Below are 144,179 nucleotides of genomic sequence, written 5' to 3' on the forward strand. Positions count from 1 at the left end.
ACACTCATATGGCCAAGCCGGCTATGCCACAATGAAATCTTTGGCAGCTCGGCAGCATTTACATCGGAATGCGGACAATGTCCCGCATGAAGTGAATACAAAGTATCAAGTTTAGGACCTCTGGCTATAGCCATTGCCCCTTTGCTGATTTTCCACTTCTGATTACCAAAGGTGGTATGATAACCATCGTCATCCAACAACCCTGTGGAAATCAAGTTCTTCTTCACCTCAGGAACATGCCTGACCCCTTTGAGCATTAACTGCTGGCCATTTTCAAGAACAAGCCTGACATCACCTATGCCAGTGATGGAACATGCATGGTTATCACCAAGAAAAACAACTCCCTTTTGCCCACCTGCATATCTGACAAACAAATCTCTGTAGGGTGTCACATGAAAGGAAGCACCTGAACCTATAATCCAGGAAAGCATATCTGATCCATCTCCAGCATGAAGTGTATGAGCCTTCAATGATGAAGTGAAGCATACCTCACGTCCACTCACTGTCACTAACATAAGTAACATGTAGCTCCTCTTTTTCTTTGCCCTTTGACTTGCCTTGAGCCTTGACTTCTTTGGCTCTTTCGTCGTTCTTTTACTGAAAACATTTTTTCTCTACATGTCCCTTCTTGCCACAATAATTGCAGACAAGATCTTTCTTCGAGCGGGACTTGCTCCTTTCTCTTTCTTTGTCTTTTCCACATGTTTTGGACTTGCTGCGTGCATTCAAAGCATTTGACTTCCCAACAGCATTGTTCTTTCTGTTCATCTCTTCCTGTAGAAGAGCGCTCTCCACATCAGCAAATAACAGAATGGCATTCGAGTTGCTAGTAGAAGTCCTGAATGTATCCCATGACTCAGGTAGAGAACATAGGATGAGTGTAGCTTTCAGCTCATCATCGAGCTTCTTGATCACCTGGCTGAATATGCTGTTGAACTCAATAATATGAGTGGACATAGGTGTCCCCTCCTTCATCTGAAGCCCAACAAGCTTCTTCAACCAGTAAGCTTTGCCCGTGGCACTTTTCTTGGCATATGTATCCTCAAGACGCTGCCACATTCTCCACGCAGTAGGTTCATCTCTGATGCCTACAACCAGTGAATCAACAACTGTAAGCATTATGGTTGACATGGCCTAGTTGTCCATCTTCTCCCACTGCTCATCAGTAATGTTGGAGGGCTTAACACCCTTCTCCTTTATAGGTTTGTACTGGTCCTTCTGCATCAACACATTGTAGCACTATGTCCTCCATATGTCGTAGTTTTTAGCTCCTTCGAGCTTCTTTATCTGAAACAAGGACGACACGTCACTGCTGGAACTCATGGTAAAGAAAGAAGAGTTTGTTCCTCAATGGAACTGCCTGACTCCCTGAATGTATGTGCAGTGAAGCACAAATAAAAGATCTCTCCCGCAAGCGGAAGCTTCAATGAAAAGAACTCTGTTTTTGTGGCATAAACCACTCTTCCCCTGTGCTGCAGAAACAGTACAGCAGCCTGTTTTTGTCGTCCAGAGCGTACAAAAATTAGTACAGCTGTAATAAAACAGCCTTCGAACAGTCCAGCAACTTTATGGATTATTTTGGAGGCAAATGACACTGTTATAACAGTGATTACAGAACTGATTTGACTGTCATAACAGTCCCAAAACTGTCATTTAATATTCAAACCTGCATTATGGCACGGTTGCCCAAAAAAAAACTGCTGTAAAGTGACCTGTATTGACTTGGAACAGTCCTTCTACTGCAATTATACAGTATAGGACTGGAAGCCAACAAAAGCCCCTTGTTTGAACAGGGATTTTGTCACAATTTTAGAAATGCCGGGTTCCAATGTAGAATGAGAAGAGCATTAGCTTCCCCCCAAACAATAATACACTAGAGCAGGTGCAAAGCCCCAAATTTTAGAGTGCTGCTGTGCTCTAGAATGGCATTTTTTACAACATTTTGTAGACTGCCTGCATTTACTGCATGTGTGGGTAACACCCCTGACTAATGCATCTGTCTCTGTCAATGAATAAGCATACACACTGCAAGTGACAATGCATACACCGCATCAAGATGGCATAGACTTCTGCTCAGGTAATAGGCATACACACTGCAAATCTGTCAATGCATACACTGTGTAACCCTTCATCACTGGCCAAGTGAATAACCTGTCTCAACTCTGTTTGCGGCATAAGCTAAGCCTCAGAGTTGAGTGATGCCCTGCCATTGTAGAACACCTGTACATGCCTTTGCAGTACAAGATGCGTATTGAAATGACAGAAAATCACAGGATACAGTGCATAAGAAAGCAAAGTACCTGGCAGTTACAAAATAGGGCTTGCACAGTAGTGCGTCCCTCTTTTCAAGAGTAGTGAAGATAACTTGCAATTTTCAGCTTGACAAAACTTGTGTAAAACAGGAAAAGTACAGCAAGTACAGTTGAGGTGCGTACCTTGCTACGTCGCAGAATTTTCTGCACAAGAAAGCGTGCCAAGTGCTGAAATAAACAGGAAATTGCTATTGTAGAAGCACAACAGTGTGCCCGCTCGAAAACACAGGAATAGGTGCCTATGGGCACTCAATGTTGAAGTTGTGGCACTATACTTGCACGATTTGCGTGCACGCTGCGCCTGTACCTGCGTAATGTGCCTATTGCACATTTTCCAAGGAAAAGTACAGCTGAAGCTGCTGTAGCTGCTCCAAAAGTATGTGGAAACGGGTACGGTTGTACTTTCGTGATGTTCTGCTGCTGCACGTTGGCTAGCTGAGAACAAGCGTGACCCGTGAGGATGGAGAGGATGGAGAAGGTCGGGAGAGGAGTAGTAGAGCAGTGGCTCTGATACCAGTTGACGTAGAAGAGGGAGAGAGTAGGAGTTTGGGAGTGAGAAGAGGAGACACACCCACAGTAGACACCAATAGGTGGGGATGAACAATGAGTGGTACCTCCCTAAGTACACACAGTAGTATATATATCTTTGGATAAGGCTAGGACCACTAGGCACTAAGTACAATGCATACTTAGTGTACTTAGCAGTACTAGACTAAAAACTGTTACATAGGGTGGCCAGTGCCTTTACCCCAACAGGTCTGTCAAGAGGATCGAAAGGTGACGTGGTCTCAGAGGTGGATGTGTGGAAAAGGCTACCTCAAAGGGTGCCATTCTATTGATCTGTCGGTTGATCAAGGCATCTCTGGAGATGTTGGCATTACGGTGCTGATGGTAATGGGCTGTTGGATGGCCGTGCAGGACCCAGAGGTCATAGGAGAGGTAGGACTAAGGTGGAAAATAGGAGGAGAACCCTCTGCAAGCTCAAATGAAAGAGCCCGTTGGCATGTTGTTGAAGGCTAGGATGCAGCCCATAAGCGAGTCAAATTGTTGTAGACATAGGTCGTTAGGCTGTTACTTGGGTTTGGCATTTGCAAGAGAGATGTTTGAGGAGTCTGTTGCTAGAGTATCAGGCTGGAGCAGCAAAGTTTATTGGCGGGAGGTGGAGTAGCAGAGACAATAGAGTGGGCATTGTGCCTTTTTGCTTTGGAGCCATGTGAGCTAGGACTGTCATTGGAGTATGCATATGTCGTTGGAGAAGGACTGTCATGGATACTGTGAGATCATTGCCCATAGAATAAAGCAGGTCTCATCTTGGAGAAGATAGAGTAGTCTGTGGGTCATAAAGACTTCTATAGAGGCATGGATACACAAAGTTATTTCTAAAGTTTGCTCCAAAGCTATCTCACACAAAGTCTTACAAAGATCTCTCCCTCTCTCTTAGAGAAGAAATCACTCATGAGCCTAATCTCTCAATGATCTCTCTCTCTCTCTCTCTCTCTCTCTCTCTCTCTCTCTCTCTCTCTCTTGTGGAGAATGAATACTCAATCACTCAAAGAACTCTCAAGAAAATGAATGGACGAGAATTTTTCTCCATCATTCAATGGAAACCTTTCATCACCGGAATGAAAGAAAAATCACTTGCTCTCATTCTCTTGATCTCTCTCACGAGCGGGATGGCGCCTCAGCGGAAGGCAAAACCATGCTCTGATACCATGACAAAATATGGGATCAAGGAGGATCAAAGCAAAACAAGAGAGACATAGGGAAGCAAACAATCAATCTATTGCAATGTGTACTTGAACAATACAAAGATAGGCTTCTTATATAGAGAGAGCCTTTAGAATAGTCAACACATGTGGGATCCTCTCATCCACATTTCTCTTTGTGGATATCCTTGATCCACATCTCCACATCATGTAGTCCACATCCTAGGGTGGCTACTTTAATTCTTTCCTATACCATACCTTAGCCTCTAATTATGTGCTCATGGCACCATATCTCAACAATATATGTATATATTTATGTGTATATATATATAAATATATATTGATGCCGCGGCAGTGAGAAAGGTACCCTACCCTCGCTTCCCTCTCCCCTCCCCTCCCCTTACCTCTCCTCCTTCCCTCTCTCTCTCTCTCCCTCCTCTCTCTCTCTCTCTCTCTCTCTCTCTCTCTCTCTCTCTCTCTCTCTCTCTCTCGCTCCGCTCTTCCCTTGCCTTCTTTCCTTTCCCAAGGCTTCCCTATATCTTTCCTCTCTTTCCCTCGCTCTTCCCTTTTCTTCTTTCCTTTCCCAAGGATTCCCCATCTCTTTTCCTCTCTTTTCCTCTCCATTCCATGTCTCTCCCCCTTCCCTTCCCTTTTCCTTCTTTCTCTCTCTTTTGCCCTCCATCAAGATGCATCATTTGAAGATGTGTGCTTCACTCAATGCAAACACCTCTTTAAAAACTTTTATAACTATTGCAAGGTGTTTATAAAGTTCTTTGAGATTATATTGATGTTGCTTTCTGCTTTGAAAGGTGTTTATTGACACCTTTATTAAGTCTTGGTGATTTTAGAGTTCCAAAACTCTAAAAGGTGTTTCTTAACACCGTTATTAAGTCTTGGAGATTTTAGAAGACTCAAATGGTAAATTAATCTCATGCATGGACGTTAACTATATAAATATAAATATAAAAGCCTTACGCGCATGCCCATGCCACGTGGATAGTGCAGTGCACTGGTCCCACCATATATATCAATGGCCTTTCATCGATGAACCAAGGACATGTACTTTCCATGTATGCATTTGCAACATCGTGTGTGTCATGACTCCATATCTACCAGATTTTAGACTTTTTAAACTCTCAAAAGGTGTTTGTTAATACCGTTATGATATCTTGAAGATTTTAGAGGACTCTTATGGTAAATTAATGTCATGCATGGTCCATACATACATACATACATACATACATGCATGCATGCATACATACATACACACATACGTACATGCATGCATGCATACACATAATTTTTTCATACATTTAAATTGCTTTTATTAATTTAAATGTAATTAAACTATTTTTTTAAATTAGATTATTAATTTAAATTGTTATTAAGTGCAACATTATAGAGAGATATTCTGAAATTTGTTATGTGGAGATGAAAGTGCCAAAAAGTAAACTTTTTATTCTCGAAAAACATTTTCATAAAGTAAACTTTTCATTTGAGAAGGAGTTTTAGGATTAGTCCAAATGTAGACATATGAGTCCAAAATTAATGAAACAAGTGTTATAGCACCTATGGAAATTTTTCTATATGAAATGATGATGACCCATTTTGGCTACCTAATTAAACTAATCAAGGAGGACATTTCCTAAACTAGCTCATCGCGAGTGACTGGTATTCAACCACATGATCATTCACAAAACATTGATAGCCTTATTATGCTCAAGCAAACAAAAAAGAAGAATCATCAAACAAGATTCTATAGAAGATAATGTGAAGCTTGTCAATGAGAACCAAACTGGTTGGGATGAAAGTTGCACTCTATTGTATGGGCCTTTTGCACAGCCTTCAAGGTATCCAATCTCATCTATGATGTCAAGGTGTCATTCTAATGGAGTACTTAGTTTCAAGCCTCCGGATTGTTGTGTTAAGATGACTAAGTTTAGACCAATACCTTTCCCATCAAATGAACCAACTAGAAAACCTAGGTGAACATTGGTATATTAGTTCCTACGTCACAGCATTGGTCCACTAAATGTGGGTGGATTGACACTACAAGATCTAAACCTCCAAGGAGAATTAGATGGTACATCTATTCTAATCCAAACATGAGCTATGCCTTAAGAAACTCAAACTTCAATGGGCAGGATCATATTGGATTATTAAGCGGTCCTATGATGGCACATTTTTATTAGGCACACTACAAGGTGAAAAGTTCAAGAAGATGGCTAATGGCTATAGGCTTAGAACCTATTTCAGTCACATGTTGCATTATCATCTCAAAATGAGCCCAAGGAAATGCTAACTGTCAATTGTGCATGTGTGGACATAATAGCACTAGTAAATGATGCCCAATCCAAGATGATGATATCCATGCCAAAAGTCACTTAAGTACAGTTAGTGGAGCAATCATGAGCTAGCATGAATGCAACAACATGGAACCCTCCACTGTTCCCTTTTTATATAATCAGTCATCACAGTGGCTTCTTTTAGTTTCTTTCCTTGCCACCATTAGCCAACATCAACAACCTTGCATGCTCTTGCTCTTGCCCCTACTATCAACTACCATCCTGCTATCAATGGCAAAGGTGAGAGTGGGATGGTAGTTGATAGTAGGGGCAAGAACAAGAATCACTCATGCAACTCTCTTGCTATAATCAATAAGATTGGCACTTTCTCACCATTGCTTGTGCATTGTGCTTCTTTGCCACCATCCTCCTATTTGTCTTCTTGCCCATTCTCATTGCAAAAGCTTTGTGCGTCTTCATCCTTTGCATAGCTATCAATTCCCTGCCATCTTCTTCGATCTTTCATTTCCTAGTAATGATGGTGATCCATGAGATGCTCATAGAGTTCCATGGCATGAGCTAATTACCCAAGGGTGGCTTGAAAAGACACGGATTAGGGAGGCCACTAAAATCTACTGGGTGCAAATACACATGCAACCTAAATCAAACACCATCATCATCCATCTCATGGTCAACAACAAACTTGAGGTCTAATTTTGCATGGTGCTCAGAATGATTGTGTATGCCGAGCTTGCGTGTTGAGCTCTACACAATGTTTAGAATAATTACGCTAGAAGCTTTTGGCAAATTTTATCTCATCATTATGCCAGTAGTATGCCAAGGAAAACCCTAAATGGGAGAACGATGCTAGCCTCAATTTGAAATCTCACCCAACAACACACACCAAAATGCCCCAAAAATGGCTACACCCAATTGTGTGCATTGACCCAATGGAAAACAAGAATCCTACTTCTAGCTTCCTATGCCTTTGTGAGATTATATATAGCTTCCTAACCTAGTACTCAAATTTCACCTTACAAAATCTTGTGTATGGCACTAAAGCAATAATGTTGGTAGAGTGTGAATTCCATTAGTTCAAGTCTAATAACATCGTACAAATCCTTTTCAATAGATAGAGTTTTAAATAAACATAATTATATATCTACCAAATTGGCCTAGGGTGTTGCCCTTTATGGATGGAGAAGGTGTAGGTGAAGAGGAAGGTAGCTCTTGGCTTGAAGGAGAAAAACATGACGACGAGTATGCCTTGCAAATATAAGAAGATTGGTTTGGTCCTACTTTGGGGTGCTCATATAAAATAGGACCTCAACGAGAAATTTCTACGCCGGTTCTAGACTAGGGGGTTGTGGCTCTATGTTGAAGATGGAGCTACTCTACAAAGCATACCATCTAAATCACTTAAAAGCATGCATTGAAGGGCTGCAATAACTTCACCTGAAGCCAAAGGGCTAAAATTTGTCATTTGAAAGATAACCCATATCATGTAATTCCTAAATATCAAGTACTACATGTGGGACTCTGCCTATATACCTCAGGATAAGAGGGAAGTCAGTTAATCCTATTACCTAAGTCTTCGAGGATAAATAGTATAAATGGGGGCATAATTTGTATGAACAAGGCAAAGAGTATTGATTGGCTAGGTAGGAGATATAATAGAATGTGAGGTAAGGACCAATTATAAGGGAAAGGTGCAACCATGAAGATGCACCAATCCACCCTAATCTTCCACCTAATAGAGGAATGTACAAAGGTATCTTAATGTGTATCATCCAAGTCAAGGACATGCATTTGAAGGAATTGGAAAAGCTTAAAATAATGGAAACCCTTTGATAATGTATTTCAATGAAATTATATCATGTTCTATCGTAACATTAGAAAGCTATGTTGATTGAGAAACTAAAAGGAAGAACAGGAAGCAAAAATTAATTCATTTAAAAGAAAATTAGAGAAATGGAGATCCCAATATGAGAGCATAAACATCACGCGCATTGTATAGTTTCCTTAGTTTTCTCACATGATGTGATATCTTGACAGGCAAAGTCACTAGGGTCCAAACATGATAAGAAAATTTATGGACTAGGGAGGAATAAACCCCCCAGAAAGTTTATGGACTAGGGAGGAATAAACCCCCTAGACATGTAACCTTCTTACTTCTCATGTATGAAGAAGATTTGGTGGATAAGGAAATAAAAATGACACCATAATGTTATCATCATGTTGTTCTTTATGAAGAGTATCTATGAAATCCTTATTCCTCACATTACAATGACAAACTACCCAAGCATTACATTATCCTTAGTTTCCAAGTTACTTAAAGGTTAATAATATCTATACGAACAGTCCGTTAAGTGACTTGCAAAGGAAATCTTTTTTATAAATAAACAAGGGCCAACTTTATTCATTATGAAAAGCTCTACATTTGTTTATTGGATGGGCTTTGTTAAAGACATCCACAATATAGTATGCTTGAATGATGACTAAGATACAAGCATTAAACTTTGAAGTTGATCGAGGGCTCAAGAGGGTTTTAATTGGCCCCAATGATACTCATTTGAGGTTGAGGGGCCAAATGCCCTAAGGAGTAGACAGTGGAACCTCATTCCCTCTTAAAAAGATTCTATTTACAATAATATTCATAGACTTGGTCAAATAGGTACCATGAATTTCTAAGGATAATGCACAACGCTTGGGCAGTTTGTCCTTGTGACTTGAATTGAGGAAAATCTCTAAGTTGAAAGGGGGAGAAAAGGGACAATAGAGAAGTGTACGAAGGATTGTTCTTAACTTTTTTTCTTTAAGCTATGAAAAGCCTTCGAAGTCAGTGTGCTCTTTTATTCACTAGAGCTACTCTATTCTAAAATTCATATCTATCAATCTAATGACAATTTTCATCTTGAATCACTTGCATCTGATTCCTAATTTTATGAAGAAAATTCTGGGAGGGTGCATGAGAGGTTTGGGTGGAGAGGTTCCTACTTGAGACGAAGGTGAGGGAGGGCAATTTAATTTGTTGTTTACATGCTTGATCAAGGTAAGTTGTTTGCATTGATTAATAGCATTGATGATTAGCATGGAGGGAGAGGGAAGGGAGAGAGAGAGAGAGAGAGAGAGAGAGAGAGAGGGGGGGGGGGGGGAGAAGGGAGCCTGAAGGGAGGCAACCGGGAGATGAAAGGAGCCTAGAGAGAGAGGAAGGGGGGTGAGAGGTGGCAGTCAGGTGAGAGAGGGAGACGAAGGGAGAAAGGACGTAGCATGAGAGAGGAGAAGTTTGCCTCACGAAGTCTGAGTTGATTCCCCCTCCCCCTCATATTTTCATTCAGGGTGACACTTGCGAAAGTTTTTCGATTTCACAATTATTTTGACGGACTTCCCTTAAGTTAATTCGCATCCCTATACCACTCAATCTCCTCAACTTTCACTAATTAAACCTCATTGTGGGGGCCTATTTGACTTTGAAAACACTTGATATGATAAATTTTATGTGGGGGTTTAGAATTATTTAGAAAAGGACGAGTGGCAGAATCGCGCCCTTCAATGACTCGTGAGAGGAAAGAGATTTAACCAATAATATTACAGCACGAAAGCGTTTGCAATTGAGCATCTTTTCGAGTGACCATACAGATGAATTCTTTCTGCAAATTTCTTGAAAAGAATATCGTGAAATCAGAGAATCGTAGTGAAGAAGAAAGGGCTTCTTATCGGCCACAAAGTGATTGATCACCGCAAAGCTGGATGGCTACAGTTAGTGCATGTAGGCAATGTGGATGCTTGGAGGCAGCATTCACTTAGGCAGGTCGCCCGTCTCATCAACGTGACTTCATTCCAACACTTCGTTGCTGTGCCATGAAACATAACATCGATGCTCATCCACCTCCCACACCCAGTAGGTGCATCTTCACCTGTTTACCTTTGCTCGCAAGCTTGCCTGGATTTACATCCTCCACCTTCTCCAGCTGCTACTCAGCTCCATCGCAGTAAGCTCATCTTCCCTCGACACATTTCGCCCACAATGCCCGCTTCACCAGTGCTCAACTTCCATCTTTGGTTTTGCATCGAGAATCAACCTGGCTGCCCTTTGCAAGCTGCTTCGGAAAGCTTTAGCCATGGAACGGTGCATCAGGGGTATATTGCGGTTTTTCCTGCCCCGCCTTTTACCTTTGTGGATCTCGAAACTTAAGGTGCTGCACCGCCAGCCGAAGCAACTCCCGCTTTACAGAAGACCAGTCGATCCTCAGTTATATCTGAGATCTTTGTCTACGTCTCCACTCTCACAGCAATCTGGCGCCATAGGCACCTGATGTTGATTCTTCTTGATAAGCGTTCAGTCGGGCAAGTGGCGTACTGATTACACTGACTGACTCAAATTTTGCGAAAGCGTTCTTAGAAGGCATTTTGTATGATAATGTGAAAGAAGATTAGTGGCAAAGACTACCGATTCTTTCTGCACTGCGAGCTTTCATGTGGAGTAACACGAATTGAAAGGCAACGCGCCAGCATTGTAATATATTTCGGCAAGCACGAGAGGAATGACAAGGAGAGTAGAGGGGGTTAAGGCAAACTGCTCTTACGATGACACTGTCGAGTCTTAAAACACTTTGATCAGGCGCTTCTCTTCGTTAATACAATGCGATTCCCGTTGTCTTAAGTAATCTTTGAATGGTCATTTGTTGCTGTTCCTTATTTCCATTGATTAAGAGGACAAAACTTGGACAAAAACCATCTTACTCCAAGACTCAAGTCTAATTAGCAACTTGCTACCATCGTTGTACTTTATGTTACTTATTATTATCGCTATTTAAGTTACAAGCCCGATTGATTTAGGGTAAAGGGGCCCGTCTTGTGCACCCCTATCTATTTCATAGTGTAAGGGGTTGAGCCTATGGATTTTTTAATGATTAATAAGTATGAAAGACGATACCTTTAGGCAAGAAGGCACATGTTACATTCCAGTTAGAATGTAGCATGACCGGATGTATATGTCAACAATAATCTTTAGGGAGACCTCACGTAAATTCCCCATGTGCCCATTTTATTCTCTATAAACCCCCTTTGTTTATCCTTTAGCCACAATTGCTCTAGGGATATCTAAACCTCTAGTATCCCACAAGGAGAACTAGTCTTTGACCATTTTAAACCACACTTTTGCTTCACACTCTACGTACTTCACAGTGCCAATTGTCGGGGGTGTCTAGGGTCAAGGGGTTGATCAAAAGCTTGTGTGTTCCTAGTATGGATATAGAAGATTTTCCTTAGAGTCATATCGGCTAGGTGGACCGAAAGCTCGTGATGATTTGTGTGTGTTTCTAGCTTAGAGTAGGGCTAACGAAGCATGCAGATACTTTATTCTCACAGATTGGTATTAGGGCCAATTGGCGTTTGTGGGTAGTTCGTGTCATGTCGGCTAACTTGCTATGAGAATATTATGCGATGAGTAGAAGCCTCTTTTACAAAGTATTTTTGGAGTTTTGTTTTGCATGCTCGTGATGGGATCGTGAAGTGACATGCAATCAGAATATTGACAAAATGAATTGTTTGGGTGACCAATTATATGTTTATAAATCCCTCATAAATCCATCTTTGGCTCGGATGACATGAGTTAGTTTTGATAGTCTGGGTTCGTTAGTGTGTTGTATGGGCAATAAGGGGGTTGTGCGACTTGTTCGTGATTTTGTGATCATTGCTAGCGTGTTATACAGGCGATAAGGGGCTATGCGACAATTGTAAGGGAGTAATCTGAGATTGTGAGAAGTGAAGGTGAAGATGCATGCATTCAAAAAGAGTGAGGAGAGTTGAAGATAAATGAAGTTATGTTAACGCAGTTCTACTTCTAAAATACTACTAGTATGTTTTGGGGGACATATAGACAAAGCTATAATGTTACACGAGAGGTTAGTAGTGGCATTCCTACATTGCAAATGTGGGTGTAGTTTTGGATAGGACATACAATGCCAATTAATCTCTTAATCACACCTAATAGAACCTTCTACCACCTAACCTGATCACAATAACCACCATGTGGTGACACACAAACTCACACAAACCTTGTACCCATTGGTACACCCCATTACATCAATTTGTCCTTCATGCCCCCGCAAGAAATCCTAGTTGTATCATCTTGAAGGTCCCTCATGCCACCAAGAGTGATAAAAATGCAAACAAGTAACAATTTTTATTGCATGGTCCACAATTGTCAAGCTGTAGTAAGTTTTTAGGAAATCATTTGAACTCCATTTGACCATCCGATGCTACCATCTTATCCACACATGTTTTTATTAATATTACTGTAGTGATGATCCAGTTCCTTTCATGAATTTAATGCACATTTAGAAGTGCATTGCTTGATCTCAACATACCATCCTCTGCTAGATCACCCTTCTCATGTCTCTTCAACCTCTCTAAGTTTCGTAAACACATGGATAATGATGCAATAATGAAGTTTGGGCCATGAGCCCATAATCCCAAAGTGAAGTGACCATGTTGCCGTTACCCATGCCCATGTGTAATAACTCCTATTAGTGAAATTGACCATTCAAGGGCATCTCTCCGTCACTTTCGATCACACCCTTAATCTTAGTATTGCTATCTTTTGTTAATCCATGTATTGCTGTCTTTTCTTGATCCCGCTTGTCATGTATGATACACACACAAAAATTTGGATTCTATTGTGATTCCAAATGCCATGCATAATAGATGTTTCTATAGCTTTGTGGCTATAGCATGTGACATCAACGTTTCCTCAAGAGTTTATCATGTTCTTGTACACATTTTGTTTCCCCCAGCTATTTTTTGATCTTCAAACAAGTGCTGCACTTGGAGAACTCACTCATCTTTGAAAGACTTACATGCGTGAACTTTATGGTCAATATTTTATTGAAATGCATTGCACACACATCCTTCCCATTAACCAGAAAAGTATATTTTCGTGTACCCACACTATCAACATGATTTGATGAGTCAAAAATGTCATACACATAATTAGTGCATGCTTCCAATTTCAAGCTCCAAAAGTAGTTGCAAATATCTTTTATTTATTCCCGACTAGTAAGTTGGCAACATTTTTTAGCACATCATTTAGCTATAGCCACTTGTAAAATATCATCCATACATAACCTCAATGTAGAACCCTTTTGAGAGACAACCCTAGTCTTTTGATTCACTATAAAATACGTTCTCCTTTTACTGTAGATTGAGTTCTTGAAGGATAAACTGATGTAATGGGGTGTACCAAGGGGAACAAGGATTGTGTTTGTGTGTCACCACGTGGTTGTCAATGTTAGGTGGTAGACGGTTCTATTAGGTGTGATTGTGAGATACTAGGAGAAATTTGTCGATCTAGATGCTCTACTAAGCTCACATATGATGTCATACATGGAGTGTAACCATTGCCTATATATTGGCCATCTCTCATATGAATAAACATGATTTTTCTTCATCTCGTGTCCACACCATGTTTCCATTGATGCTCCAACATGTGGTATCAGAGCCATGGAAGTCACCATAGCCCCAGAATCCTAGCTAGGTCATGCTACCACGTGGCATCATCCCTAACAAACTCACTTTCTTCCTCATCTTCTTCTTTCCCAATTCGTGCTGATCTTGTCAAGATCCATACACACACTCAGGGAGACATTTCTCCAAGCCCTCCTGGCCAGAGATAGCTCCATATAGGCGCCCAGAGTACTCTCCAACATTTTTCCCCTGCTTCCCACCATTGTGACTTCTCTACCTGCAACCTCTTCACAAAATTCTTTATCTATGGGGAACATGTCGACATTTGCTTCTAGCTTTGCTTTAGCAATAGTATGAGCAAGCTGCTCATGAATTCTAAGCTCATATGCTTCAGTATTCAAGGCACATTTGATGAGTTTTCAGCCAGATCTGTTGTTGTTCTCTTTGTCGACTTGCCATCTATTCTGCCTTTCTTTGCTATTAGATCTTGCCCACAAATCATGCCTTCATTTGCACTAAAAAGACATCTCAAAGCTGCTTGCTGCTGGTTGAATTTCATCCTCCAGATTTAGTCTATGCCTGCAAGCCTTTCCTTCATATCTTTGGACTTTGATAGTTGACCAATCAACATACAGTTGGGGCTTTTACTTTTAAAGATCAGTTTACTATATGTTGACTATGTTTGATCATTTTCATTAAGCCATGAGTCTTGGAAAGTTGAATGTTTGACTGATATTTTAGTTTGGCATATTTTGAAAGTGTATGTATGCAAAGAAATAGTCATCATCTGAGGGGATTGTTGTGTTAAGAAGTACTACTTGTAAGAGAGTAGACACTGCCCTTGCAATTACAAGTGGTAAGACCCTCTTCTCCATGAATATTTTCCTTGAGTTACAACATGAAAAAATGTACCAGAAGATTGGACATTCCAAGGAAATTATGAAGAATCACAAGAAGAAAGATTGCTTGATGATCTACTTTGATGAAATTCAAGAAGGAAAAGTGAAGAAGGGCTACACCAAGGACCTCTCCAATGACAATGTACCTCACACTATGGTAGCTTGGATGAGAAGGAGGAAAAGGACAAGATATTTCATCAACAGTTCCCCATATCAAAAATTTAGGTTCAACATCCTGGGGTACTCTGCCCTTGCTATATGCATAAAATGAATGAAATAAAGTGTTTTGTGTGTGTCAAATAATGGTACTTTGCTATGGATAGTCCATCCTTAAATGATTGTTAGTCTTATGTGAGTTATTTCCTTGTCAGACCTATGGGAATTTCCCATGCATTGTCATTGTCTAGTCTTCTAGTTGTAAACCAAGAGTCCTAGGAGTGAGTTATATGCCATTTTTAGAAAATTCTTTGATAATCTCAAGACAAGCATGACTTTCACTTTCCCACACCTGATGCATCATTTTCAAATGTGTCAATCTTCAAGGCCTGCACCATTCTTAATAATCCATGTCCTTGATTTCAAGTGTTACATCGATGGCTTCTTGTATGATAGGAAGGATGCATTGGTGGGACATTGAAAGCCACTACAATTTAGATTTTATATGGAATAAAACATGCCAAATATGCAATACAAGATGCATCCAAAGTGGATTGAGTGGCTACTGAGAGAAAGTGGCATTGAATTGTGGAAGAGGGACAATTCTAGGAAGCCCATGCTTCCAACAGGGTCCCAATGCTAGTACCCATGTTTGAATACATAAAGGATCACCAAGAGGTGGTAGGAGGCATCAAAATGATACCTAAGGGACTAGGAAAATTCGTCAACATTACAAGGTCTACATGTGGAGTTCATAAGGTACATAGAACTTGTGATTGAGTATTAGAAAAATATGGTGGGTGCTTTACAAACTCCAAATATGCAGGAAGAGGAATTGTTCAAAGATTTTTGGCCAAGGGCACATGGTGAAGGAACATCTATTGCAATGGATGACAAGGATGACTTTGAAGAGTTGGAAGAACTAGATGCTCACTATTGTGGGCCTTCATGAAGAAGGCCCAAAGATGCATTTAAGCCAATGGTGGATGTCAAGAATGGTGATTTTGTGCTTATTCGGCCACTAGACTGAATCTAGCCAATATGTCTTGGAGTTATTAAAAGTGACATAGATGTGAATAGGACATCATAGAATTACAAAAAGATACTTTTACAATATTGGGCACCAGTTTGTGTTCGACAAAATGCTACAGTTGAAAAAGTGTATTCAAGGTGTTGGGATAAATTTTGGATGTGCAACAAAAAGGTTCCTAAGTGATGGGAGAGTATAGATAGTATTGTATTTGCATGGATGCATACGAGTGCTAAACTCCCTCAAAAATAAAAATCCTATCAAAACGTGCGGTAAAGGCCCAAGAAAAACTACGGTTATCCTTTGGGGATTCATCATTTTGTGATGTAACAAGTATATGTAAGCCTTACAAATGGCTTTAATAAACACTACTATACTCATTTTTTATAAATGGTGTTTTATAAACACCACCAATGTGAGTACTTTCAATCTTACACCATGCGGATCCATGTTTCTAGTGCTATAAAAACTATAATCACACCATGCAAGTTCCATACTATCTCATGAAAATTTCCATGCAACTATAAAAACATACTATGTCATGGCTAGTTCCATATTAACAAAATTCTCAAATTTAATGGAATGTTTCTCATTTGAGAATTCCCAAAGTATCTAAAAATTTCCAAATTCCCTAATAAGGTGTTATTAGAGCTTCTCACTACCTAAAAGAGAGTCACCAAGAAGATTTTTATTGTGTTGGCATCATCCAATGTGCTCCACATCCTCCACATGAAGTGTCTCTACAGGCTCCTCTTGTACCACCACCTTGTTCCTAGTATGACTCCTCTTGATCAACACCAAGATAAAGACCAAAGGCCACTACTTCCACCTCACCCTCTAAGTTGGACTACTCAAAACTTTACCCTGTCTCTTCTTCTTTGTCCAGTTAAGTCAGAGCTTGAACTTTCTAATGTTGAAGACACCTCCTTGTTGACAACTTCCTTTTTATGGCTTTTGACATTGGGACACTTTTAAGACTGCTATAGGCAATTCAGCCCATGCAGGAGGCCTGACAAGCAGTGATGTTGAGAGTAGCCTTCTCACTGAGGAGGTAAATAGAAAGAATAATGCTGAAACTAAAAGTTCAAGTGCTCTCAATGTGAGAGGGAGGTCATATTCCAGGGGGAAATACCACGATAGAAATACAAGCAAGTCTAGAAGCAAATCTAGAGGAAAATCCCATGCCAAAAAGGATTTGGAATGCTTCTATTATGGGAAGAAAGGCCATTTCAAAAAGGATTGCTACAAATGGAAGAATGATAAAGGCAAAGGCAAAGCTAATGTGCAGCCTAAGAAGGAAGAGAAATCCATCGTCAATATAGAGGAAGTGAATGCCATAAGTAACAATAGTGATGAGGGTGACATTCTTTATGCCTCTATGTTTGAGCATGCTTTTCTTGTGACTAGTGATGATGCATTGTCACAGAATTGGATACTAGACTCAAGAGCATTTTTCCATGTCACTCCACATAGGGAGTGTTTTACCATTTAGGATGCAGGAAGGAAAGGAACCGTGAGACTTGGAAATGATTATCCATGTGACATTGTTGGAGTGGGAGATATCCACTTGTCTCTTCCTAATGGTTCTATATTTGTACTCAAGAATGTTAGGCATGTTCCAAATCTAAAAAAGAGCTTGATAAGTACTGGACAGCTTGATGATGATGGCTATCATGTGTCTTTTGGCAACAATACATGGAAAATTAGCAAAGGGTCACTTGTGATTGCTAGAGGTTCCAAGCATGGAATGTTGTACTCAATGCATGTGTCAGGCATAAGAGATAATGTAATCAATTTGACCAAGCAGCCATCCGTCTCTTTGTGGCATCGTCGGTTGGGACACATGAGCATGACAGGAATGAAGATACTTTCTGGTTTGCAGTATGTTCCCATGTTTAATTTTTTAGATTCTAGCATGTGTGAGCATTGCATGTATGGGAAGCAAACACGGTCTTCACATAAAAAATCTTTGGGCAAGAAGAGGCTTGAACCATTGGAGCTGGTTCACAATGATGTGTGTGGACCTATGCCTATTGTGTCATTGGGTGGTGCTTCTTACTTTGCTACTTTCATTGATGATGCTACACGGAAAGTGTGGGTCTTTCCTCTCTAGAAGAAGAGTGTGTCTTTGATGCATTTCAAAAGTTCTTAGCATTTGTTGAAAATCAGTCGGGCAAGAAGCTCAAATGCTTGCACACTAATAATGGAGGAGAGTATACCTCTCATGGATATAAGAATTTTTGTGAGCCACATGACATCAAGCGGGAGTTGACTACTCCTGAGAATCCTTCTCAAAATGGGGTTGCTGAGAAGATGAATAGAACTATTCAAGAAAGGAATATAAGCATGCTTTCTAATGCCAGTCTACCTCATGGCTTTTGGGCTGAGTCTATCAAGACAGTAGTACATCTTATCAATAGATCGCCTAGCAAGGCACTAGATGGGAAAGTGCCAGAAGAGGTTTGGTCAGGCAAGCCACCATCTTATGGGCATCTTCGTGTATTTGGTTGTGAAGCTTATGTTCATATCCCTAAGGAAAAACGCAACAAACTTGATCCAAAGCCAAGGAAGTGCATTTTTCTTGGATATGGTGATTCAGGCGAGATGGGATATCGATTGTGGGATCCAAAGGCCAGGAAGATAGTACGCAGCCATGATATTATCTTTAATGAGGACAAGATGCACAAGAAGCCAAAAAAGACTATTGAGATACACAGAGTGGTGTTTCAAGAGGATGGACAACCACCATATGAGAGGCATGCACAACCTGTTCCACATGATGCAGGGCATGGACAGCCCATAGATCGTGAGGTGGGAGAGCCACATCTAGGTGGACAACCTCAGGTTATGCAGGAAAATCAGTTGGGATAGGCAAATGCTCATAGTGAGCAAGTGTTGAGACATTCTACTAGAGTCTCATGACCTCCACAGAGATATGCTCAATCTCTAGATTATGTCATGTTGACAGATTGTGGTGAGCCTTCATGCTTTGAGGATGCTATGTCTAGGAATGACAAGCATAAGTGGGAGAAGGCTATGTAGTCAGAGATGGATTCTTTGATGAAGAATGCTACTTGGGATTTGGTTTATTTGCCCAAAGGAAAGCATGCATTGCCATGCAAATGGGTTTACAAGCTGAAGATGTCTCTAGCAAATGCATTGCCTAAGTATAAGGCAAGGTTAGTAGCCAAGGGTTTTAAGCAGGAGAAGTGTATTAACTTTGATGAGATCTTTTCCCCAGTGGTAAAGATGACTACCCTTCGTATAGTGCTTGCATTGGTTGCCAGAGAGGACATGGAGCTTGTCCAAATGAATGTAAAAACAGCTTTTCTACATGGAGATCTTCATGAGAACATCTATATGCAGTAGCCAGAGGGGTTCGTTGTGTAGGGCAAAGAACGGATGGTATGCAAGCTTCAAAAAAGTCTTTATGGGCTGTGACCCAGGCTCCTAGGGAGTGGTATCATAAGTTTGATGCATTTATGCAATTCCAAGGGTACACATGGAGTGAGATATATAATTGCCTCTACTCAAAGAAGGCATCAGATAGCAGCCTTCTTATTTTGATTTTATATGTTGATGACATGCTTATTGTTGGGAAATCTACTTTGGATGTGGATGCCTTGAAGAAAAGGTTGCATGAGACCTTTGACATGAAGGATTTAGGTGATGCCAGTCACATACTTGGCATGAGGATTGTTTGAGATAGGAACAAGAAACTCCTTCATTTGTCACAAAAAGAGTACATTAGCAAGGTACTTGAGCGTTTCAATATGGAGAGGGGGAAGTCCATAAGTACTTCGTTGCCTCTATATGTGAAACTCAACCAAGTGGACAACCCTAAGTCAAATGAGGAGCGGGCTGAAATGGCAAAGATACCTTATGCATCCACAGTAGGAAGCCTGATGTATGTCATGTTGCTACGCATCCAGATATTGCTTTTGTAGTGGGAGCTGTTAGCAAGTATATGGCAAATCCTGGAAAGAAGCATTGGGAGGCAGTGAAAGGTATCATGAGATACTTGAATGGTACAAAGAACATGTGCATTTTCTTTGGGAGGAAGGACATATCTATTGTTGGATATGTAGATGCTAATTTTGCAGGGAATGTAGACACCAGGTCTACTATAGGATATGTTTTCTCATTCAAACACACAAGATTGCGGCATCATTGCTAGCTTTGAGGGAGCCAATGGAGCCATGGATGATTATTGTGGCATAATCCAAGATATGAGGTACAGTTTCATGGGTCTCTCATTTGCAGCCATGTACGGCTTTGTTTACCACTAAGGCAGAGTGATGCATGCAAGGAAGCTATATAGCTTACTCATCTAGTGGGAGACTTGAGCATTGCAAGAGACGTTCCAGTTTTGCACTGTGATAGTCAAAGTGCCATCTAGTTGGCACGGAATCCTGTCTTCTATGTGAAGACAAAGCATATTGATGTGAAGTATCACTTCATCAGAGAGGTGATTAAGGACAAGCGCATCCAGCGTGTCAAGGTTCACACAAATGAGAACCCTACAGATCTTCTTACAAAGAGTCTTTCCTCAGAGCGGTTTGCACATTGCAGAGTATTGATGGGTGTTGGATGACATTAGGATGACCATCTTCTCCCTTAAAGGCGCATTGGCCTTTAAGTGGGAGGTTGTTGGGGTAAAGGCCAATGGCCTAGTATATACCCCTTTGTACCATACATACATAATAAGAGCTTACCTTGATCTGGGTGAGTTAGCACCCACAATTTCGGTGTTCTCCTTTATAAGACCTCCTCTCCATCATGGCTTCCTGACTCTTGGTGGAGGCTTTATAGTTATCCGAACATGGTTCCATGACCTCTTGTTTTCCTTGAATTTCTTGCCCTGCTCATCTCTGTGTTGATCCTCCTGCGAATCCTCCTCTTGCAGACGTCTTGAGTTTTGTCCTTCTTTGGGGTGGGGCTTCCTCGGCATCTTCTTTACCCTCTTTATGGGCATAGGTACCATTTCCATGATGGGTTCTATCACTGGGAAAGGGAAGATTGTGCTCTTCCTAGCAATCTATTGGCCCTCAAAAAGCCTCTCTATATCAAGGAGGTTATCGAATGCATTCTACTCATGCATGGGAGTCCACTCATGGGGAGGGGGAGGCTAAGGGGAAGGGAGGTTCTCAAATATATTTTTCTCGATCGGGGGAGTGCTCTCATGGGGAGGGGAAGGCCAAGGGGAAGGTTGAGGGGAAGGTTTAGGGGAGGGCTGAGGGGAAGGCTAAGGAAAAGGTTGAGGGAAAGGCTAAGGGGAAGGTTGAGGGGCAGGCAGAGGCAAACTATGAGGGGAAGGTAGAGAGGAAGGCTCATGCTCTTGGGGCTTGGGAGTGGGCTCACAGGAGGAGGAGAAGGCTCACATGGGAGTGGGCTCACGGGACTTGGGGGAGGGCTCACAAGAGACTGGAGAGGGCTCACAAGAGTCAGGGGATGGCTCACGAGAGTTGGGGGAGGGCTCACGAGAGTCGAGGGAGAGCTCATGAGAGTTGGGGGAGGGCTCACGAGACCCATATAGGTTTGTGTGCGTAGATGCCATGGAGCTAGTGGAGCTAGAGGAGGAAGGGTGGAGGCGGTGTCATGTGGGTCTAGCAATGTTCTTCACTCTTGCCATTGAATAATGAGAGTTAGGGTTTTTTTTAACGTTTTATATAGGCTCATCATTTTTTGACATTCCTTTTAATTATGTTTAATGTTTCATCGTGCCCCTCGCCCTTGCCCTAACCCCTCCAAAAACCCCCCCACCCTGGTCACCCTCCCCCTTCATTGCCCTCTCCCCTACTTGCCCCGCCCACACCTGTCGCCCTCCCCCATACCCCCCATCCCCCACTCCCGCCACCCTTGCTACCACTCCACCCCTCCCCTTGCCCCACCCCACGTCCCTCCCTTCTCTCCCCCCTCCTTCACCATGTCCCCACTTTCCCCAACGCTGTTACCTCACACAAACCTTGGACTCCAATGATGGTCAAAATAAGCAAGATATTAAAGAGAGTACACAAATTGTGGTCAAAATAAGCAATATATTTATTTCATATTTGTATACAATTATACCATAGCTTCTATTGCTAGTTGGACCCATTTGCTCCCTTCTCTCACTCTAGTTTGCAACCAATGGGAAACTCCTCGACTCCCTATGGATGCTTTCCAAGCACTATGCCTTCTATTCTTTGATACAATTTGAACTGCTTTTGCAGATCTGATGCCTTTGCCTTTTCAAACTTCAACGTCCTTCCTAGTAAAACATCTAAAAAACTAGTCGAACATCTCATGCAATGCATTACTACCGTGAGTGACACCACCACCATGCCTTGAGTTCTTGAAGTAGGCTGCCTTGGCTGTATAGTGTGACTTCTCTATGCCTTGTGTATTCCAAATGGACAAAGGACCCCAATTTTGTACAAACCATATTCCATTGCATAGAGAATATGCTGCAAACATGATGAGAATCATTTCAACAACAAAAACTATTTATAAAGCAAGTGCTGAATATTACGATGGTGCCAAGATTACCATGTAATGAGTAATATGCAACTCCCCCCATGCTTTCACCATTAATTGCATAAACTCTTTGATTTGAACCTAGCCAAGCAATTTTATCAATGCATCTACCTTTGTCCATACTTTAGCTCTCAAAGTTGGATGAGAAGCCTTATTGGTCATGCATTCACATGATGCTTTCCAGTATTCCCACCCAAACTGCTTTGAGACAATATATGTTTGTCTTTCTTGAGATTGTGGCTCAATAGGAATCTCCTTGCCTTCCCTCCACCCATGGACACTTTTGCAGGAAGATTTTGTGTTGCCCTAGACATTTTCTTATCCTCCTTAAGTTTGACATGTCCTCCATGGAATCCCATCTCTGACAGCAACTTCTCAGCTTTTGCAATGCACCGTGTGGATACTTCTTGTGGAATTAAATTCCAAACATAAACAAGATGCAAATGCAACAACTTATCACAAATATGCGTAGTTCTGCATGTAAAGTACATATGTGTACTCTCTCAAGTGGGTTGGGCCAGATGGGATCCCACTTTGGATCATTCTTGTCATCACGATTGGGAGCTTGTGTTTGGCTACAAGATAAAATGCCATTCTCCCATTGTAAGCTAGCCTTTTGTTTAAGTTGTGAACACATGCAATAAAGGCATATGTTCATTGCATTTGCCCCTATATCACAACCATGCAAGCACTTGAGGGTTTTCAAATCACTAGCAAGATTCCATCCAACTCCAATTGGGCATTTAAGCGTTCTACCTGACTGATTCTCAACCAAGGCCAGCCATTTCTGAAATACCTGGAACACATCACTCTTCTGAGCTATAGCATAAGCCCACACTTTCCTAGTTTCATCATCAATGAATGTCACATAATATTCAGCCCCACCTAATGACCATGTAGGCATGGGACCACATACATCTGAATGCACCAAATCAAGCTTTTCAAACTCTTTCTTTCCCCTTATTTTATGGGCTGATTTAGTCTGCTTCCCATAGAGATAGTGCTCACAAAATTCAAAATCAGAGAAACTCAAATGCGGTACATAACACAAACAGCATAAGAGTTTCATCCCATTTTGGCTCATATGGCCCAACCGGCAATGCCATAAAGAAGTGCTTGGCTGCTCGGTTATTGCAACAACATGATCAAATACCCCTGATACATGTAAGGGATACAAAGTCCCACATTTGGCGCCCCTAGCCAAAAGCATAGAGCCCTTCTGAATTTTCCAACTCTGAAAGCCAAAAGTGGTGTGAAAACCAGCATCATGCAGCTGACCCACTGAAATAAGACTCTTGGTCAACTTAGGCACATGTCTCACATGTTTCAAAATAAATGTAGACCCATTTGCAAAAGAAAACTTTATGTCACCTACTCCCACTATGTCACATGCATAGTCATTTCCAAGATGCACACAACCTATCTTTCCACTGTCATAAGTGGAGAACCATTCCCTATGGGGAGTAACATGGAATGAAGCACCAGAATCCAAAATCCAACCTTGGGAATATGCATCATCTGAAGTGGTAAGCAACTCTGCAGATAAACGAGACATGAAGAGAATGTCATTGTCACTATCATGTGTGACTGCATTGATCTCCTCGATCTTCACTTTTCCTTTGTCCTCCCTTGGACTCTCTTCCTTTTGATTTGCACCTCAATTTGCATTCTTTTTCTTATCCTTTTGCTCTCTTTTCAGCTTGTAGAAATCCTTTTTCATATGGCCCTTCTTGCCACAGTGGTAATACTCAATGTTCTGTGCCCTAGATTTGCTACGAGACTTCCCTCTTTCCTTTTGATTTGCACCTCAATTTGCATTCTTTTTCTTATCCTTTTGCTCTCTTTTCAGCTTGTAGAAATCCTTTTTCATATGGCCCTTCTTGCCACAGTGGTAATACTCAATGTTCTGTCTCCTGGATTTGCTACGAGACTTCCCTCTTTCCTGGGACTTCCCCCTGAACTGTGATCTGCCCCTTTGCACATTTAAGGCTGCATCCTGCTTGTTGCCGTCCATAAACTTCCGTCTAATCTCCTCGGCCAACAAGCTACCCACAACGTCATCAAATTTCAGTACTCCACCAGGTGCAGAGTTACTGACAGCTGTACGGAAGGTATCCCATGAGGATGGCAATGAACATAAGAGAAATATTGCCTTAGTCTCCGCATCAAAATTCATCTTCTGAGCCTAAAGCTGGCTGAAAATAATATTGAATTCATTCAAGTGAGAAGCAATGGAGACCCCTTCATGAAAGAGGGAGAGAGAGAAACAGAGAGCCACACAAGTTTTGGTGGGTGCAAAATCACCCTAATCTTCTTTTTTCATTCATTTATATATGTGTTTGAGTATTTTACATAACCGGGGTAAAGGCACAGTGACGTTTAACCCCCACAATAGAGTTGGTATCAAACCAAGGAGAACACTTCCTACATAAAACTACTAAGAAATTGAAAAAAGTTCACATGGGTTGATCGAAATATCCAATTTAAATTATTCAAGGAAGGAGATTGGGTACTTATGTTTAATACAAAATTGGGAAATTTTTTTGGAAAATTGAACTTGAGATATGATGGACCATTCAAATTTGTGAAGCATCTAGGCCAAGGCACATTCCGACTATGGCTGACATGCATGGTAATATATTAATGAAAGTAGTCAATGGCTTTTAATTGAAGCCATTTGTCAGATTGAAGAAAAAGTACGATCTAACTTCTAACCTTTTGGTCGGACATCGGACTTGTGGAGATCCAATGGTTGGGAACATTGGGCTTTTAAAATAAGAAATCATGCAAGGAAGTGATGATAGTGACTCTTCCCATGTGCAAGCATTCCAACCAATGCAGGAATCAGCATTTCACTTCACTCACAATAGTCATTCCAAATTTCTTGTCGTCCTTCACGTGTTTCAATTGTCTCTCAGCATGCAAACTACTCTCAATCTTGTAATTGAAGAGCACATAGCAAGACAAGGTGCTACTTCCCACAGTTCGTCCAATCTACAAGTAATGGCAACTTCCTTCAACTCATCAGCACGCAAAAGGAAAGGACCCCAAGCATCACGATGGTCATTGCATAGTCAGGTGAGTGCAAACATAGATGATAAAGCGGTGGAGTCACCTCAACCTACAAAGAAAATGTCAACAGATATTGCTAGTGGTGATTTTCAAGATTTTAAGCATGATTTGGATACAACTAGTCCCCAAAATGTTGCATGGCTACATAAGATGGGATTGCATGAATACTATCATCAGTGCCATGGTGGGAGTGGGCTATGAATATGGAGGCCCATAGTCAATTTGATCATCTGAGGAATATGAAAAGCTTGCTTACACTAGAATTATTGGTGACAATGGAATTGATATCCCCTGTTTTGAAATTTCCATTGATTCCTAATGCCCCAACTAAAGCTCCGATCAGATGTCCAGACAAAGTCATGGTGAAAGGGTTCAGGGCACAAGCTCATTCCGAGGGATATTTTTATGTCAAAAATGCTTTGAAGGGTCAATGCAAGGACCAGTGCAAGTTGTTTTTGGAGAGAGTGTTGTTACTGACCAAATATGATTATATTTCTAAGGATAATTATTCGTTAATTCATTTTCCTGAGTTGGGAAATCTTGTAAATTGGGCTCCTTTTATGCATGAGAGAATAATGGGAGAGATTAGTGGTAAGGACAAATGTAGAACTGCTACACATAGCAAGTTGTGATCGATTATGTATGCCTTGTTTATCCAAATTTTGAAGGGTTTAAAACCACATCAATGTTTACCATTTTTAGATGATGAAAGAGAACCAGGTAACCAGCATTTTAGGGAGGAAATTTCAAAATAGGAAATAGTGTAGTTGTTGAAGGAGGTTGGCTATGACCAAGCAAAGATTGATGTAGGAGTGAGAGGGCAGAAAGACCTCAAATCACCACTGGAAATTACTCAGCAACAAATTAAGCCAGAATCAGTAAAAAAGGCCCAAGTTGAAAATCAGATACAAGACCACATTGACGAGACCACGTAATAGAGCTGAATAGGAGGCCAAAAAATCAAAGGAGCAACAAGTTTGGGAAACTCTGCCTACATAGGACATTATAGAGAGCCCAAAGTTGGAAGGCCTCAAGGGAACACTCCTAGCCTCAAGGGAACACCCCCAGTATAGGAAGAGAACTCAAACTCACCAAAACAAAGATAGTCAATACCACCATCACCCATGGAGGAGGAGAATCCACAAAATAGAGAAGAAACTCCTGAAGATAATGATGAAGAGCAAATCACCTTTACCGATGTAGCTGAAGCTATTGCACTCCTGCAGAGATTTCAAGTACAATAGAGGGAATAGTACAGCGAAATGCAAAATGTCTATTTTGAATGGCAGTAACTAAAAGAACACAATGGAATTTAATGGAACAGAACCATTATTTAAAATAAGATCTACGATATAAAGTGAAGGAGTAGAAACTGTTAGTAGACTAGTTTGAAAAAGAAACAATGGAATTGCAGGAGCAAGATGCGGATCAACTAAAATCCAAATTGATTGACAAACAACAAACTACAGAAGCATTAAGAAAATGGTCAGTCCAGATTCAACAAGGACTATTTAGAGAAATGGGGGAGTTGACAGAGGAGCACATCAAATTATTTTCTGAGAATTTATTGTTGAAAGGAAAGATCACAACACTTGCTCGGGTGGATTTATTGTTGAAAGAAAAGATCACAACACTTGCTCAAGTGGAAGATCAATTAAAAAATATGCAAGATGAAGAAGAAATAGAAATTGTAGGAACACAACACTTGCTCAAGTGGAAGATCAATTAAAAAATATGCAGGATGAAGAAGAAATAGAAATTGCAGGAAGAGTCATGCCTCCCACTACATTATCTGAAATGCAGGATAAATTAACACAATATATGGTTGAGCTATGGGCACATGTGGGAAACAAATTGATTCATTTACAGACCCAACCAGTTTAGCAATGGGATGATCACATCCAAAATTTGTCTAAATTCTATTGAACAAGAAAGTGCAGGAATTGAAAAAGGAAGTTTATGCATTAAAGATTACGTTGGCAAAGACAGAGGAAAAGCCAATAGGCTCTTTACTTCAAGAGGAGTTAGAACATCTGATTAGCGAGGAACGTGAAACTTCCTCTACACATTTTTTATATTTGGTTAAGTCTTTTCCTACTTTTACAACCCAAAAACAGTGATTGTAGCAAAACAAGATACAGTAATAGAATCTTTCACAAAAAAAGTAGTAGCAAATACCATTCTGATGAAAAAAACAGTGAAAATCAGAGATATGAATGTGGAAATCCATGAGATGTATGATGATGATACAAAATTTAATCTTACATGCATTGATAATTCTCTTGAAATTTTAGTTTAGAAAATTACACCATTAGCAAATGAAGATTGGACTATGGATGATGGACACCCCGCTGACATAGATCCACTGACACCAGCTTTTCAACTAGTAGCCTTATACAAACTCTAATATCAAAGGTGATGAATGTGATCAAGGAAATGAAATCACTCAATAGGATGACTTGAAGGCAGCATAGTCTCCTCAAACAATTACTAGCTTCCTAATTATTTCTTAAGTCATTGTTAGTATTTCATTTTGTCAATTTTCCAATTTGTCAATAGTTTAACATTTGCCCTATGCCTTTAAGTATAAAGCTCTACAAGTCTATCCATTAACCATCACATTCAAGTGTACCATTGCCATATAACCCTGCATTTAAATCCCTCTACCATAAGCTAGAAAGCTTATTCTATATTTTAAAGGCGCTTTACAAATTTGAGACATAGTCCATAGCATATCCATAGAATAACAATGCCCATCCCAAAACCATTCCAATAGTCATTTCTAAAAATCAAAAGGACAAATGATTTTTTGTTAAACCACATGAATGTAGAACAAGGATATCATCTCCAATAAAATGCCTTTTGATGAAAACTAGATTCATTTATATTTAGCCAACCCTAGAGGTCAATGCTTCCTACATTGAAAGAATGAGAGGGGCTAGGTGATAGCAAAAGAGGGGGTGGGAGAGCATGAGGGAGGTCATGACATACAACGTGTGGAGAAACTTTGAGAGGGGGTGGGTATTGGCAAAAGAGAGGGAGGGAGAGAATGAGGGGATTGTGGCTACAGTCAAAAGAGAGAGGTTGAGGGGGGGGGATAAGATGGGCATTTGCAAAAGAGGGTGTGGAAGAGCATGAGGGGCATTTTGAGGTACACGAACAAAAGAGAGGTTGAGAGGGGTTGGCAGCAACAATAAAGGGTGTAGGGCATAAGCAAGGGCATGGGATACGACATTAGAAAGTATGAGAGGATAGGTGAGAAAAAGCTAAAAAGGGAGTGGGAGAGAATAAGGGCATGGGTTGTAAAGTGAGATAATATGAAAGGGAGTGGATGATAGCAAGAGATAATAGGGAGAGTCTCATAGGTCGTAGGGGGGAAAGAAATAACTAGATATGAAAGGGAGAGAAGGAAATATGAAAGGGAATGGATGATAGTAAGAGATAACGGGGAGAGTGTCATAGGTTGTAGGGAGGAGAGAAATAACGAGAGGGGTTGGAAAATAGCAACAAGAAGGGAGTAAGAGTAGGGAGGGGATTGAGCTAGGCAGAGGAGAAAGAGTAGCAAGAAGGGAGAAAGAGTAGGGGATGAAAGGGGGTTATAGGAATGATGAGGGGAGGGGTTAGGAAGAGAAGGCAGAGGGTTTGAAGAAAGAAGGGGGGTAAGATCTTTTGCATGCTTTTGCTACATTTGCATGCTCAAATAAAACATGCTAACAATACTTATTTTTGTGCTCTATTTCTTCATAATCATGTGGTTTTGAATGTGAATGCATGTAGCAAAAACCAACATGCATGCAAAAAAAAAAACACAAATGTGCATGCGTGTAGCCAAAAACAACATGCCATAGGATTATGACATAAAATTGCATGGACTAATGGCATGTTACTTTTTGCACCATGCATGGTAGAAGGTTAATGACCACATGGTCATGATGTACATGCTAAGAAATCTCAACAAAGGGAGCAGAATGGAAGAGAGAGAGAGAGAGAGAGAGAGAACAGAGAGCCACACACATTTTGGTGGGTGCAAAACACCCTAATCTTCTATGTCATCCATGCATATATGTGTTTGAGTATTGTACATAAATGAGGTTAAGGTACCTGATCTTGATGTGTTTGGTCTTTGCATGAAAGACCGATTCCATGCTAATTGAATAGCATTCATGGAATCATTATGCAATGTTGGTACACCTGTATGAATCCCCAAATCTCCCACTAGCCAATCAAGCCATATAGCCTCCTTGCAACCCTATATGGCTGCAACATACTTGGCCTCTATGGTAGATAAAGCAATGCACTTCTGTGCATGAGACATCCACAACACTGCACCACCTGCAAAGGGGAACACATAACCAGAAGAGGATCTCCTACTATCCACATGCCTTGCATAGTTTGAATCTGTGTACCCAAGTACACACATATGTCCTTTGCCAAAGTAGATGCACATCTCCTTGGTACCCTTCATGTACCTCATGATGCAATTAGCTGCCTCCCAATGCCTCTTTCTTGGATTAGCCATATACCAGCTAACAACTCCCACTACAAATGCAATGTCTAGTCTAGTAGCTATCATAGCATACATAAGACTCCCAACCGCTGATGCATAAGGAACCTTGGCCATCATGGCCCTCTCCTCATCTAATTTGGGACTATTTGCTTGACTCAATTTCACATATGGAGGCAATGGAGTACTTACTACCTTCCCCCCCTCCACATTGAAATTGAATGTCTAGTCTAGTAGCTATCATAGCCATAAGACTCCGAACCACTGATGCATAAGGAACCTTGGCCATCATACCCTCTCCTCATCTGATTTGGGACTATCTTCTTGACTCTGTTTCACATATGAAGGCAATGGAGTACTTACTACCTTCCCCTCCTCCATATTGAAACACCACAATACTTTTGTAACATACTCCTCCTGTGAAAGGCAAAGGAGTTTCCTACTCCGGTCACGCGTGATGCGCATACCAAGAATATGACATGTAGGTCCTAAATCCTTCATGTCAAAGGCATTAAGCAACTTGGGCTTCAATGCATCTAGCTCATAAGTGTTCTTGCTATCCAATACATACCATCCACATAAAGTGCCAGGAGTATCAAGTTATTATCCTTAGCCCTTTTAGTATAGAGGTAGTGATCAATCTCACTTCTTCTGAAACTATGGGACCAAATGAAAGCATCAAACTTCTAATACCATTCTCTAGGCACTTGCTTAAGGCCATAGAGACTCTTTTTCAGCTTGCAAACCAAATGATCTTTGCCCTTTTCTTCAAAGCCTTCTTGCAGTACCATGTAAATTTCCTCATGCAAATCCCCATGCAAGAAAACTGTCTTAACATCCATCTGTATAAGCTCCATATCCTCTACTTTCATAAGTCCAAGTACACATCTAAGTGTGGTCATCTTCACAACTGGAGAGAATTTCTCATCAAATTCCATGCAACTTAGTGCCTTCTCCATGCAAGAGGCTTATAGTTGTGTGTGATGTATGAGTCCTATTTCTTTACACACACACACACACACATGCTTTTCAAACTATGAATTACTCTTTTATGTACCCCTCTTGAAATCACTCATTCGCTCCTTACTCCACTTGTGACTTAAACTTCACTTGTGGTAAGTTCTTTTTAATTATCTAAGAGTCCATATGGTTGTCTATATTCCTAGGTAAAGCGATAACAAGCCGCGGAAAACAAGCATTACCTTTCTACCCGAACATAACAATGATGTTTTAACACCTAGTTTGTTTGGATGGTGGGAGGTAAGTGGACCCCGACCTCGGAACCTGGACTGCATGAGGATTCAATGTCTTTTTTCAATATTATGTTTGTCAAACTAAATATTATTAAGAATTGTTAATTTTGATCGAAATTTGTGCAAACTCTAGTTGTTCTACTTTTCAACTTTTCCGTCATGACCTCTCCGCCTTCTCCACCTTTCGAACTCTTTCTCCAGCTTCTGCACCTTAATGCCATCCTTCTCCACCTTCACGCCATCCTACCCCATCTCTCTCTTCACACCAGTCTGCAACGTGTCCCTCACTCTCTCATAGGACTCCATCCTCCTTCATGCCTCTCTCCACCTCTTTGGCAACATCTCCAGCACCTCATTGGCAACATCTCTAACCTCTCGAAGTCTACTCGAGGTCTCACTCCATCTAGTCCACACACTCTTCTCTTCATCCACTAGGTACTTTTTCTTTTCACAACATAGGCATTTTAGAGCACTTGGCACCAAAAAGGGCAGTGCCTTTTACCTTATGCATTTTGAAGCACTTGGCACCAAAATGGGCAACACATTAACGTGCTACCCTTTTTCAGGCCAAGTGCTCTAAAAATGCACTTCCATTAAGAATTCAAAGGTGCCTTTCACCATTGGCATTTTGAAGCACTTGGCACCAAAAAGGACAGTGCATTAACGCGTTGCCCTTTTGGTGCAAAGTGCTCCAAAAAATACCCTCCCCATGAAGAATTCCATGGTGGCTTTCCCCATGCATATTTTGAAGCACTTGGTACCAAAAAGAGTAGTGCGTTAACACGCTACCCTTTTTTGTGCCAAGTCTTCTAAAAATGTAAGGAGTTTGCAAACTTGCATTGTCCTTCCATTGGCTCTCCATTAGGGCCTCCCTAGCTTTTGTTTATGGAAGCTTTAGCCATACTTAAGCCACCATGTCTTTCTGTTCAGTGGGATGTTTGAATTTAATAGTTATATATATTCCACTGTTAGCCCTTTATCCCTCAACTTTGGTCCTTATTTTCCTTGTTGTTGTTATAATTTGTTTTACATTGAATTTATGCCTTTTTGTTTAAAATAATTCTGTTTGCCTTTGTGGTTCCTCTTTTCACTTATAGCTTCCTATTGATTAATTAAGTTACCCTTAATAATTTACTAAGTCCTCATGTCAATCTTTATTGATTGGAACAAGATTTAGGTATGGGAAAATGTTAATCTCTTCCGAAGTTTTTAGTCCATGAAATCAAGATCTGGAAGCTATGCCAGGATTCGAAATGATAACAAAGTTGGAAAGAAATGTACCTCTGAAAGGCCTTGATAATGTGTACTTGTGAAAGCCCTTGATTAGTTTTGTTGTATGATATTGTTATGCAAAACATACTTTCAGGGTCCTAGTCTATTTCAACTCTATTAGATCGTTTTTCAAGTTACAAGCTTATATTTTGTTCGAGGAGCAGCACAACAAATGACAACAAGTGCCCTTGCATTTTTCCTTTGACACATACCACTGGGAGAAAAGAGATGGAAATGGAGCAAAAAGAGAGAATGAAACAAGTGGGAGAGCAATTGAAGATGTGGAGCCCATGGTAGTAGCTCGTGCTAAGGAGGGACATTCTCACATATTTTTAATACTTTTGGATGGAACTTCAAGTGCAATGCATATCAAAAATATGTTTTGTGGGTGGTTTTGTGTGTGAGAGTACTTTCACAACCAAAAAAAAAAAAAAGTGTGTGTGTGTGTGTGTGTGTGTGAGAGAGAGAGAGAGAGAGAGAGAGAGAGATTCTAAGAACCGTGTATTTGATTTTAAATTCCTTTGATACGCATCTTGAACTCAGCACACAATGCATAGATGACAACCACCGTGAGTCACAACAAAATACATAACTACTAATACGAAAGGATAGATTCCACATTTAGGGAGCATACACAATTGATCATTTATGGTCTCAAAATAAATGGTAATAGATTGTTTTGGGTATAAGTCTTGGACAGCTCGATAGTATTGAACATGCCAACATGTGAAACAACTTAGCACGTGAACTTTAAAAAATGGGAACTTGGAGCAACAACTTACAAGGAGGCTCGGTCAACCTTGAATTTGCGATTCAAAACCTCTTTTATACAGTTGGATTCTGGAACATGGAGCACATGCTCAAGTCGTAGCGGTTCAGTACAACGAATAGATTTGCGAACACGGATCAACGATTCGATCATCACAAGCTGAAGGTGATTAAAGATTCAAAACTGTCCAGGAATAATATGGTGATAAATTGATGGGCGCTAGATTAAAGCCAAATCTGTACGTTGTGCTCATTAAATCCAAGGGTCAAGCAGTTCAGCACGTAACCTGTTGTTCATCAGAGCCGATGTCGACAACGTCAATTTCGAAAATGCATATTGACAGCAGTCACAGCACTCACCACGAGAATACACAAATCTATCGTGTAGGCTGTTAGCACTTGAGAATACACAAATCTATCATCAATGATCAAGTGCTGATTCTGCAGTACTTTTATTGTACACAGCTGCGCAGAATCACACTTTTAGCATCAATTGCTCAAGTTTAGCCCTTATCGGCTGTTGCGTTCTGCAGATGCTGTCCTGCCCTCAAACAAATCTCCCAACATCACCTCCAGCGATTCTGGAGAGTATCTGATCAGCCTCCTAGATCCCATCTCTTCCAGCATCGGCCCAAACGATTGCACGAAGCTCTGGTATGCTGGAACCAGGAACTGAATCACCGACAACCGCACAGAATCCCTCAGCTGCGGATCGAGAACAACCCATTTGCACTGCTTGTTGTATGCCTCCTCCAAGGCCATGTTGAACGCCCTCAACCTCGATTTCATTAGATCTCGCGAAGAACCGCTCGACATCTGCAATCCTTCCCTGCACAAATGTTGCGTGATCAGCTTCCCCCATGCCTTCTTCCTGTAGTTCCGCATGTTTTGATCCACCTTCACCTTCTTATCTTTCACCCACTCGTCGCCCAGGCACTCAGCGAGCCCCACACATTCCTTTAAACGGATCACAACATGCCTGTAATTGTTCATCAGATATATATGAGCTAAAACCGGGTCGTCGTATATCATTGCCCGGTCTTCCAAGTTGCTCTCCAATGCGTTCATGATACTCAAGGCTGCAGCCGCAAGGCTAGAGAGCTGCGTTCCAGCTTCATTCCAACCGCGTTGCCGTTTTAAGACTTCGTCCAGGACCTCGCCGTAATCTCTGACTATCATCCCCATGTAGTTGACAACGAAGCTCACATTCAGGTCTTTCCCCCCATCCTTCGGGACCTGGGTTTTACACGTCTCCACGTTCTTCACCAGCTCCCGGAAAGCCCGGCACACGTTTTGCACCACGGACCTCTCTAACTCTTCGAAGCTTCCCCAAATCCGCAAGCAATCTTGACCCTCGAAAACTCTTCTCGCATCTTCTTTGACTTCCTCAAAGCCCTTACACAGGTCGAGCAATCCGATCAAAAGAGCCTCAGGTCTATGCTGACTACGAGCGACGAGCTCCGCAAACTGGAAAAACAACGAAAACTTGGATTGCTCCACGATGTCTCCAAAGGATTTTACTCGCTCGGAAGGATCGAATCTTGCAAAGACGTCATCACAGAGCTCCCGTTCTTTCGCCATCAGAACATTCACAACAACCCTAAGATGCTGCAGCCACGAGTATATGAACTCGTGAATCTCTTCCCATTTCAGCTTGTTTACAGTCTCTTGGGTTGAATGCTGGAGGTATAGGGGAGCTAGGGACGCCATACCTTTCTTTACTGTCCTAGCCCTGGTTTCCTTGTACAATCGGAAACACCCCTGTACGCGGCCGTTTACCTTGAGCCTGTCCGTGATCACCAGCAGCTGCGCCACAACGTCGCGGCTCAAGGGGATTGTCGGGGACGGAGGCCGAGCATCGGACGCTTGAGTGGCGTAGCGGGAGAGATCCATCGGTAAACTGCAAGATTCAACCAGCCTTCCGAATTCGTCCTCTAGCTTCCACAGAGCCTTGTCGAGGAGTCCTCCATAAATCTTTTGCAGGTCTGACTCAGGATCCGACCTTCTTGACTCCGCGAGAGCGTCTGTGAGTTTATGCAGGCTATACTGGTCCAGTACACGACTGTGACTGAGGTACACGACCACCTCTTCCAGCCAGTCCAAGGAAGGCCCGTAAGCATCCTGAAGCATTTGCAGATACCGTTCAAGGCAACAAACAACGGCCAAATACTTTCTGAGATCAGCCTTCGGATCACCATTCAGATTCTTCTCCATAGCATGTATAGCCTTGAAGATTGCAAGCACGGACGAAGCTCGCTCCAAGGCACCATCGATGCGGCTAGTGAGGCTGTTGGTCAAGCTGGCGCGGGTCTGGAGGGGGGCCATGACGGACTGCAAGGCAGGCAAGCGGTGCACGAGGGCTTCGAGGCGGCGTTCAGAGACGGAGAGCTTGCCCTGGAGCTGAGAAATTTGGCCGAGGCTAGCGGTGAGGCGGGAGCGAGCAGCGAGGAGCTGAGGGAGGGAGGAGCGGTCGGATTTGGAGGGGAGGGATGCAAGGTCGCCATGGGCAACCATGGGGATGAGGATGAACGAGTAGAAGAAGAAGAAGAAGACGAAGGGGTGGGAGGGAAGAAGAAAGGCCTCAGAGAATGAAATGTACAACCTCAAGGAGACGTTGTTTCTATATTTAATTGCTTGACCCGGCATCATATCATATAATATATATTACAGATCATATGAAATATGATATTATATCCACTTTTTTTTTTTTTAACGAAATGAGACGAGTATCATAATCTTTGGCAAACTCCTCTTGCCCACGACTCTCTCTCTCTTTCTCTCAACTTTACATGTTCTTTATCTATGTCAACGAAGCCATTGGAGTGTCTCTCTTTGTACCTCTTTATGTATATAAAAACACTATTATTAAAATTTAAATCTAGTGCCGTTACTAAGAAAATACGTTTACAACATGTCTCTCTCTTGTGCCTGTGTGTAAGCACATGTTTCACTCTCCATGGTATACCTATACATATAAGAACACAATTATTAAAGTTTAAACTACTTGGAAAAATACATTTATACCAATGCATCTCTCTCTCTCTCTCTCTCTATATATATATATACACGAGTAGCATGACCCACCTACGACGGGTTAGAGACCCGCTCGATTGGGCCTCAAGGTGAGATCTTAAAAGGTATTTAAATTCAAGAAATAAAATTTCGAGTTTCCAAAGGTAAAGCATTCGAGCAAAACATGCCCCTCCCCCCCCCCCCCCCCCCCTCTCTCTCTCTCTCTCTCTCTCTCTCTCTCTCTCTCTCTCTCTCTCTCTCTCTCTTAGTGCACATATACTATTTCTGTCTTCATCACGCACCCATGTGTTCTCTCTCTCACTTAAGTTTCTTCCCAAAATGACACCTATAAATGCATATAACATGTACACATCCTTATTACATACTCTTTCTCGCTCATACACAAACACATTCTCTCTTATGACTATTCCCCTCATACACACACACACATTCTCTCTTGTGACTATTCCCCTCACACACACGCACATGCATGCACTCATGCACACATACGCACATAAATACTCAAACTTAGGAGACATATAGACAGTAACACTCAAATTTTGGCTCTCTCCCCTTGGATGCCACATGGTAGCTCTTCCCTAATAAAAGAATAGAAGTAAATATCAACATGTCTACATTTGTGTAGATGGCCTTGATTGTGCAACACACATGTATATTTTCTTTTTAGCTTTTCCTTTTAAACATGCATTAAATCCTTTTTCCAACTAAAAGCAATGCTTAGGCTTAACTAATATCAAATTCAACAATTCCTAAAAAGAATTCAAACATTGAGATCATGAAACCTAAATTGTTATTCCTTTAAATTTAAAGACAACTTGCAAGAGATTTTTTTAACTCATTGAGGGAATAATTCAAATCAAATGACCAACTATTAAGAAAGCCACAATGAGGCCAAAGACAATCACAAAGGGAAAGTCTAACAAAAGTTAATAGGTTAATACATAGAGAAATAGAGAGAGAAATAGAAATAGGGAGAGATAAGGGCTTGTTATGCCTATAGTTTGTTACTAACAAGAAAGCCACACATGACCTCTCTTCGACAATTAGGGTTCTTAGATGCGTAAACATTTTTATCACCTTTGCTTTTCTTACCCCCACTGAAGCTATGTGTAAAAATGTTTCTTATCACCTTTCCTTTTCTCACCCTTTTTCTCACCCATTGAAGATATTATGGCCTCATGAATACATAATCTCTCCTTTCCTGTGTGGTAAAAGAATTTCATCTTCATGAAAGATGATGCAATCTTGATATCTATCCATGATGACCTTAAAGCTCTCCACCACCTATGAGATGTCTTGTTTTTACATTAGTACAATGGTACTTCTGCTCCTCTCCACCGCTCTACTTTCTCTCCTCTCTTCCTAGCTATCTAACTACCCCCTCCTCTCTACATATCTCTAAATTCTCCTCATAGTTTCACATTCCCTCTACCCTCTCCCTATAATATCTCCATTTATGACCCTTACCCCCTCCTATCAGCACAACTTCTATCCTAGCCCCCCTCATCTTTTCTCCAACTCATCCTTCCCTCTCCTTGCATTTACTCCATTAGCCCCCTCACCTGCACTCTCCTCATGGCTTCTCCCTCACCTCCCCTCTCCTTGTGGTGGCTACTCCCTAAGCCCCTCACCTCCATGGCTTCTCCTCACCAACATCTCTTACTTGTAGATGCTCTTCCATCTAGTACAAAACTTATCCTCTCCAATCATTTTGGTTGATAGGTCTCTGATTGGATACTTCTTTGGCAATTCATGGTGCTTAACATCACCTTGAGACCTCTCAATTCTAGCACCACTTGGTTAAGGGGACCATTCATGGCTAAGATGAAGGCCACAAATCTAAGACTTGCAATCAACAAAGTCACAGATCTTGTAGAAGATGATAGCAGAGACATTAAGGTTGAAGGCCAAACCTTGCAGATACAATTGTGGAGAAGCCATTCATATAGGTAGTGTCTCTTCCATCCATTTGTGTCATAGACATCAACACATAAGACTAATGGCCATTTAAATAATGTCATTGGATAGGTTTTGTGGGTGTAGACCCACAGTTTATTGATCAACATGACATTACTATAAGGGCGAAGCCATAAGAGTCTATGGAAAATTTGCAAGACAAAGAACTAAAGATTATAACTTCTTCAATAGGAGTCATGACACATGTAAGGTTTACTAAAAAATAGAGGAAGTCTATAAAGATTCTTAATCCCATCTCCATTGGCTCTTCATGATGTACTTGGAAAAATTCATTGTCCCTTCTTCATTACATGGAATTGGGGCACAATGAACTTTATTTGTAATTTGTGTTTGCAAATCCTTTTTCAAGGCAAGTGGAAAAAACCAAAACAAAACAATGACTTTGTCAACATCTCTTTTCATAGGGTGTCGGTGTGGTTGAGTTGATGATTGTATGTTTCATCTAGTACAAACTTATTGTCTCCAATACTCTTGGTTGGCAATTCTTTGATTGGATACTTCTTTGGCAATTCATGGTGCTTTTCAACATCACCTTGAGACCTCTCAAGGCTAGAACTACTTGGTTAAGGGGACTGTTAACAGCTAAGATTAAGGCGACAAATCTAAGACTTGCAATCATTGAAGTCAAGGATCTAGTAGAAGATAATAGCAAAGGGGTCAAGGTTGAGGATCAAATCTTGTTGACACACTCTTGGAGAAGCCATTCATCTAGGTAGTGTCTCTTCCATCCATTCGTGTTGGAGACATCAACATAGAAGATTGATGGCCACTTAATGACATTGGAGAGGTCATGAGTTGATCAACAAGACATTGCCTAGTATACTCAGCTAGGGCAAAGCCATAAGAGTCTATGGAAAACTGAGAAAGATTTTAGTTTCTTCAATAGTAGTTATGACACATGTTATTGAAAAATAGAGGCCTTTAAAGATTCTCAATCCCATCTCCATTGTGGCTCTTCATCCTATACTTGTCAAAATCTACCATACTTCAAATCTCTCCCTTGTTGCCCATCCCAAATTTGTTATTGTGTTATCTATGATGTCCACTAGTGACACAAAATCCTTGGACACTGCATATGCTCATGCATGGAGAAAGTAAGGGCATGATTTTGAACAATAATTACATGAAACTGTAGTAATGCAAGTCAAATGAAGGGTTGAGTCCTTTTCCACAGCAAGGGAAGAGTCCTTTCACCACAACCAAAATCAAAGTGCAAATCTAGTTAAGTTGCTACATAATAGAATCATTCAAAAGCATTGTCTAAGAGAGACAATTAGTGCCTAAACATAGTCCCACTTCGGAGGGCTTATTGTATGTCTTGAGTGCCACTGGCACTATCATATATGCAAGGCACCTCAAAAGCTTCATGCAACTCAAGCTTCAATGGGAAACTGATCAAGCAACATGGAAAATTTACCTGACGCCATGCCCATCAACCACTACTTCAGAGGCCTACCAACAGATGCATGTGGCTATTCTTTGAGACGGGGGAGTTCTCCTTTAGCTTCCAATGTGATACATGCTCTAGCTTCTCTTATGGACAAACGACTCACCCTATTCTCATACAACCAATCTAGAGCCAAATAAAGCACTGATCTCTCAGGCCTTCAATGCAAGCTATAATAGCATTGGATCAATCGCCTCCTCTACATACCTTATTTTTCATGACAAAAGCTCCCTCTTCGACTGCGAGCCCACTCAAGTGCCCCAAGAAACTATCTTTGGTGCTTTGGCCTTGGAATATTCCCCTGATTTCTTCAAATTTCTCATATTAGACAACGGAGGCAATGATTACCTCAAATCATTTTGCCATTCTTTTTAGTTCGAGAGTTGTGGCAGTTTGTGTATCTAGGGGGCTTGTTTGAAGTTGACTTTGTTCCCACAAAGTGAGGTCCAATTTAGCAAAGCAAGGTAGGAAGAAATGATATGCAAAAAAGAGAAGCAGCTAGAGCAGTAAAAGCTTTCACCCAAGTGAAGCTGTGGCCTCATCATCATTATCATCCGTCTGCATGCTTCTCCACGTGACTGGAAACCTACCTCCTCACAAGACCCCTTTTTTGTACACGTCCATCTATCTTGTAGGGTGGGCAATTGCTCCTCCTTCACAAAATGCACAATCAAGAGTGAATTCCCAACACAATTTTTTACCACGCCCCCTACCCAACCTGCTCCCCACTTTTCTCTCCAAATTCTTGTTCCCCCTTACCCACAATAAATGCTAAACTTCACCTTCTAGCCTTCCTGCACTCGTGAATTATTCCGCCTTCTCTCATCTGTCGCTTCGTCTATAGCTTCTACTCCCCAACTCCCCTCCATGTTTGTGGAATTGCCTCTCCTATTTGAAATCTAGCCATCATCTCATACATTTTACCATTCTTTGTTCCATTCACATTGGATTGGACCATGGTCACTAAACTCCAATGCCGAATACTTTGTGATGATGGACGCCATTTTGATCCTGTTCCAAAAAGGTCAGTAGATCCGTCCATTCTCGCATACACAGAGGCCTTGGGAGCTACCATGCTGCCTCCTTGGCTATGTGATGCTCAACTCCTAGTAGCTGCAGCTTGGACGGAGGTGGTGAATCCATCGATGAGAAGGCAAGTGGCAGCACCCTCTTCCATCCTCAGCGCGCTCCTGGTGCTCCCCCTCCAAATGCTACTCAATTTCCTTTCCTCAACCCCTCTTCCCTCAGTAGTGGCTCTCTTGTGCCTTCACAGCTTAAAGAGAAGAACCACCACCATCCCACAGCCCAAACAGCTTCCTTTCCCTCTTCCAAATATTTCAGTTAAGCCAGACGTCCCCCTCCCCACCTTTGCTCTCAATCCAGGCTACTCCCATGTGGTGTTCATTAAAACCTCCGTGTTCAATCCAAGCTTCTCCTTCACTCTCCAATGTAGTGTTCGATCAAATTCCACAAGCTGCTACAACAGGGTCAAATTCCACAAGCTGCCTATTGGAGATCCTCTCAATGGCTCATTCGAGTTTGGCTACCATAGGGTTCTCTTCCCCAGGAATACCTTTGCTAATCGCAATCCATTACTAAGCACACCATGATGGCTTACATGCTTTTTAATCGAGGGTATAGGCCTGCGTTAAACCAAAAGCTTCAGATTGGCTTGACACCATGGATATTTTCGAAGGGTTCTTGAGCTAGTGTCAAATATGGATTTGCAGAAGTACTCTACATCGAGGTAGCCCAATGAAGGCCTTGAGAGCAAGCTCGTTTGAGCTTTCATCATTGTGTCCTTGTCTTTGCCATTGCTAGAATGAAGTTTCTTCCACGCAGGTATAAGTGCTCCCCATCGATTTCTCCATGTCCTCTACTTAGCTCTTGAAGAGATGCCACTGCAATAGAGAGCGTCAGAAACCGAAAGCCCATCCTTCCCAAAGGGCCATCAAATCTCTAAGGCAAAGAGTTTTAGCTTGAGAATCTGAAAATGCAAGTTGCCAACCTTTTGGGCACCATTTGTTATGCAAACGGAAGCTCTAGCCTGTTTGGCGACAGGGAGGTCTCACTGAAGAAGGTGATGTTCAATAGCTCCTCATCAACTTACAGCGAGCTTCCTGCTTTGCTACGCGCTTTTGGCATCCTAGACTCGGATCTATGCTCTAAGCCGACAGATATGCACGAACAAAATTTTGCCATGAATGCCGGTTCAGAACACACTATCCAAACGGATACACTCCGCTCCTTACGGACATAACCCAAATGACTACATGTTCCCTGTTGACTGTAGCTTACAACTCAATCAGGCCTCTAGAGGCCTCGCAACAACCTACAGTAAGAGAGAACTTGGAGGAGAGATTTGACAACCTGGAGAAACTTTAGAAACCTGGAGCGGCAATTCGAACTGGCTGATGGTAAAGGATTTTGGAGCATGGAAAGCACTCTAGAGCATGTTAGACATAACTCTGGGGAGAGCTAGAGTAGGAGATCTCAAGCAAACTGTGGAGCACAGTCAGATGGGTTTGGGGGAGCTGGAGCATCAGATGGGTCGTGGGATTGGGGACTCAGAGAGCTGGAGCGGGAAAACTCGTCAGGGAAAGCCTAGACATGAGAATTTGAAAAACTCGTCAGGGAAAGCCTAGACATGAGAATGTGGAGAGGGTGCTGAAGCAGCCGCATCAAAGCCTAGACGTGAGAATTAGAATTTGAAAAGGGAGTATGGAGAGGAGATCTGCCTCCTTCAAGCCTCCACTCCATCCATTGCTTCTACCACATCGCAAGACCCCTTGCTCGAAGCTTTGCCTACGTTCACTCCATCCTTCGGCCACATGGCACTCTCAGCACTCCAACCTCTCTCCAAGTAAGTGACACATGGCACTCTCAGATCCACACGACATGTGGCAACCTCTTGCCTCCCTCTCTCCTTAATATATAGTAAGATAAGATAAGATATAAGATAAGATAAGATAAGATAAGATAAGATAAGAAGAAGATAAGATAAGAAGATAGAATTTGAAAAGGGAGCATGGAGAGGAGATCTGCCTCCTTCAAGCCTCCACTCCATCCATTGCTTCTACCACATGGCAAGACCCCTTGCTCGAAGCTTTGCCTATGTTCACTCCATCCTTCGGCCACATGGCACTCTCAGCACTCCAACCTCTCTCCAACTAAGTGACACATGGCACTCTCAGATCCACACGACATGTGGCAACCTCTTGCCTCCCTCTCTCCTTAATATATAGTTAGAAGATAAGATAAGATAAGATATAGTAAGAAGTAAGATAAGATAAGATAAGATAAGATATAGATAAATATGTGTGTGTGTGTGTATGTATGTATAATAACACAACGACAGAAATTTCATTATTGAAACCGTCAAACAAAACGAAAGTGCATGCATATCCCAAAGTCCATAAAGCTCCAATCGTAAAATAAATATGCAGGTACGCATAGAGGTTCGCTAATGAAATAGACATCATGCAGGACCAATTGAAACCTGTGCTGCTCCATGAGAGTACTTACCATCACATGGTGTGGTCAATCAATGTCTGAAGAAAGTGTACATGTAGTCGCCATTTATACCTTGAGCAAAAGCTAGCATTGGCTCATGCGCTCTGTATCTTATAAAGGATACGATGATCCTAAGACGTCCATACGGACCACCAACTTTGCGACTCTTGAGTTTAAAGAAGCCAAGAAATTCATCCAGAATGTGGAGCCTCATGAACCATGTGCCAATTGGGAGGTATCTATAACCAAAAGAATAGTCTCTTTACACACTCATAGTCACAAAAAAAAACATTCATATATCTTTTAAGAAGAGAACAAAATGTTAGGGACCACCCACCCATAGAAGTTGACCATCTCAAGCATGTCAACCAATAGTTCTGAAGACGCATAGCACCCCCATCAAGGGGGATCTCTTATAGAAAAGAAAGTCAATAAACCTAATGATATTTGTTTAAGAATATATAGTATTCGAGAGTGGCTTCAAAGCAATCATGTTTGTAGTACTACTGCAATGGAGTCAGTGACGAATGTGAAGCTCCTAGCCATCATATCTAGCTACATCCAAGAGCATGTCCGTGGATTTAAAAAAAACTCTTCATCAATACATGAGCTATATTGAAAGTAATGTACAGGCGATAAGTTAACAATGAAGCATATGCTTTTACTTTTCAATAAACAATGGTACAATGTAGGAACGCAACAACCATATATATTTGCTGTCATTTTGCTGCACCTACAAGACTTCCTTATACACAATATTTGTAGTATAAGATACCCTTGAATCCTCGACACTGGCTTCATTAGCATTGTCTTGAACAAATACTTTAACAACATTTGATGATCGTACACGTGAGAAAGCCACATATAATTGTCCATGACTCAACACCAGTGTTGCCAAGTATAAGCCAAGAATGGTCATTGTTTAACCTTGGGCCTTATTAATTGTCATGCCAAATGCTAATCGAATTGGGAATTTCCTCCTCCTCATATCAAACGGTAGTTGCAAATTGCTTGGAATAAAGGTTATCCTCGGAATGAACACCCTGTCACTGATATGCATACCAGTGATGATCTCAGACTCCAACACCTTTGTGTGGAACTCTTTGCATATCAATCGAGTGCCGTTGCATAGTCCCTTTTGTGGATCCAGGTTGCGCATCAAAATGATTGGAGCATTTATCTTCAGAACCAATTGGTGAGGTGGATAACCAATGCCAAGGTCGAGGCTGTTGAGGTACTCTATTACATACAGAAATGAATCTGCATCTATACTATTCACTGAGTCTGCACTTAAATACTCATTTCTCTCCCTTGGCATTGCATTTAGTGCTGCATTATTGATTGCATCAACTTCAAGGTTCTGAGGTATAAGAATTGCACGCTCTCCAAAGTACGATGCAAAGTTCACAACTTGTGAAAGTCCAGTATATACCCACTCAATCAGGCCCTCCATGGAGTTGTTTTACAAAAGCATTTTCACCAGAATTACAACAACACTTTCTTTTGTGCCCTTTCTTATCTCATTTCCAATGTCCAAAATTCACTGCATGAACTCACATTCTGACGTACCGTTAGCGCATTGAAGCACCCACATGTTTTGTGCGAGCTTCAAGATCTTTGTGTATCTCCAAATTTTTGCCTAACATAAAGCAACATTTACGATGTCCTCTCGTCCAGCTTTTAGAACCACTAGAAAAATCTATTGGAAATCCCCTCCCAGTAGCACTACTTTGCCACCAAATAGTTGATCGCTCGACATGATGTCTTGTAAAGTCCTATCCAATGCTTTAAAGGCATGTCAATGAGTCATAGGAGCCTCGTCCCATATTATTAGCTTTGCCAGCCTCAAAACATTAGCAAGGGTACTGTTCACAATGATATTGCAAGTGCTAGTGGCAATGGTATCTTGAAGTGTGAGTGTGCCGTATGACCGTTGGAGAGAAACAATGCCGCAATACCGGAAGATGCGCATGCCAATGCAATGTGTCCCTCCCCACATAACCGAGAAAGCAAACAATTATAACGAAAGGTCTTTCCAGATCCTCTCAGACCACCTAGAAAGAACAGGTCACCCGTGTTTCTGATTGTAAGCGACCAACTGACTCTACTTGCTTCCATCGTATGGGCGATTTTTGCCTACTGCTGAACATCAAACATCCTCTCCTCTTGCAGTAACACATCATCAACAAAATCAGTTGCTCTATCCACAACAGGCAAACACCAAAATCTACCAATGTTCGCCCATGCTGCTGAAGAATATGATCTAAATGTGAAAGGGACTACCCTATCACCATTGTACGATGATGAATTGGATTCTCCACACTTGCTTCCAATGCATGAAAAAAAATCATCTAAGCACCGAACAGAAATTTTGCCATTTTCTTGGGGAGATCCAAGATTGTGAACTAAAGAGTAAAGCGGACTCTTGCTACTTTTGTGGATACTCCATTCACTATACCCAAGGGCTTTGCATGTGAATCATACTGCAAGATGTAAAAGCTGAGGAGATGCTAGCTCACAGAAAAGCAAAATTATCGCAAAGAGATGTCTCAACTGTACACTATTTTGAACAAACGCAGCTTCTTGCATGCATACGAACCACTTTCCATCACTTTCCAGTAAGCCTGTAGCAATGCATGCTACCTTGAAAGATGGATATAGTTTCCCACCAAATGTGCATAGGTCATCAAAAGACTTATAGCCCTTGCAATGGTATCTTGAATTGTGAGTGTGCTGTATGACCGTTGGAGAGAAACAATGCCGCAATACCGGAAGATGCGCATGCCAATGCAATGTGTCCCTCCCCACATAACCGAGAAAGCAAACAATTATAACGAAAGGTCTTTCCAGATCCTCTCAGACCACCTAGAAAGAACAAGTCACCCGTGTTTCTGATTGTAAGCGACCAATTGACTCTACTTGCTTCCATCGTATGGGCAATTTTTGCCTACTGCTGAACATCAAACATCCTCTCCTCTTGCAGTAACACATCATCAACAAAATCAGTTGCTCTATCCACAACAGGCAAACACCAAAATCTACCAATGTTCGCCCATGCTGCTGAAGAATATGATCTAAATGTGAAAGGGACTACCCTATCACCATTGTACGATGACGAATTGGATTCTCCACGCTTCCAATGCATGAAAAAAAATCATGTAAGCACCGAACAAAAATTTTGCCATTTTCTTAGGGAGATCCAAGATTGTGAACTAAAGAGTAAAGCAAACTCTTGCTACTTTTGTGGATACTCCATTCACTATACCCAAGGGCTTTGCATGTGAATCATACTGCAAGATGTAAAAGCCGAAGAGATGCTAGCTCACAGAAAAGCAAAATTATCGCAAAGAGATGTCTCAACTGTGCACTATTTTGAACAAACGCAGCTTCTTGCATGCATACGAACCACTCTCCATCACTTTCCAGTAAGCCTGTAGCAATGCATGCTACCTTGAAAGATGGATATAGTTTCCCACCAAATGTGCATAGGTCATCAAAAGACTTACAGCCCTTGCAAATGTTAAGCAGCATGTGCATGAAGTATTTCTCGCCACCTACAGATGGTGAATGTACATGTGGCCAATGGTATTTCCCAACTTTCTTCAAGTCCACATCTTCCTATTTTTGCTCCAAACCTACGTGCTTGGAAAGTCTCCTTAAAGCATACTATTTGCATCAGGATGCAATGCATTGCATTTGAACCACTTTGTAAGACTGGTTTGTCTATATTGCTCCCTTTGCACTATATCTTGTAAATTGTCATAATCTCAAAATATCACAATATCCATCACCGGGAGATGAACCTGCAACCGCTGCACATCAGGCTTTTCAGCATGCATAGAGTATTCATAAATCCTCCAACAGGCTTCTGAAGTCGACACATAATGTGCATCCAACTATTGTGTGATCTCATCAATAGTACCATCATGCGGATTATGCAACTGTCCTTCCCCTCCTACATGATTTACAATTTGCATCCTTACCATGGATTTGTCATGACCCTTATACACATATTTATATAGATACTTAACTGCAGTGATCATGGAACAAATCTCAACATTTATATCTGCCTTGTATTTCATGGAAAGAAAAGGATTAAATGGCACAATCCATTGGTTGTCTACCACACTATGTTTCACCCAGATCTTTCTACCATCATCCCGACACATGTAGATAGGATAACCATCATTTCCCACCATCGTACATTGAGAGAAGGCATGTGGGTAACGACAACAAAATTTACCATCAATTATGCAAACGGTAGCGGGATTCAATGCCCCACATGGACCATGAACATTACACTGACTAATGACATCATGCAACTCAGGAAACAATGCTACATCAAGTAGCTCTGTGCATACCAATCTGGCATAGTGTGCAATCTCTACTTGTTTGGAGGCACTTTCTAGAATCAGCAACATATGTGCAAGTGTGGCAATCCTCTCTTCCGAAACTCAATCACAGAAACCTACCCAACTACCTTACCAAACAGGTCATCCGTAGTTAATGATTTCATCATATCCTTCTGCTTTTCATGAAACACACGTGTGGTCAAATTGGGGTTGTCTTGTGGACTCTAGCCCAAACAGTAATGCTTCAGATATTTCAGGCCATTTTGGATTTCAAGTGAATGTAATGAACAAATCTAGTTTACCCCTTTTTCGTACAATTCCCATAGCATCCTAATACAACTAACTCAAATATCAGGGTTCTCCCGTAGAAAGAAGATGGCAACACAACCTTGCGCCCTGCAGCATTGCCAAATAAGGTCTTCGCCCCATCAACTACATTTACCATGTCTGTCAATCCTTGGTAAACTTCTACACACAAAGATGCTTGATTACTATGTATCTGCAGCAATCTCGATTCCTCCATACGTGTTCAAAGTGCATTCAACAAATGAAAACATAGAACACACGTCAACTCAAATGCAACAGGTGCAAGGAGTTAGACAAGAGACTGATAGGAGTCCGATTGCATGTAGATTGAATTAAACAATGAAAGAACAGCAGAGAACTCGTGAATTTACAAAATGGATATATTATGCTTCAACAAAGATAAACAACAACTCAACCTCAAAATGGGTTGTTACAGGACTTTTATAGCTGTCTAGATCCATTCTGACTGTTATAAGTCTGCAGTCAGTTATATCTTTTAGTAACAGCCCTTGTTACAAAACATCATACTATTTCATTAGCCCACTACTTATCAGTTACAGAAAGTGGTATCCACTACATAGTAACTGCCTTGTGCCATGGGACTGACGTATCCTAACCTATGTTGACCCTAGGTTACTGACCCTAGGTTATTGGCCACGTAGGTGGAGACTGAGTCTTCAACATCTGGCACTTCTAGTGGATAGACTTTTTCTCAAAAAGTTGGAGACTCAAACCCTTTACTCGAAATAATCCTTCAAATCATGCTTGAAACTGTGTGTCACTACCAGGTCAATTTCTGTACTTTGACTGACAATAGGGTCAGCTGTGGGTTGGTCTTCCTCTGTGTCATGCTGCTCTACATCTGTTGTATATATTCTATTGCTTCTGTAGTCTTAGGGGGACCAGCACACCATGATTGAGTTGGGCTACTCATAGCATCAACATTTGCAAATAATGCAGGCATCTTTGTTTCTATTCGGGCATACTGATTAACCTCTTCTGCATGCATTGTAGGAGTTTCTAAGGTGTCAAGAGGTTCTTCTCCTAGTATGGAAAAATTCTGCTCAAATGGCATTTGTCTTTTAATTCCCGCCTTCACTTTTTCCCTGAGATCCTTTAGCTCGTGTGCCATAGCCTCATATGCATAAGCAGCTGAAGCAAATGCTTGATATGGGCATGTAGCAATTGCAAAAAGCCTGCTTTTAAGATTGGCCCATGCTTCCTATGAAGTTTTGCTGAGCTGATTCTTCATTTCAGTAATATATGTTGTTGTCATAAGCCAACCATCTACTTCTACTGCCATTTCCTTGAGTTGTACTTCAACATTTTCAAGCGCATAGATACAGTCTTTCAGGAGTGTATTCTCAATCTGTAATTCTCTCTGATCAGCTCCCATTTTGTCAAGTTGAATAAAAAACTCATCCTTCATTTCTTGCAGCCATGCTTTGATAATAGGCATGCATTCTTGTACTTTGACCTGCCTTGTCAATTTTTCTATGTATCTATTTTGTTGTTCCTTGGAACTGTGGTATTCTTTAGCCATCTCTACAACCTCTGCATGTGCATTAGGGAGCTCTTTCTCAAGTTCTGTCTGTTTAAGAAGGAAACTCTTTGCTGCCTCTTTTTCTTTCTGTAACTCCTGTACTTGCTTTTGCAATTCCTAGTTCTTAATTCTTTGCTGATCACTGTAGTCTTTCATTGTGATTAAGGCTACCTCCATTGTTGACACCTCCTCATGTGTCCTCTGTGCCTATGTATCTAATGTCGGGGTATCTGAAAGAACAGTAAGTTTCCATAGTGGTGAGAAACCACCTTCCGAGCTATGTGAAGGAGTATTGAGTAGGATTCTCAAGAGGTCATCTTCTAGCTACACCCATGTCTATTTCACTACTGTGTTTTCTCTTGGATTTAGCTTAATCTTCCTTGTTGCTGGCTTTTCTAATTTGCTTGGGAGCTCTACTTCTTTGGCAATGGAAGTATCCCATCACAATTCTGCTAGTGATGTTCCATACACTGCTTGCATGCTCTCTTCATGTGAATAGTTGGCGGCCTCCAAATCTTGTATCAAGGCATCTTTTATTGGATCTGGGCTATGCCTGCTCTCTTGCTTTGTATCTGGGCTATGCCACATTTTTGTCCTTTGCTCCCTATATTGGATAATCACATGAGGCTTCTCAGTCAAACTTTGTGCTACAAATTCGAATAGAGCGGTGATGATTGGCGAAATCTTCGAGTGTGCATTTGTTGATGTTAAGTCCTTTTTCACAATTTTGCTCATGACCTTTGAATGTAGGATATGAGCCCAACTAATTTTGGTCCCCTTTTCGGCTGCTCTGAGCAAGGTGTATCAGTCACGACTCATTGTATTGGTTTTGACCAACAATTGCATTCTCTCCAAATACTAGATTAACTGCTGCCTTCTCCCACTGTCTTGCACATTACTGACAACAAAATACTTTTTGACCATCTTCAAGTTGGCGGACCGAACTCTTGCTACATCTCTTGATCAATATCCTTTTGATATGTTACCTCCTCCCTTATCAACGGTAATTAAAAAACTTCAACCGACTTCGAGGGTAACCATCAATGTATCTGTCAACTTACCTCCTATTTTTTGGAAAGACTTGTACTGTTTGAGAGCATTGGGTGAGGATTTCCAAGCCGCCCAGGGCAGTGTCGCATAGTGCAGCAAGCCGATCTTTTTCAGCCACTTTTGGTTCTTCTGCACGTCTAGAGATACTTTGAATCCAGGGAAGGTAGTTGTAATTATCTGCTTCTTGAGTGCTAGCTATGGCATCTCAAAGTCACTCTCTATCTCTTCGTTTGCTTCCGCAATGACGGCTTTCTCTACAACAGGGCTCTGGCATGGGCTCTTTCGTGCGGGGGTCATCGGCTTCTTCCTGGGAGCCATGTCCAAGTTGAGGAGGGCGGTAGAGATAAGGAGGTCGAGGGATGGCTGTTGAGGCTAAGAAGAGATCAGGGTTGTGGGTCGAGACTTATGTTTTGGTGCCATATGTACCAGTTTGTGTGGCATGGAGCTTGCTGGGATTGGCGTTTTCTAGTTGATCTTTGTTGAGCTTGCTTGTTGTCGACTGGCAGTCGAAGTTGGTGATTGGGGGAGAGTTGCATCGAGCTCCCATCATCGGATTATGAGAGTCCTTGTGAGGATTGCATCAGTGTCATGTGTAATTTTCATGATTGGCTGCACCGAGGCTCCAGCTTTGCATGAAAGTGGGGAATTATCCACATAGTGTGGGCAGTGAGGTCGTATGCTCACACGCTGAGGCAAGAGTACGATGAATCTCACGAATTGTGTATCGGATGGGACAAAATTCCCTTGGCAGTAAAAGGGTGGGCAGGCGATAATCAGGGGTGCGGATGGTTGACTTATTAGAGTCGGGGTGAAGTCGAATGCTTTGCCGTGTGTGCACCTTTAGTCGGAAGAGGGCAGACGCGAGTCAGATCTCTCATGTGTCAATTGAACATGACATGTTGCCTTAGGGTCAATTAGACTTTGGTCAAACAGATTGTGGCAGAGCGCTGGTGGATGCAAGTTGGATATATCTGACTGGGCGAACTATGCTGTCGGACACCAATTGGACTGCACCTGTCCAAGTTGGAGGCAGGTTGCCAGTCGAACTACATTGTCCAAGGAGTCAGACTATTGCTTTGATCAAATATGGCTTTTTTGTATGCTCCAGCTCTCCTATGATGACATTATAATTAACCCCTTGTTTGCCAAGATAAAATAAAATTACCTGATTAGATAGTTTGCTGCTTTGTAGTTGGTTTGAGTGTCCTGTCGGGCGGGCTGTCACTTGATGTCGGAGCTGTTTTGTCAAGGTGGTAGAGAGATGTCCGCTGTTGTTGCTGCTTTTGTTGTAGTAATCTTTGTTACTACTGCTTCGCATAGTGCTTTTTACTTGCTGCTCTTGATTTCTCCCATCAGTCGGTGTGTAAAATATTTTCTAATATTGCATTATTTTCTTCATTCGTCACTACAGATAGTTCTGCTTTGATTTTCTATAGACTGAACAGTTGTAATCTCTTGAATCCTTGTAAGTGACTTTCTTCTACAGGTCCTTGTATATGTGATATACATATAGTTTGTACTTTGGAGATGCTTGGTACTTTGGTAACCTGAAATGTTGAAATAGAGTGAAAATATTCTATTGTATATACATAATCATGCAGAGAAATTGTATTTATTTTTGCCTCTGTTGTATGATCTGCAATGTATGGTTTCAATCTGAAGCCATTTACTGGTTTGTCAAATGCATTACCATGGAGATCTAAGAGAAGAAATGTCCCTTGTTCATATGCCTCAATTACCCTGAATGGACCATCATATCTGAGTTTGAATTTTCCTGGCATTTTTCCTAGTTTGGTGTTGAGCATCAACACTAAATCTCCCTTTTTGAAAAGCTTAAACTTTATGTTTCTATTTATCCATGTTGCTCTTCTTCTTTGAATAATGTCAACTGTGTGAGAGCTTGTCAATCTATCCTCATCCAATTGTAAAAGCTACTCCAATCTTGCATTGATGGAGTCTTTTGGGGAAAGTTTGTTGTTGTCGATTGCTACTCTGAGACTTCCTTTAATAAATTCCATGGGTTCTATCCCTCACATCCATACACTAGCCTAAAAGGTGTCAATCTTGTGGCTACCTTGTGAGATGTCCTTAGTGCCCAAAGTACTGAGTCTAAATGCTGATCCCAATCCTCTGGATGATCAGCAATGGTTCTTCTATAAACCTTTTTCATTAACTTGTTTGTACTCTCAGCCAAACCATTGGCTTGTGGGTAATATGCTCTAGACTTTTTGTGCAACATCATGTGCATTTTTGTCATCTTTCTGATTGTAATGGATCCCTCTATCAAATATAATCTCAATTGGAACACCAAATCTAGTAACAATATTATGGTAGAGAAAATGTGCAACTGTTCTAGCTTTACATGTTTTGAGTGCAACAGCCTCTACCCATTTGTGCAATAATCAATAGCACCAAGTATATATTGATTACCTGAATATTTTGATGGAGTCTTGATTGGTCCAATAAAGTCCAATTCCCACTTTTGAAATGGGCCCAATGGAAGGATGGGTTGGTGTGGCATCTTGTCACTATCCATTGGTCTATCATCTCTTGGCAAGGTAGGCATGATTTTGCATATTTGTGGGAATCCTTTAACACTGTGGGCCACCATAATTCAGCCTACAAGATTTTCTTGCCTATAATGTCTCCTGAGAAGTGACCTCCTCCTGTACCTCCATGTGCTTCTATCAATACAGCTTTTTGCTCATGGTCTTGGACACATCTCCTGATGACCTAATCAATGCCCCTTCTGTACAACATTCTAGCAATGATAAGAAAATGTCTGCTTTGCAACATTAACTTCTTTCTTTGATCTTGATTAATTGTTTCTGGGATTAGTCCATTAGTGAGAAAAAATAACATTTTGTCATACCAATTTGGCTACTCATCAATTCTTACCATGAACAAGTTTGCATCAGGAAGTTCATCTGGTATACCTATCGGAGGCTCCCTTGACTACAGCCTGCTCAGATAATCTACAATTGCATGCTATTTCCTTAGTCTATGGACAATTGTGTAGTCAAACTCTTGCAACAATAGCATCCATCTTGCTAATCTTCCTGTTAGATGCTGTTTGTTGACCAAGTAAATTAAAGCCTGGTGGTCAACATGAAAATGTACTTTGTTAGCCAAAAGATAATGTCTGAATTTATTCAAAGCATACACCATACCAAGCGCTCCTCTCTCTATTGTTGCATAGTTCTTTTCATGCTTTGACACAATTTTACTTGCATAATATTTAGGTCTAGACCACTAAGGTGATTGTTGTTGCATGAGGACTCCTCCCCCTGCTAAATCTGATGCATCCACAAAGACTTCAAAAGGAAGAGACCAATCAGGAGGCTGTAATACAGGAGCAACCATCAGTATCTTCTTGAGAATGTTGAAAGCTTGTTCTTGAGGAGTGTCCCAGATGAATGGTTCAGTATCCCTTGTGAGTTTAGTGAGAGGATAACAGATATCAGCAAGGTATCTCAAAAATTTGTAGTGCCATTTTATTTGGCCAATGAATCTCTGTAGTTGCTTGACATTTTTGGAAGCTTTAGCATTCTGGATTGCTGAGACCTTATTAGGGTCAATCTCCATGCCTTCTTGTGAGATAATATGTCCCAATAGAATACCTCTACTGACAGCAAAAGCACATTTTGCTAGGTTTAAGCTCAGACCAGCAAATATGCACTTAACAAAGCATAATGACAAGTGATGCAAATGATCTATCCTTTTTCCAAATACTGAGAAGTCATCCAAAAATACCTTCATGAATGAGGTCAAGTACTCTGCAAATACCTCTTATATATATTTTTGGAAAGTGGGTGGTGCATTTTTCAATCCAAAGGTCATGACATTGGATGCAAATACACCCCGTTTTGTTACAAATGCAGTTTTATCTCTGTCTTTTGGAGCCATTCTAATTTAGTTATACCCACTAAAACCATCTAAAAACTGTAAATCTCATGTCCAGCCACAGCATCAAGCAATGAATCACAAAATGGAAGAGGGAATGGATCATTTTTGCTACATTCAACTTTCTGTAATCAACACATATTCTTAGTTTCCCATTTTTCTTTGGAACAATAACAATTGGAGATAACCATGTCACATGTGTTAGCGGATATATGAAACCAACCCTCAGCAACTTCTCAATTTCCTCCTTTACCAACTTGGCATAATTTGGATTCATTCTATATCTCCCTTGAATGATTGGTACTGCATCAATATTTAGATTTATTCTATGTTGATAGAATGATGGATCTACCCCCTTCATATTAGTGTAATGCCATGCAAAAATGTCCTTGTACTGTTCTAATAACTTTCTGAGAGCCACTTTGAATGGTTGGGGGAGATTTGTACTTCATGACTATTTGTGGGTTATCATTGTCTCCCAAGTTCATTTCTTCCAAGTCATCTTGTCTTACCTTGGCACTCCTTTGCATTTGCTCTTCAAACTAAATTTTTGCTTCTTGAATTGCTTGTTCTGGTGATGTAGAAGCAAGAGATCTTTTTGCATCATTGTTGTCTGCATTTATATCCTTTTTTGTAGATTCTGCTATCAAAAGCTTTTCTGATTGTGTTCTGATTTTGTTCTGTCCTGTAGCATAGAACTATTGTTTTTGTTCATCCGGGTCAACATATTGATCAATATTCTTCACAACATCAATTTCAAAAATAGGGAAGATAGTGGGGTTCCTTTTGAGAAAAATTTCTTCCTCATCTTCATCAATATCGAAAATCATATTGATACCCTCTACTTTCTAGTGGCTGTGTTTTTCTAGGAAAACTTTTTGTAGAAGATAAGTTTACTTTGATTTTCTTGTTTCCCTTCTTGATAGTGATTCTCTCTAAGCCCCAATCTTGCTTGACTTTGGCAGCTCTCAACCATGGCCTACCTAAGAGCATGTTGTAAGCAGAATCTTTTTCCTCCATTCTGAGTACCACAAATGTAACTGTGAATGTCATACCCATGATTGTAATTTCTTGCCCTCTCAAGATTCCAAGAGGTTGGATTCTTCTTTGGTCAACCATCCTCACTTGGAATGGTGTTGGAACTAGCTCATTATAGCAAAAATTTTTAAATGTATCCTTTGATAGGATATTCACACGTGAACCTCCATCAACCAAAACTTTTGGAATTTTCTGCCTTTTGTATATGACATCAATGAGTGGCACTTGATAGTCCACATCTTCAATTGTAGATGTATAAATGTCTGGAGTCTCTTCTTCATCATCACTTGCGTTATAATCTTTGCATGTATCTGACTCTTGTATTAGCAATCCCTTGCAAATCTGATGTTTGAAGGTTGGGACCAAGTTCAATAACTGGTCGAGAGTGATTTGAACTTGGGACTCCATAAGCTTTTGGTAAAAGAGTGTGTGGTCTTCTTGTTTTATATCGACGTCTTCTTTATGCTTATTGTTTGTTGTCACAAGCGTCTGACTTTTTTCTACTGTGGTGGAATGTAGCACATCTTACGGTTCTGCTATTATATCTATGTTTTGCCTTTCTGATGTTTTCGACCCTGTTTCCGACTACAGAATGCATATGCTATTTTGCAGGTGTGTCTTGTTCTAAGGAAGCTTTTTTCGTGTATTTTCTATCTATTGCAATCTATTCTGATGTCTTTTTACTACTTTGAGGAGCTTTAGCCTGGTTGTCATTTTTGGTTTGTTGTGCAGATGTACTATTGTTAGACTACTATCGGATCTTTATATTGATGACTGATACCTTTGCCTTTGTTAATGTGATGCTCTTTCCTAACATCCTGGGAAGCATTGTTGGCAAGTACTTGTTCTAATGCATTGTTTCTTGTCTCATTTTGATTGGGCCAATTCATTGCCTTGGCATTGTCTCTTTGTGTTTCTCCCAATCCTTGTAGAATCCCCCAGTTGCTCCTGGGTGGGTTGTTGGTTTGCTGTTAGTCTTCTGTTGAGGTTTCTAAACATTTGAGAATAATCTTCAACCATAAGATCTTTTTGTTTCATAGTTCTCACTTTCTTCAGGATATCCTCTGGAGTTTTCTCTTTTCTAAAACAACTCAAGAATGCTACTTTTAATGTGTCATAGTCAGCAAAACGAGCAACACCGTACTGCATAAACCAGTTCATTGCTTTACGATTGAAGGTTGCTATGAATTGTTCTTTCTTGGTAGCATCTGGCACTTGTCCAAATCCATTAGTTGTCCATCTTGTCTCAAACTGTCCAACATGACTGTCAGGGTCTTCTTTATCTTTGCCAGTAAATTTGGCTACTTTGACTAGTGGGTTCTGCATCTTTGGTTGTATTGGTGCACTAGCTTACACTTGGGAGGTCTTCTTTTTGGGAGGTGGTGGGAAGGGATTGAAATTCAGCCTCTATCTTGCAGTCACAAATACATTAGTTGCAATATTGCTACAAGTGCTCTTTGTAAGAATTCTTGTGTAGGACTGGACAGCATCAGTTTTTGTAATTTAGCTTGTGCTTCATGTAGTTCCCTGCAATGTACTGAATTATTTGAGGAGCTTGTGCCACTTGGAATATAATCAAAGTCGTGTATAATGTCGTCTGGATCTTTTGTTTGTGATGCAATCTGGCCGACTTCTATTTCTTGTGAAGTATGCAATACCAATGTGACGTGGAGAGATATCTTCCTCAGGCCTATTTGACATGGACTATTCTTTCCATGAAATAAATGGAGAAAGTTTTACTCATGGGATTTCAGTCGATTGATTGTTCTTGAGTTTGAAGCATCGAATGCTGCTTTGCCTATTGCGACTCCATGTTGATGTTGGATTGTATTTGTTGTAGTTGCTTCTCATTGTGTTTGATGTCACATGTTGCCAGTCGTTTTTTCGCCGGTAATCCGATTGTTGTTGTCTTGATTTGTTATCGTCTATTGTTGTTGTCTTGATTTGTTATCGTCTATTGTTGGTCTTCTTTTCGCTAGTAATCCGATTGTTGTTGTCTTGATTTGTTATCGTCTATTGTTGGTCTTCTTTTTGCCAGTAATCCAACTATTGTTATCTTGATTTGTTGTCATCTGTTGTTGGTCTTCTTTTCGCTAGTAATCCGATTGTTGTTGTCTTGATTCGTTGTCATTTGTTGTTGGTCTTCTTTCCATCGGTAATTCGACTATTGTTGTCTGAGGAATTCTGTATTGATGTAGCCTAGCTTGATTGGCTATAGCTTGCCTCGGTGGTCATTTGCACCTCGCTATTCGATGTGAGTGAATTGTACGCAACTTTTGTAGTAATGCAAACTATGTAGATTTGGTATATGAACTATGAATGATCGTTCACCGCTCCAGCATTGCTACCATATTCGATTGGGCTATGGTTTTTATGAGTGGTGTACTCGCAAACGAAGATTATCTAGTACAATTGTTTTTGCTTCGACTTGCTTTTGTTTTTGTGGAGTTGTCGCTTTGCTATCTCTGCTATTGTTATCAGCGTGAAGTAGCGTGAACTAGAGACTCTAGGAATGAATGCTGTGAGGATCGCCAAATGTGTTCAGAGCGCATTCAACAAATGAAAACACAAAACACATGTCAACTCAAATGCAACAGGTGCAAGGTGTTGGACAAGAGACTGACAGGAGTCGAACTGCATGTAGACTGAACTAAACATAGAGAACTCATGAATTTGCAAACGGATATACTGTATTATGCTTCAACAAAGATGAACAACAACTCAACCTCAAAATGGGTCGCTACTGGACTTTCATAGCTACCCAGATCCATTTTGACTGTTATAAGTCTGCAATCAATTATATCTTTTAGTAACAGCCCTTGTTACAAAACATCATACTATTGCATTAGCACACTACTTATCAATTACAGAACGTGGTATCCACTACATACTTAGTAACTGCATTGTGCCATGGGACTAACTTATCCTAACCTATGCTGACCTTGGGTTATTGGCCACATAGGTGGAGACTGAGTCTTCGATAATACTAATGCATGCATCAACCATGTACTGTTGTAGTAATCTCTCCCCGCAGAAGGCATGCTTTTGTATCAGACCTCGCTTGCAAATGATAAGTGTAGTATTGCCTCTGAGTTGCGTACTTCTACCTTTGTACCTCGTGGTGGCTAGGATCATCAGCATATGGGATACATAGGAGGAAATAGAAGAACATACATGAGTGGCATGTATGATCGATGCAAGTTAGATATTCTTCTAATACGACCATTACGGCTTAAAATCTAAATGTCCCTATTACCAACATCAAGACCATTCACTGGTCCTAGCATGATAGCAGCGGCAACCTCACTAGCTGTGGGAACCAAATATTGTCTGAGGTTGCACGACTCTCACAAATAACCATCCTTAAGTTTGCATGTGGATTTCTTCTCAGTATCTCTCCCATAGCTACCAATGTGCTAGCATAAGGATTGCATGCATGTATCATTCTCTGCAAGGATTCCAAAATCATTGGATCCAAACCAGGCATCCCATCCAAGCGATTCTGCAACTCATGCTCTGTGTCATATACATATAACTGTGTGAAACATGTAATGTCCTGCCTAGTATCATCAGGAAGCAAACTACCCACACAATGATACACACTACCATGGACCCGAAAGTTATGTATACCTCTATCCCTAGAAAACATCCCATCAATTTGGGCAGCTAATGAGACAAAGGCAATCACACTATTGTATGCTCTTATGTTTTTCTTGAATGATCTGCTTGTAGCGTCATTCCCATGCAATAAAACTTTCAAAATCTCAGGTGGTTCTTGTAAAGGCAACAATGACACATGCCCAACATCACAACAATGTTTTCCCACTACTTGTTGCATATCTGTTCTTGTTTCTTTCTTCCATAACTGGGCATGACAAAAACTACATAAGTGGTTCATAGGTCCAAGTGAGTGAATAGTAGGAGCACATAATACCAATGGAAACATAGATGGGTGTCCCTATATCATCTCGTACGGGAAATCGATGTAGAATAGAGAGGCAACGCACTACACCATGGGAAACTATAGCAATGTTGGTGAAAGTGCGTTGTCTTGCTTCTGAACGTCTTTGAGTCCTAGTTGCATCCAATTGCATCCTTCCACTTGAAATTTGAATCCCATTAGCTTGTCTTTTGCACATGGTTCTTTGTCTTGCAAAATCATGGCGTGCCCTATGTGTTAAGTGCAAACTTCTTGTCCTCTCATAATGTACCAAATTTGAAGCACGTCCCACCATCTCCTATAATGGACATAACTATATACTCTCTCTCTCTCTCTACACACACACACACACACACACACACACACACACACACACATATAACTCAGTCTATCTATCTCTGTATATGTGTGTATGTGCATTTGTGTGTGCATGCTCTATTTTACACTCTGTGTGTGTGTGCACGTGCAAGCGTGTGTGTGTGTGTGTGTTGTACATACACACACACACACATGGTATCTCGATATTCCTGTGTCTGTCAATGTTTACATGTTCACGTTTGTGTATCTATAGCTAGTTGCATAGTCGAAGGTTGTGCATCCAAATATTGTCACGTATGCACGTCCACATGTGCCTTTTCAAAAACATAATCATTTACACATGTGAGCCCCTCAACCTATTAGTCACTTATCCATTGTATTTGTTTGATTTGCACATGCATACATCTTTGTATATAGTAGCACCATGTCTAACTATAGATGTAGCCGAGGTAGTTGAAATTTTTATTCTTATTTTTTAGAAGAAAAAACAAAACTTTGGAGTATGACATAGAGAAGCTATACCCCACAAAGTAATTTTAAAAAAAATATTCATGAAAATAGTATGAAAAGATATTAGGTCCATCAAAAGTATAAATGCACAATTTATAAGAGCAATTCAGCTGTGAGGGGTCACAACATGGTCAAGCTTGCAACTCATCCTCATCATTATAGCTGTCAACCTATTTAAGTTGACTTTGAATGTTGCCACTTGTTCCTTCAAGACGTCGATCTGCATCCTACATACTTTGTCACAAACAACTGGACCTTGTCCATCTCTGCCAAGAAGATTTTGTGTGTACTCATTCGTGGCCTTCACACCATTCTCAATCTAAGCAATTCTTTAAGTGAGTGTATCAGTGGATCTCCCATGTCTTCTCTCATTCATCCCCCACCAGTAGAATGAATCTCACTCTGCAAGGCAACCAAGTATTGGTTATCCAGTTCATATTCATATACGAACCATGCAATGGAACTCACCCTCGTCTTTGTGTGTACCTTCCACATCAATAGCCCTCACCCCTGCCTCTTCCTCTAAGGGGAAGGAATCCTACTCAAAATTAAAAGGAGTGCCTCTAGCCCGTACTCTACAATCTTTGGAGAATCGTTCTCAACATGTAGCTTTGCTTCCACCATTACTCCCCACACCAATCCAGCTAGCAAGTTGCCAAACCAAGGAAATCTCGAGAAGACACGCATCAAAAGGCCAAAAGCAAAGAAGCCAGCCCAAATGGATTCCTAAGCGGCTACTTCAAGCTCAAGGTTAGTACGACGGTAACGAGTATATGTAGGTGCCCAAGACCTGCCACCTCACCGGTCCGCCTACCCTTGGAGCACCCATTGAGACCAGGTATGTAGGACCACCCAACGGCAAGGTAATAGTAGTACCACAAGAACCTGGCCCTAACTGTTAAATTACATGGCACAGCAGAACAGAAACTGAACAAAGAATAGAGAGTATAATGGAGCTTAGATGGCGATCTAGAAAGATACTAGGTGAAGAGCTACCAGCTAGAAGATCTCTACTAGAAGATTTGATCTAGTACAATGGACTGGGGAGGTCGCCTCTTTATAACTTTGAGGGCAGTAGTCGGATCAACGTAGTCGGTGGAACCGACCAGTCAACCTAGTCGGTGAAGCCGACCAGTCAACCTAGTCGGTGGAACCAACTAGTCGTCCATGGAATATTCAAGGAATATTCCCTATACCATCGCCTCAGGGGCTATCACCTCCGAACCCCCACTAGGGGCCGCTAGCCCCCTTGAGACCCCCTAATTGGGGCTAGCTCACCCCCAGGCCCCATCAAGAATAAGGGGCTCCCACACAATCACCTTTATACCATCAATGGTCTCATTGATATACCTCATCTAACATGCAAGTCAAGATCCATCCAATGTCCCGGGCTCACACATGGCTTCTCCTCATATGGGGGCCTTACAAGTTGAGCACCTTGGACTACTAGTGGTTACCAGGAGGGTGGGGCATTGAGCATATCTAACACTAACATGCAGGTAGTATCACAAGAACCGATTGCTAGCCCATTCAGGAAAAATCATACCAAGGCAAGAATGCAACAACACAAGAACCTACTACTGTAATAAGAAAAAAATTTGAAGCCTAGGCTCCCAATGTGCTTGCCCAAGAGCAATTCACTAAGTACAGCCTCTCCTTCTACTCCCACACTGACAATTGTCATGATAAATACACAAGAACTTGCTCCTAAAACGGGAGCAGCACCCCAATGACATACCATTGCCCCTATAGGGGAGGTACCAGCCACACAAACCAACATCCCCACAATGCTACAGAGTCCCAAGCAGTTCCTCAAGTTTATCAAGACCTTCAAGCCATACTTATTTTGATAGATGCTGGTGCCCAATCCACGTAATAAGATAAAGACAAGTTGAGGACGCCATTTGTTCATAACCCCAAGGTGCAACTCTCTGCCCTTTTCAATGGTGCACTCAACAAATATGCGGCTTGGAGAGACGACATGTACGTTAAGTCCTCGCATGAATGATTCCACTCATATTTTTTGTATCTAGGTGACAATAGGAGGTCCACAACATAGGTGGAAATAGGAGTCCCTGCCAATGGAGTGTCATGCCCTAGGTGAGTATAACACCATTTGCACCCCCAAGAGTCCACACTTATGCCCGATGTATCCATCCCACTTATGTGCTTGTGCCTCGCTGGTGGAAGTGGAGCCTTTTTCGAGAAATGCAAGAGAATGACCCCAACGTAGTTTACAATTTTCCCCCAGTTGCCACCACCTACGGCCTTACTACATAGATGAAAGACTATATCATAACAATTCCACAAAATTGCTTAATCCAATGATGGTCACCTTGATCCATTTTTCCCACTTCTTGATCATTTTGTTACAAGACATTCCAAAGCAATGGCCAGGCCCTGGAAGAACATAATCTTAATATCTGCCATGAGCTCATCTTGAACTTGGATGAAGGGTTGCAAGCAAGTCATACGCACGAACCTCCGAGTCCGCAATCTTTATGAGCACCCTATTTGAACATTCAAGGACATGCATGACACACATTTTTGGGAGCCCCACTTTCCTTTCTGCAGAATTTCCCAAAGACTTTTTGACCGCCACTCCCTCATCCAATCTATGCTGACCACCACTGGCCTGCTTCACACCACTTGATCCAAGGGTGGACCAACTTCAAGAAGGGGGGCATGTTAACCCTAGCAGATAGAGCGGAGGAAAGACTAGGATGAGAATGGAATTCCACCTTTGAGCATGGCCCAAGTGCTTGTAACATGTGAAGTAGGGAGAGTGGTGAGGAGGAGTAGGGTTGGCCCTTCCTTCAAAAGGTGATTTGTATCAAAACAAGAAAAATTGACTTTTGGTCTTCAGTTGTATGGATGCAAGTTTGAGGAATAGACACTTACAAGTTCTTAGATAAGACATTCAGCCTATGGTTGTAACCCCACCTTATTGACATCATCCACACTACACATAGGTATCTTTTGTTTAGGGACACATTATCTTAGACAACATCTTCACCTTTTGCGAGATAGTGGATTGGGCTCAATAGGAGTCTCAACTTATTATAGTCCTTCCATTGGATTTTGAGAAGGACCATGACAAGGTGGAGTGGTCTTTTCTAGAGGGCATAGAGCAGAGGTTGGGTTTCTCAGACAAATGGATCAGGGGTTCTCTTCTTTGTATGGAGGGAGTGCCAATCAAATGGTTATTGGAGGTCACAGGGAGAGGCCTTCTCACTTTCCAGCTGAGTATGGTAGGGCTACCCTCTAGCTTCCTTTCCTCTTTCTCTTGTGGTAGAGGCACTAAGCTATTTCTTGCAATCCCAAGTAGTAGACCTTACTAGGCTTGTGGCACTCGACCCATCAAAAGGAAGAGCTACTAGACTCAAAGTTTGCAAATGACACATTACTCTTTGTGGAGGGCACTACAAAGAGGCTAGAGTGGTTCGAAGAGTCCTAGAGACTTATTGCTTGGCCTCTAGTGCTATGATCAACTTGCGTGGGTGGCACATGTCCACAAATGTGTGGTTGTGTAAAAAAAGGAGCACCCACCATGTAGACACCTTTAGGCACATGCCATAATTAAGTTCCTTCTTATTCTTGTAATGTCCACCTGGTGTGTAAGGACACACTGCCCATCTCTTGGTGTGTACTCACCCTAAGAGGGTATCCCCATACGCGCCTACACCGGCTTCCAACAGGGAGGGGCATTGAATGGGGGTCTCCCAACACTGTTTTTTTAAAGGCGAATGGTAGAAAATTTAGCGCTCATTTCTATTCCTAGGAATCTAGGTGAACATTCTTTGCAGGCTGGGGAGTGCCTAGCAACATGAAAGATTGGGTTCCCCCCCTTGGTTTTGGAGAATTTTTTGGAATATTCACTAAAATTCTAGGAATATTTTGGAGAACTTTTTGGAATATTCCCTAAAAAAGTTTAGGATAGGCAAACTCATCCTTTAAAAAAAGGGCATGGGGTTGAAAAGAAAACCACGGTCTCCCAATAGCTATCGATTCAAGAGGGGGTTGAAGAAGATGGTCTGCGGGGTGACCTCCATCAGGGAGGACGACGGTGATTTGCCAGCACAAACCCGATGCAAGCGTTTTTTTAAATAAAAATTTGAAAGGCAATGGGCAGTGGTAAGGTCATCTAGAACGAGTTGCAAAACGGTTCACACACAGGGTATGCGGAGCGGGACGATTGCTACACCATCACACACCCTGCACAAGGTGGCTCTAGGGGGGGGGGGGGCTCTAAGAGGGTTCCTCGTGTGGGCTAATAGGTCTACCCGAGCCCTACAAACAGTCCAATTGCAAGGCCCCATGCTAGTTGTAATGCTGCTGCATTTTCCTCAGCCCTGCAATGCCAGCCGAGTAGCCTTGGTTTGAGAGCTTACCAGCAGAGTAGTGCAATGCCCAAGCATGGGGATTGGCTGAAAGGTTCCACTTTCCACTCTATTCATCCCACCAATTTGCAAAAATGCTGTCAACGCTCGACAAGCCTCATAAATAGCACTTGCAAAGCTTTGATGGGAACGCATGCTACCTTGAGCATTCCAATGCTCTTGTGGGGAGGTCCTCTACCGACAGAGGAGGGGGTACAGAGGGTCACAAGAAGTTTGACAGTTTTCTACACATGTAGGGGAAGGCACTGTGTAATTAGCTAGGTGCGGTTGGGGGCAGCAGGCAGTACTGGACGGAAGTTTGGGGCTTGCGGTCCGCTACCCCAATCGCACCTAGCTAGGTGCACGGAGCCTCCCTTGCTAAAGCTCATGATGTCGAATACTACAGAAAGGGCCTCCTTTCCGACATGTTGTGAAGTGAGCGGCAAGTGCGATACAACAAAGCACGGTAGAGATCTAACCTAGGTTAGATTAGGTTCTTGTTCTTCATATCTTCTTTTTCATCTTCATTGTCATTTTCAACTTTTCATAATCTTCTTCTTCCATCTTTTTCATTTGTTGAATTGTGCAGAGCAGATCTGGGCTAGGCTCTTCCGCCATAGCCAGAAGCTCAGAGAGCTTCGCAGCTCTTCAACCATGGCTTCCTTCCCTGAATCTGATAAAATCATTCACCCTGGCGCTTTCGTCCTTCCTTCCGAAATTGAAGACACGCAGAATATTTCTTCAACCAAGCTCCAGCCCCCTGCCTCTACCCCTGATAGCGGCTCCTTTCCCTTCCCTCAGCCCATGGAGTCCCTTCAATCCGCCGCCCCTCCTCCCTTCCTCACCAAAACTTACGACATGGTCGATGATCCCTCCACCGATCCTGTCGTCTCTTGGAGTGCCGGCAGCAACAGCTTCGTCGTTTGGGACCCCCCCGAGTTCGCACAGCGCTTGCTGCCTCGCTTCTTTAAGCACAGCAACTTCTCCAGCTTCGTTCGGCAGCTGAATACCTATGTGCGTCTTTTTATGTTCTGCTATGCCTGGTTTCGCTGCATATTAGCGAGATTAGGTCTGCTGACTTGCGTCGGCTTTCGCAATGGTCTCGTCTAATGTGCAGGGCTTTCGAAAAGTGGATCCTGACCGGTGGGAATTTGCGAACGAGGAGTTCCTGCGAGGTCAGAGGCATCTGCTGAAGAATATCCACCGTCGTAAGTCTGTGGTTCACAATCAACCGCAAGCTTCTCAGACCAAAGGATCCTCCGTGCATTGTGTCGAAGTGGGAAAATTTGGTCTGGAAGGTGAGATTGAACAGCTCAAACGTGATAAAAACGTATTGATGGTAGAGTTGGTGAGGCTGCGGCAGCAGCAGCAATCTACAGAACGAGAGCTCCTGAAAATGGGCGAGCGCCTCCAATCCACAGAGCAGAGACAGCAGCAAATGATGACCTTCTTGGCGAAAGCAATGCAGAGCCCCGCTTTCCTTTCTCAGTTGATGCAGCAGAGCGAGAATAAACAGTTTGGAGATGCCAGGAAGAAAAGGCGGTTGCCTAAGCAAGGTGAGGATTGTGAAGAAAACACTGCACAACCTGCATCAGGTGGACAGATAGTGAAGTACCAGCCTGGGATCAATGATTCTTTCGCCTCGACGTTTCTTCAACTTCTTAATTCCGACCCTGGTTTGAACGTGGAATTTTCAAACCCTGTCGAGGCTTTTTTCCATGAGATGCTTTCTTCTTCTTCTTCTTCTTCTTCTTCTTCTTCTGAACAACGCCAGGATAATAATCCCCAGCAAGGAAGGGCAACGCTTAAAGAATTCACGGAACTGCAGGGCGGGGCGGTGGAGATGCCGGATCCAATCGTCCATGACGTTACGGATGACGTTGAAATCGACATTGACTCACTTACCTTTTCCAATTTGCCAGGAGATGGCTCTCTGGATACTTTGGATCCTCATGCCAATGATTATCTTGTGTCCTTCCCAGAGACTTTACCATCCAGCGCTGTGAACTCAGATCTTATGGCACTTGAGACGGTGCTTCACAATAGTGTCGATGATGTCCCATCTAGCATCGAAGGGGATGTTTTCTGGGAACAGTTGTTGGGTAATAGCAACGAGAGTCAAGAAATGGAGACTGATCCTGCGGTTAGGGTTACCGAAGGGAGCACTCAAGAGGACGCAGAGCTGACCACGGGTCAACAATCCTGGAGGAGAAACCATAACATGGATGATCTTGTACAACAAATGGGCCAATTAGAACATGGTTCGAATTCCTGAGGAGCGCATGATATATCTCATGTTCAAACTCCAGGAAGCGCGGTTAAATTCCTGAGGTGCTTGTGATGGAGCTTATGTGGAGTGGCTGTTTGCCACCGAGATATCCATTCCACATGTCCTCCTGTTCCGATTAAGTCGGGACGGTTTATCATATTACTTAGGAGTTCTGGATTCTTGTTGGAACTTTCTTTTCAAAGTAAAGCTCTCCAAGTCTGGCAAATCGCAGGTCGCAGGTCAAATGAAGACAAGCATTCTGCACTAAGCTTGGCAAAGCGGTACTTACCTGAGGCTGATCGTTTGCCTGTAGTCCTAATACAATTCTAGGATTCTAGCTCTTCCATGGTGGTATCTCATGAGATGTGCATCGAAAAAAACTATGTTGTACATGGGCAACAAGCACAAGGTGAGTTGTCTAATCAAGGTTCCATGGTTTCTTTTGCAAACATGGATCAATCCTTTGTAAAGGACTTTCCAGGTGCAGCATGTGCTGTCTCTATTTCAATGCTCCTGACTGCTCTCTCGTTCAGTTCATACCTTTTCTATGAGTTGGACTAGAATAGTCAAAGGTTGTTGCTATATTTTGCTAGCTTATTTGGCATATATGTTTGTCAAATTATACTTGCCGCTTGCGTCTCTGCCTGCATCTCTTACCTCTTGCAATCATATAGTTTTGGTTTTGCATGCAGCTTGGACCAAGCTAATCCTGACAACTAGTGCTGATTGGTTTAAGCACTTCAAGCTTTCAGGTGATCTTTTCAATGTTCAAGCTTCCTTTGCAGTGCATTCTTCAACTCTTCTTACTTACCTTATATACATGTGCATAACCTACTTATAGATTATTTATGCGTGTAGCTGATACATTTGGATGCTTGTATTTTGCAGTTTTACCCAGCAAGCAGCTGCAGCTGACTAAGAGTCTATCTGGTCAATAGAGCAACATATTATAATGCTGGCGAAGTTTACTATGTACTTCATGTCCAAATTGCCTTTCTAGAAGGTGTTTATTTCAGCATTATTCAAATCTATTTTTTTTGTCAAGGACAGTACGTGGGAATCTTTAACACTACGTCTTCTTATGATTCAGACAAATATTCCCCTCTACTAAACGAGCTATGGACGGAGAAACTGTAGTTCTACTTGACCACTCAGTTTTCGATTGTATATGGCGTGTTTGAAGAACAAACATTTTATGTAGAGGTTTATTGATACATGACTTTATGTGGGCTGTCCAGAATGTAAGGTCATGTAGTCTCTGGAATATGAGTCTGATCCATTGTTCCAGCTTTTACAGTGAAAGTAGGTGGGTAAGCTTGAAGCTTTGCATAAGAGCGCTGGCTGTTATTGCAATAAATCTTTCCTGCAAACCTGCTTTTAAGACAATGGAAACAGTTTACTATATTTCTAATGTTCTGTGCAAAGTTTAATGTGTGTATTGTTGGAGAATGGTTCACCCTTTGGACATCCACCTAGATCTAGTTGTTCTCTTTTTAGGTTCCCTTATGAGGAGAAGCGAGGAGTATTAGGGCAGGTGATGACCGATGCATATGCATCTTGCATGGTGTCTGTACTGGGCCCCTTACCTACTGCCTGATGCAGTGTGGCATCTAGACAGGGTGGGAGGACTGCAACTCGGTTCTGTGATGTATCCAGACCTCATCTAAAATTGGCCCTTGGACTATAACCTGGTGTGTCCTGTAAAAGGCAAGGTGTCTGGAATACTCTTACTAACTGTGCCCTAATTACTGAGTGGGGAAGCGTTGCAATCTATCTGGAGAGAGAGAGAGAGAGAGAGAGAGAGAGAACACAATCATGTTTATGCTAACTACTATCTTTACTCTTGGCAATCACCAAATACCCCCTTTATGCAACTGCTGGTCCCTCAATGAAGAAGGCATACATCTTGGTCCATAATGAAGGGCTATGCTGAGGCTATGGGCAGTTCATGGCTGAGGCTATGCTGGCTGGTGAAGGTGCTGAGGTTGCTGATGCTGAAGGGCTAGATGTTGCTATTGGTCCATGGACCGTTTCCACCCCTGAAAGGACATGCTGCATCTGCTGCTGCTGGAGCTGTTGAGGCTCCTGGTATTGCTCTGCCTGTTGCTGTAGACGGCCCTGGGAATCTTGGTACTGCTGCTGTACTTGCTGATGGAGCTGATTGCAATGAAGGAGAAAAAGGGGCCTAAGGTGCTTGAAGCTTCACAGTTTATGGGAACCCATGCCCGCCCATGCTGCATTGACTGCATATGGGCCATGGGTTGGATGTGGGCAGACAATCTTGCCTGTCCATGATGTTTGGGCATGTCTGCAATGGGGTACCCTAATTTTTGGGTACTGACGTGAGATTTAGAGGGGATGGTGGAGGGGACAATGTAAGTCCAAACCCACTACTCCTGTAGCGCTTTTTATGTCACGTCCAATCCTACTTTAAGCAACTCTCCCTCCTTCCTCCTTGGACTCTCTCTCTCTCTCTCTCTCTCTCTCTCTCTCAGCTCCTTCTGTTCAGCATCTTCCACCTCAGCACCCCCTGCTTAGCATCTTCAGCCTCAGCACTTCTCTCTTGCCTAGCAGCTTCCGCCTCAGCACCTCTCGCTTAGCACCTTCCACATGAGCTCCTTCCACTCAGCTCCTTCTGCTCAGCACCTTTCCTCCCACTTAGCACCTTCCACCCCAGCATCTTCTCTCTCTTCTAGCAGCTTCCGCCTCAGCACCTCCCGCCTAGCAGCTTCCGCCTCATCACACAGGTCGTGGGTCCACATGGGGTGGAGATCTACAGGTTGCGTGTTGCCGTCAGTTTGTTTAATCGCCTCAGCTTCAACTCATTTTCGCAGGTGCAGTGCTGCCAAACAGTCCTGTTCTGTTGTAGATTGTGCCACAAAGCAACTTCGTCTCTTTCAGTTCAAAGTCTATACTTCGCCTCTTAGCTCAGTTCGACCTTCAGCTTCAAGTCCGGGTTGGGTTGAGACCCCTGGCCCACCCCGTGGCTCAGTTTTAGCCTGGGGCTCGTCAGACATGGTCAGCATAGAGTGGCCTAGCCTCTCCTCGAAACCCCCCTTTACCCCAGCGACTTCAACCAGCAGAATTCGGTACTCCACAAGTGCAGCTAAGACATCCTCTCCATATGCGCATAAATTCTACTGATGAGTGAATCATCCCATCACTGGTACACATGAGCATATTTTTTCCTACAGCAGGAGGTCTGAGAGTTAAAGATGTGATTGGCAGTTGTGACAGCTTAACTTCAGGTCCTTGAAGAACCTGGCAAGCATGCAGCAATAGATGAGGGAGTGAAAGCTTGCAAGGCTTCTCCCCCTACCCTTCAGCTAGTCTCTACAGTTAAAGATCTTGTGCACTCTAAACTACTAACAATTAAGAAAGAAGTGACTGGTGGTTGATACAAAAGCAAACATATAGTAGAGATCAAGGAACATGAAGCCAAATGTGACAACTCACTGAAAATTAGAGTGGGACGACTCCCTCAATGTTGGTATAAAGAAGGACTCTTTTAATGAGACTTTAGCGTATGTCAAAGCAGCCACACCCAACATTGAATGGAGGGTTGATGATGATGATGGTGGAGCAACCACTGTTCGACACTCTAGAGGACATGCTATTATTACACCCAAATCACAAGATTTTCGTGTCAAGCATCTGCACCAATCGTACAAGTTGAAATGGAGTAAGGTATGTATAGCTGAAGAACTCACTAAAGAATAAGGCAACGGAATCAACCAAAGTCAAGGCTACTAGGAAGGAAGGAAAAGGGGCAGTATATCGTGAAGGCATGGCAATCATCACAGAGTTTAAATCCAACCAAAGGACTTTCAGTCTTAAACTTATGTATGGCTGATTATGTTTCTAGTCTACTATGTAGGTAGTCCAAATAACCGGAGCTACTTTTTTGGCACTCTTGCCCTACCTAAGCAGGTGTATTAGCTGGGTCTTTTTGCTGTCCCATAAACCTGGTGGTCCCCCATGGGCATTAATAGACTCTCTCTCTCTCTCTCTCTCTCTCTCTCTCTCTCCCTCTCCCAACCAAGGAGTGGGGTTCGCACGGCTTGGTACGGTTTGCTAGTGAGGTTATTTAGATGGACCCTTCTAGCATAGCTTGGATGTGCCATCTCTCCTAATCTCATGAGATGAGATCAACTGTATTATACGACTAGATCTACTCCAGCTCTACACATCGCGGACTTGGGGGAAGAGACTAGGAGTTCCCCATCAAGATCTCGTTCTACCGTGAACTTCACACTGTTTCCTTGGGTGTAACGTGGGATGGGGTGATTATGAGACCTAGTATTTGGAGGACAGACGGGTCTCACACGCATTGAAGATTGCCATCGAACAGATGCGGGTTTCATCCCATTAGTTGAGAATTGAGGCAAGGAGAGCCAAAGGCATGCCTAGGGAGTAGGGGATATGTAGGCTATGAGAGGTAGAGATAGAGAAGCACTTACTATGGATTTGCCCAGCCTACTATGAAACCTAAGGACGGTATCATTCTCTCTTTCAAGAGGGACACGGTTTTGGGCCTCCCTCCTAGTTGATTCACTTTCATGACTAGGTTTGCATTGGTCTCTATTTGATGGAGATAGGGCCACACAAAGAGGCTCTATTGTAGCAGACTAGACAACATGAAGTGACGAGGCTGATCGTGTGCAACGACATGCCATAGATTCTTATGCTTTCGAGTCAGCCCCAGGACATAGTGGGTAGAGGAGGAGGAGATAGCCAACATGAGGATATCATGGATCAACAGAGAAACGAAACGGAGCAGTGGTGCCAGGGATACAGACCACACATGATGTAGAGGTTGACTAGGGCACGCACGATGGAGGTCGAGCCCATCCTAGCTCTACTCAAAGGAGACCATCCGAGCCAAGGGCGTCACTATTGATATGGCCCATTTAATATAGAGATCACAGAGATCATGTCCCTCGTTAGTAGTGAGATATGACTCGACAGACATAGATACGAGACATCGACAGACATAGATACGAGACATCTTTGTAGCTCACAGGAGAGCCATTATGGCACTTAGCTATATATTTTGAGTACTAATTTGAGTTCCGTCTTTGAGTAATAGTTTTTTTGCTTTGGGTCTTAGTAGGCAATCAAAAGGGCCTTAACAAATCCTTTGCTTCAGCCCACAGTGGCTTGTAACCCTTGGATTGTACTTTGTCTCATAGGCCCGTGCGGCCTTCCAAAGATAGTAATACACCTCTCTCCCCCTTCCTCCCCCCCCCCCCCCTCTCTCTCTCTCTCTCTCTCTCTCTCTCTCTCCCCTTCTCCTTGCTTCTCTCCCTTCCTCTCCCTTTCGTGCATTCTAACCCCTTCCTCTAATCTGGCCCCACTCCTTTGCTACATTGGTATTATAGCACCTTCCTAGGACCCTATGCTCCCTTCTTATTCCCATTCCCCCAACCTTGTGTATATCTTGTGTTGCTAGTAGACTCAATTATAATTACAGACTATGTCAGATTGGGGCATCATCATCAATAGACTCTAGTCTCGTACGTTGACTGCGAGTACTACAACATAGCACTAACAAAGTAGCAGCAAAGCAACCATAACCTACAAATCCAAAAGTCAAGGCAAGCGCTTCTTCATCGACACAATGAATTGCCTTCGCAACCAAAAGCAAGAAAAAGAAGCAACATGATTGGTGATGTAAGCCACTGGCCTAAGTAGCTTTGAGTGCTTGATAGAAAGTAGCTTTGAGAGTAGATGATAGATTGCAAGTTAGACCTAACGACGGATAACAATGACTGACGAGTACCCTCACCAGCCAGACTTGATGGCAAATAATAGATTGCAACCACTAGCTTGCCTTGCCAAAAACAATGACTTGCTGTCACATCGCTGCCACTCTCACATCCATCTTGTTGCTTATTCGCCGCCATTGTTCACGATAGAATCCCATTTTGCCCGCCTCACTGCCCTTTGCAAAACCATAGAGTAGGTATTAATTAATGATTAGGTTACTTAATCAAGGTTAGTTATAGACCATGCTGTCGACAAGAGAAATTGGATTTGGTGCATTCAGTTCTATGCTCCATTTCACTAAAAGTATGACTGGCATCTGCCTTGTCCAGAGAATCTGGCTCAATTGAAGGGATGTCATTTCTCAAGTTTTTGAGAAAATCAAACGAATATCCATCAACGGTATCAGTATTGACCGATTCACCCACTGCTAGACAACGAAAACACCAGTAGAAGGAGTAGGTGTTTTTCATGACAATTTGACCCCCTATTAGTATTTTGCTCATAACTTTTCGCTCGGTGGTCCAATTTGGATAAAGCTTATATCACCGCAAAGCTCTCTTCAAGAAGCATCATCTTTGTCTTTAGATATTGTATCAGATATCAAACCAAAAATATATGGCTCTCTGTGTGTGATTGGTTCTTTTTCAGACAGTTTTTACCCCCGTCCAGTAAACTGCCCATATCTTTTCAACCACTTCTTTGTTTCTCATGTCTCTACTGAAAGTTACAAGCCTCTGTGTCTAATGACAGTTTGTAGAGTGTTTTGAGCTAACTCTAAAGGTATCTATGAAGGAGGTGCAATGTTACCTCAGAACTTACGTATCACTCTTCTCTTTCGCACAGACCAGCTTGTTGAGATTATGGCCTCTGCTAATCCTTTTCTTCTCCCTATGCTTGAGTACAACATCACTTGGGATGTTACCATCTTCATTCTCATCTAAGGGAGGAAAGTATGGTGTGGTATCTTGGCAAAAAAGCTTCTTTTTAATGTCCCTTTCCCAATGATAAATATCTTTGTCACTCAGTTCAAAAGCAATAGGAAGTGAAGAGGTGCATGAAGTTTATTACCCCCAACTTCATGTCACAGTATCACTATATACCGATGCCTGTACCAATGAAATAGGGATTTTCTAGGGGTTTAGGGTTTAGAGTTTGAGGAATTTGGGTGTTTGCTTGGGGGCATGGTTGTGGATGTGTGCAGGTGGAGAGGATGAGTAGTGACAGCCCATTGGATAGGGGGGCCCTTCTCGGAAGTTTGGAGTGGCTTTGTGAGAGATTGCCTTGTCCTTGCACGCATTACAGGTGAGGGGTTTGTCAACAGTGCCGTGTTATCATGTGCCACGCACCACTAGAAGAGAATGTACGTCGACATACTAGTGCATCATTGATAAACCAATGATATTTGAATGATTCATGGATATTTATATTGCTTGTCCTTGTTGCACGCACTAACCTTGTGTCATTATATTATATAGGATGAGGAGAGAGAGAGCAATGAGGGAGCATGTGCACCACCACCACAGTTCGATCAAGATGATATTGAGGATGATCTTCTAGAGGAGGATGAGGGTATGGCAAACATGATGGATTCTTTTCTTGGAGGCACCATGGGAGATGGGGGTGAGATGTCTGAGCATGAGATCGTGATGTAAGATTTGGCATCAACACTATTGTATGGTGGTGCGAGGATGTCAAAAATACGAGCTTGCCTCTTGATCTTGAATTTGCAAGCAAAGTATGGATGGTCAGACACAAGTGTCTCAGCCTTGAGGTTTGGAGCCTTGATCTTAGTATCTCATTCCTATAAAAAATTTTAATTAGCTAGTATCTCATTTACAAGTTTCTTGGATATACAAATTGTAATAGGTTGTTGCGGAAGATGGAGGGAAGATGTTGCCTATCCCAAATACCATGCTTGATTCCAGAGATGAAGCAAAGAAGATGCTGATGATGGTTGGGATGGATTATGACACCATCCACGCTCGCCTTAATGATTGTATTTTATTTCGTCTCGCGAGTATGGCGATTTGGTTAATTGCCCAGAGTGTGGAGCACAGTGCTATAGATAGGACTTGTTGGGGGAGATGATCCTAGTGAAGGTCCTAAGACATTTTTCCATCCTCCCTTGAATACAATCACATGTTCAGATGCAACTCCATTTCACAACTGATGATGTGGCATGCTACACACCGATCCACCGATGACACTTTGAGGATCACCACAGATTATGCTTCTTAGAAGCACATAGACAATAGTGGCCAGACTTTGCAAGGGAGCCACACAATTTACATCTCGGTCTCACAATGGATTCCGTGAACCCTTTCGGGTTACACTACACATCTTGGTCGACATGGCCCATAGTCTTGGTGAACTACAATATCCTGCTATGGATAACAATAAAGAAGGGACACCTCATGCTTGCCCTACTTGTGCCGAGGAAGTACAAGGCCAAAAATTTGGATGTGTACATGGCACACTTGATCAAATAGTTGCAAACCCTATAGAGTGGCATACATGTCTTTGATATTTCTAGATCTCCGAGTCGAGCCGCAGACATGCATATCAGGGGAATTTTGATGTGGACCATCATGATTATCTAGGATTTGGGGAGTGTGCAGGTACGTTCTTTTGCATGACTATTGATACCTTTATGTTTCTAATGTGGTGTGATCTGTGCATGTCTAATGACCTATGTGTATGTGCATCTAATATGTAGGACTTAAAACACAAGGGTACCATGCTTGTCCTATTTGTGGCCCTAGTTTGAATGCATGACACTCAAAACATATGAGTAAGATGGTTGATGAAGGTCATGCTCATCAATATCTTCCGCTTGATCATCCTGCACGTGAAGGTCAACTTGATCCACCCCACTGGGTTATAGGAACGCAAGCAAGTGACTAGATTCAGGCTTCGAGAGCTAATAGTGAGGAGCCTCCTCCAGGTATGGACTGGCTGTCTATCTTTCATGAGCTTCCATATTGGGGCGAGTTACAAATCAATCACCTCTTGGATCCCATGCATATCTTCAACAATGCAGGGGCTTCGATTTGGGCACACTTGGTTGGTGACAAAGACATAAAGGGAGTGCAAGAAGACTTGCACGAGATGGGAAGGATGCCTCACTTATGGCCCCAAGATCGTGTGTGTAGAACTAAAGAGCATGGTTCTACAACTCAGGAGGGTGGTTCAGGAACCCAAGTACGTCCTCCATGAATTGTTCTACCAAAGGCACCATGGATCCTTTCCAAGGTAGAGGAGGCAAGTGTCAAGGCGGATATTGCATCTTTTCAGACACCCATGGGACACATGCGTTGCCTGAGGGGAGTGTTTACAAGGGATAATAAGCTTAGTGGCCTCAAGTCCCATGATTTGGCACAAGGTCTTACAAATATTCTACGTGTTAGCTTGAAAGAAGAGTATATAGAACTAAGATTTTGATGCTTTTGTGTAATTAACTTATATGATTGTGTCACATTGTGATAACTCCTTTGTTGCTTGGGTAGTTTATCCTCCCACTTACAGTGAGAGGATGCTTATCAAAAGATGTTAGAACCGCTATCTACAAGATTAGTGGCATTGTCAGGTATGCTTACTATCATATAACCTTCGTTATATTTTGACATACAATTTTAAATGATGGGTATAAAATATTGAATCTTATAAGTGTTCCTTCAAGCTTTTGCCATCAACGAGCACTCACAGCAAATCCTATTTCCAAGAAGATTCCAAGGCTCTTTGTCCCCCAGAAACCAACGCGCAAAGGGGAAGAACAACACACATGCAACATCTCCCTACTGCACCATCAACACCTTCATCACTGCCATAGCTCTTCTCCATGATCTCAGCAAAAAGCCACGTGGTAGGATACGACTTAACCGTGGTTAGGTTAATACATCCGTGATTAGCCTAGGTGTGGTCAGTGGAGTGGTAGCAAGGGTTGGTTGAGCTAACTCTAGTCAAGTTAGTTGGGTGACACATGACAAAGAGAATCTAACTAGGGTTAGGTGGAGTTCCCCTTGGTTTAGTCCACTGGCCACCTCAACTACCCAATCAACACATAGTCCCTCTGCAGGCACACTATGCACGGCATGTGAATCCTCTTGCCACCTCATCACATAGTGCCCCAGAGGCACACCCCTGCATGTGACTCTGATTGCCACATCATCATTGAGCACTTTTCACCCTTTTTTTGCACCTCCACCTAGATCATATCTCTTGATCCAGGAAGAATTTGAGGGTGCTCCAAAAAGAAAAAATGCTCAAATTTTCATGCTCTACATGCTCGTCACATCATGTACACATTTTAGCGCAAGTATCACACACTTTTGAGCCTCAATGACAGCGTATTGGATGATGCACCACTGTCGATGCACCAATTACAGCACATGGAAATATCGAATGGAGACCATTCTTGTACTTCAGGACAAATGGGAGTATGTCAATGGGTCTACACCTAGACCATTGGACAATCCAACCAGCAGTAGCTCTACTACACTTATTGCCACAACATCAACAGCAGTAGCTCTACTACAACTACACCAACAATGACCACACTTGTAGCAGATCTTGCCATTGCCCGAGCATAGCCATTAAAGGGGTGTAATGGAATGTAATGCTTAGTTCTTCTTCGATTCCCCAGGATCATCATCTTGAGGGAAGGCCTACTTCATGATGTTGATCTTGAGGGAAGGTGTTGAGAAACCATGCTCATAGGGATATTTATTGGGTGTTAATGCTTGAGAGGATGAAACAAGGCATTATTTACATTGATGGGTGCTGAATGACAAAAAAAAAATTTAAGATAAAATAAAAACTAATAGCCTTTTCACGCAAGGGGGGTGGTTTGCAAAGCACCCTACCCTTGTCAAGACTGACATGAAACATGCGTTTTGGCTAACCTACTCTAGACTAGGGGCCTAAGGTGCATTTCCCCAAAAAACCTCTACGGAGGAACCCATCCTGACTTTGCTTGAGTTGGTGTGCAAACTAGGCCCTTCGTGTGAGCAGACTCTAAGGGTTGACAAAGATACTAGTAAGAGAGCATTCCCACGTTACACGTTTGGAGTCCCTATTTTTCTACGGAGGTGACCAGTAGAAATCATGAGTGAAGATCGCCTTCTTCATCAGTTGTGAGGGAGGTCTCTATTTTCATGGCTAACATCAAGGAGTTTGGTGATGTTAACCCATGAAAATAGGTTGAAAGTCAGGTTTTAACCAATGAGTTGGAATGAATTGCTATGAATTTTAGTCCGATGAGCTTGAAACTTCGACCATTCATTCATCTGGGGATGTAACGTTGCGATATTCCCATAATAAATCACGCCGATTTAGCCTATTTCTCCATCCGTCCACGAGAATGTCCCTCTCCCTCCCTCCCCTCTCCCTCCATCTCCATCTCTTAGTGTAGCAATTAACCTATCACTCCTATCTATTAATTAATTAACCTATGGCTTAATTAACCTATCTTTCTTTGTGTTTCTCTCTCTCTCCATCGCCCTCGCAGCTTCCTCTCTCTCTCCCCTCTCGTTCTCCCTGTGCTCCCTCCCTCTCCCTCCGTTTCCCTCCCTCCCCTCTCCCTCAGTCTCCCCCTCTCTACGTGTCCACCTCCCTCCCCTCTCCCTCCCTCCCCCTCTCTCCCTCCGTCTCCATCCCTCCTCCTCCCCCTCCCCCTCCCCCTCCTCCTCTCTCCCCTTCTCTGTGTCTTCCCGTGCCCCCTCCTCCCCCTCAGTTACTCTCTAGGCAACGTCGAAGTTTCTAGAATTTGGCCATTCTCGAATCAACTGGAAGCTTTCCCTTTCACCTAACGTTAATTTTTGCCTCCCACTGCGGTGAACAAATTATTTAATGGAGGCAAATTCAATTGGGGTCCCTATTTCTCACGACTAATGTGGCTAGAGTGCGGGATAACCAAGATTTAGCGAGACGGCCTTAATTTGGAGGTTAGTTAAGCACGTTATGTGGAAAGGTGGGAGGTTAAATGTGTGACACGTGATGATTGCTTTTAAGCGAAATAGCAAAATTTGGAGCACGCGGAGGCGTAAATTTACTGGGACCATGCATTTCTCGAGGCCAAACCTACGTGCCTTTTATTAAAAAAAAAAAAAAAAAAAAAGCAAGTGGCGGCGGGGGATTTATTCCGGCGATTTTCCGCGATTTTTTGGGGGCCATGGAAAAAATTGTCTCCAAAGCATTTAATAAAGCGCGGGGCCCGCAATAAAAGGGTGGGCTGCCACGTGGGGCCTCGAGGGCCCCGGAGCGCGGTCCGCCGCGTAAATTCTCGCGGGTAAGAAAAAAGAAGAAGAAAAGAAAAGAAATATTAAAACGTACAAAAAAAAGGGGAAAAAAAACCAAAATCATAAATAGCAACAGCCAATCGTACGTGGGAGGGGAGTCCGTGAAGTTTTCTATTTGATAACTTTTAAATTACGATATTATTGTTAATGGAGGGGGTTAATTATAATTACGAAAGTAATGGGGGACACCTTTTCAGCGTTCATCGTCGTCGTCGTTCATCATCATCATCATCGTCAAAAGGCTTCGTCTTTGATGATATTGCGCTTTTGCTCTGCTCCTCATCTTTTAGTTGCTCTACAACCCAATTCTCCGCCTCGATCGCATTGCCCACATTGCCTCCGTGCCGTGAGGGGTGGAGACAGGGAGCGAGCGGGCATTCTGGGCACTCTCCGCTTTCCATTTGGTGAATGAGGGGCACAGAGTTCGCCCCAGACCCAGACCACCTCCACAGCGACAGACACAGAGAGAGAGAGAGAGAGAGCGAGAGAGGGAGCGAGAGAGGGAGAGAGGGAGAGGGACTCGGGAGGGAAGAGAAGGCACCAGAGAGGGAGAGAGGGAGGGAGACCGAGAGAGCGAGAGGGAGAGAAGAGAAGCGAGCGGACAGGGAGAGAGAGCGGGGGAACCCATTTCTCCCTTGAACTTGCTTCGCTGCCCGCACCTCTCCCTCCCCAGCGCATGATTTCATGGAATACTATGCTTCGCTTCCTTCCCCTTCCTCCCCCTTCCTCACCCACCATCGCAATGACCCATCTCCAGCTCGCGTTCTCCCCGACCCTCGTGGCCTCCCTCCCCATGCCCTTGCTGATGTGCCTGTGACTGCTGAAACCGGTCTTGAAGGTGAATTCATATCGTATTTCGTCCCGATTCCTTGGTCGGGGATCGTAGATTGCTGCAATGCAGATGGTGCTCAAAGATCGGGTTTTAGTTACGCATGCCCGATACGATCGTTTGTATTGATCTTTAGGATGCTTGATCTTTGGCTACCAGCTTGTATTCCGATGCCAGTGCATGCAGCCTCACCGACCGGTGCATGATATTGTTTGGTTTCGGGCGATCCGCTTTTCGTGAGACGACGATCGTTTCTGCGCTTCACGTTATTGATTTGGGTTGTCTTATCTGTGTACAGAGAGCTTGCTGCAGATGACGCTGTATCCTCCCGTTGGAATAGATGCTTCTGCAGGCCCCTATCCCGAACGACCCGGCCAGCCCGATTGTGTATACTACCTGCGCACTGGCACTTGCGGATACGGTGTCAATTGTCGCTTCAACCATCCCGGTGTAGACAAATTGGTAGATTACTTATACCAATGCAAGTGCGGCTACGTGATTGTGCAGATGTGCTCGTGTGAATTAAACAGGCCTTTTTTCTCATCATATACTTGTTGTGGTCAGCAAATACCTGCGCATGACAAGGACGAGCTCCCTGAAAGATTTGGGCAACCGGAATGTCAGGTACTAAATTTTTAGCTCAATCATGTTACAGTTTAGAGATGTATACTCCCCTTACACCACCTCGGCTATCCAATAGAGGCATTGCTGGTTCAACGGGATGTAGGTAGTGGACTTTGGTCCTTTCTCGGGGGCTTCATACATTTTTATCATGCCTCTGTTGGATTTGACGATTTCGACAACCCTTATCACGTCTTTTGAAAGATCTTGCCCCGTACAACTGGTACTCTTTTTGCACGAGCTCGGGCTGATATTAGGGGGCCAAGATGTTAACCTGGTACATGCCAAAATTGTGTCCAGCGTCGAACCTCTCACACCCTGGGCTTTGTTCAATCGTTTCTATATTATATGAATCGAATTCCAATCAAGGCCAGGTCCTTATATACCCTTCTGGATGGGCTGCGGAGATGCCAGTTATGTTTAGTCAGGAATGGGTCATCACTGTCCTGAGTTTTTCCTGCAAAATGCTTTGGTCTTGCGTGTATCACCAACGGAATGGAGTTCAACAGTGAAACCTCTACTTTGTATGTCTAGGACTAACACTGTGGGTTACCTTCAATTCTTCATCTCTTTGTATATTGTCTAAGTCGCTGCTAATTGCCCTTGATACATTTCTCCTGTCTATTCTACGTTCCCTTTCATATCTCAAGTCAGAGAATGCAAACTGGGGGGGACGTCTTTTTCTCCAGCTGAATTGATTTGCACTCTTGAAGGCGCTTGTATATCAACTTCAATGGTCGGCTGTTGTGTCTACCTACACGTTTTGCGATCATTTTTGGGCAGTGAGTGGGTCCTTGATTGGTCTTTGCAAAGATAAACATCCAAGGACGAAAATGGTTGTGAACGGAGAAACTTATCCCACAGAGTTTGTACTTTAACTTCTGCGGATCACAATGTCTTCAACTTGACATAAATATTTGCATTGTTTGATATGCTTCCATGTTTTCTTTGTTTTCTGTCCAAGAAAAACATTTTGGGACGCTTTGGACCTGGATTTAGATACAGGACAAGGGCAATCTTTTGATCTGAAGGTGGTGAAAGTAAGCACGAATCAAATCTTGCATTATGGCATCATCAGTGTCTTCTTCATTCAATGCATGCTCCTCTTCATTGCATCCATGCCGTGGGGATTGCCTCCTTTGGTGGCATGATCCTCCCTTAGAACACATCTATGCCTCAATGATAGACGGGACTCACTGATAGATGGGATTCATGGGGATGATATTTCATTATGCATGATGGAGTTTATGGTTTTTAACCTTGTGACTGTCATGGTATTGAAACTGCACTATTTATGTTTTTAGAGGAAGTGTTTGGGCATGTTCTTGGATTCATATATATACGTATCTCAATCTGCCATTCTTTGTGGCAGTTAATTTTCTTGGGTTGCTGCTCGGTCCATGTGCCCAATGATAGGATTTGAGCAATTTGTTTTATGGGTGCCTTTTCTCGGTCCCTTTTGCTAGGATCTCTCTCTCTTCCTGCCCCAAACGATATCTGAATCTTCCTGTGGCCTACATCCTTTAGCGCTAGAATTCATTATTCTACAGGGCCCTGCCTGTCTTTCAAGACTTCTAATATTTTGTCATACGTGTATTTTTTGTGCAGTATTACATGAAAACTGGAACATGCAAGTTTGGGGCAGTGTGTAAATACCATCATCCCCAACAGAGAACTGCGTCCACTGGTGTACAAGTGCAACTTAATTTCCTTGGTCTTCCTTTGCGACCGGTCTGTGAGAATGAACTACCTTTTCTTTTGGCCATGCTGCTGTGCGTGTTTGCCCTTTTTATGACAAGTGTAATTTGTAGGAGGCCTTTGCGATAATGAGGTTAATGCTGTTTCCACATAATGTTTGCATTCAAGCTGGCCTTACATTTAAATTGCTCATTTGGTTTGTTTAAGTGAGCTTTTGAACATTTTGATCTTGATTCTGCCTTGGCTTGCTAATTGTCCAACTAAGTTTTGTTAGAACTGACAGTTGTTTCTGTAAAAACATGTTATGTCTTCCAGGCTGAGAAGGACTGTGGCTATTATCTGCGAACAGGGTCCTGCAAGTTTGGTACTACTTGCAAGTTTCATCATCCTCAGCCTACAGCCCTCGGGACAGTTGTGCCGCTTTCAGGTTCTCCCTTGTATTCAACCAGTGCACCTGCATCACCTACACCTTATCAAGCAGCGCTACCGTCTTGGTCAATTGCAAGGGCTCCTTATATGCCTGGATCAGGACTGCCAGGCCCATCGTCTTACATGCCAGTTCTTGTATCTCCTCCTCAAAGTCTTTCAGTGCCTGGGTGGAATGCATATCAAGTAAGGCCTTTTTTTTCTCCCATGATTTCCGGGTTTAAAAGTCTCCTTAGATCTGTCTGTAGTCCTTTCGTAAGATGGAATTTAACGGATATTAGTTATGCAAAAGAACATCAGAGGAAGTGCATTTGTATATGTGCTCTGTTCTGAGATCCAAAACGAGATAAAACTGCTGGAATGAGAATCCAGGCTTTCCCATTGTTAACATGTACTCGGTCTTAAAATTGATTACGTTCACCTTAAGTCACTGCTGGAATGAAGTGCCTCACTGGAATATGCTTGAATCTAGAAATAAGATAAGTATCTGTTAGCCAATAATGTCTAGTGACTTCTGGTCATAGGTAGCGTAGCGCTATTGGTGGTATAGCACCAGCGATCCTCTAATTGTGACGATTTGAGAGTCCTCTTCGCATGCTCACTCAAGAAACGTAATTGGAGAGGTATGATAATTGCAAAGTGATTGCTGAGAGTAAGTTGCAAGAAAGTACTTATGAGAGTCCCTGCTGTAGAGGCTGGCTGGAGGCAGTGTGGAGGGAAACCCGCCAAAGCTGAAGGGACTACTAGAGAAGGCTGAGGTGCTGCTGAGGCTAGACTACTGCTGGAGGCTGATGCAGAAATGAGGAGGTGATGGCCTGTTCTAATATGCTTCTATTCTTATTAACCTACACAGACTGTCAGTCTGTAAACTGGCATGCTTGTCTGCATGCTGTACATCCTAACCTGTTGACCACTATGCCTGGTGACAGCATAGGGCCTATTGGTGGTAGCATCAGCCATCCACATGCTCATGCAGGAAGCATAATTGGAGAGGTATGATAATTGCAAAGCAATTGCTGAGAGTAAGTCTCAATTAAGTACTTACGAGTCTTGGGCTGCTTGCCTGGCAGCCGTACATGGACTGCTATTGTGCTGTTTGGGAGCTCTTGTGGCGGCCCTAGATGGCTGTAGATGTCTGCTGTCCTTTGCAGTCCCATGTGGGCCGCTTGCATGGCAGTTCTACATGGACTGCTGTTTGGGAGCTCGTGGTGCCTAGATGGTTATAGATGTCTGTGACAGTGGGGTCTCATTTCACTCGTTTCCACATTTCCTAGTGTAGAAGGCCCACAGTTTTTCTTGTCCAAAGCCAATAAATAGACCTTCTACATTCCAGATGTTGATTCTTTGAGCCCCCCCTTTTTTGGTTTTTGGTCATTACTGTTGCTTTGCCAGCCTTGACAAAAGGCCATTTTGCATCTTTCTTTGCATTATGCACTATTTCTACCTCTAGGATCATTGTTGCTTTGTGAGTTCTTCGTTTACCCAAATTGAGTGCTGCTTGTGCTTCAAAACCTGTATGCTAGCTTGAGCATCTTGGAATTTCATGATGAAATCTCTGGGTCTTTTCCCTTTGATCCCAAAAAGGCCTTTTGTTGTTGATGTCTAGAGATGTGCATGGTGCTGCCTAAGCATTTATTGAGGGTCTCATTGGTGTTCTCATTCTTCTTCTTTTCTAGCCCCACTATTTAGAGATTTAGGGCTTCTTTTGTGCTCTTTTGTTTTGACTCTTCTTGTTATTGTTTTTCATTTGGAATTCACTAATTCATCCAAAGCAGTAAAATGCTGGTGATTCCTCACTTTGCTGTCTTGCAAATGGCGTGTATCCTCGCGTATTGTCCACTTCTTGAACTTTCAGCTTTGTTGTGTTGACTTTTCCATACCCCATATTGTCTTTTACTTCTATGTTTTTTTGAGATTGAAGAGAGCTTCTTCTGTGAATTAAAGGCAACTTCTTAGTCGGTAATTCTCTTTGACTTGGTTTATAGGTTTGTATGCATGGAGTAATACTTTTTAAATTACTCTTTGCTAGCCTCATGGTATAATTTTTCCCATGAATCTCTTGTTAGAATCATGCGAGTTAGTAAATGCCCAATCAATTTCTCAATATTTTTGCCACAGACTTGTTACTAAACTCACAACAATATTGTGAATTTAACTCAATAGCAGAAGGAAACTTACATCAAATATATCCTGTCATTCAGAGATTTTAACAGCAGCTGAACTTATAAGTTGCGGAGTAAAAATGACACGAGGTCGTTAGGGTGCACATGAGGTTGCATCGCCTCTCTAGGATTGCTGATCCAATCCTAGGACATTTCTATTTTCATTGCCAACTAAGAGAGAGACAATTTTTAAATTGCGGGTAAGATTCTAAGGCCTTGACTCTAATGAGTGTTAGTCATATACAATTGATATAACAATTATGTGGTGGTGAATTTCAAGTTAATTTCGTTTGATAATAGCAAGAAGAGTGCTTTTAGAGCCCACGGATCTGTATTGCATATAACTCATACACTCTCATTGTGCTTCCCATACCTTGCATTCTTTCTTTGCATTAGTACCACAACACGCCTCGTATGCCCGCATCACATCACTTGTCACATGCACCCTTTGTTGAGAGTTGTGGTGCCATGAATACATGTAGAGCAAAGGTATGAGTAAAGGGCAAGTTGCCACATGGCATGGAGGAGATATCCCACATGTGAGCAAGCATATGGATGTAAGTACCCTCACCTATAAAAGGGAGGTTCATTTGAAGTAATATCAATCAAGCACTTTGTACTATCTCAAGATTCTCTTTATGAGTCCAAGTTAATATATCTTGGAACCAAATTGACTTGAGTTATAGATCATGATCACTCTTAGGATTCATCCACCTTAGATTAGTATTGTCATTTTTTGATTGAGAGGTTTCCGTCTACATCTAAGAGACATCTCTTCCATTGAGAGATTGTGTGAAAGAGAGACCCATGTTATTCTTCTGATAGTTTTTGGAGAGAGAGAGCTACTTTGAGTGATTATGGTTCTCGAGAGGTCCATTTCATGAGTGTTGAGAGAGGTGTGAGCAAGGCAGGCTCAATTCTTGAAATAGAGGGAAGGATCCTCAAGGCTCTTTGACCTTGACGACCACAAAAGCACCTTCATGCTTCCAACGTCCAACTCAAAGCTCATGGGCAGCCCATCTCTCCTCGACTCACGATAGCTCCAAGCGCGTCCATAGCCAACATGCCTACAAGCTCCAATAGCTCATGCTCCTAGCAGCGCCTTCACGACGGACTGTGAAAGGTAGACCTCTCCAAATCGTCTGCCTTCAGCCAGCTCCATTCCATTTGGCTCTAGAGCTTGTCTAACAACGACCTTAGTTGCAGCATGCTTCATACAAAGTCTCTCCTTCACCAAACGGCTACTCCAGTCCATCGCGATGCTTGTCCCTCCTCCCAAGTAGCAAGAAGGACGCCCATCAAATGAATTCTGTAGCCTCTACTATATCTGCTTCCGGCTCACAAGAAGCACGTCCATCAAATGAATTGTGTAGCCTCGGTTGCAATAGTAGATCCACCAAAGCCAGTAGTAGTGACTTTAGCTCTAACGCCTTAACGGCCGCTTGCATCTCCTTCACCACCTACAACTTCATTGCGCCAAAGCTCACGCAACTGACCCACAAGCATTCCATCTGTAGCCTGGTCTTCTCCTACTATCTATAACCAAGGGCTCTAGCCTCTACTGCATCTTTCTCAACAAAATGGCGTCGCCTTCTTCGAATCTCTATTGCGTCAACCGTCGTTGCAGTTTCAAAGTTTTTCCCTCTCATTTTTCCGAAGGTATCCTACAAGTGACACATGGCAGATAGACTTTTTGCCCTGGGTTGGATTGGTTTGGTCAGTGCTCTAGTCTTTGCCACGTGGCAGATAAGTTGGTCAAACTAATTGTGGTTAAGTTAAACCATGGTTGAGGCTTAGGGTTAGGTTTATGCCACATCATCATGCCACCTAAGCACACAGTAACCCTTGCTAAGTACAGTATGGAATTTTGCATGTGAATCCCTGTGCCACATTAGCAAAGGCCTTCTCTTCTTCACATAAACTTCGACAAGGCGCAACTTGCAATCTAGAAGAAATTTGCACATGCTCCAAAAAGAAAAAATAATCGATTTTTCGAGCTCTACGCACCTGTCAAGTCAGATTTTTTGTATGCAATTAGACATTGCCAGATTTGAAAGTATTGTCAATTGGTAAGACCTTTGCAATGGCAATACGTACCCCAACTGTTGAGAAATTCACCGGGGAAGGATTTCATACCTGGTCTACATAAATGAGGTATCTTCTGATGCATCAAAAGCTTTGGAAGACTGTAAAAGAAGACATACCCACAACACAAAATGATGCGTGGAAGGAAAAAGACGAAGCAGCACTATCACTCATTGGATTGCACTTGGGTCCAAACATAATTCATCGTATAGACTCCAAGGATCATGCCAAGGATGCATGGGATGAGTTGAACACAGTGTTTAGTGCAAAAGCCAAAAACCAAGAAATCCATCTTAAGATTGAATTCTATGGTATGCACATGGGCTTCAATGAATCTATGGCACAATTTGTCAATAAAATCAAAAGCATTATGACCCAACTAGAAGGCATAAATGCAAAAGTAGGGGAGAAAGATGCACTTGCAATTCTCCTTAAAAGCATGCTTGTAGAGTACAATGCATTGACAACCACTTTAAAGAATTTGCCGGATCCAAAGTTTGAGGAATGTGTATCCTCTCTTCTTGAAAAAGAAAGAGAGTTAAAGGCATCGCATTGACATCTACTTTAACACGCATCAGCTGGGACACAAGGAAGAAGATTGCAGATTGAAGAACCAGCAGGTCAACTACATAGTATCATTATCAAGCCATGAGTCAAAAGGTGACATCAATGGAATGTATTGAGAAACTAAAACCTTGCTAACCTTGCCTATATTTTGTAAATCAAACCTGACCACCTGAGAGTAGCCATGTAAGCACCCGGGGGTGGATTTGATCTTGTAACTCACATCTAACCACCTTGCAGTAGCCAAAGGATCATGGCACCAAGGAGAGGTGTTGAGAGTTGTGGTGCCATGAGCACATGTAGAGCAAAGGTATGAGTAAAGGGCAAGCTGTCACATGGCATGGAGGAGATATCCCACATGTGAGCAAGCATATGGATGTAAGTACCCTCACCTATAAAAGGGAGGTTCATTTGAAGTAATATCAATCAAGTACTTTGCACTATCTCAAGATTCTCTTTATGAGTCTAAGCTAATCTACCTTGGAACCTAATTAACTTGAGTTATAGATCATGATCACTCTTAGGATTCATCCACCTTAGATTAGTATTGTCATTAGAGTAGATTAGGATCCATAGGAGAGCTCGGTCCATGTGATTCAACACCCTTGCACTTGGGTTCAAGGTGACACTGTTCCGACGCTTGATTGGTGGGAAGATACTTTCACGATTGTGAAAGATTTACCTAAGCCCATCGTGATACGTGGTGAACGGAGCATACCAAGGATTTCGTTAATCTCTCATATTTAAGTAGGTCACGCCGCCCGCAAGAGTGCCATGTGTGCACTTGTCTATGTCCAGTGCCAAATCACTGCAGTTCAAGGTGCTCCTCTGATGGAGCAAGCAATGGTGGATCTACTCCAAGAGTTCAAAGATATCATGCTCCGGGACGATCTGCTGTCCCAGCTGTCTCCCAACCGACTGGAAGACCATCACATCGATCTACTTTCGGACTCGATATCTTCAAGTAAGTTTCCTTATCGACTTTCAAAGTCGCATCAATCTACTTTCGGACTCGACATCTCCAAGTAAGTTCCCTTATCGACTTTCAAAGTCTATGGAGGGGGGGGGTTAGAGCAGCAATTGTCTCAATTACTACGCACAAGGTTTATTAGACCTTCTTCGCCTTTTGCTGCACCTATTTTATTTGTGGCAAAGAAGGATAAGTCTGCACGACTATGTGTCGACTACAGAGCACTCAACAAGCTTACGGTAAGCAACAAGTTTCCTATGTCCCGCATCGAGTACATCTTGGAAAGACTCAATGATGCAAAGATTGACCTTAAGAGTGGCTATCATCAAATCCATATTTTTGAAGTTGACATTCCAAAGACAGCTTTTCGAACTGAGCGAGCTCATTACGAGTTCGTCGTCATGTCCTTTGATCTGAAGAATGTACCATCATTCAATAAGATGATGTCCCGGATATTCGCAGAGTATATTGGGAAGTGCATGTTTATCTTTCTCGATGATATCCTTATCTTTTCTGCGACAGCCGAGTAGCATATTAAGGATGTGCAATGTATCCTAATAGCATGAAGGCACGTACGCGGAGTCAGTAGAGTTTGGCACGCAGTTCCAGTTAGCCACGACGCTTGCTCCAAGCTATTACTCATTAGAGGACGGTTGGTTTTTCTATAAGAAAAGATTATGTGTACCTAAAGATAAACAGTAGTTGCTTCTTCATGATGTCCACGATGCCCTTATCGGTGGTTATAGAGGTATCAACGGGACTTTGGAGAAGTTAGAGCACTATTTCTATTGGCCAAAGATGCGGAAGGATGTAAATGGCTATGTGCATAATTGTCAAATATGTCAAAAGGTCAAGGCTTCCCACAAGAAGGCGATTGGCTTACTTATGTCATTGCCAATCCTCAATGGTCCTTTTAAGACATTTTTCTATTGGCCGAAGATGCAGAAGGACGTATATGGTTATGTACATAATTGTCAAATATGTCAAAAGGTCAAGGCTTCCCACAAGAAGGCGACATGCTTACTTATGTCATTGTTAATCCTCGACGGTCCTTTTTAAGACATATGTAAACAAACGGCGAGCGTTGAAGATGTAGCTCGTTTGTTTATCAAGTATTGGTATTCCATTGAAGGGTTGCCAAAGACATCACATTTGACAAGGACTCCAAGTTTACGCCTAACTTTTGGCGAGTCGTGTTTGATAATTTTGGTACTAAGTTGCAGATGTCTAGCGCTTTCCATACGTATGGTGAGATGGAAAAGTATAATGGTATGGCATATGATATTTTGGAATCATATTGTTATGATGCTCAAGGAAAGTGAGAGTAGTTTCTTTCGCTTGTGCAGGCCATTCTGAACGATACCTATTCTTCGAGTATTGATCGCACACCTTATGAAGCGGCGTTTGGACGGCGGTTTACCTCACTCCTCACCTGGATGGTGTCTCCATCTCTTGAAGCTAACAAAACCATTAAATCAATGGCAGAGATTACGGAGTCCGTGAAAAGCCGCATTGCTAAAGCTCAAGCATTGTATACGTGTCAAGTTAACAAATCCAGACGAGATGTCTAATATAAAGAGGGTCAATGGGTGTATTTACGCATTATCAACCAAAGATTGAAGCAGGTGGACAAGCGATGTCTTAAGTTGTCCTTCAGGAGCTTCGGACCATTCCCTATTATTCAAAAGATCAACGATGTCTCAATGAAGTTACGCCTACCAGACAGTTGGACTATGCACAACGTGTTCCATGTAGCTTGGTTGAAGCCATATTTGGACCTCCTCTTTTAGAGATTTCCGACGAGCAATAACTTGAAGTTTTTGATGAAGCTGAAATGTTGCAGATAGAATAGATCCTTCTTCATAAATTCAAGCATGGGTCATGATGCAGGATCCGTGAGTTTTACATCAAGTTTCGTGATCGAGGTACCCATGAAGCAGTGTGGTTGGACGAAGATTTTTTCCAAGAGTTTCCCCAGATATTGACGGACTACTTGGGAGCAATGAACCTACCGCCAAGTTAAGGAGGATGGAATGCCACATGCACCCTTGCACTTGGGTGCAAGGTGACACACTGGCTACATCGACAAGTGCATTATAGTTCTCAGATAGGAGATTTTGTTGTATGCTGTGATTCCTTTGTGAGCCCTTGTCCAGGGACAGTCAAGCACAAGCTACATAGGTCAGTCTCTCAGCCTTAGGTCAAGTCAGTAATTTAGTTCTTGTTCACTAGTACCCATTGGAGAACAGAAGGTTAAGTGTTTCCATCTTAGAGGTTAGGTCTTATCTAGGTTAAGAGCCCATTGGAGAACAGTAGGTTAAGTGTTTCCATCTTAGAGGTTAGGTCTTAGCCTAGGTTAAGAACCCCTTTAGGGCCCCCAAAGGCTGGACAGGTAAGCAAGGAAGGCAGCTTGCAAAGGCTGTCCAAAAACTCCCCTGGGAAATGAGCCGGGGAGGGCTTTTATAGGTTGGTTGTAGGCCAACCAGTTTGTAAAACAGATCGACCCAGTCGACTGTTTACAGACTGGGTTGGCTCAGTTCCAGCCCTATCAAAAGACCCCTTGGTTGTCCTTTTTCCTCATTCAGTGCTCCTGCCTTTTTCCTCATTTAGTGCTCCTGCCTTCAGCTCTCCTACAGCTCCACTTCAGCCTCCTTGTGTAGCCCTTGAGATCCTCAGATCTGGCTCTGCTCTAGCCTCAGTCCCTTGGCCATCAGTTCAGCCTGAAGGTGATCACACAGCTCAACAGTCGGAGGTTTGGACCAGCAAAAGGAGAGAGGTTTGGACACTGTTTCCTTAGCTTTCTCAGCTCTCTTTTACAGTTTACATAGCTCACTCTTGGCTCTATATTTGAGTCATCTCTTAGTTCTCTCATAGGATCTATCACTCCTAGTTTTCACTCTCTCACTCACGTAGTAACCCTGCCTTCTGGTAGACAGCACAAGTCTCTTCCTTGCCTTGCAGAAGCATCCTACATCGTCAGTGTGGACAGCATCAAGGTCTCGGTATTGGTCAGCGTTGCCTCTCAGGTATTTGGGTTTGCTATACGTGTGCACAGTGAGCTCTTTAGTAGTGCGTTCCGTGCTCTCTCAAAGAGTGTTCTTTGTATTTCTCAGTTCTCTAAGTATAAAGCAAATTCTCCCTTGAGTGGGGAAGGGGGTCCTCAGTGGGTACAGAGACTCGATCGGTTGTCGACTCTACTCTCTCTCTATCCTCATCTCCTTTCTCTCTCTATGGTAAACAATGCTCATTCCTCGCTAAAGGTTTAAAGAAGGTCTTGCTGTGAATTACACGATCAGATTACCGTTGCACGTTGCTCTCTCAAAGAGTGTTCTTTGTATTTCTCAGTTCTCTAAGTATAAAGCAAATTCTCCCTTGAGTGGGGAAGGGGGTTCTCAGTGGGTACAGAGACTCGATCGGTTCTCGACTCTACTCTCTCTATCCTCATCTCCTTTCTCTCTCTATGGTAAACAATGCTCATTTCTCGCTAAAGGTTTAAAGAAGGTCTTGCTGTGAATTACACGATCAGATTACCGTTGCACGTTACATCACTTCCATATGTATGCATTCCTAGTACATTGCATAGCATCACTCTCTATTCCTTGGTTTCATAAAGTAAGAAGTACGTCTCCTCAGTAGCATTTGCCTCTTGATGCCTCTCTAGCGTACATTGTCTTTTTGCAATCCCTTGCTCGTGCTTCGACAACCCTCTTAGCCTCAAGTGACATGTATGAAGCATGCTTTTCAGTGCCTCCTATTCGTATTTTACAAAGGCCCTTCAAACCTTGGATTGGAGCATGGAGCTCCCTTGGATGCCAACATTTTGGCAAGTGAAGGCGACATTGGACAAAGTGTCTGTTCTCGAAGGGTTGAGGTAGTGCATGTTCGGACTGGCGGGATTGATGCTTTGTCATCCACTATCCTCTTTTACCCCTTCTTCTCCTTGGCCCTTCCCATTGTCCTGCCTTGCCTCCCTCTTTCTTGTTTTCGCTCTCTGTGGGTATCCGAGCTTCTTGTCCTTGAGCTCCTCTTTTCTTTCAGTCTCTCCTTGCTAGCCTCCTAATCCTCGGCCCCTCTTTTTTTTCTTTCTCTTCCTCCTTCCTTTCATGCCTTTTCTTTCCTTTTTCCTCGGGAACTCTCTGCACCTCAATGCTAGCATAATTGCTAACATAATAGGTACAAGGACCCTTCCAAGCCTAGCCAGAGTAGCTCCCATGGCAACATCCTTGACTTCCACTTCCTACCATATCACGCTTCTCTCCCTCCTCTTCTTTTGACTCGTCCTTTCTTTGATTTTAATCCCCCAGACCCCTGTCGACCCCCTATGTCTACCTTCTTTTCCCTCTCCCTTTTTTTTCTCAGCCTTTACCCCTTCCCTCCTCCCTCTAGTCCTATCCCTCCCCTTGTCCCACTAGAACCCCCCCTCCCTTTCGAGGCGTTAGGGATGATTTGGGATTACTCACCCTTGAAACCACCAGCTAAGGTGTATCGAAGCTGAGAGCATTCGTTGTAGTGAGGGACTTTTTTTAATCTTCCCTCAATCCTCCCCATGATTTGGGCAGTAGTGAGTTGGGATGTGCATGGTTTTCCCCGATGGCTAATCTTGAGATAGGAGTCTAACAATATGACAGTGTGGCGGAATATGCATATTTATGGCACATGCCTTAGCTTTGGAGGTTTTTGACTAGGGAGAATTAATAGGAGCAGAGCCACACGTGTGGGCATACTGGTTGGGGATCTCCGTATTGGATCCTCAATGTTTATGCACCGGTGTGTCACCAACTAAATGGCACTTTTCGGAGGTAGCTCAAGGAGTCTCTTTGAGGTGGACTCCTAGATTGTTAGAGGAATTTCAGGTGGACTCCTAGATTGTTAGAGACCTCAACAATCTGGAATTCGAGGAGGGCAAGCAACAAGGGGCGCCTTTCTGTATCAAGTTGGAGATGACCAAGGCACTGCATTTGAAGATGCTAATTGTCGAGTGTGTGGGGTCTTGTAAAAAGAATCATACAAACACATACGTGCGATCAATAAATACATGCATAAGTGATAAATGAGAAAATGTATATGGATATGCTAGTTTAATGGAAAATGATCTTATGAGAAGCACATGGATCATAAACAAAGAGGGCTGTTTTAGCATGAATCATTTCCTAGGACTTGAGAGGTTGTGTTGTAGATTTTCCTTACCATCCGGTGATTGCTCTCTTAATAATGCCTTCGGTTTGTAATCACTTGAGTATCACAATCTAGACATAGTTTTATCTTTTGGGAGTAATGATGAAGGATTGAATCATCGCTTAATGATACTAAAGTGTAGAAGGAGAGTTTTGTGTCATTGTTCTTTTCCTCATGTATCTCATGTTGCATCTCGTCCATTTCATCAAGAATACCATCCCGAAAATCCTCAGTCTCTTCATGTGATTTTAGCCTTTGAAGAAGCTGCTTCTCGTATATAGCATCTTGTATCACCTCAAGTATCTCTTGGAAAGCACGTGATACATGGCTTTGGAATGCTTCAAGCTAATCATAGGTTGCTTTTTGTGGCATCTCATGTTGTTTTTGCGGCTGCATGTCCAAGGTGACGTTCTTGGTCGTCGTTTGAGAGCCATGAAGACATAGACGACTAACATCACATTGCAATCACAAATTCAAGCAATCACACTATAATCCTTAGGTTGGTTTGGACTAAGGTATGTTAGGAAAAATTGAAATTCATCATGGAATATCAACTGGAGGCTTTGATACTAATATAAAGTTGTGTAGATTAACATAAATACCCAATAAAAATTTCAATGCCTATTTGAAATTGTTTACTTAACTCAGTGCAATACTTAGAATTTAATTCGTAGTAGGGGTAAACTCACATTAAATACATCGGATCATAGTTCACATAATATATCACGAATCTTACATAAATTATGAAGTAAAAGAGATGAAGGATTGATGGGGCACAAATGAGATAGTGTCCCCTCGTTACGATTGATGACTTGACTCAAGGATGTTCTTACTTTTGTTTCCAAATAAAAGAGATTCAAGCTTTATAAGTTGCGAACCAAATTCTAAGACCCCAAATAGATTGTTTGGCATAGATACAACTCAAATGATAATAATGTAGTGTCTAGGTTCAAGAATCAAAATTTATTTGATGACAATCCAAGAAAACGATCCCGAGAAGAGTGGTGTGAGCACTTGTGGTTCCTCCAAGGCATCTAAAAATAGATGCTAAACCAAAGAAAGGCTAGATAGGAATGGTGGCAATTGTGAAGAACCAGACTTTTCGAGAATGCAAATGTGTGCAATGCATGCAGAATTTGAATACCAATTGGCCCTCTAATGGGAAAGAGTGCCCTTGTGAGAGAACTTGTTTCTATTTTGACCTACATGCAAGGTGGGAGAGAGATGGCGGATGAATGCAATGTGGCAGAGAGAATGCTATGTGAGATTCATAATGAAAGGGTATCATTAATGTCCCTTGAGATCACTCAAGTTCCATCTTCCCATTTACATCTACCCTTATCCTATCACCCATGCACCTACCATTCAATGCACTGTAATGCACCCTTCCCTTTTCTATTGTCCCTGGACTTAGACACGTGTGTGCACATTTTTATTACTAATCATTGGTCAATGTTACATAGTTTTGTGGTACTATTTACACCGCTTGATTGATCATAAATACAAACATATAACCGCACCATCAAATTGGTGCCTAACAATAATAAGGTTCTAATGACTATTAATTAACTAAATAATCATCCTCTTGCTTGAATGAGCAGAAATCCTCTTTTGGATTATTTGCTCGTCTCCTCCTCTTACGTGCACTTTCTCTTGTTACTTTTGCAATTGCATCACCTCTTTATAATCTAGGAGTATATGTGGAAAATTTGTAAAGAACTCTTCTTCCATCCATTGTGCATCACTAGCTGGCTGGTTTTTAAACTTCAGTAAATATCTCTTCGTTCCATCAGTACTCTTCTCTTTATGGTACACAATCTGTTCTGGAGTAAGAACTTCAGTCCTATCTTCAAGTTTAGGTTCTTCTTGATGCTGAGTATCCAAAAACGCAGAAGTATTGCCATGGTATCTCTTCAAATTGCTCACATGTAAAATATTCTTCATACGCCAGTGGGCTGGTAATTTCAGCTCATACGCTTTGGATCCTTCTTTTGGATATAAAGCTGGTGAAATCTGAAATGAACCATAAAACTTCGGTGCTAATTTGACATGTTTTGTACTTCCTCTCACTGACTTGATTCTTCTTTTATCAATCTCAGTAAAACCCAATCATCCTCCTTGTAATAAACTTCTTTTCTTTTTTTATTGGTTGCCTTGGATTGTTGAACCTGGGCCTTCTTAATATATTCTTTTACTTGCTCAATAACCTGTGACATATCCTCAACAAACTGGTCAATAGCAAAAATTTGCTCCCCCAAGTGAGTTATTGGAGTGGGTAAACATTGCCCATACATAATTTCAAATGGAGCTTTCTTGGTGGAAGTATGTACAGTGTTATTATAAGCAAACCCTAACATGGGTAAGAACTGTGGCCACCTTCTAGGTTGGTCATGGACATAAGCTCGAAGTAAGCTCGAAGTAACGTAATTATGGTTTGCTTTGGCATTCTCACTTTGTCCATCTCCTTGAGGATGGAAGGTTGTAGTAAATTCAGTTTGGTTCCGAGATTCTCTAATAGGGCTGTCCAAAAGTTGCTAATGAAATGGCCATCATTGTCTGATACAATAGATTTTGGTAACCCATGTGACCTAAAGATTTCCCTAATGAATAACCTTGTTGTTTCAAGAGCAGACAACTCTTTTTTATAGGGAATAAAATGAGCCTGTTTACTCAGCCTATCTATAACAGTGAAAATTTGCTCAAACTGACCAACCTTGGGGAAACCTGATACAAAATCCATTGTAATGTGTTCCCACCTTTCAAAGGGAATAGGCAAAGGTTGCAAAATACTAGCAGCCTTAATTGTGTCAGATTTAATGCACTGACATACGTCACATTGTTGAACAAAGGTTGAAACTTCTTTGCGAAGTTTAGGCTAATGGAAGTACCTCTCAGTGAAACTTCCGTCTCCTTGAGGATGGAAGGCCGTAGTAAAATTCAGTTTGGTTCCAAGATTCTCTAATAGGGCTGTCCAAAAGTTGCTAATGAAATGGCCATCATTATCAGATACAATAGATTTTGGTAACCCATGTAACCTAGAGATTTCCCTAATGAATAACCTTGTTGTTTCAGGAGCAGACAACTCTTTTTTACAGGAAATAAAATGAGCTTGTTTACTCAGCTTATCTATAATAGTGAAAATTTGCTCAAACTGACCAACCTTGGGGAAACCTGATACAAAATCCATTGTAATGTGTTCCCACCTTTCAAAGGGAATAGGCAAAGCTGCAAAAGACCAGCAGTCGTAATTGTGTCAGATTTAATGCACTGACATATGTCACATTGTTGAACAAAGGTTGAAACTTCTTTGCAAAGTTTAGGCCAATGGAAGTACCTCTCAATATTGTTAATGGTCCCTCTAATGCCTCTGTGTCTAGAATATGGACTCGCATGTAACTCACTCATGACTAGATACCGAAATGTTTTGTATGGCACGTCCCAACAATAAGTGTCCATCCACGATGGAATAAGTCTCTAAACCCTCGACCTTGTTACGTTGAATCTTCCTATAAATTTCAGCGAAGTCCTCATCTAAAGGATAAGCAAGCTTCAACCATCGCTCCTAATGATTTCTCCTTAATCACAGAAATGTGATTAACTTGGGGCCATCTACTCAAAGCATCAGCTACTAAATTCTCTTTTCTTGGCTGATATTCAATATTTGGTTGCCCAAAGGATTGAATATATTAAGCCCATTTGATTTTCCTTAAAGAAACAATGGGTTGAGAAAACAAGTGCTTTATACTTTGATGGTTAGTCTTAATCTTGAAAGTAGAACCATATAGATAATGCTTCCATAACTTCAAAGCATGAATGACTGCTAGTAACTCCTCCTCATACGTGATATATTTCAATTCAGCCCCTTGAAGTTTTCTACTCTCATAAGCAATGGGATGCCCTCCTTGCATCAATACTGTCCCAATCGAGGTACCGCTCGCATCCGCACATACAACAAATAACTCTTTGTTCATGTCCAGAAGTGTTAACATTGGTGCATTGACCAATGTTCTCTTAAGCTCCTCAAAAGCTACTTGGTGAACCTCTCTCCACTTATACAAGGAATGCTTCTTCAAGAAATCTGTTAGTGGAGAAGCAAGACGTGCAAAATTCTTAATGAATCTACGATAATAACTACACATCCCTAGAAAGGATCTTAACTCATGTATATTTTTGGGCATTGGCCATTCAATTATGGCCTTGATCTTATTAGGGTCAACCCGAATTCCCTTAGCAGACATAATGTGTTCCAAATACTCTATTTTTGTCTTGAAAAACTCACTCTTCTTGGTATTTAGGAACAATCGATCCTTCCTTAGGAGCTCCATCACCTTAGCAAGGTGATCCTTATGCTCTTCCTCAGTTTGGCTGAAAACTAAAATGTCGTCAAAGAAGACTATGACAAATTTTCCCAAGTAGGGTCGCAAAACCCGTCTCATCAGCCTACTAAAAGTGGTTGGAGTCGCAAAACCCATCTCATCAGCCTACTAAAAGTGGTTGGAGTTAGGCCAAAAGGCATGACCAAAAACTCGTAATGTCCAGTGAGAGTGCAAAAAGCAGTCTTATGCTCATGTCTATCTTTCATCCAAAGTTTATGATAACCGAATTTCAAATCCAATTTGCTAAAAGCTTTAGCATCTTTAAGCATATCCAATAAATCATCCACTCTTGGAATCGAATATTGGTTCTTAATCGTAAGTTTATTCAAAGCATAATGATCTATATACATACGATATGATCCATCCTTCTTCTTGACCATTAATATAGGTGCTTCAAATGGAGAATTGCTTGGTCGAATGAGGTCTTTTTGCAATAGATCTTCAATTCAATTTGTTTTTCCACCTCTATTTCTATCTTGTTCATCTTGTATGGGGCTCTACATGGAGGCGAAGCTCTTGGCTTTAAGTCTATGGCATGATTATCTTCTCTCTCCATAGGCAATTCGAATGAGTCATCTCTTGAAAATCGATCCTCATAAGCTCTAAGGAACTCATTTCTCTCGTGATCTTCTTTTGAGATATGAAGATCTCGTGAATCCCGTATATACACAAGATTACAATCCACCTCTCTTTTTACCAATCTTTTTGCTTGGGTAGAAGTAATCAATGGAATTGTATACACGTCTCGATCCCCTATGATCCTTATGTTTTCATCCTTAAGTACAAAGCAACAATGATGAGTATGAGGATGAATAGCAGCGTTAAAATCATACCGCCATGGTTTACCTAGAATCATGTCAATGTCTTGTAAAGGAGCTACTAGAAAATCCCTTCGATCTCTATATTTTTGTATACGAAAATGGATATTTTGTACTATGGATGTGTCTTCTTCATTATGTCTCCTAAAAGCTCCTGAGAGTGACATGTTTTTTATAGGTTCTGGTTTAAGATGGAGTAATTTTACCAATCTGTCACTCACTAGGTCATAATCTAGGAGAACCACTATTCTCTGTCCATTCATGAATCCATAAACCTTAAAAAGATCACGAGGCCCAAAGGTATTGATTGAATGGATAGCATTCACTATTGGTTCAAGAGTCATGGTAGATTTCGAGGGTGACAAGGTAGAAGCCTCACCCTCTTGCTTGGATGTCTTGGCTTTCCCTTTTACTGAATTCGTCTTGGTAATTTCAGCCAAGAGAACGGGACACTTATGCCATACGTGCCTTGGCTTATGTTTCTTACACCTGAAACATTTGCCTTCCTTAATCAACTTCTTCTTCTCTTCGTCCGTCATAGAAGGAAATGACACCCATCCAGCACTTGATTGGCTGTTCACATTCCTTACAAGAGCTTTACCCTTTTCTTTATTATTCTTAAACTGGTTTGGTTTCCTAAAAGTGGGTATGTTGTTGGTCTTAGATGTTGACCCACCCTCCTTATTGAAGGGTTTACGAGGAATCAATTTTCTTTCGGCTAATTCAGCCAGCTTAGTGAGGTCCTTAAGCATGGTTGGGTTAAACATTTCAACCTCGTATCTTACTTTTGGGCTTAAGGCTGTTAAACTCCTATCTTCCTCACTCTTTTTGGGTAACTCTAGAGAGAGTTTCCAAAACCTGGCTGAAAAATCTGCATTACTCTCATTATCGAAATGCCTAAACCTCTCCCAGTGAAAGGTTAGGTTCTCTTCATGCCTCGGTGGCATGAAAGTGGCTTTCAGTTTCTCCACAAACTTAGCCCATTCATGAAAAGGATCTTTTTCTATTTGTGACAAAGACCACCACATTAGAGCATCCTTTTGTAGATGCAATGCATCAAGGGCAAGCTTCTCTTGCTCGGTCTTGTCTTGATGGGCAAAGTATAGCTCAAATGGCGAATCCAATTGAGAATTTAATCAGTCTCTCTTGTCCCATCATTTTTGGGGAACTCGATTCTCTCTCGCGGTTGGAATTTGGATCTCTTAGAAGGGGTAACTCTTCATCCCCAAAGTTTAAATTCCTCTTAGTCCCTAATCTTTTCATAATGGACTGTTCAATCATATCGCTAAGTTGGAAAATCAGCTTATCAACAGGAGTCTCCTCTCTTCCTCTTGAACTTGGATTATAATCCATGTGTGTTGGGTTTCGAGTTGAAGGCGTAAATTGATCACCTTGTTCTTGGCTGGTCTCATTTCTTCTCTTATTACGAAAGGAGAACTCCCTATCAAGAGGTTCTTGAAGGAGAGACTGCCGTAAATCTATTTGTGGATTATCATACTCAAGATGTGTGTAACTCTCACCTAATCCATCCTCTTCAGGAGGGAGTCGATCCTCTTCAGGAGGGAGTAAAGGTTTTCTTTTTCTCTCTCCCTTGGGTAATGGAGGAAAAGGAATAAGTTCATTTCTTTATCTCCCTTTACCTTCCATTCTTTCCTTTTAGTAATACAAGAGAGAAAATGACTTGCTGTAATTTCAGAAAAAAGGTTTATTTTACAGCAAAAGCCAAGTGTAGTAGAGTTAGTGATACTTATCCGACTCCCGCTTCGCTTGTGTCCAAAAACCTCTTCAAATGATCTCTTCTTCCCTCTCTTTTATGCTTTTCTTCTTGTATTTTTGCTGTAAACTGGTACACTCCATTTGGGCTACTTATTTTGAGTGGATTGGAGCTCTAGATACTGTTATAGGGGGTACTTGGTGGGTGGATAATCCCCTTGAAATCTTGTTCCGATCCGACTTTCCGTTTGCGAGAACGGGGGGGTCTCTTTTCCTCATGGTTTAAGGATTTTAAGGATACATTCACACGAGGGGGAGTCACCCCGTTCACCGTTCAAGGGCAAAATTTTCTAAGAAATCTCTTCACTCAGACCCTCAAGAATTCAGGGTTTGGAGGGAAGGAGAAGTCGGTTTTCAGCCCAAATAAATCATTGTGTTTGTAGTATCCAAACTTGACTGTTCGTTGCGAACGCATGTCGGGCGAAGGTTCCGTCATTCGATTTCGATGTTCCGCACTCTCAGACGTTGCTTGCTTCTCCGGTTCACCACCCCGTACTTTTCGCCATACGTGAGTGTCCTCGTTGTCACGCTTGTCACGATTGTGTGCGCTGCTCTCTCTCTCTTTTCTCGTCCCGGTCGTGGACTGTCACCGCTTTGATACCAAATGTGAAGAACCAGACTTTTCAAGAATGCAAATGTGTGTGCATGCAGAATTTGAATGCCAATTGGCCCTCTGATGGGGAAGAGCACCCTCGCGAGAGTACTTGTTTCTATTTTGACCTACATGCAAGGTGGGAGAGAGATGGCGGATGAATGCAATGTGGTAGAGAGAATTCTATGTGAGATTCACAATCAAAGGATGATACCCTTTCGTTAATGTCCCTTGAGATCACTCAAGTTCCATCTTCCCATATACACCTACCCTTATTCTATGACCCATGCACCTACCATTCAATGCACTCTAATGCACCCTTCCTTTCCTATTGCTCCTAGGACCTAGACACGTGTGTGCACATCTTTATTACTAATCATTGGCCAATGTTACATAGTTTTGTGGTACTATTTACACCGCTTGATCGATCATAAGTACAAACATAACCGCACCATCAAATTGGCCCTAACAATAATAAGGTTCTAATGACTATTAATTAACTAAAAAATCAATTTTCTTGTCATGACAGCAATTAATCCCCCAACTATTTGTAGAAAATTACAACCAACACAAGGTTATGAAATCTAGTAAGCAAAAAGTGAGACTAAACTATATGTATGTAGGTCTAAATCTACGATGCTTTTGCAGCCCACAATTAAAACATGCAAAACCCAAACCTAATGTGCACCTAAAGCAAGCACTCTTTTTAATCGGATTAAGTGCTATCTGCAATAATACAGAGAATCTTTGCAATGGCTACATAGTTTTACCCATTTTATCTGACTTTATTTTGTTTCTCCAAGTACATTTAAAATTCTACAGTGCTTATGGCCATGTATGTTGATATCTCTGAATTGCTTAGTTTCTTGCCACTGATCAAGCTACACAAGTGACATAGTTGTGTTTAGATTGGTCATGTTAGCATGTGAGGATTGCTCTCCATGTTCCCGTTTTTAGCCATGGGAAGCATGTTGCTATCTGCCCTGCTATGATAATAGGTACATGTAATGCATACTAGAAGTGCAAATTGTGGCCCCACTACCTAGATTACATTGTCAATGTAAGGGCAGAAGGGAGAGATGTAGTCTTGCAATGTGGAGGCAGAGAAAGCAGCAGCATGTGGTTTGTTTGAACAGCCTTTTGTACTACTATAAGATAGTGAATGAGCCTCGTGAGTCATTTGAAGAGACTGCCTAGATAAGATTACAAATTGTCATGGGGAAAAGATAGAAAGTGAGCAGTTAAAAAGGTGAATGAGCATGCAAATTAAGTTGTGCAGCTTACATAGGATGAAAATCATCAAGGGTGTTTACTGTTGGAGGTTTAACATTCAATGGGTCAGCAAGGATGATGCATAGTTTGGAGTCAGAAGCTGGTGACCATGAGGCTCTCATCTCAAATAACTGGAATGCCTTTGTGCCTACAAGATTAAGCATACTAGTGAAAGCATGGGGTTACTGAATATATCCTGTGGGGATCAATTTTGATGAGTATCTGTCAAATATAAGCATGTTGGGCATGATGTGTCAAATAGCTGGTGAATGCCCTGAACTTTTCCTGTGCTGATCTTTTGCAGAAAGATGACAAGGAGGAAAACTTAAATTGCCCCATTAATATACAAAAAATCTTGAAATTTAATGAACATGGAATCAGATGCAATGTGATGAGCAAAGGTCATGTTGACTTAATCATCAAAACCAAACTCAGCAGTTTGTAAAAGAAATATGGTACAAGTATCTCTATAGAAGAGGCAATACCTAGGAAAAAAATCATTTCTGGCGACCTTTTTTTACTTGCTTTGGAGGGTTGGATGTTCAATTGCTGATGCTTGGTACCTTGGTAGGGTCATCCTGAACGCTCTCATCCTGTTTCTTTAACAGGGTCCATTTACTCAAATGCCTTCTCCCAATAGACGCCAGCAGGCTTTGACAGGAGGCTTTGTTTATGGTACTGTGACACAGGAATTGGATGCAACTGCAGCAGGTACGACAGGGTCTGGTGGTTTTACATCCTCAACAGCATCTTCTTCAGTGCATCCAAGGGACACCACCTTTCCAGAAAGGCCAGGGCAACCAGATTGCCGTCATTTTATGAAGACAGGGGACTGCAAATTTGGTTCTAGTTGCAGATTCCATCACCCTAAAGACAGGGCTATCTCCTCAGTCCCTTCTGCGTTAAGTCCAATGGGACTTCCAATTCGTCCGGTGAGATTTCACAGCTCAATGGATGTTGTGCTCAATATTATTGTCGGCATGTTGTTTTACTAGATGGGCTTTGCTTTTAAGTAGTTTTTTGTCAACTTGATGGCCTGTGGTCTTTTTACTCGTAAAATGACTCCCCATGGCAAATACCTTCCTCATATTATATTAAGGTTTGTTGTTCATATGAAATTTAATGCCACATCTCTGCTTTGTTGTTGACATTCCGAACAGGGACAGCCTCCTTGTACATTCTACATCAAATATGGCATCTGTAAATTTGGACCTACGTGCAAGTTTGATCATCCTATGTCTGGACTTTCGTACAATCCATCGACATCCTCTCTGTATGATGTGCCTATAGTTCCATATCCATCTGGATCTTCTCCAACGACTGTCACATCTACATCATCAGAGAGGTCCCATCAGACTTCTAGAGTGGAAGAGGTTGTACCATCAAACCCAGATAAGCCCGACTCTCAATCTGTGGGAAATGGCGACAGTGGGAAGATGGTATCAGAAGAAGCATCTCATGATGACACAGGTGTGGGAGAGAGTCCTAAGGTTTGATACATGCGGTTTGGCTAATTTCCCCCCCAAAGTGGTCCAAGTGATTGAATCCCATATCAAATGTCTCAAGAGAGAACATGTTCATGCCAAGGAGCCATTGAAAAATTCTTGGCTTTTGGGAAAGATGGGCTGATGTTCAATTGCCCTTTCACGGAAATTTAGGGACTTGTGGAGCCAATTTCTCTCTCAAGTCCAGTTTTCTCTCAGCCTCTCTACAGGTAGTGTCAATAAGGGGACCAGTGTCTCTGGAAATATTTTTCTCGTTCACGACCTGTAAAGACTGTTGAAAATCACCTCGTATTACGAGGCTCACAGTTGTGTGAACACAACGCCAACTGTTGTTGCAACAATTTCATTTGTTCAGTGCACTTCGTACAAGTTATTTGTGGCCTACTTTCTTCCCTGTTTATTTTGGCTTTCCTACGAGCAGAGGATTTTAGAATTTCTTGGATACAGAATGGTCTAGGGTCTAATGCTGATGTGCTCTTAATAATATCCTTTGATCATGTGACATTGGTGTGAGGATAACTAGATGTGCTTCTGGTTAGAGTGATGATATTTTTAGGAGTCACCAATTTACGATTTGCTAGGACCATGAAATTGCAGACTAAAGACTTGGTATATTGCTGTTCAATGTTTCTATAAAAAAGTGGTACTAGTGTAAACTGATTATCAAACATTCTGTGTTGTTACCCATTAAGTTACGTAACGCCATTGGTTTAGTATTTGAGAATTGATATATTTGTACTACCCTTGATTGATTACCAGAATTTTTCTGATGTTTTCATACCTAGAGTTTCTCGTTATAATATGTCTATCAATGGTGGAGTCCATAGTTTTCTTGGAGCTTCTCTAGCAGTTAGGGAACTAGTGTCACCGAGAAACTCTCATATGCTACCTGTAACTTGCGTGGTCTGACCAACAGTAAGTCAATTATTGCAATTTATACAGATTTAGCTTTGTCCTTTCCTTTATTTAGAACAAGTTTTTTGGATGCAGAGTGGTAAAGGACTTGATGCTTGTCTATTTCACTCGTATGGTTGTTTGGTTGATTGGCTGTGATGGGGATGAAAGTACTCAGGAAATAACTTCCAAGCTGCAAACAAAGAACTTCCAAGCTGAATGAAAAGGAAGCTGCAAACGTGGAAGGTCATGATATTTTTTACTTGAGGGTGGTACAACTTATTTCATGTTGATCTTAATAGGAAAGGAGGAGAAAACCTTGTCCTTTCATGAAGTTCATGGAATGTCCTGAAGTTAAGAAAATCCCAAAATCTCCCTCTTGCTTCATAGCTGTAATGGCATGCCACTGGAGTACATGATACTGCTGGGAGTCACACCCCAGCGCGTTCGAGTTAGACCAATTAGCACATCAAATGGTAGAGATGTCTTGGATCTCTAGGGTTTCAGTTTGTCTTTCAATTTGGAAAACAGCCACTCAAATCTGTTTAGAATAGAGAATAATTCCTAATGGGTGCAAAGGAGATTAAGTCAGCAAAGAATTGGAGACAGATTCTTGCCAGATTGCAGTTTTAGGCCAGCAAGCATTTCTTGAGAGAGCATAGAACTATAAGTTGAGATCTACAATTGGGGTGATGAGGGCAGAACGGAACTGGGAGCAATAGCCTTGGCCACAGTTTGCACGAAACATTTGAGGCTGAGATTGGCCTTAGGCGGTGAGAGCAATAGCACTGAGAGCAATAGCCTTGGTCACAGTTTGCACGAAACATTTGAGGCTGAGATTGGCCTTAGGCGGTGAGAGCAATAGCCTTGGCCACAATTTGCACGAAACATTTGAGGCTGAGATTGGCCTTAGGCGGTGACATTTAGTTGATAGCACATTTGGGCGCTAGAGAAATCAGCTGAGTATTAGAAACTATTGAAAAAGATCTAAAATGGCAAGCAGCCTCACTATACTCCCACGAATGAACAAAAAAAACTTTTGAAAAAGATCCAAGATGGCAAGCAGCCTCACTAGACTCCTATGAATGAACAAAAAAATTTAGTGGTTGAACTATCAGGTCTTGGAGATCTATATATCCACACGATCAATATGTATAACCCTTTCACTTTCACTGGATCAACAAGGTGAAAACTTTCACTAGGCTTGTCGTAGGGGGTGTGATAATGATCTTCATTTCAGTTGCTTGAAGGGTAGGCATGTGGATTTATGGTGATTGTCTAGGAAGGAGGAAGTAGGTGGCTAGTGGTCAAACCAGTTGCAATAGTGATCTTGGTTTCAGTTGCTAAAGGGCAGGCATGTGGATTTATGGTGATTGTCTAGGAAGGTGGATGTAGGTGGCTAGTGGTCAGACCAGTAGCAGTGACTTTTAGCCACGATGGTTGTTTCGGCAATGATGTTTGTCTAAATGTGGTCTAGTGTGAACCAATAAATTGTTGTTGATAGCTTGATAGCATGAGATTTGTTGTTTGGATGTGGTCTAGTGTGAATCGATAAATTGTTGTGGATGTGTCTGGAGAGGGAGAGGTGCGAAAGTGAAATAGTCTAAAAAAAACATGGGGTTAGGACTGGTGGATCCACACTCTATTAATGGTGGCATTCCTTGGGTGAGAGAACATGATAGGACCAACATTGTCGGCTTGCAATGCCATTATTGCCATCATGCCATCAAATTGATAGAGATAAAAATTAAACTAGTTCTAGATGGCTAGAGAGAGATTTTAACTAAGCTATGATTGGTCCAATTCTAGGACTAGTTTAACATCTCTCTCTTTCGTCAATCCGTTTAATGGCATGATAAAAATATAGAGCACGCCCTTACCCTTGCACTTCATACACTTGTACTCCCTCGTTCCTCCTCCCCTCTCCTCCTCCTTCCTCCTCCTCCTCCTTCCCCCTCCTCCTCAACCCCTTACCCCTTGAAGTCACAAAGGAGACTAGCTCTCCACTCCTCAATCCTCCTAAACATTACAATCCTCTCTGAATCCTTGAACTCCAACATAACTCTCTCAACCCTATTTCCCTTCTGAACCTTGCAACCCCTCTTCTAAGCCCTTTAACTCTCGTGAAAGCAAGAGCCTTGTGATCAAGCCCTCTTTCTCACACACTTGCTTCCCATGCTTTAGCTTGCACCTCTCATCGGAATACGACTTAGTGCCTATGCTACACTCGTGAATACCTATGCTACAACAAGGAAAGGCACGATTATAGGTGACCAACACCCTCGAAACTTGGACTTGGGAGCAAAAGTGACAACAAGGCTTCAAATTGTGTTCTAAATTGCTTTCATGGTAAAAAGAAGCTATATAACATTAAAATTCACCATGAATAATCAACTGCAAAATCAAAATTGATCATAAAATCAGTATGAAAATATTGAGGTCATGTGATGCCTCCTCACTTAGGTGGTGCTAAGATTCCTGGGAAATTCATGTTGCAAAATCGTTTGTAAAGAGCCTTCTTTTGGCTCTCTAATCTTCAAGCTCCTTTTGCATCATTGCTAGCTCCTTGTCCGCGATGTCCCCATCACTTCTAACTTCTTCAAGCCTATCTCGAAGCCCCTTGATGCGCTACTCTGCTTCTTCTCTTCTATGCCTTTCCATGTCGACCATTTTTGTAGGTGCCTCAACTTGCTCTCATGCCTAACAAGCCCTCTCTTTTACATCCTCTACCTTGGCTTCTACACCCTCCCAGAGAATTTTCTCAAGTTGCGTTGTCTTTGCTGCATCAGTGGTTTTCTCTTCTAGAAAAGTCACCTTTTGAGACATCTTCTTATCGTATTGCTCAAAAATCCTTTTGACGGTAGATGTCATCAAGTGCATTGCAACTCCAGTAGATTGAAATGAAGATTGGGATTTGCCATCCATGCAATTCTTCAAGTTGGTTATCACGCTCTTGGAGATCGCCGTTGAGAAAGAGACATCAAGTCCTTTCAGTTGCTCTGCTGCTACTGCTTGAACCTGCCAGAACTTCACGGTTCCTCTTGTATCAGGAAAGAAGTGCATTGTCTTCTTCAACACATCTTGGAATTCTATTGGCAAGCTAAAAAGCTTAACTCCACCATCTTTAATAATGTGAGCGTTGGGATATATATCTAGAATATCTTATTACTTCCACTGCTTCTCGAAGAAGTGTGCTTGCAATTGTCTCTAGGCATGCCTAGCGCATTTTCAATCACGCTTTCAGTGATGGTAATCTCCTGACCTTGATAGACTATTTGTCCCTCATTCACATTCACCTCCTATACCAACCTGGTGAAGTTGTTGAGAGCATCCAAATTGGGCTTTTGAAGAGAGAGTAAGGAGCTCCCAGATGTCACGATTTCAAGATCAAGGGAGGAGAGGGCTCTTGCACTATGTTGTAGCGGGGGAGAAAAGATTATGTGCGGAGCTTCGACTCTGCAGGGGGGTAGGAAAGATCATGTGAGGAGCTTTCAAATTGTGCAGACACGTTTTGGAGCTCGGTGTGTCTAGGGGGATCCATTACGAGAGGGGATAGAAGTTATAGGAGTGCAAGGGAGATAGAATGGTCGAGAGGGATAGAAGATGAAATAGTGAAGAAAGAGTGGAGGCTTAAGTTTGCAGTCTGAGTGCAAGGGAGAAAGAATTAGTCGAGAGTAATAGAAGACGAAACAATGAAGGTAATGGAATAACGAAGGCTTAAGTTTGTAGCCCGACTATAAGGAACTGTCAAGGTAAGAGCCACCACGATTGGTTCGTAATGAGTGATTAGAGTTGGTGGCGACTAAGATTACAGCCATGTCTGTGGTGGCGACTAAGATTACAGCCATGTCTGTAATCTTACCTTGCATGGTAATGAGTGATTAGAGTTGGTGGCGACTAAGATTACAGCCATGTCTGTGGTGGCAGCTAAGATTCCAACGGGCTGGCAGTTAATTACTAGTGGTGGTGTATAAGATTCCAACGAGCTGGTAGTTAATTACCAACCATTGCAGTGGCCCGCAATTACTCACTTGCCAATTACCACCATTGGCCTTGCGTGCATGATTACTATGAGTATAATAAATTACCAATCACCGGTCTTGCATGCTCAATAGAGTACGAGAGTGCATGGTAATGAGTGATTAGAGGTGATTAGGCTTCGTGATTTACTTTTGTGATTATTACTGTCGGGTGGTGGTGGCTCTCATTAGCCATGTCTGTGGTGGCTAAGATTCCATCAGACTGGCAGTTAATTACCAACCACCGCAATGGCCCACAAGTACTTACATTCCAATTACCACCACTGGGCTTGCATGCATGATTACTACAAGTGCAGTAGATTACTAGTCACGCTGGGCTTGTATGCTTAGTAGAGTACTAGAGTGCATGGTAATGAGTGATTAGAGGTGATTAGGCTTCATGATTTACATTTGTGGTAATTACTACCCGATGGTGGTGGCTCTCATCAGCCACATTTATCGTGGCTAAGATTCCACTGCAATGGCTATTAATTACTAGCCACCGTAGAGTGGCTTGCTCACCTACCAATTACCACCAGTGGGTGTCTGCTTTATGATTACCAGCCCGTCTGGGGTGTCTACTTTATGATTACCACCTCGTCTGCTCACCTACTAATTACCACCACCGGGTGTTTGCTTTATGACTACCATCCCGTCTGGGGTGATGCTTAAGATTCCACTGCAGTGGCCTACAATTAATATGGATGGAACCCTGGGCCTCCAGCCACCAAGGTGGCTCAAACTTTATAATATATAAGATCTTAGCATTTGGCATTTTACTACATTGATCTCATCTGCCCTTGCTCTGCTACTTTGCTCCACACGCTCTGCTACTTTGCTCCACACACCCTCCTCTAGCTGTCTTCCACCCTTGCTCTACTTTGCTCCTTGCTCCCTTCTCCAAATCTCATCACTCATTTGCTCCCCTTATCATCCACTCCACTGCTCACCCACTCATCTTCACCATGCCTACTACCACTCCTCGATGCAACGCGATCCCAATGTTATCTACCTTCTTGTATAAGCACTCACTTGGAGTGGAAATGTTGGCTCTAGTGGACACCCTTCGTTCCCAAGGTCAATCCCCCCCATATCTGCATGTCACCACCTTGGATGACATGGTTATAGAGGGCCTCTTTATGGCTGCGATGTATCGGTTCCCCCTAGACGTCAACGAAGGCCTCAAGATTTTCATAGCAAAGTACTCTCGTCTTGTTAGGTGGGCCATAATCTGAGTCCTAGTAGTGTGCATGGTCTTCGGTCTCTCCAACTTCTCCTCCATTGGCTCCCTAAAAAATTTAGTGCAACAAGCTAGGGGCTAGTGGCAATACTAAGTTGTACAAATTTCCTCTTGCTCAATGAGGATCATAACCACTCAACAATGGCTAGATGTAATCTTTTAGCCTCTAAGGTTCTCAGCGGCCCTTTTGGCTCACTGGATGCAATGTTTTAGTCTCTAAGGCTCTCAAAAATTGCCGAGTTTTTATTACATTTATGTAATCTCTCTTGTTCATTTTGATGCTCTCAGTATGCATTGTTGTTAAGTTTTATATTTGAGTGGTTATGGTCGCTAGATGTAATATTTTGGCGTCTAAGGCTCTCAGTAATTGCTGGGTTTTTATAAATGTAAGATCCTCTGTTCAATTTTTTCTCATTATAAGTTGTTATTAATTTTTATATAACCTGTTACTGGATGTAGATGTACTTTATAATCTCTTTTTCTCAATTTCACTCAATGAATTGTAGTTTATTATTTGGATGGCACCACTGGGCCTCAAGTCACCATGGTGGCTCAAAATACTTTTGCCCTCATTTAGGATCCACTGCAACAATGACTAAAATACGAGTAAAGTAGAACTATAATTTCCTTGGTTTAGGATCGAGATAGCACTAAAATAGCTCCAACAACCCATCATTGTGCTTGCATGGAGATAAATCTAAGAAAAATTAAACTTTTAGAAAACGCAATTGACGATATGGATCTTGAGGGGTCCCATCTAGGGGCAAGGGCCATATCGACATGCATCATACAATATCCAGGATGCCACTGCATGTTCATATGGCCCTTGTTTCTAAAGGAGACCCCTCAAGGGCCATATCGTCTCATCAATTTCATTTTCCTTGGTTGCACAAGGAAATACATTTTCCTTAGTACACAAATATATAACTCCAAGAACTAGGACGGTGGGTGTCATAGATCTCCTTTTGTTTGCCAACGTAGTGGTCATCATATATTTCCTCCTGTAATACGTAAAAATATGTAATGGAGCATAACTGTAAGAACCAGCTCGGTGGTCTCTTTGAGCCTGTCATCAGGCCAGAGATTACACTGCGATGATGTTCAGAATGATAAATTACATCTAATTATTATGCCAAAAATCAACGTGGTGGTCTCTCCAAGCCAACCTATGATCTGCATGGGCACGCTGCCTAGTGGTAGGTGGCAAAGCTATGGCAAAAGGCTGCATCATGATAGGTGATCAGGATAGAGACTGCATTGTGGCAGTGTTTAGAATGATAGATTGCGTCTCATTATTACGCCAAGAACCAATGTGGTGGTCTCTCCAAGTCAACCTTGAATTTTCATGATCTGCATGTGCGCGCTTCCCAGTGACAGGTGGCAAAGTTGTAACAAAAGGCTACGTGATGATAGGTGGTCATGCCAGAGACTATGCTACACGAAGCAGTGTAGAGATGCACGATGTAGTGCAATGGTTGCAGTGTGTCTAGCTCTACGGTGTTCATAATAAATAGATTGCATCTCATTATTACACCAGTGCTCTTGACGTCGCGGCCCCAAAATGGCCCTAAAAATAGTTTCACAATTGGCTACACCCAAGCAAATGTTGGACCAATAAGATAGGAGCCTTTAATGCGAGTCCATTTTTGCATTTTTGGAGGAAAGAAAAAATAGAAAATTATGAATTTCTTACAAGGCCCCAAAATGAGTTTCTTTTTTTTCTAGTGTATGCATGAGTTTGATTTACATATAAGGACCAAGGCATATAACTAGTCGGCAGGTTACAAGTTTGAACTGCAATCCAATTTGGATAACATTAAAAACTTATCTCGCCCAACCACAACGACCTTTTATTTCCTTACTCTAGTTTGTGGAGAAGCTACTAGAGATTTCCATGACCAAGAACATTGATCTGTGGCAACACTTTTTTTTGCAAGTGTGCCAAGTGGTCCTAGCTACAAGTGCCTTCATCCCTTGGCCTTCACCACCAAGCACTTGATGATGATGATATGCTTTAGGCCTATCTTTTGCTTGAGGATGTTGCAGCTCTACCTTTTCTGCCTCTACCTCGTCCACCACTATCTAGAGCCCAACAAGCTTCTTGCTCTCATCAAAGGAAAAGACATCGACACGACAACCTGAGGCTCTTGGATCCTCCAATTTTGAAGAACAGCTCATGTACACTAGTTCCAGAAGTATTCAACATCCGTGCAAATATGAATGAAGAAAAGCTGAGCCGAAGTGTTGACCCTTGGTCAATTGGAACTTGGCCTAGGTCACAAGCAACGAGGCACCCTGGTTACCCCTATGAGCAACCAAGTGAAGATATCTTCAAAACGATGAGACTATGGTTGATAGGGATGGTCATCAGGTCGCCAAGTAGATGGTTCAATAGGAGTTAGCGGTCTAGAGAGGTTTCTAGTTTGGAAATAGGAAGGCAGTTAGTAGAACCTCCTAGTAGAATGGGACCTTTAAATTATAAGTAGTGAAACATTGTAATGAAGTGGGAACCATCCCTTACTATATTGTCTTTGAGTGTTGAGTGGCCCTATTGCTAGAGTGAGTGCTTTGTCTTGAGCTGAGTCATGAGATGGTATGTGCAACCTAGGTTGTTTGTGTTGGTTTTGTTCTTCTCATTAATGCAAGTGGATTTTACATACTGGTTGTTTATTTCCTTCCACTTGTATCAACTCCACACTCCTCCACACACCTTTATATGATTTTGTCCAACAACAACAAAGACCCTTTTAATTGCAACTTTGCAACCAAGCATTATGCAGGAACATCTACCAAGCATCTCCTAGAGTGCAAGAGAGAATCTTCCTACTGAGCACTATGCATGCACTGGTCACTAGGCATTGAGATACCAGTTTTGAGGATGTGAGAAGAATTGAGCGTCAACAAATAACAACGATAAAACAGCTTGTACATTTGATAAACATAGCGTGGTACCATCTACTCTCCCTAATAAAGCTTCTACATTTATAGCAATTGAAGGAGTAGTGATATGAGGTAGTCTATAATATTTACATCTAATAAACATAGCGAGGTAGCATTTGCTCTCCCTAATATAGCTTCTATATTTAGAGCAATTGAAGGAGCAATGAGGTAGTCTATAATATTTACACTCCATTATTAGACTTCATGGATGAAGAGGAAGAAGAACAAGGAATCCCCTAAAATGAAAATTTCATTACACTAAATGCTCAGTTGGAATGATATCGATTTGTGCTTCTTTGGAAATAGCAGGCCATAGTTAGTATTCTTAATGCATACCAACCCACAAACTGCACTCTAAAAGTAGGAGTGCAAAATCTAGAGGCTTTGAGACATAGCAACTATTCAGCAATCAACAACTACCCCCAATGCATGGGAAGGGAGGGATGGCACTTTTACTCCCTTCAGATCCACTAACCCAGACAGTGTGGTGTGCAGAGAATGGATCATATGTCGTAGTCGAAGTAGTCCTTCAGGATAACCCTTATCTCTTTATTTTAGTATACGCTTTGAATTCATCTTTGGAGAGAGCTAGAATGTGGAGAACCTTCTCCTTGAATTTTCCAGTAGGAAAGCCACTACAAGGCATAGGCCATTTTTCGACGAAAATACCGACGCTTTTTACATTAATTTTTTTTTTCACGAGCGCAAACATCGCTAAAAGCATAAGAAAAGAACCATCACTATAAAGTGTTGCTATATAGCGATGATGATAAACATCGCTATATAGCGACACTGTTAATCGTCGCTATATAGCGACACTGGTAAATATCGCTATATAGCGACGATTAATAGAACTTAAAAAAAGGATTAGTGGGGCTAAACAGGGCTTGCTATGGCCCTGTTTAGCCCCACTAATCCTTTTTTTTTTTGTAATTACAAAACAAAATTTTTTTATAACAAAATTTCCCTTGCGAAAAGGGTAATACAAAATCGCTCAAATGAAATGATCGAGCAACAAAAGCATATACATGTTTAACATATACAACATTGTTTGTTACAAAATTACCCTTTCGAAAGGGCGATACAAAATTGCTCTAATGAGCGGATATACAAAATGACATACAGGGCGAAGAAAATGGTACTACTACCACTACTACTACTACTACTCATCCGAATCCGAATCGTCCTCATCTTGTTGGTTTGATCCTTGGTCCTCGTGAACTGCGCCTTCTTCCTGATCCTCGTCACGTGCGTCTGACCCTTGGCCCTGGTGATCGCTCACCTCCGATGATGGGACGCTTGAGCTTTGATCCTAAGAGTGAACCATATAAATTGAAAATTAGATTGGAACTTAAAGAATAAAACAATTTAAAAAGTGAGATTACAAGTAGGGGTAAACTTATACCGTGCGAGTAGCCACCTCAGCCCAATCGACCGTTGCTCCCATTGCCTCTTGCTCAATAAACCACAGCTTTGTTCCTATCCGAAATGTGCGTTGCGTCTCTGCATCTATAGGAAGATGACCCATCGCAGCTTGCTGTGGATCTAATTTATGAGAGTTAGAGTTAGCTAAAGTGCATGTAATATGTAGTAAAATAAATAGAACAATACATTAAATGAGAAGAAGTAGACTTACCACGACTGCCTCGAATGCCAACCGTCTGCCTGCACCAAAGTGCAAAGTACCTACGACGTCCAGCTGTCTCTTTGCAGCCCTCCTCTGACCCTCGAACAATTCGAGATGGTCCCTATTCTGCTTCTTGAAGAACTTCCAATCAACTTTGTCTGCCTAGCTGGGTTTAGCCATCCCCTTTGTGATGGAAGTATGCAAGGTTGATCTACGATGCTTCAAGCATATAATTCTCATTAAACTCCCAATTTGGTGGGTTAGGGTATTTTTGTTTTAATTCATCGATGACTGCCTGCTTCTTTTGATCATCTTAATATCGCCAATCGGTAGCAATGCCACTCTTGAAGTGATGGCTCATCAACCGCCTCATGGTGGCCATCACTTCTTTGCCCTTTCTATCTTCTATTATCTCTCCGGTAGCCGTGATTTGATAGGAGAGATCCCCTGATGAGTAAGGAGGACTAATGCTAGCAGAGTCAGAAGGAGTGGAAGCTGTGCGAGCGCTTCCGGAGTGAGGAGTAGCAGTGGGAGTAGGAGAGGGCAAGGGACCTGACGGATATTGTGTCTTCGGACCAAGTGGAGACCTGTAGGAACGTGAGTGTGCTGAATTGTCTACATCTCCCGAGTCAGCACAACATAAGCAACCCTTCCTACTCTTCCTTCCCTTATGAGAGGCATGCGCAGGTGATGACCCCTCGATCGAAGGGGCATGAGGGGACAGCTGGGCAGTACGTCCAGCCGTCGGTGTAGGGGAGGGAATTGCTGAGGTCCTCTGAGATAGCAGAGAGAAGAATCTCGCTCCCTCCTCATCGCTCATCTGTGCTACAAACTCGTCGGGACTCCCGACAAAGCCATGCGCAGCTAGCAAAGGAGTTCCCCGAGGGGTAGTCGTAGTGCTATGTGGAAGAGGAGTCGGACCAAGGGTAGTTGTAGTGCTAGGTCCGAGAGGAGTTAGACCAAGGGTAGTCCTCAGGGTAGTCGCCTGAGAGGAATCAAAGTCCTCTCGAGCATATAGATCGTGAGCTCTCCTCCAGCGAGGCTGTCCGTACTCATCAGATGAGCGACGTGATCCCATGTCTAACATAGACACAAACAAAAAAACAAAAAACAAAAAAACAAACATAAGCATAGGCATAGGAATAGGCATAGGCAAAGAGGGAGAGAAGAGGAAGAAGAGAAAGAGGGAAGAGGGAGAAGAGGAAGAGGAATCTAAAGAAGAGGGAGAGAAGAGGGAAAAGAGAAGGGGGAGGAGAAGAGGAAGAAGAAGGAAAGGAAAGAGGGAAAGAAGAGGAAGAAGAGGGAAAGGAAGAGGAAGAAGAGGAAGAAGAGAGAGAAGAGAGAAAGAAGAGAGAAAGGAGAGGGGAAGAGAGGAGAAGAGAGAAGAAGAGGAAGAAGAGAGAAAGAAGAGAGAATAAGAGAAGGGGGAAAGAGAAGGGAAAGGAAAGAGGGAAAGAAGAGGAAGAAGAGGGAAAAGAGGAAGTGGACAAGAAGAGGAAGAAGAGGGAAAGAAAAGAGGGAAAGGAAAGAGGAAGAAGAGGGAGAGAAGAGGAAGAAGAGAGAAGAAGAGAGAAAGAAGAGGGAAAGGAGAGGGGAAAAGAGGAGAAGAGAGAAGAAGAGGAAGAAGAGGGAGAGAAGAGGAAGAAGAGAGAACAAGAGAAGGGGGAAAGAGAGAAAAAGAGGGAAAGGAAAGAGGGAAAAGAGGGGGAAAAGAGGAGAAGAGAGAAGAAGAGGGAAAGGAAGGAGAGATTGGAAAAGAGGAAAGCGGGAGAGAAAGAGAGAAGAAGAGGGAAAGAGAAAAGAGGAAAAAAGAGACATATGCTCATGCTTATGCATGAGCATATGTCTACTTCTCTTATGCTCATGCATAAGCATAAGGATTCTTATGCTCATGCTTATGTTTATGCATGAGCATAAGAGAAGGGGGAAAGAGAGAAGAAGAGGGAAAGGAAAGAGGGAAAGAAAGAGAGAAGACGAGGGAAAGGAAGGAGAGATTGGAAAAGAGGAAAGAGGGAGAGAAAGAGAGAAGGAGAGGGAAAGAGAAAAGAGGAAAAAAGAGACATATGCTCATGCTTATGCATGAGCATATGTCTACTTCTCTTATGCTCATGCATAAGCATAAGCATGAGCATATGTCTCCTTTTCTTATGCTCATGCTTATGCTTATGCATGAGCATAAGAGAAGGGGGAAAGAGAGGATAAGAGGAAAAAGAAAGAGGGAAAGGAAAGAGAGAAGAAGAGGGAAAGAGAAAAGAGGAAAAAAGAGACATATGCTCATGCTTATGCATGAGCATATGTCTACTTTTCTTATGCTCATGCATAAGCATAAGCATGAGCATTAAGCATAAGCATATGCTCATGCTTATGCTTATGCTTGAGCATAAGAGAAGGGGGAAAGAGAGAATAAGAGGGAAAGGAAAGAGGGAAAGGAAAGAGAGAAGAAGAGGAAAAGAGAAAAGAGGAAAAAAGAGACATATGCTCATGCTTATGCATGAGCATATGTCTACTTCTCTTATGCTCATGCTGCTCTGCTGCTACTGCTGCTACTGCTTGAACTTGCCAAAACTTCACGGTTCCTCTTGTATCAGGAAAGAAGTGCATTGTCTTCTTCAACACATCTTGGAATTCTATTGGCAAGCTAAAAAGCTTGACTCCACCATCTTCACTAATTTGAGCATTGGGGTATATATCTAGAATATCTTATTACTTCCACTGCTTCTCGAAGAGTGTGCTTGCAATTGCCTCTAGGCATGTGTAGCGCATTTTCAATCATGCTTTCAGTGATGGTAATCTCCTGACCTTGATTGACTATTTGTCCCTCATTCACATTCACCTCCTATACCAACCTGGTGAAGTTGTTGAGAGCATCCAAATTGGGCTTTTGAAGAGAGAGTAAGGAGCTCCCAGATGTCACGATTTCAAGATCAAGGGAGGAGAGGGCTCTTGCACTATGTTGTAGCGGGGGAGGAAAGATTATGTGCGGAGCTTCGACTCTACAGGGGGGTAGGAAAGATCATGTGAGGAGCTTTCAAATTGTGCAGACACGTTTTGGAGCTCGGTGTGTCTAGGGGGATCCATTACGAGAGGGGATAGAAGTTGTAGGAGTGCAAGGGAGATAGAATGGTCGAGAGGGATAGAAGATGAAATAGTGAAGAAAGAGTGGAGACTTAAGTTTGCAGTCTGAGTACAAGGGAGAAAGAATTAGTCGAGAGGGATAGAAGACGAAACAATGAAGGTAATGGAATAACGAAGGCTTAAGTTTGTAGCCCGACTATAAGGAACTGTCAAGGTAAGAGCCACCACGATTGGTTGGCACGAATTTTGATTAATTCAAGGCGACATTACTACCTTGCATGGTAATGAGTGATTAGAGCTGGTGGCGACTAAGATTACAGCCATGTCTGTGGTGGCGGCTAAGATTCCAACGGGCTGGCAGTTAATTACTAGTGGTGGTGGATAAGATTCCAACGAGCTGGTAGTTAATTACCAACCACTGCAGTGGCCCGCAATTACTCACTTGCCAATTACCACCATTGGCCTTGCGTGCATGATTACTACGAGTATAATAAATTACCAGTCACCGGTCTTGCATGCTCAGTAGAGTACGAGAGTGCATGGTAATGAGTGATTAGAGGTGATTAGGCTTCGTGATTTACTTTTGTGATTATTACTGTCGGGTGGTGGTGGCTCTCATTAGCCATGTCTGTGGTGGCTAAGATTCCATCAGACTGGCAGTTAATTACCAACCACCGCAATGGCCCACAAGTACTTACATTCCAATTACCACCACTGGGCTTGCATGCATGATTACTACAAGTGCAGTAGATTACTAGTCACGTTGGGCTTGTATGCTCAGTAGAGTACTAGAGTGCATGGTAATGAGTGATTAGAGGTGATTAGGCTTCATGATTTACATTTGTGGTAATTACTGCCCGATGGTGGTGGCTCTCATCAGCCACGTTTATCATGGCTAAGATTCCACCGCAATGGCTATTAATTACTAGCCACCGTAGAGTGGCTTGCTCACCTACCAATTACCACCAGTGGGTGTCTGCTTTATGATTACCAGCCCGTCTGGGGTGTCTGCTTTATGATTACCATCTCGTCTACTCACCTACCAATTACCACCACCGGGTGTTTGCTTTATGATTACCATCCCATCTAGGGTGATGCTTAAGATTCCACTGCGGTGGCCTACAATTAATATGGATGGAACCCCGGGCCTCTAGCCACCAAGGTGGCTCAAACTTTATAATATATAAGATCTTAGCATTTGGCATTTTACTACATTGCTCTCATCTACCCTTGCTTTGCTACTTTGCTCCACACGCTCTGCTACTTTGCTCCACACACCCTCCTCTAGCTGTCTTCCACCCTTGCTCTACTTTGCTCCTTGCTCCCTTCTCCAAATCTCATCACTCATTTGCTCCCCTTATCATCCACTCCACTGCTCACCCACTCATCTTCACCATGCCTACTACCACTCCTCGATGCAACGCGATCCCAATGTTATCTACCTTCTTGTATAAGGTGATTGTGTTGCACTCACTTGGAGTGGAAATGCTGGCTCTAGTGGACACCCTTCGTTCCCAAGGTCAATCCCCCCCATATCTGCATGTCACCACCTTGGATGACATGGTTATAGAGGGCCTCTTTATGGCTGCAATGTATCGATTCCCCCTAGACGTCAACGAAGGCCTCAAGATTTTCATAGCAAAGTACTCTCGTCTTGTTAGGTGGGCCATAATCTGAGTCTTAGTAGTATGCCTGGTCTTCAGTCTCTCCAACTTCTCCTCCATTGGCTCCCTAAAAAATTTAATGCAACAAGCTAGGGGCTAGTGGCAATATTGAGTTGTACAAATTTCCTCTTGCTCAATGAGGATCATAACCACTCAACAATGGCTAGATGTAATCTTTTAACCTCTAAGGTTCTCAGCGACCCTTTTGGCTCACTGGATGCAATGTTTTGGTCTCTAAGGCTCTAAATATTTCCGAGTTTCTATGACATTTATGTAATCTCTCTTGTTCATTTTGATGCTCTTAGTATGCATTGTTGTTAAGTTTTATATTTGAGTGGTTATGGTCGCTAGAAGTAATATTTTGGTGTCTAAGGCTCTCAGTAATTGCTGGGTTTTTATAAATGTAAGATCCTCTGTTCAATTTTTTCTCATTATAAGTTGTTATTAATTTTTATATAACCTGTTACTGGATGTAGATGTACTTTATAATCTCTTTTTCTCAATTTCACTCAATGAATTGTAGTTTATTATTTGGATGGCACCACTGGGCCTCAAGTCACCGTGGTGGCTCTGAATACTTTTGCCCTCATTTAGGATCCACTGCAACAATGACTAAAATACCAGTAAAGTAGAACTATAATTTCCTTGGTTTAGGATCGAAATAGCACTAAAATAGCTCCAACAACCCATCGTTGTGCTTGCATGGAGATAAATCTACAAAAATTAAACTTTTAGAAAACACAATTGACGATATGGATCTTGAGGGGTCCCATCTAGGGGCAAGGGCCATATCAACATGCATCATACAATATCCAGGATGCCACTGCATGTTCATATGGCCCTTGTTTCTAAAGGAGACCCCTCAAGGGCCATATCGTCTCATCAATTTCATTTTCCTTGGTTGCACAAGGAAATACATTTTCCTTAATACACAAATATATAACTCCAAGAACTAGCACGGTGGGTGTCATAGATCTCCTTTTGTTTGCAGCGTAGTGGTCATCATATATTTCCTCCTGTAATACATAAAAATATGTAATGGAGCATAACTCTAAGAACCAACTCGGTGGTCGCTACGAGCCAACCTTGAATTCTAGGCGATGATATGTCACCAGGCCACAGATTACACTGCGATGATGTTCAGAATGATAAATTGCATCTAATTATTATGCCAGAAATCAACATGGTGGTCTCTCCAAGCCAACCTATGATCTGCATGGGCACACTGCCTAGTGGTAGGTGGCAAAGCTGTGGCAAAAGGCTGCATCATGATAGGTGATCAGGATAGAGACTGCACTGTGGCAGTGTTTAGAATGATAGATTGTGTCTCATTATTACACCAAGAACCAGTGTGGTGGTCTCTCCAAGCCAACCTTGAATTTTCATGATCTGCATGGGCGTGCTTCCGAGTGACAGGTGGCAAAGTTGTAACAAAAGGCTGCGTGATGATAGGTGGTCATGCCAGAGACTATGCTACACGAAGCAGTGTAGAGATGCACGATGTAGTGCAATGGTAGCAGTGTGTCTAGCTCTACGGTGTTCATAATAAATAGATTGCATCTCATTATTACACCAGTGCTCTTGACGTCGTGGCCGCAAAATGGCCCTAAAAATAGTTTCACAATTGGCTACACCCAAGCAAATGTTGGACCAATAAGATAGGAGCCTTTAATGCGAGTCCATTTTTGCATTTTTGGAGGAAAGAAAAAATAGAAAATTATGAATTTCTTACAAGGCCCCAAAATGAGTTTTTTTTCTAATGTATGCATGAGTTTGATTTACATATAAGGACCAAGGCATATAACTAGTGGGCAAGTTACAAGTTTTAACTGCAATCCAATTTGGATAACATTAAAAACTTATCTCGCCCAACCACAACGACCTTTTATTTCCTTACTCTAGTTTGTGGAGAAGCTACTAGAGATTTCCATGACCAAGAACATTGATCTGTGGCAACACTTTTTTTTGCAAGTGTGCCAAGTGGTCCTAGCTACAAGTGCCTTCATCCCTTGGCCTTCACCACCAGCACTTGATGATGATGATATGCTTTAGGCCTATCTTTTGCTTGAGGATGTTGCAGCTCTACCTTTTCTGCCTCTACCTCGTCCACCACTATCTAGAGCCCAACAAGCTTCTTGCGCTCATCAAAGGAAAAGACATCGACACGACAACCTGAGGCTCTTGGATCCTCCAATTTTGAAGAACAGCTCATGTACACTAGTTCCAGAAGTATTCAACATCCGTGCAAATATGAATGAAGAAAAGCCGAGCCGAAGTGTTGACCCTTGGTCAATTGGAACTTGGCCTAGGTCACAAGCAACTAGGCACCCTGGTTACCCCTATGAGCAACCAAGTGAAGATATCTTCAAAATGATGAGACTATGGTTGATAGGGATGGTCATCAGGTCGCCAAGTAGATGGTTCAATAGGAGTTAGCAGTCTAGAGAGGTTTCTAGTTTGGAAATAGGAAGGCAGTTAGTAGAACCTCCTAGTAGAATGGGACCTTTAAATTATAAGTAGTGAAACATTGTAATGAAGTGGGAACCATCACTTACTATATTGTCTTTGAGTGTTGAGTGGCCCATTGCTAGAGTGAGTGCTTTGTCTTGAGCTGAGTCACGAGCTGACATGGATGGTGACATACATGCTTATGTGTTTGATGGGGAAAGGAATCTACAGGCATCAATTGTAAATGGGTGAAGGAGGGTAACAAAATCTCTATAAAAGGAGCCCTCCTCTCCCTTGTTCATCAGAATCTCTTCCACCATTAGGCCTCATGTTGCTGTAGCTCTAGTCTCCCCAAGCCTCTTCCATGAGCCTTCTCTCCCTCTTGTAGATATTCTCTTATGTAGACTCTTGAGTCCATCTCTCTCTAGTTTATTCTCTCTCTATGAGTAGTCTTGGAGCTTTCGCTCCCTCTTGTATGTATGAAACCTCTTCTTCTCCCTTGTGTTTGTAGTGTTGAAGTGGATTCTCACTCTATTTGTAATGAAGGTCACTTCAGGTGTGGGGGTTAAAGGTCACTGTGCCTTTACCCCAGTTATGTACAATACTCAAACACATATATAAATGAATGAAAAAGAAGATTAGGGTGGTTCTGCACCCACCAAAACTTGTGTGGCTCTCTGTCTCCCTCTCTCTCTCTCTCTCCTTCTTCCGTTCTTGCTTCCGTTGAGAGCACTCTCAACTGGTATTAGAGCCCGGGTGATCTAGCTGAGCGTGTGTGAATGCTTGAAGCTCAGCAGCTCTGTGGGAAGAAGGAGAAGCTCTGTGGGAAGATTTGTGGGCGACTTTACTTGCATCTGAGTGTGCAGAGACCTTGGAGGAACCTTTGTAAAAGTCACTTTGGCTTTGCGAAGTGGTTTTGAGAGCCTGTTAAGTGGTTTCAAAGAAAAAGTCATTTTTTGAGCTTTTCCCTGTTCCGTTCGATGATAGAGACACCATATTGACTGTAGAGGCAACTATTGCTTGCTTTTGGTATCCACTTCACTTCAGGAGCTTGGAAACACCTTCATTCTTGAATCTGGGGTCATTTCATTGGATTTCTGACTCACTGTGTCAATTCTTGCGTTTTCTGCCCGGGTGTTGGAACTCAAGTTTGGAGCAACCATTTGCAGATCTGTCAGTTCCGATGGACTCAGGAGGTCCTAAAACTTCTATGTTGCTCATCATTCGCACTCCGGTGGAGTTTACAGATAGCTCTCTTTCCAAAAACGTTTTTCAGTCCGTGTGCTGGACCCAGTGATTGAGACCACGGTTTCCAAAACCGTCTGTCCCATTGCATTTCGGACGCCCAAAAACCCCTACCTATCAGTTCTTGCGTGATTCGGTGGAGGATTTTCAGAGTTATAAATCTCTGTGTATTCGATTTCGTCTCTCTGTTATGCATTTTTCATACTAAGGTTTTGAAACCTTAGATTTATGCCACATGGCAGTGGATAAGTGTTGACTCCCATTTCTCACTCATCGGTTGGGATTTTGGAGTTCTGGCAGAAGAGAGATATTTGCAGATTTTCTTGCTGATTCTGATTATGCAATGGCGCCCATGTTTTGAGGCATCTCAGGTTCTATTTTCAGTAGCGCTCATTACCGTGGGACTATGATTTCTTGAGCATACCTTATGCAGATCACTTTGGTTGCAGTTTGAGCAGTGTGCGCTCATTCGTGGTGTGCATTGGGTTGCAGTGGATGATTTATAGGCCATTTGGATGCATTGTGGTCCTTATTGGATGCGCTGATAGGCCCAAATTGCCTTGTGGGATGCTATTTTTATGGACGCTTTGCACATGGATGCTATTTTAAGCTGAGGGACAGCTTTGACACATTGCAGGTGATGCACTGATAGTGCTATGCTCTCTTGGATGAGATATTATTGATGCATATGCCAGTGGACGGTGTTTATGCTTGAGTCATTTGGCACTTATTGGCATTTTCTTTTGGGCCAGATTTGCTCATATGGATGCATAGTATATGCACATGAGTCAGATGCATCTTTTGATGCTTTGAGCTTTGAATTTTGGTGATATTTCACTCTATTGTGGCATACACATTTGGGTGCACCTAGTATTTGGTGTGATTCTCTCTTGCAGGCACTAGCATTTGGGATTTTGTTTCATTTGCATCATGGCATCCTCTTCCACGTCTGAAAAGGAGTCTTTCAGCATTAAAAAGTTTGATGGGACAAACTTTTCTTTGTGGAAAGAACAAATAAGGGATGTGCTTATTCAAAAGAAGCAGATTAAACCCTTGGCAGGGATTGAAGCTAAGCCTGCAAATATGTCTGAGGATGATTGGAATGAGTTGGATGCATTAGCAAAGTCTACTATTAGACTTCATCTTGCAGAGTCAGTTTATTTCAGAGTAGTAAATGAGCAGACTACGGAAGATTTGTGGAAGAAACTGTGTGCCACTTATGAGAAGGAAACTGCCTCTAATAAAGTTTACCTCATGAAGAGGTTGTTTGAGCTGCAGATGAAGGAAGGGGTCTCCATTGCTTCTCACTTGAATGAATTTAATATTATTTGCAGCCAACTTCAGGCTCAGAATATGAATTTTGATGCGGAGACTAAGGCAATAGTTCTCTTATGTTCATTGCCATCCTCATGGGATACCTTCCGTACAGCTGTCAGGAACTCTGCACCTGGTGGAGTACTGAAATTTGATGATGTTGTGGGTAGCTTGTTGGCCGAGGAGATTAGACGGAAGTCTATGGATGGCAACAAGCAGGATGCAGCCTTAAATGTGCAAAGGGGTAGATCACAGTTCAGGGGGAAGTCCCAAGAAAGAGGGAAGTCTCGTAGCAAATCCAGGGCACGGAACATTGAGTGTTACCATTGTGGCAAGAAGGGCCATATGAAAGAGGATTGCTACAAGCTGAAAAGAGAGCAAAAGAATAAGAAAAAGAATGCAAATTGGGGTGCAAATAAAAAGGAAGAAAGTCCAAGGGAAGACAAAGCAAAAGTGAAGATCGAGGAGATCAATGCAGTCACACATGATAGTGACAATGACGTTCTCTTCATGTCTAGTTTATCTACAGAGTTGTTTACCACTTCAGATGATGCATATTCCCAGGATTGGATTTTGGATTCTGGTGCTTCATTCCATGTTACTCCCCATAGGGAATGGTTCTCCACTTATGATAGTGGAAAGACAGGTTGTGTGCATCTTGGAAATGACTATGCATGTGACATAGTGGGAGCAGGTGACATAAAGTTTTCTTTTGCAAATGGGTCTGCATTTGTTTTGAAACATGTGAGACATGTGCCTAAGCTGACCAAGAGTCTTATTTCAGTGGGTCAGCTAGATGATGCTGGTTTTCACACCACTTTTGGCTTTCAAAGTTGGAAAATTCAGAAGGGCTCTATGCTTTTGGCTAGGGGTGCCAAGTGTGGGACTTTGTATCCCTTACATGTATCAGGGGTATTTGATCATGTTGTTGCAATAACCGAGCAGCCAAGCACTTCTTTGTGGCATTGCAGGTTGGGGCACATGAGCCAGAATGGAATGAAACTCTTATGCCGTTTGGGTTATGTACCGCATTTTAGTTTCTCTGATTTTGAATTTTGTGAGCATTGTCTCTATGGGAAGCAGACTAAATCAGCCCATAAAAGAAAAGGAAAGAAAGAGTTTGAAATGCTTGATTTGGTGCATTCAGACGTATGTGGTGCCATGCCTACACGGTCATTAGGCGAGGCTGAATACTATGTGACATTCATTGATGATGCAACTAGGAAAGTGTGGGCTTATGCTATAGCTCGGAAGAGTGATGTGTTCCAGGTATTTCAGAAATGGCTGGCCTTGGTTGAGAATCAGTCAGGTAGAACACTTAAATGCCTACGGACTGACAATGGTGGAGAGTATCTCTCTCATGACTTTCAGCATTTCTGTGATACATGTGGGATTAAGAGGGAGCTCACATCCCCTCATACTCCAGAGCAAAATCCAGTTGCAGAAAAGATGAACCGTACCATTCAAGAAAGGTTGCAATGCATGCTTTCCAATGCAAGTCTTTCTGGTGGTTTTTGGGCTGAGGCAATGAAGACTGCAGTGCATGTGATCAATAGATCACCTAGCAAGAGTTTGGATGGTGGTATTCCTGAAGAGGCATGGAGTGGCAAGAAGCCCTCTTACTCTCATTTGCGTATATTTGGGTGTGAGGCATATGCACATGTGCCAAAAGAGCTTCGAAAGAAGCTAGATCCTAAGTCTAGGAAATGCATCTTTCTGGGTTATGCTGAAAGTGGAGAGATGGGCTATCGTCTCTGGGATCCAGAAGCAAAGAAGATCATACGCAGCCATGATGTGGTCTTCAATGAGAAGAAGATGCATAAGGCACCCATGAGGGATGTGGAAATGAGGAGAATCACTTTCCAGGATGTGAATCCACCTGCCTATATTGATAGACAGCAAGCTGTCCATGCACCAAATGTGCAAGAAATGGTACCACCAAGTACTCCCACAAGTATACAATCAAGGGTAGATGATGGATCATCTATTGGTGGAAATGATGAGCCAAATGTGGCTGATATGCAAGTGGGACAGCAAGCTGAAATGCCCTTGAGAAGATCATCTAGAGTGTCTAGACCGCCTGATAGGTTTGTTCCAGGGGTAGACTATGTAATGCTTACTGATTGTGGGGAGCCTTCTTGCTATAGAGAGGCTATGATGCGTGAGGATCAACGCAAGTGGGAGTATGCTATGCAATCAGAGATGAGTTCACTTATGAAGAATAAGACTTGGGACTTGGTTTCTTTGCCACATGGAAAGAAAGCATTGCCATGTAAATGGGTCTACAAAATGAAGGTCACAGGTGATGATGTGCCTAAGTACAAGGCCCGTTTGGTTGCTAAAGGGTTCAAGCAAGAGAAGGGTGTGGACTTTGATGAGATATTCTCTCCGGTTGTGAAGATGACCACACTTAGATGCATCCTTGGACTAGTGGCAGTAGAGGATATGGAGCTTATGCAAATGGATGTCAAGATAGCTTTCTTGCATGGGGATTTGCATGAGGAAATTTACATGGTGCAGTCGGAAGGCTTTGAAGAAAAGGGCGAAGAGCATTTAGTTTGCAAACTGAAGAAGAGTCTCTATGGTCTTAAGCAAGCACCTAGAGAATGGTATCAGAAGTTTGATGCTTTCATTCGGTCCCAGGGTTTTAGAAGGAGTGAAATTGATCACTGCCTCTACACTAAAAGGGCTAAGGATAATAGCCTGATAATCTTGGCACTATATGTGGATGATATGCTATTGGCTAGCAAGAATACTTTTGAGCTAGATGCATTAAAGGCCAAGTTGCATGAGGCCTTTGATATGAAGGATTTGGGACTTGCAGGTCATATTCTTGGTATGCGCATCACACGTGATCGGAGTAGGAAACTCCTTTGGCTTTCAGAAAAAGAGTATGTTACAAAAGTATTACAGCGTTTCAATATGGAGGGGGGGAAGGCAGTGAGTACTCCATTGCCTCCATATGTGAAACTGAGTCATACAGATAGTCCCAAATCAGATGAGGAAAGGGCCATGATGGCCAAGGTTCCTTATGCATCAGCAGTTGGGAGTCTTATGTATGCTATGATAGCTACTAGACCAGACATTGCATTTGTAGTGGGAGGTGTTAGCCGGTATATGGCTAATCCAGGAAAGAGGCATTGGGAGGTAGTTAAGTGCATCATGAGGTACATGAAGGGTACCAAGGAGATGTGCATCTGCTTTGGTAAAGGAGACATGCGTGTACTTGGGTACACAGATTCAAACTATGCAGGGCATGTGAATAGTAGGAGATCCACTTCTGGTTATGTGTTCACCTTTGCAGGTGGTGCAGTGTCGTGGATGTCTCGCACACAGAAGTGCGTTGCTTTGTCTACCACAGAGGCTGAGTATGTTGCAGCCATAGAGGGTTGCAAGGAGGCTATATGGCTTGATCGGCTAGTGGGAGATTTGGGGATTCATACAGGTGTACCGACATTGCATAGTGATTCCATGAGTGCTATTCAGCTAGCACGGAATCCGGTCTTTCATGCAAAGACCAAACACATTGAGGTCAGGTACCATTTCATCAGGGAGGTACTTGAGGACAAGCGCATAGAGCTTGTCAAGGTTCATACAGATGATAACCCTGCAGATATGCTGACGAAGAGTCTACCTAGTCAGCGGTTTGAGTATTGTCGTGTATTGATGGGCATTGGATAGTATGCTCACTGGTTGTTCTCATTTAAAGGCACATTTTCCTTTAAGTGGGAGGTTGTGGGGGTTAAAGGTCACTGTGCCTTTACCCCAGTTATGTATAATACTCAAACACATATATAAATGAATTAAAAAGAAGATTAGGGTGGTTCTGCACCCACCAAAACTTGTGTGGCTCTCTGTCTCCCTCTCTCTCTCTCTCTCCTTCTTCCGTTATTGCTTCCGTTGAGAGCACTCTCATCAGGTTCTCTCTCTCTTGAGTGTCTCGTCCCTTTTCTCTTTTAAAGCCTTGAAAGTTCTTTCTATTCGGCCACTCACTGTGCATACATGGTCCATTTGTTTCTCGAGCCACCATGTAAACTTCTTTCCCTCTTCTAGCCGAAATCTATGAGGGGTGGATCGTTGATGAAGGTGGAGTCTTGAGGGAGCATCCTGCTCAGGCGAAATTAGCTTGGGTGGAGGGTAGCTTTCATAATAGTTTGACCCCCTGTTAGTGTTTTGCTCATAACTTTTTGCTCAGTAGTCCGATTGTAATGAAATTTATATCAGCGCGAAGCTTTCTTCAAGACGCATGTTTTTATGTAATTAGAGCTTGAATCAAATACTGCTGCAAAAATTTATGAGTCTCTGTGTTTGATAGTCTGTTTTCATGATAGTTTTTACCCCCTTCCAGTAAACTGTCCATATCTCTTCAACCGTCTATCTGTTTTCAATGAAACTTATATCAGCGTGAAGCCCATCTCAAGGCGCATCTCTTTGTATGCTTGAATCTTTGATATCATGTACCTACTGAAAGTTATAGGCCTCTGTGTCTAATGATAGTTTGTAGAGTGTTTTGAGCTAAGTGTAAAGGTGTCTATGAAGGAGGTGCAATGTTTCCTCGGAATCTACCCATCCGACCTAATCAGCCCCTTCAAACTCCTCGATATATATCAGTTCATGTCATGTTGAGCCGCAAGATCTTCTTTCAATAACGTATCGCTCTTCTCTTTGGCACAGACCGGCTCGCTGAGATTATGGCCTCTGCTGATCCTTTCCTTCTCCCTATGCTTGATTACAACATCACTTGGGATGTTACCATCTTCATTCTCATCTGAGGGAGGAAAGTATGGTGTGGTATCTTGGCATAAAAGCTTTTTTCTAATGTCCCATTCTCAATGATAAATATCTTTGGCTGTCAGTTTGAAAGCAGCAGGAAGTGAAGAGGTGCGTGAAGTTTATTACCCCCAACTTCATGTCACAGTGCCTCATTGAGAACATTTCAATACCACCTAGGTTGAGGTGTACGAAAGTGTTGTGCCCATTGGATATCCTTTGCATGGTCGATCGAGCATTAAATACTATTTTTGCTCGTGTGTCATGCACATCCATAAAAAAACATGCTGCTAGGTATGTTATCCGATCAAGCACTTATGGGATGGGCGTGCCACTTTTCATGTAAGTCAATTCCACCTAGTTGAAGGTGTGTGCAAAGCATTGTGCCCATCGGATATGCTTTGCATTGTCGATCAAGCATAAAACACCGTTTTTGCCTTAGTGTCATGCACAACCATGAAAAAACACGGTCCTAGGTGTGTTATTCAAACAAGTACTTATCGGATGGGAAATCCACTTTGCACGCAAGTCTGTTTCAACTACGTTGAGGTTTGTGCAAAGTATTGTCACCATCAGATATGATTTGCATGGTCGATCACGCATTATACACCGTTTTTCCCTAGTGGTATGCACATCCGCAAAAAAACATGCCCTTAGGTATGTTATCTGACCAAGTACTTATCGTATGGGTGTGCCTCTCTGAGGACATTTCAATACCACCTAGGTTGAGGTATAGGAAAAGTATTGTGCCCATCGGATATGCTTTGCATGGTCGATCGAGCATTAAATTTCATTTTTGCCTCAATGTCATGCACATTCGTAAAAAAACATGCTGCTAGGTGTGTTATCCGATCAAGAACTTATGCGATGAAAATGCCACTTTGCATGTAAGTCAATTCCACCTAGTTGAAGGCGTGTGCAAAGTATCGTGCCCATCGGATATGCTTTGCATTGTCGATCAAGCATAAAATGCCATTTTTGCCTTAGTTTCATGCACAACCATGAAAAAACACGGTCCTAAGTGTGTTAATTATACAAGTACTTATCAGATGGGGGCTCCACTTTGCACACAAGCCCATATCAAATAGGTTGAGGTGCGCGCAAAGTATTGTCACCATTGGATATGCTTTGCATGGTCGATCACGCATTGTACACCATTTTTTCCCTGGTGATATGAACATCCGTAAAAAAACACGCCCTTAGGTGTGTTCTCTGACCAAGTACTTATCGGATGGGTGTGCCTCTTTGAGAAAATTTCAATACCACCTAGGTTTAGGCATACGAAACGTTTTGTGCCCATCGGATATCCTTTGCATGGTCGATCAAGCATTAAATACTATTTTTGCTCTAGTGTCATGCACATTCGGAAAAAAACACGCTGCTAGGTATGTTATCTGATCAAGCACTTATGGGATGGGCGTGCCACTTTTCATGTAAGTAGATTCCACCTAGTTGAAGGTGTGTGCAAAGTATTGTGCCCATCGGATATGCTTTTCATTGTCGATCAAGCATAAAACACCGTTTTTGCCTTAGTGTCATGCACAACCATGAAAAAACACGGTCCTAGGTGTGTTATTCAAACAAGTACTTATCGGATGGGGGCTTCACTTTCCACACAAGTCTGTTTCAACTAAATTGAGGTGTGTGCAAAGTATTGTCATCATCAGATATGATTTGCATGGTCGATCACGTATTATACACCGTTTTTTCCCTAGTGGTATGCACATCCGCAAAAAAACACACCCTTAGGTGTGTTATCTGACCAAGTACTTATCGGATGGGTGTGCCTCTTTGAGAACATTTAAATACCACCTAGGTTGAGGTGTACGTGTCCATCGGATATCCTTTGCATCGTCGATCGAGCATTAAATACTATTCTTGCTCTAGTATCATGCACATCCATAAAAAAACACACTGCTAGGTATGTTATTTGATCAAGCACTTATGGGATGGGTGTGCCACTTTTCATGTAAGTCAATTCCACCTACTTAAAGGTGTGTGCAAAGTATTGTGCCCATCGGATATGCTTTGCATTGTCGATCAAGCATAAAACACCGTTTTTGCCTTAGTGTCATGCACAACCATGAAAAAACACGCTCCTAGGTGTGTTATTCAAGCTAGTACTTATTGGATGGGGACTCCACTTTGCACGCAAGTCAGTTTCAATGAAGTTGAAGGGCGTGCAAAGTATTGTCACCATCGGATATGGTTTGCATGGTCGATCACGTATTATACACCATTTTTTTCCTAGTGAAATGCACATTCGCAAAAAAACACGCCCTTAGGTGTGTTATCTGACCAAGTACTTATTGGATGGGTGTGCCTCTTTGAGAACATTTCAATACCACCTAGTTTGAGCTGTACAAAAAGTGTTGTGCCCATCGGATATCCTTTGCATGGTCGATCGAGCATTAAATACTATTTTTGCTCTAGTGTCATGCACATCTATAAAAAAACACACTGCTAGGTATGTTATCGGATCAAGCACTTATGGGATGGGCATTCCACTTTGCATGTAAGTTAATTCCACCTAATTGAAGGTGTGTGAAAAGTATTGTGCCCATCGGATATGTTTTGCATTGTCGATCAAGCATAAAACAACATTTTTGCCTTAGTGTCATGCACAACCATGAAAAAACACGGTCCTAAGTGTGTTAATCAAACAAGTACTTATCTAATAGGGGCTCCAGTTTGTACGCAAGTCCGTTTCAACTAGGTTGAGATGCATTCAAAGTATTGTCACCATCAGATATGATTTGCATGGTCGATCATGCATTATACACCGCTTTTTCCCTAGTGGTATGCACATCTGCAAAAAAACACGCCCTTAGGTGTGTTATCTCACTAAGTACTTATCGGATGGGTGTGCCTCTTTGAGAAAATTTCAATACCACCTAGGTTGAGGTGTATAAAAAGTGTGGTGCCCATCGGATATCCTTTGCATGGTCGATCGAGCATTAAATGCTATTTTTGCTCTAGTGTCATGCACATCCGTTAAAAAAGACGCTGCTAGGTATATTATCCGATCAAGCACTTATGGGATGGGCGTGCCACTTTTGATGTAAGTCAATTAAACCTAGTTAAAGGTGTGTGCAAAGTATTGTGCTCATCCGATATGCTTTGCATTCTCAATCAAGCATAAAACACCGTTTTTGCCTTAGTGGCATGCACAACCATGAAAAAACACGGTCCTAGGTGTGTTATTCAAACTAGTACTTATCGGATGGGGGCTCCACTTTGACACAAGTCACTTTCAACTACGTTGAAGGGCGTGCAAAGTATTGTCACCATCGGATATGGTTTGCATGGTCGATCACGTATTATACACCATTTTTTTCCTAGTGATATGCACATCTGCAAAAAGACACGCCCTTAGGTGTGTTATCTGACCAAGTACTTATTGGATGGGTGTGCCTCTTTGAGAACATTTCAATACCACCTAGGTTAAGGTGTACAAAAAGTTTTGTGCCCATCGGATATCCTTTGCATGGTCGATCGAGCATTAAATACTATTTTTGCTATAGTGTCATGCACATCTGTAAAAAAACACGCTGCTAGGTATGTTATCCGATCAAGCACTTATGGGATGGGCATGCCACTTTGAATGTAAGTCAATTTCACCTATTTGAAGGTTTATTCAAAGTATTGTGCCCATCGGATATGCTTTGCATTGTCGACCAAGCATAAAACACCGTTTTTGCCTAAGTGTCATGCACAACCATGAAAAAACACGGTCCTAGGTGTGTTATTCAAACAAGTACTTATCGGATGGGGGCTCCACTTTGCATGCAAGTCCATTTCAACTACATTGAGGTGTGTGCAAAGTATTGTCATCATTAGATATGATTTGCATGGTCGATCATGCATTATACACCGTTTTTTCCCTAGTGGTATGCACATCCGCCAAAAAACATGCCCTTAGGTGTGTTATCTGACCAAGTACTTATCAGATGGGTGTGCCTCTTTGAGAACATTTCAATACCACCTAGGTTGAGGTGTACAAAAAGTGATGTGCCCATCGGATATCCTTTGCATGGTCGATCGAGCATTAAATACTATTTTTGCTCGTGTCATGCACATCTGTAAAAAAACACCCTGCTAGGTATGTTATCTGATCAAGCACTTATGGGATGGGCGTGCCACTTTTCATGTAAGTCAATTCCACCTAGTTAAAAATTTGTGCAAAGTATTGTGCCCATCGGATATGCTTTGCATTGTCGATCAAGCCTAAAACACCGTTTTTGCCTTAGTGTCATGCACAACCATGAAAAAACACGGTCCTAGGTGTGTTATTCAAACTAGTACTTATCGGATCGGGGCTCCACTTTGCATGCAAGTCAATTTCAACTAATTTGAAGGGCGTGCAAAGTATTGTCACCATTGGATATGCTTTGCATGGTCGATCACACATTATACACCATTTTTTCCCTAGTGAGATGCACATCCGCAAAAAGACAGCCCTTAGGTGTGTTATCTGACCAAGTACGTATCAGATGGGTGTGCCTCTTTGAGAACATTTCAATACCACCTAGGTTGAGGTGTACGAAAAGTGTTGTGCCCATCGGATATCCTTTGCATGGTCGATCGAGCATTAAATACTATTTTTGCTCTAGTGTCATACACATCTGTAAAAAACACGCTACTAGGTATGTTATCCGATCAAGCACTTATGGGATGGGCATGCCACTTTGCATGTAAGTTAATTCCACATAGTTGAAGGTGTGTGCAAAGTATTGTGCCCATCGGATATGCTTTTCATTGTCGATCAAGCATAAAACTATGTTTTTGCCTTAGTGTCATGCACAACCATGTAAAAACACGGTCCTAAGTGTGTGAATCAAACAAGTACTTATCGGAATGGGGGCTCCAGTTTGCATGCAAGTCTATTTCAACTAGGTTGAGATGCGTGCAAAGTATTGTCACAATCAGATATGATTTGCATGGTCGATCACGCATTATACACCGGTTTTTCCCTAGTGGTATGCACATCCGCAAAAAAACACGTCCTTAGGTGTGTTATCTGACCAAGTACTTATCGGATGGGTGTGCCTATTTGAGAAAATTTCAATACCACCTAGGTTGAGGTGTACAAAAAGTGTTGTGCCCATCGGATATCCTTTGCATGGTCGATCGAGCATTAAATACTATTTTTGCTCGTGTGTCATGCACATCCGTAAAAAAACACGTTGCTAGGTATGTTATCCGATCAAGCACTTATGGGATGGGCGTGCCACTTTTCATGTAAGTCAATTCAACCTAGTTAAAGGTGTGTGCAAATTATTGTGCCCATCAGATATGCTTTGCATTGTCGATCAAGCATAAAACTCCGTTTTTGCCTTAGTGTCATGCACAACCATGAAATAACACGGTCCTAGGTGTGTTATTCAAACTAGTACTTATCGGATGGGGGCTCCACTTTGCACGCAAGTCAGTTTCAACTACGTTGAAGGGCGTGCAAAGTAGTATCACCATCGAATATGCTTTGCATGGTCGATCACGCATTATACACCATTTTTTTCCTAGTGATATGCACATCCGCAAAAAAACACACCCTTAGGTGTGTTATCTGATCAAGTACTTATCGGATGGGTGAGCCTCTTTGAGAACATTTCAATACCACCTAGGTTGAGCTGTACGAAAAGTGTTGTGCTCATCGTATATCCTTTGCATGGTCGATCGAGCATTAAATACTATTTTTGCTCTAGTGTCATGCACATCTGTAAAAAAACACGCTGGGAAGTTTGATTTATATGACTATTACTAGGCTAGATTTAAGCTATGATGTTGGATTGGTAAGTCAGTTTATGCTAGGTATGTTATCTGATCAAGCACTTATGGGATGGGCATGCCACTTTGCATGTAAGTCAATTCCATTTATTTGAAGGTGTGTGCAAAGTATTGTGCCCATCCGATATGCTTTGCATTGTCGATCAAGCATAAAACAACGTTTTTGTCTTAGTGTCATGCACAACCATGAAAAAACATGGTCCTAAGTGTGTTAATCAAACAAGTACTTATCGGATGGGGGCTCCAATTTGCACGCAAGTCCGTTTCAACTAGGTTGAGATGTGTGCAAAGTATTATCACCATCAGATATGATTTGCATGGTCGATCACCCATTATATACCGTTTTTTCCTGAGTGGTATGCACATCTGCAAAAAAACACGCCCTTAGGTGTGTTATCTGACCAAGTACTTATCGGATGGGTGTGCCTCATTGAGAACAACTCAATACCACCTAGGTTGATGTGTACAAAAAGTGTTGTGCCCATCGGATATGATTTGCATGGTTGATCGAGCATTAAATACTATTTTTGCTCTAGTGTCATGCACATCTGTAAAAAAACATGGTGCTAGGTATGTTATCCGATCAAGCACTTATGGGATGGGCATGCCACTTTGCATGTAAGTTGATTCCACCTAGTTGAAAGTGTGTGCAAAGTATTGTGCCCATCGGATATGCTTTGCATTGTCGATCAAGCATAAAACACCGTTTTTGCCTTAGTGTCATGCACAACCATGAAAAAACACGGTCCTAAGTGCGTTATTCAAACAAGTACTTATTGGATGGGGGCTCCAGTTTGCACACAAGTCCGTTTCAACTAGGTTGAGATGGGTGCAAAGTATTTTCACCATTGGATATGCTTTGCATTGTCGATCAAGCATAAAACACCGTTTTTGCCTTAGTGTCATGCACAACCATGAAAAAACACGGTCCTAGGTGTGTTATTCAAACAAGTACTTATTGGATGGGGGCTCTAGTTTGCACGCAAGTCCGTTTCAACTAGGTTGAGATGAGTGCAAAGTATTGTCAGCATCGGATATGCTTTGCATGGTCGATCATGCATTATACACCATTTTTTCCCTAATGATATGCACATCCGTAAAAAAACATGCCATTAGGTGTGTTATTTGACCAAGTACTTATCGGATGGGTGTGCCTCATTGAGAACATTTTAATACCACCTAGGTTGAGGTGTATGAAAAGTGTTGTGCCCATCGGATATCCTTTGCATGGTCGATCGAGCATTAAATACTATTTTTGCTCTAGTGTCATGCACATCCATAAAAAAACACGCTGCTAGGTATGTTATCCGATCAAGCACTTATGGGATGGGCATGCCACTTTGCATGTAAGTCGATTCCACCTAGTTGAAGGTGTGTGCAAAGTATTGTGCCCATCGGATATGCTTTGCATTGTCGATCAAGCCTAAAACACCGTTTTTGCCTTAGTGTCATGCACAAGCATGAAAAAACACAGTCCTAAGTGTGTTATTCAAACAAGTACTTATCGGATGGGGGCTCTGACAAAATATGAAGAGGGGAGAGGAGAAGAGTGGAGATGAGGAGAGAGGGCACAGCTAGAGAGCACACCACAAATGACTAACTGTACACTAGAATTAGTTGAAAAAATAGAATATATACAAACCCTTTTAGGGTTAGGGTTAGGGGATCTAACCCTTTCCTTTATAGCACTCTATAAGGTTAGTGCTATGCACATACGATCACGTGATGGTGCTATGCACACATGATCACATGATGTTGAGCGTGAACTCTCAACACCTTCCCTCAAGATCAACATCATGAAGTAGTATCGGTTCGGTAGGAAGCCGATTAAGCAAATAGTTAGCTGTAGCTATTGCTTCTGCCCAATACTGATTCGGAAGATGCTTTTCACTAAGCATTGCTCTAGCACTGTCTGCTAAAGTCCCATTCTTCCTTTCAGCTCTTGCATTCTGCTGAGGAGTATCTGCACATGTGAATTGTCTTCGAATGCCGTGATATTTGCAAAAGTTCATGAATGCTGAAGATATGTATTCACCTCCTCTGTTTGATCTCATGACCTTGATCTTTCTGCCTATTTGGTTTTCTACCATGGCTTTGAATTCTTGAAATCTGGCAAACACTTCAGATTTCTCTGTCAGAAAGTAGACCCAACAATATCTGCTGTAGTCATCGATGAAGGTCAAGTAATAAAGTGAACCATTGATGCTGTGGGTCTGGGCATAACCCCATACATCTGTATGAATCAAATCAAGAATACCTCGTGCACGAGAGGTACTTCTGACAAAGTTGGTTTGCTTTTGTTTGCCGAAGGAGCATGCTTCACAAACTTTTCCAAGAAACTGTAGCTTCGGAATCCCAATTGCCATATTCTGATTCCTGAGATCTAGCAAGTACTTGAAGTTGACATGACCATATCTTTTGTGCCATTTTGCAGATAGTGGCATCTATTGCATTTGAGCTGACATGGCATGCTTATCTGGTACTGTAGCTAGCATCCTGTATAAGCGTCCTTCCTTGACACCTTTTGCTACTAGCTGACCTCTTTTGGATTTGTCTCTGATAGTGCATTCATCACCGTCGAAGATGACTTTGTAGTTGTGTTCCGTCATTTGACCTACTGACAAAAGGTTCTTGCTGAGCTTCGAAACATAGAGCACATCTTTGACTAATCCTTTTGTACCAGTGAAATTGTTCATAGGGATAACACCTGTCCCTTGAACCAGATTCGGTATTGTTTGCTGTGTAGATGACATTCTTTTGACCTTCTAATGGCTTCATTTCTGTGAACCATTCCTGATGATTTGTCATATGAGATGATGCACCGCTATCGATGTACCAAGGATCCTGTTCCACTTGGTCGACTTGATAGCGGGAATCCTCTTTGGGATTGAAATCAGTGTCTAGGTGCATTGTATCAGTCTGATGCAATTGCTCACTTGCAAGAAACATATTTCCATGTTCATTTGCAAAATGACTGTGACTAGAATGTCCACCACGATGATTTCAAAAAGTACTTATTGAATGGGTGTTCCACTTTGCATGGAATACCATACCACTGCTTTTGAGGCACGTGCAAAGTATTGTGCCCATCGGATATGCTTTACATGGTAGATTGAGTATTAAATACCGTTTTTGGCCTTGGTGTCATGTACAACGGTCAAAAAACAGGATCGTAGGTGTATTTTTCAAACAAGTACTTATCGGATGGGGATGCCACTTTGCACACAAGTCAATACTACCTAGGTTGAGAAACGTGCAAAGTCTTGTGTCCATTGGATATGCTTTGCATAGTCGATCTCACATGATACACCATTTTGTTCCTAGTGTTATGCACAATCATCATAAAATACATTTGGAGGTGTGTTATCCGAATAAGTAGTTATGGGATGGGTGCACCACTTTGTATGCAAGTCAATAAGACCTAGGTTGAGGCGTGTACAAAGTTTTGTGCCCATCGGAGAAATGTAGATGCGATAATATTAGAAAATTCTCGGTATGTGTATATGTGTGTGTGTGTGGCAAACAATTTTGATACAAAGTAAACACCTAGTGCACAAATTATGCACTTCATACCTTGAGTAAATAAGCTTGTTGATGAGGATAAATATGCCCTTGAATAAAAGCACAGTTGTTGTATGACCACAATAGGATCGCTTTGACACCTGTGATTTTGCCCACATGTAAGTTTGCAAATAGTATAAAAAATCATATAATAATATATTAATACTTTGCAAATGTGTATAGCAAGTCAGTAATGGGAAGTGGAAGTGGGAGTGAGGAGGGAGGAGTGGAATGGGAGAGGGAAGTAATAGGGGTGTATGATAATAAGTATAAAAGTATAATAATATATTAATAGTTTTCAAATGGCAAGTGAGTAATGGGAAGTGGAAGTGAGAGTGGGGAGGAAAGAATGAAATGGGAGAGGGGAAGGTAATAGGGGAGTAGGATAACAAGGGAGTGAAATGAGTGAGGGAGTTAATAGGGGATGAAAAAGAGGAGGGTGAGATGGGGAAATATGGGATTTTGGGAAATGGGAGGAGTATGGGACGTGGTGGAAATGTGGGATGGGAGTGGTGGCAATGGGGGAGGAAGAAGAAATGGATGGGGGGAGGGCTAATGGAAGATTGGGATGAGGGATGGGGGTCCAATGGGAGAGGGGGAGTAATGGGAGCCAATGGGAGAGGAGATAAATGAAAAGCCAATAGTAGAGAGGGGAGGAATGGAAAGCCAATAGGAGAGGAGGAGGAAAACCTAATTTTTCTTATATATAGTCTTCCTTCTTCATTAATTCTTCCCTCATTTCATTCTTTGAAGCAAGAAAGCAAGGACGATCAAGAGAGCAAGGAACGAAGAGCAAGAAAGCAAGAAAGAGCAAACTTACAAACTTTTTCCAGGTACTTGCAAAATTTTTTGATTAATTCTTTTTCTAGATTTTTTTTAAAAATTTGAAGAGAGAGGAACTAGAGAGAGAAAGGTTGAGGGGAGGAGAAGAAGAGGATGGAGGGGCTGGAGGGAAGGGAGGAGGAAGGGAGGGAGAGGCTGGGGCTGAGTAGAGGGGGGAAAGGAGGAGGGAAGGGGGGCGGGGGGGATTGCGTCTCCCCTAGAGGGGGGAAGGGGGGAGGGGGGGGGGGCTGGCGGAAGGGGAGGAGGGGGGGGGGACTGGTGGGGGGGAAGGGGGGAGTGGGGAAGGGGGGGCGGGGGAGACGGGGGGGGAGAGGGAAGGGGGTGGGAGGGGCTGGCAGCCGCGGTCACCAGCCCGGGGAAAGGGGGGGAGGAGGGGTGGGGAAAATGGGGGGGGCGGGGGGAAGGGCTGAGAGGGGGGCAGGGGGGGCTGGTGGGCGCGGCAGCCAGCTCCGGGGCGGGGAGGGGGGTGGGTGGGGGTGAAGGGGGGGAGGGGGAAGGGGGTGGGAGGGGTGTGTGGGGTTAAAGGTCACTGTGCCTTAACCCCAGTTATGTACAATACTCAAACACATATATAAATGAATGAAAAAGAAGATTAGGGTGGTTCTGCACCCACCAAACTTGTGTGGCTCTCTGTCTCTTTCTCTCCTTCTTCCGTTCTTGCTTCCGTTGAGAGCACTCTCAACTGGTATCAGAGCCCGGGTGATCTAGCTGAGCGTGCGTGAATGCTTTGAAGCTCAGCAGCTCTGTGGAAGGAAGGAGAAGCTCTGTGGGAAGCTTTGTGGGTGACTTTACTTGCATCTGAGTGTGCAGAGACCTTGGAGGAACCTTTGGAAATGTCACTTTGGCTTTACGAAGTGGTTTTGAGAGCCTGTTAAGAGCTTTCAAAGAAAAAGTCGTTTTTTGAGCTTTTCCCTGTTCTGTTCGATGACAGAGACTCCATATTGACTTGTAGAGGCAACTATTGCTTGCTTTTGGTGTCCACATTACTTCAGGAGCTTGGAAACACCTTCATTCTTGAATCTGGGATCATTTCATTGGATTTCTGACTCACTGTGTCAGTTCCTGCGTTTTTTGCCCGGGTGTTGGAACTCAAGTTTGGAGCAACCATTTGCAGATCTGTCAGTTCCAGTGGACTCAGGAGGTCCTAAAACTTCTATGTTGCTCATCATTCGCACTCCGGTGGAGTTTACAGATAGCTCTGTTTCCAAAAACGTTTTTCAGTCCGTGTGTTGGACCCAGTGATTGAGGCCACGGTTTCCAAAACCATCTGTCCCATTGCGTTCCGGACGCCCAAAAACCCCTACCTATCAGTTCTTGCGCGATTCGGTAAAAGGATTTTCAGAGTTATAAATCTCTGTGTATTCGATTTCGTCTCTCTGTTATGCATTTTTCATACTAAGGTTTTGAAACCTTAGATTTATGCCACATGGCAGTGGATAAGTGTTGACTCCCATTTCTCACTCATCGGTTGGGATTTTGGAGTTCTGGCAGAAGAGAGATATTTACAGATTTTCTTGCTGAGTCCGATTATGCAATGGCGCCCATGTTTTGAAGCATCTCAGGTTCTATTTTCAGTAGCGCTCATTACCGTGGGACTATGATTTCTTGAGCATACCTTATGCAGATCACTCTGGTTGCAGTTTGAGCAGTGTGTGCTCATTCGTGGTATGCATTGGGTTGCTGTGGATGATTTATAGGCCATTTGGATGCATTGCGGTCCTTGTTGGATGCGCTGATAGGCCCAAATTGCCTTGTGGGATGCTATTTTTATGGACGCTTTGCACATGGATGCTATTTTATGCTGAGGGATAGCTTTGAAACATTGCAGGTGATGCAGTGATAGTGCTATGCTCTCTTGGATGAGACATTATTGATTCATATGCCAGCGGACAGTGTTTATGCTTGAGTCATTTGGCACGTATTGGCATTTTCTTTTGGGCCAGATTTGCTCATATGGATGCATAGTATATGCACATGAGTCAGACGCATCTTTTGATGCTTTGAGCTTTGAATTTTGGTGATATTTCACACTATTGTGGCATACACATTTGGGTGCACCTAGTATTTGGTGTGATTCTCTCTTGCAGGTACTAGCATTTGGGATTTTGCTTTATTTGCATCATGGCATCCTCTTCCATGTCTGAAAAGGAGTTTTTCAGCATTAAAAAGTTTGATGGGACAAACTTTTCTTTGTGGAAAGAACAAATAAGGGATGTGCTTATTCAAAAGAAGCAGATTAAACCCTTGGCAGGGATTGAAGCTAAGCCTGCAAATATGTCTGAGGATGATTGGAATGAGTTGGATGCATTAGCAAAGTCTACTATTAGACTTCATCTTGCAGAGTCAGTTTATTTCACAGTAGTAAATGAGCAGACTACGGAAGATTTGTGGAAGAAACTATGTGCCACTTATGAAAAGGAAACTGCCTCTAATAAAGTTTACCTCATGAAGAGGTTGTTTGAGCTGCAGATGAAGGAAGGGGTCTCCATTGCTTCTCACTTGAATGAATTCAATATTATTTTCAGCCAGCTTCAGGCTCAAAAAATGAGTTTTGATGCGGAGACTAAGGCAATATTTCTCTTATGTTCATTGCCATCCTCACGGGATACCTTCCGTACAGCTGTCAGTAACTCTGCACCTGGTGGAGTACTGAAATTTGATGATGTTGTGGGTAGCTTGTTGGCCGAGGAGATTAGACGGAAGTCTATGGATGGCAACAAGCAGGATGCAGCCTTAAATGTGCAAAGGGGCAGATCACAGTTCAGGGGGAAGTCCCAAGAAAGAGGAAAATCTCGTAGCAAATCCAGGGCACGGAACATTGAGTGTTACCATTGTGGCAAGAAGGGCCATATGAAAAAGGATTGCTACAAGCTGAAAAGAGAGCAAAAGGATAAGAAAAAGAATGCAAATTGGGGTGCAAATAAAAAGGAAGAGAGTCCAAGGGAGGACAAAGGAAAAGTGAAGATCGAGGAGATCAATGCAGTCACACATGATAGTGACAATGACGTTCTCTTCATGTCTAGTTTATCTGCAGAATTGCTTACCACTTCAGATGATGCATATTCCCAGGATTGGATTTTGGATTCTGGTGCTTCATTCCATGTTACTCCCCATAGGGAATGGTTCTCCACTTATGATAGTGGAAAGACAGGTTGTGTGCATCTTGGAAATGACTATGCATGTGACATAGTGGGAGCAGGTGACATAAAGTTTTCTTTTGCAAATGGGTCTGCATTTGTTTTGAAACATGTGAGACATGTGCCTAAGTTGACCAAGAGTCTTATTTCAGTGGGTCAGCTAGATGATGCTGGTTTTCACACCACTTTTGGCTTTCAGAGTTGGAAAATTCAGAAGGGCTCTATGCTTTTGGCCAGGGGTGCCAAGTGTGGGACTTTGTATCCCTTACATGTATCAGGGGTATTTGATCATGTTGTTGCAATAACCGAGCAGCCAAGCACTTCTTTGTGGCATTGCAGGTTGGGGCACATGAGCCAAAATGGAATGAAACTCTTATGCCGTTTGGGTTATGTACCGCATTTGAGTTTCTCTGATTTTGAATTTTGTGAGCATTGTCTCTATGGAAAGCAGACTAAATCAGCCCATAAAAGAAGGGAAAAGAAAGAGTTTGAAATGCTTGATTTGGTGCATTCAGACGTATGTGGTCCCATGCCTACACGGTCATTAGGCGGGGCTGAATACTATGTGACATTCATTGATGATGCAACTAGGAAAGTGTGGGCTTATGCTATAGCTCGGAAGAGTGATGTGTTCTAGGTATTTCAGAAATGGCTGGCCTTGGTTGAGAATCAGTCAGGAAGAACGCTTAAATGCCTACGAACTGACAATGGTGGAGAGTATCTCTCTCATGACTTTCAGCATTTTTGTGATACACGTGGGATTAAGAGGGAGCTCACATCCCCTCATACTCCAGAGCAAAATCCAGTTGCAGAAAAGATGAACCGTACCATTCAAGAAAGGTTGCAATGCATGCTTTCCAATGCAAGTCTTTCTGGTGGTTTTTGGGCTGAGGCAATGAAGACTGCAGTGCATGTGATCAATAGATCACCTAGTAAGAGTTTGGATGGTGGTATTCCCGAAGAGGCGTGGAGTGGAAATAAGCCCTCTTACTCTCATTTGCGTATATTTGGGTGTGAGGCATATGCACATGTGCCAAAAGAGCTTCGAAAGAAGCTAGATCCTAAGTCTAGGAAATGCATCTTTCTAGGTTATGGTGAAAGTGGAGAGATGGGCTATCGTCTCTGGGATCCAGAAGCAAAGAAGATCATACGCAGCCATGATGTGGTCTTCAATGAGAAGAAGATGCATAAGGCACCCATGAGGGATGTGGAAATGAGGAGAATCACTTTCCAGGATGTGAATCCACCTGCATATGTTGATAGACAGCAAGCTGTCCATGCACCAAATGTGCAAGAAATGGTACAACCAAGTACTCCCACAGGTATACAATCAAGGGTAGATGATGGATCATCTATTGGTGGAAATGATGAGCCAAATGTGGCTGATATGCAAGTGGGACAGCAAGCTGAAATGCCATTGAGAAGATCATCTAGAGTGTCTAGACCGCCTGATAGGTTTGTTCCAGGGGTAGACTATGTGATGCTTACTGATTGCGGGGAGCCTTCTTGCTACAAAGAGGCTATGATGCGTGAGGATCAACGCAAGTGGGAGTATGCTATGCAATCAGAGATGAGTTCACTTATGAAGAATAAGACTTGGGACTTGGTTTCTTTGCCACATGGAAAGAAATCATTGCCATGTAAATGGGTCTACAAAATGAAGGTCACAGGTGATGATGTGCCTAGGTACAAGGCCCGTTTGGTTGCTAAAGGGTTCAAGCAAGAGAAGGGTGTGGACTTTGATGAGATATTCTCTCCGGTTGTGAAGATGACCACACTTAGATGCATGCTTGGACTAGTGGCATTAGAGGATATGGAGCTTATGCAGATGGATGTCAAGACAGCTTTCTTGCATGGGGATTTGCA

At 42.3% G+C, this 144,179-nt stretch overlaps 4 protein-coding genes across 8 annotated transcripts; 2 read left to right on the forward strand and 2 right to left on the reverse strand.

The window, feature by feature from the left end:
• Window positions 1–33,298: 33,298 nt before the first annotated feature.
• On the reverse strand, window positions 33,299–35,833 carry LOC147886676 (exocyst complex component EXO70A1-like). The gene has a single exon (XM_087395455.1). It carries the CDS (start codon window positions 35,752–35,754, stop codon window positions 33,751–33,753), a length of 2,004 nt encoding a protein of 667 aa, XP_087251581.1. The 5' UTR covers window positions 35,755–35,833; the 3' UTR covers window positions 33,299–33,750.
• An 8,299-nt stretch (window positions 35,834–44,132) lies between these two features.
• On the reverse strand, window positions 44,133–44,663 carry LOC147886677 (uncharacterized). Its single transcript, XM_087395298.1, has one exon. The coding sequence runs from the start codon at window positions 44,661–44,663 to the stop codon at window positions 44,133–44,135; it is 531 nt and encodes a 176-aa protein (XP_087251424.1).
• A 20,453-nt stretch (window positions 44,664–65,116) lies between these two features.
• LOC147886678 (heat stress transcription factor A-1e-like) lies at window positions 65,117–68,181 on the forward strand. Of its 3 annotated transcripts, none has more exons than XM_087395552.1 (5): window positions 65,117–65,563; window positions 65,667–67,099; window positions 67,511–67,570; window positions 67,707–67,799; window positions 67,909–68,181. In XM_087395552.1, the coding sequence occupies exons 1-2, from the start codon at window positions 65,204–65,206 to the stop codon at window positions 66,822–66,824; spliced, it is 1,518 nt and encodes a 505-aa protein (XP_087251678.1). In that variant the 5' UTR covers window positions 65,117–65,203; the 3' UTR covers window positions 66,825–67,099; window positions 67,511–67,570; window positions 67,707–67,799; window positions 67,909–68,181. The 3 variants fall into 3 exon arrangements, with proteins under 3 accessions (XP_087251678.1, XP_087251676.1, XP_087251677.1); XM_087395550.1 differs by having other exon boundaries at window positions 65,667–67,227; window positions 67,909–68,180; XM_087395551.1 differs by having other exon boundaries at window positions 65,667–67,227; window positions 67,717–68,181.
• A 10,947-nt stretch (window positions 68,182–79,128) lies between these two features.
• LOC147886679 (zinc finger CCCH domain-containing protein 58-like) lies at window positions 79,129–104,139 on the forward strand. Of its 3 annotated transcripts, none has more exons than XM_087395152.1 (7): window positions 79,129–79,721; window positions 80,011–80,174; window positions 80,277–80,336; window positions 81,942–82,064; window positions 82,347–82,643; window positions 102,853–103,176; window positions 103,405–104,139. In XM_087395152.1, exons 1-7 carry the CDS (start codon window positions 79,568–79,570, stop codon window positions 103,738–103,740), a joined length of 1,458 nt encoding a protein of 485 aa, XP_087251278.1. In that variant the 5' UTR covers window positions 79,129–79,567; the 3' UTR covers window positions 103,741–104,139. The 3 variants fall into 3 exon arrangements, with proteins under 3 accessions (XP_087251278.1, XP_087251279.1, XP_087251280.1); XM_087395153.1 differs by having other exon boundaries at window positions 103,411–104,139; XM_087395154.1 differs by having other exon boundaries at window positions 102,934–103,176.
• The last annotated feature ends 40,040 nt before the right edge of the window (window positions 104,140–144,179 follow it).

This window comes from Dipteris shenzhenensis, chromosome 24, assembly GCF_047967505.1.
Source record: "Dipteris shenzhenensis isolate YYH24624 ecotype China chromosome 24, Dip_SZ_1.0, whole genome shotgun sequence".
Taxonomy (NCBI): Eukaryota; Viridiplantae; Streptophyta; class Polypodiopsida; order Gleicheniales; family Dipteridaceae; genus Dipteris; species Dipteris shenzhenensis.

Bases quoted from the DNA above. Each gene is read 5' to 3' on its own strand.
- LOC147886677 (XM_087395298.1), bottom strand. From the start codon at position 44,663: ATGGAGGGCCTGATTGAGTGGGTATATACTGGACTTTCACAAGTTGTG.
- LOC147886678 (XM_087395551.1), top strand. From the start codon at position 65,204: ATGGCTTCCTTCCCTGAATCTGATAAAATCATTCACCCTGGCGCTTTC. The intron at 65,564-65,666 runs GTGCGTCTTTTT...TCTAATGTGCAG, and splicing joins TTCGGCAGCTGAATACCTAT to GGCTTTCGAAAAGTGGATCC.
- LOC147886679 (XM_087395152.1), top strand. From the start codon at position 79,568: ATGGAATACTATGCTTCGCTTCCTTCCCCTTCCTCCCCCTTCCTCACC. The intron at 80,337-81,941 runs GTACTAAATTTT...TTTTTTGTGCAG, and splicing joins TTGGGCAACCGGAATGTCAG to TATTACATGAAAACTGGAAC. The intron at 82,644-102,852 runs GTAAGGCCTTTT...TTTCTTTAACAG, and splicing joins CTGGGTGGAATGCATATCAA to GGTCCATTTACTCAAATGCC.
- LOC147886676 (XM_087395455.1), bottom strand. From the start codon at position 35,754: ATGGTTGCCCATGGCGACCTTGCATCCCTCCCCTCCAAATCCGACCGC.